This window comes from Anguilla rostrata, chromosome 19, assembly GCF_018555375.3.
Source record: "Anguilla rostrata isolate EN2019 chromosome 19, ASM1855537v3, whole genome shotgun sequence".
Classification (NCBI taxonomy): domain Eukaryota; kingdom Metazoa; phylum Chordata; class Actinopteri; order Anguilliformes; family Anguillidae; genus Anguilla; species Anguilla rostrata.
This window is the reverse complement of record NC_057951.1, coordinates 9,049,718-9,178,876: the sequence shown is the minus strand read 5'-3', so window position 1 is coordinate 9,178,876 and position 129,159 is coordinate 9,049,718. Positions and strand designations below refer to the sequence as shown.

The 129,159-nt window shown below is 46.8% G+C and overlaps 4 protein-coding genes across 7 annotated transcripts; 2 read left to right on the top strand and 2 right to left on the bottom strand.

Annotated features, from left to right (window-relative positions):
- The first annotated feature begins 10,026 nt into the window (after positions 1-10,026).
- Positions 10,027-45,760, top strand: LOC135246117 (metabotropic glutamate receptor 3-like). Its single transcript, XM_064319646.1, has 7 exons — positions 10,027-10,243; positions 21,021-21,086; positions 26,157-26,832; positions 29,238-30,126; positions 42,643-43,715; positions 44,829-45,003; positions 45,519-45,760. Exons 3-7 carry the CDS (start codon positions 26,368-26,370, stop codon positions 45,593-45,595), a joined length of 2,679 nt encoding a protein of 892 aa, XP_064175716.1. The 5' UTR covers positions 10,027-10,243; positions 21,021-21,086; positions 26,157-26,367; the 3' UTR covers positions 45,596-45,760.
- Positions 45,761-46,839: 1,079 nt separating this feature from the next.
- On the bottom strand, positions 46,840-78,682 carry LOC135246114 (endosome/lysosome-associated apoptosis and autophagy regulator family member 2-like). Its single transcript, XM_064319645.1, has 22 exons — positions 78,360-78,682; positions 71,913-72,033; positions 68,253-68,442; positions 66,999-67,146; positions 66,610-66,699; positions 66,284-66,389; positions 65,609-65,761; positions 63,883-63,971; positions 63,458-63,638; positions 58,550-58,678; positions 57,063-57,153; positions 56,401-56,503; positions 55,823-55,960; positions 55,188-55,451; positions 54,647-54,820; positions 53,924-54,113; positions 53,634-53,730; positions 53,303-53,404; positions 52,949-53,075; positions 51,864-52,042; positions 50,979-51,141; positions 46,840-49,852 (listed from the first exon to the last, which is right to left on the bottom strand). The coding sequence occupies exons 1-22, from the start codon at positions 78,504-78,506 to the stop codon at positions 49,784-49,786; spliced, it is 3,051 nt and encodes a 1,016-aa protein (XP_064175715.1). The 5' UTR covers positions 78,507-78,682; the 3' UTR covers positions 46,840-49,783.
- Positions 78,683-80,104: 1,422 nt separating this feature from the next.
- Positions 80,105-84,703, bottom strand: tmem243a (transmembrane protein 243, mitochondrial a). 2 transcript variants are annotated; one of them, XM_064319648.1, is made up of 6 exons: positions 84,522-84,703; positions 83,395-83,489; positions 81,829-82,247; positions 81,514-81,564; positions 81,213-81,317; positions 80,105-81,088 (listed from the first exon to the last, which is right to left on the bottom strand). In XM_064319648.1, exons 3-6 carry the CDS (start codon positions 81,904-81,906, stop codon positions 80,966-80,968), a joined length of 357 nt encoding a protein of 118 aa, XP_064175718.1. In that variant the 5' UTR covers positions 81,907-82,247; positions 83,395-83,489; positions 84,522-84,703; the 3' UTR covers positions 80,105-80,965. The 2 variants fall into 2 exon arrangements, with proteins under 2 accessions (XP_064175718.1, XP_064175717.1); XM_064319647.1 differs by having other exon boundaries at positions 81,829-82,119.
- A 13,242-nt stretch (positions 84,704-97,945) lies between these two features.
- Positions 97,946-115,917, top strand: LOC135245991 (protein FAM107B-like). 3 transcript variants are annotated; one of them, XM_064319464.1, is made up of 4 exons: positions 97,946-98,183; positions 109,939-110,122; positions 114,185-114,341; positions 114,899-115,917. In XM_064319464.1, exons 2-4 carry the CDS (start codon positions 109,995-109,997, stop codon positions 115,004-115,006), a joined length of 393 nt encoding a protein of 130 aa, XP_064175534.1. In that variant the 5' UTR covers positions 97,946-98,183; positions 109,939-109,994; the 3' UTR covers positions 115,007-115,917. The 3 variants fall into 3 exon arrangements, with proteins under 3 accessions (XP_064175534.1, XP_064175535.1, XP_064175532.1); XM_064319465.1 differs by lacking the exon at positions 97,946-98,183 and adding an exon at positions 107,344-107,501; XM_064319462.1 differs by lacking the exon at positions 97,946-98,183 and adding an exon at positions 108,623-108,817.
- The last annotated feature ends 13,242 nt before the right edge of the window (positions 115,918-129,159 follow it).

Genomic DNA, 129,159 nt, shown 5'->3' with positions numbered 1-129,159 from the left:
CTTTTATAAATAGCGAACACAAAGCTAAACTCTGAATGTGCAGCCGCCTCTTATCTTTGACATTGGTGTGCAGAGTGTAGGCACTTATATACATTCATGCTGGCTTGGTGAGAAGCAATTCTGTTGTTTTACCTTCACCTAGGAGCAAATTAAATCACATCTATGAGGGCCATAGTGCAGATACCTACCCAGAGCCTACCTACAGTGTGCACTACACTACCCAGAATACACTTCAATGAAGTCACAAAGTCTCTGAGTCCTTCCAGTAATCAAACTAATATCATACAGCACTCAGAATTCACACTGGGCATGTATTGTGGGTTAAACAGAAAAACCATGTGGGTATTTGGAGGAAATAAATATATAAAATAATAACTAAACAATTATATAATTATGAATACTCTTGACTTCAGTTCAGTTCTTTATTTCCTTAAAATGTCCAGCGTTAATTCAACTCTAAGTACGCGTCATTGCAATAGGGATTCTCAGAGTAGGTTTAACACTGAACATTTTCCTGTGCGTGAATTTTTGCAGCTGTTTCCACAAATTCAGTTCACAGGGGCTCAGAAAAATCATAATCTCGGGAGGATTTAAAAAAGAAAAATTGCTTCCAATCATTTGGCAAGAGAGAGAGAGTGGAAAAAAAAGCAGTACCCAATCTTAAGAGAAAAACCTCTGAAGGAACACCTGAACTGAGCTGTCATCTTCGACAGGTAGAGCGTCGCGGCGGCGGGAAGCGAGTGGGCGTTAGCGTAGCATCTGGCGCGGGAGCAGGAGTCAGTGCGCCGCTCCGCATCTGACGAACCGACTCCCACTCTCAGTGCTTCCGCCGCTCGGCTCACTCTGCTCGCATCCATGCAGCGGGGATCTGTGCCGAAACGCTAACCGATAAAAACGCTAACTGCTAACTGACCGTGTGCAGCAGTGGCGCCCAATCACGAGACTCTGCAGGTTTTCATTCCAACCAATCGCTATACCTGCCGATTTTTCACCAAGTAACTCACCTTCAACCAGAGAGGAGGGAACTAATTAGTGAAATCAGCAGGTGCAGTGATTGGTTGGAATGAATGCCTACTCTTGGCCCTCCATGGCACATGATTGGGCACCACTGGTATAAAGGTGTCTTCCAACAGGCTTCAAAAAGCACACATGCAAAGCCCCCCTTCCTTGGACTGGCTGTGTTTCCATGGGTACATTACAGACAGAGGTGTCAAGAGCAAGTCTGGTGGTAAATGAGCTTGCGGTGATCAGTGATCCTCTAATACTTTGTTTTGGATCTTTGGCAACTAAAGCTTCATTCATATTCTGTTGCATTAAAGTTTTTTTTTCCAAGGCAAGCAAGAAATGCAACATTGTGCACTGGCAACCACACAAGTCCGTTCCAACCAATGACCGAAAGTTGTAAATATCAGCGGTAGCACAACATTCATTCTTGCCCTGTTCAAAAATATCGATAATTTCACCAACCAATAGCGTTAGAGCGCTCCAACTGATTTTCACGCCCCTGTGAGAGCTCTCCTTGCGAGGGCAGGCTTATGAAAGAGCTCCGTGACTACCGCTTTATTTTTATTTCTATTCAGTTCTAATCTACTCGATTACTCCTTTCACAGAAATCCCATCTATTATTTACAGTTCTTTAAAAAGATCCCGAAGCTTCTGATCTGTTACAATAGCACATAATACATAGGGCCTGTGCGAAATGCTAAATCTTATGAGAAGTCAGTGAGCTGGAGAAAAGGAAATGCTGATGTGGCTTCCCAGGTCTCTGTAGCCTCTGTAGTCATACAGTTTGGGAGCAGAACATTCTCCCCAGTACTGATTTAATTAGCGCCCATTCATATCAGAACAGATTAAAAAGGTCCGCAATAATGGTGACAACTTTACAGGGGCATTCTGAAATGAACATCTATTTCTCCATTTTAAAGGACGGCCATATTAATATGGTGCACTATACAGTGTGTAATATACTGTCCTTAGATGAACCTTAAAAAGAAAGTACATTTCCAGTAAGTATTAAATGTTCAATGTTCAAAATGTTCCTGTGTGTGCTTCAGTTGAAATTCTGCTGTGGGCCATATCTTCCCCAATGTAACCCCCTTACACACATACACAAACACACACACACCCACACAAACAGATGCACACACACACACGCACGCACGCACGCGCACGCGCACGCGCACGCACACGCACACGCACACGCACACGCACAGCACACGCACACGCACACGCACACGCACACGCACGACACACGACACACACACCACACCACACGCACACACGCACACACGCACACACGCGCAACCCCACACACACACGCACACACCACACACACACACACACACACACACACACACACACACACACACCACGCGCAAACACACACACACACACGCACACACACGCGCACAGACACACACACACACACACACACACACACACTCACACACTCACACACACACACACACACACTCCCGGTCGGGGCCCTCTCCTTGGCCCAGTGTCCTGGTCACGCTGTGTGACAGAGAGCAGGCGCCGGGGCCCCTCGGGGCAGCGCGGGGCCGGCGATCACCAGATGCCTTCTCCGCGGGGGCAGCGCCGGTAAAATGAGGCAGGGCCGGCCCAGCTGATCTGCCGCCGTCCCGCCACCCTGGGGCCGCCGGCGCGGACTGGGCGGGGTGACTGCGCCCGACCCACCCGGCAAGGTCACCCCCGGGGAGGCACGGCACCCCCAGCGCTCGGTCGCACTTTCGCTAAAGTTCGTCTCCCGGTGGATCGGTCACGTTAACGGGCCACACAGACTTCTGGTTCAATTCCAGGCAGTAATAGATTCCGTTACATGATTGGACACAGGACAACTAAGGGCCCAAGACCATTACAACCTATAGTAGGTGAAAGAGATCACCAACTCAACAGCAACTCCATAATAGTGACACAAAATTAGGATTTCAATTAAAATAACAAATGACAAATATATGCATTTCACAACTTTTCATCTTCTTGGCACAGTTCCAGTGAGCCCCCCCCACCCCCCCCCCCCCACCCCCACCCCCAGGAAGCTCGACCCACGTAAAGCTAATTCCAGTTGGGCCCGGTGTATGAATAATAGATTTTCATTCAATGAGCTGAACTGAAATGCAGTTTGTTGTGCAGTCAATTGAAAGACAGAAAGGTGCTAAACCAGAACATAATTGTACCAGTGTGCACAACTGTTCCATGTAAAGCGGTGAATAGTCCAGGTTTTGTGTTGATGGAAGGAACTAGAATGACACATAAACCTGGTTGTGCTGTTTCTGACCAAGAAAAAGTGTTCAGAACCCACTTTCTCCTGTTGCACCGATTCTATGATCCACAAAGCACATGATTTTTCTTGGAGGAGAACCGCTTCTAGAATTTAACTGCTTTTAATGTTGACGGAGCTTAAGAACCATAATTTAGTTCAAAGCGAGATGCAAATATATTCAAATACATGGACAGGGTCCAATCAAAATTAATGTAAACTGTTTCATGAGCAGATCTGAAAAACAAATAAACAAAAAAAAGAACCGTTTGGTTTTGGATTTGCAGCTTTCCAAGTTTCAAGGCAAGTGATTAAGGTACGGCAGATTACAAAATAATGAAGTGAAGGAGTGAATAAATAAATAAATAAATAAATATATAAATATGTTGATTAAATTTTTTATGTAACCTAGATTTCATTTTATTAACCTTTATACAGGGTAGGTTGACTGAGCACACGCTCTTTCACAGCGACGCTAGGTTAACCCCCTACTACCCCCCCCACTCCCCAAGTACCATAACCTGCATGTCTTTGGAAGTAACACAGAAGCAAAGCAAAGACTGCAAATCACATTGCCAACTTCATAAGTTTTTTTTTTTTCTTTTTGTTTTGAAGAAAACCAAACGCCCCTTTCTGATTGGTGCACACAATGCCAGATCTTATGATGTCACAGCGTCTGTTTGCGCACACATGTCCCATCGGCCTCTCTAACCAGCTGCTTACGGCACCGCCAATTCATTAGTTATTGACCACAGTGGCCTCGCTCATGAAACATTCACTTCCTGTGAATTATTGATTAATGATTCCAAGAGACGCAGCAGCTGTGCAGGCGATCCAGCAATACGGCGGCGCATCAATAAAACACAAGAAGCTCCCGCGATCGATACCGCGCGCCATCCTGCTTCTCTATCGGACCGGAGTCTTCCGGGCGCGTCCCCAGTCCCGCCGCGCACGCGGCTGCCGCGGCGATACGGCTGGTGGGGGGGGGGGGCGGAGCTAAAATTGACAGGCAACGACGGCGTAAGACCTCTTAACCAGAGTTGGGTGTAAAATGTAATCCGGTGCTGATTTGAAAAATGACATGACTAACAGTGTAATTAGCAAAGTAATCTGTTGGATTAGCCCCAAAGGTGCAACGTAATCTGAATACTTTCGGATTGTCTCCGGATTCGTTCCAGAATAAATATGTCAGCGTAACACAGTAGCTTGTATGCTTCTCAGAATACTGTGCAGGTTATTATGCTTATATTTCAATGCGTAGTTCCAACACATACACTCACTTTCTGTTCGTCTCCCTGTTTAGGTGCAAATGCGGTGTGCAGAAGTCTTAGCCCCTGGCTGGGCAGTGAGACCTTGAGTAGGCAAAAAAAAAAAAATCAATATGTGTCCTTAACAGTGACTTACAATTAAAGGCAGGAGTTTGTTCTCTCCCTCGCACCGTTTGTTTTCTCCCTTGCACGGTTCGGCCAGTTAATTTCGGTGACGGCTCAACTCCCAGCCGGGGTTTGTGAATTAAAAGACAAACACTTCTGTTTGTGTTGCGGGCACAGATAAGGACACGCAAGTGGAGATTTGCTCAGCGAAAGGCTTCTCGAGGCTCTCCTCGGTCCCCTTCTTCGGGTGAAAGATGCCCCCTAAACTCCGTATATTATCAACCGATGGCCTCCCCTGAGAGCCAGCTAACTTCAACTGACTTTATGAGCTGCTCCTCACCATCAAACTCTGCTGTTTAGTACAAAAAAAATCCCCCCCCCAAGCCACTGAGAGGAACCTCAGAATATGGGAGCTGTCGTTGTTCTACACTGTTGCCCTTCACCCTAAACCTGTTCACAAAATCACACACTCGCTCCTTTTGCTTCGAAAGACAACTCCACCGTCCTCAGTGGGTCAAAACTGAACGGTCTGCGTATTTAAAGCATAAAGTGGTCCAAGAGGTGCCAAACGAGGATGTGCATCATTTGATGTGTCATCACACCGTATTTAGAGTTGACTTTGGAGTGAAATTCAGAGCTGAGCTGGGGGGTTGTGCTAAAGGTTATGGGTGGTTTAACCCTTTACGGTGTGAGATCACAAATGTGTCATTAGACTGTTCTTAACTGAACATCGTAATGCTGACGTAACAATCACTACTGCCGAGTGAAAGCAAAGGAGTTCTAGAACACTGATGTAGAATTCTGAGAGAAACATTCCAAAAACACCTACTCTTCAGAGGGTTAAGGAGGTCAACTTGTAATCACACGTATTGTAATTGAGCTTCTGTGTTCTCCCAACTCTTCCCGATTTGGAATCCCGCGAGCGAAAGCGAAGTTAAGTTTTGCAGGCTTGCGTGAAACTCCCAGGGCCTGGAATGGAAGGGGCACGGAGCGAGAGCAATTCAGCGATCTGCTCGTCCCGTACAAGAAGCATATTGTCTGGCGCTTTCAAGGCTGGCCGAGAAGCCGCGGAGAGAATGAGCACATTAATCTGCCTCAGCGCACACCTAGTGGTCCTTTTTAAATGAGGGCCTTCACAGTTCAGTTCACATTCGCGCAACGTGGCAGAATTACCTTCCTGAGAGAAAATCATTTGTTCAACAAAACTGCCCGGTGTCCTAAATCGGTGAACGATTTTCTTGTCTTATCCGCCGATTTTCAGATAAATATTAATGCTGTATGAGAGCCTGTGTCTTCTAATCAGAATATAAGGACACTAAGAAAATGAAGAAGTAGAAAATGTGTTTTTCATTAATGCATTTTTATCATGACACAAAAGTGAACAATGTTCATCTTTTGATCAAAATATAATTTCATCAAAAATGTGTGCAGGGAGTAGTAAGCATTTTAGCAAATAACGTTTTATTTTTATTTTATTGCAAAAAATGTTTTAAGCACACGTAAATTTGTAATATCACAAACTTATTTCAATATTAAACCAGAATAAATGTGTGGGCCTGTAACAGCCAGGCTGAATTCTCTCTCAGAAATCTCAAGGACGTGCCTCCGATATCAGGATAATTAATCGGCGCCCCCTGGTGACAGCACAATTTAACTTTTCATTTTAAAACTGATGGTTCCTTGTGCAGCCACGTGATATTTCACTGTCCTTTGCTGCACCATCTGTCAGATATAAATGGTGGCCTTGTTACTGATCTGCTCACCTTGCATCTTCCTGCTCACAACCAATCACACGCAACCAATCGTGGTCTAATCATATGCACGCAGCTGATCTGTCTGGCCGGGGAACAGTGACCCAGCAGTTGGGGACATTTGGTTTCCTAAAGCCTTCCATTCATTTTGAGTACAATGCTTCTTTCAACCTGTAACTGCGCATCTAAATCGTGAGCTAATTGAAGTTATGCGGACAGGTAGCCCAGCCTGCGGAGCCTATTAAATTTGCCCATCCTTGCTGAAGCTGAAAGAACTATGATGACTTGCCCCTGTAAAGCCACTAATCAGTAATCCCCTCACTGCTCGCAAGTCAAACATTCACGCCGGGGCTGTAGCTGTATTTTCCAATCCACCGCTTCTTTCATTCTCCTTTTTTTCCAGTGCCCGGCTTAATCCGGCCCCCCACTCTCGCGCTTCCCACGTCGCGCGAGTCGCTCAGCAAATAAAAGCCAGGCGGGACCGGGCCCCTGACCGTACGGACCTCCCTCACTTTCCACTCCGCCCCATCTCCTCCGAAGATCTGACCACACAATCAGGCCTGCCGCGCGCCGCCGATTTTACGCGACCAATTCTTTCCGCGCCCGCTATCCACAATCCCTCCTTCACAACCTGTCACTCTGTACCTTGTGGACGTGAAAGATAAGCGCGAGCGCGAAGTGTCGGAATCAAAGTCTCCTGTTTAGTTCCCTCCGATGGAAGGGATATTAATGGTCTCCGCATACGCTTCAGTGGCACTTCTAAAGACAGCCTTTTGTGAACCGCAGCGCCAGTGAACATTAATCATTTCCAGTTTTTTTTAAGCATGACAAATGCTTCATTCATAATTTTGCGAAATGATTGCTAAGTTTGACAATAAATGGGAGCGCAATCAGGACGATAATGTGATTGTCGAACGCACAGATGGAATCGCAGTATGAGGGGGAAGTGAACTCAACTCACCCTCAAATTCCTAAGCACAGAGACCAGTGGGGGTCGTCCATTTCCAGAGCGCTGGCGCTATAGGACTGTGGCTGTGCTCTATTCACTAAAAATCTCTGAACCCAAGTAAAAAGAGAGAGAAAAAAACATTTTCCTTTATTAGCCTTTCCGCTGTTGGTGGCGAGACTCCATGAGAACAAAAATAATTATTTCCAAGTCTGGCCTTGGAAATAACATGGCAAATCTCATCCTTTCTGCACACGCGCCCGCCCGCACGCGCGCACACACTAATTATAGAGTTGAATTAAGAATGGACATTTGCTGTGTATGCACTCAGAGTTGAATTAACACTGGATTAACGGCAACAAAGTAACGGCTACACTCATTTTGAATTTTGTCTTTTTAATTATGAGTAGGCAAAGTGGCGCGAGAGCAAATGCGCTGTCTTTGTTTCACACCATTCTGTCAGACTGTCACCCGTGGGCACAGACCAAGCACGGACTCTGTGTGCCCACATCTCGTGGGCCAGGGGTGAAACCGCTCTCTTAACTGTCACTTGCCTTGTGTGTCAGGCCCAACATTTTTTTTGTGAGTGGCTGCTGTTGCCAAAACTACAGTATGACAAAAATAGCTTTGGTGCCAGGATGACATGCTTTTTCAATGTTTTCAATGCTCAATTTCAATGTGTTGCCACATTGATGCTGAATGGTTATTCGTTTCCTAGCAAACATTGCATGATCTATACTGTTATTTTTTTTGCATGCAGCATGTAATGTAGCCGTGACTCCTTGAACACATTCACACCGCAGTCTCTCTGGAAAATTATACATCTACATTTCATAGTTTAGCCTACATGACCGATTCATAGAGCGGCATTTTTCACTAAGGCGGTTTTGGTGCAGCGCGCGTAGGAACAACAGTGCCCCGGATGATATAAACGAATTATTCTAATTATTCTAAATGAGTATGGAATTGACTGTCATGGCTTTTACATGATACAGTAATACATCTTAATAGTCTTGTCTTGTGCTCGTTAAGTGCAATTGGCACTCAGGTGCGTCAAATCTTTTGTAGGCCTAATTACATAGCGCAGTTCAATGACTTATTAAATCAATTCCCAGCGTGTATTAGAATTCATTTCCATATCTCTAACTTTCACTGCCACAGAAAAGAAAAAAATGTAAATAAATCAAGTAAACCAATCGTTACGTTAGCTCTGAGCATCCCGTTGTTTTCGTATGGCTAATCACGAGGAAGGAATTATGAGAATTCTCATGTTCACTCGTGCGTGTGTTTCCCCCTTTTGAATCGCATAGACTAACCACGGGAGAATAGTCGACTTAAAATGCTTGCATTTTAAATGGAGGCTTCGCAGAGACCAGAGATGACATCATACTGAAAGTATCCAACCATTCAAAAAGCAGAAAAACAAGGAAACATTCATCAGTGAAGTGGAACGAGGCCTCAGAGAAGGAGACCGTCGTGCTGGATGCTGCCAATAGACCACTGCCTGTTTGCGGCGCTTTGTAGTCTTTTCTTAATCCTTCAATGCCCACAGAAATATCATCACGCAAATGCATTGCAATATCGACGGTCTAATTGGTCTGTGAAACAAGAACACCTGCTTAAAATATGAGCCGCGCGCTAGATACATATGCTTAAACTCACATAGCTAGAGGGAGCCATGATTGGTCCGCTGCAGTAACGTTACACATCAATTGCTTATAGGACATCAATTGCACTGACAATATTGGCAACTCACTGAACATTATCTTTGACAACGACTCTCTTTGCTTGAGACTAAAAATGGTTACTTGGAATACCTGAAAGTAGGCTAGAAAATCAAAGCAGTTCTATACCAGTTTAATTGTGCAATTAGTTGTAGTTACTCCTGACAGTAACCAAAATGCAATAAATTGTAAAGAAGGCGCAACTGCAAATGAGACTAAGAAGTAAGGGTGGCCTGTGCATCAATTATAAACGCACCTGCAACAGGAAACGTTTCCGGATGGCAATATATTATTCTATACTTGGCATTTTTACAACAAAATACTTTATTGTATAGCAACTGTTAGCCTACTCAAATGCCCTATACGCATTTTGAATGACTAAGTTTGAAATTGAGTCATTCTGTTTCTTTTGACACAGGTAAATAGGCTTATACCTGAGTAGGTGTATTATAAGGGAACTGACATATACAGCCAGATAGCATTTGCAAACCCTTCTGTCATACATGTTCTATTTCTAAAACACCCCTTGGGCTGGAATATATTTAACTGACGTATACAAATCTCCAAGGTCGGAACTCTGCTTTCTGTGAAATTGCAACGTCTGCAGAAACATTATCCAGTGGAGTTTTAATTCGCATCGCAAATACCGCATATGTATTATATGAGGTACCGTTACAACGCATAATCGAAATGCCCAATGCACTTTTTTTCAGAATGTTGTAGCTGCCCGTGGAAACTCATATGTGCCACAAAAAAAGACACTCGGGAAAATTTGCAGTTGCGAGACACAGTCTGTGCCAAGCAGATTTTTTCACAGCAATATAAAATTCGCACCCTTCTTAACTGTTGGAGACTACGCCTGTTTTCGGTCATCCAATGAAAAAATGGCATCCCTGTAAGAATGATAGTTGTTGCTAGGTTACAGAAGCATCCTTTGGCGGAGAGCGCGGCCGTTTCACAACGCGGTATATTTTCCCCCTCACACTCTCTCTGCTGAACTGAAGCTCCCACAGAAGGTAGCGCTATCCGTTCTGCTCAGAGCGCTTTCCCCGTGCGGCCACCCAAAACCCCACAAGAGACGGCAAAACTATAACGCATCGGCCGCACTCTGGACAAAAGACGGAGCCGGTGGAAGAATTTTCGCTTGCGAATAACCAGGAAGGTAAAAGGTAAGTGAAATCTGCCATTATATTAGAAACGGGAACGGGTTGCACTGCTGGGGAAAAAGGAAAAAAGTGCGGGGGATGCAGGGAAACTGAATATGCATTCGCGTGCAAGAAATTAGGTGTACCAAGTTCACGAGCGCACTGCAGCAAGTTACAGTTCAGCAACCCAGGTTATTTTCTAAACTATTCTTCTTTGATTTAAGCAGTGCATTTAAAACAGTTTTACATGTCGACAAAATATTTAGATGGGGTAGGATCCGTGTATCATTGTTGCAATTTGTGTGCTTTAATGGAATACAACCAACATGTCAAGTTATATACGAAAATGTTTATGATTAAAAAAATAATAACATTTGCCAGTTTAAAAAATTCTCACAGTCTTGCGATGTGCTCGATTCCTCGTGATTCGCACTGATTTTGGGAACTGGAAATCCGATGTAGTTCCGCAGCCCAGAGAAGTTATTTTGAATGTTATATAATCTGCAAAGCAGAGGGGGACAACGAATAAATTCATGGAATGCGAGCCCCTTTTTCTGGTCGCATGTCCAGTGAGGAACATACAAAGCCTTAATTTGCTTGTCAAACATTATATAACGGGACTTTGTTTGTTGATTACAAAGGAATGTAAAAGTGCGGACAAGCCTTTTTGTCCTGCGTATCGAATGGCAATGGTAACTTGGACGTCTCCAAGGGTGTTTACAGTCATGCTCCCACGCCGTGGGTTCAAAACCCCCTTTTCACGTGTCACTTCCAGTGAAAAAATGTTAGTGTCAGTGACCTGCGGCCGGCATGGGGCTGTGAACCCGAATACCATCGTTGGTCTGACTGAAACACGGATACTATTGGCAGTAGAAATATTTGAGCCTGTAAAAGTGTCCGTTTGGAAAAGGAAAAGCTCGTGGAATTTGCCTGCTGCTCTGCACACTTCACACAATGAATGCGTGCTCAGAATAGTTCTGTAGACACACATTTGGATCCCGCTGCATGATGTCGCGTTAATGGTACAATGTTTTAAAACTACACTAGTCTAATTACAAGTGCACGGAGACATGTGACGGGTTGGACTATCCGCGTGTATGAAAATGTGCATTGAAGGTGCATTTGAACATTATTGAGTTGCATCCGAATGTTCACACGCATCGGTAATGACAATGCGCGCTCCGCTACACCTGAATGTTTCAGAATGTTTTCTTGAATGTACGATAATGATGCATTATTTATACAAGCTCAGTCTCTGTACAGAATTCTAATTCAGCTACACGATGCTAGGTGAAGTGATGCTAATGTTACGGTTTCACCACCTCACTGAAAATCACAGTTTAAATAAATCACAAATATGATGAACTACACTACAGACAAGGGCAGGATTAAAACACAAAATGCTTGTTTTTGTGTCTGTAGATTATCACTGTTTATTTGTGGATTGTTCCAGTGTTATTCACTGGCAGCTGAAGAGTGTTCAATTTTGAAAGCTTTTTTTATTATTAAAAAAAAAAAATCAATGATCAAAAATAAATAAATAATCAAGGACGAAATGGCAATTACACAACCCTCACTTCTGGTTTTGTATACAGTGGTCTACCAGACAGTACCATTTGTACCTGTATACATATACCAGTTCTTACTGCATTAGTAATACTGTAATAACTTTTTAATTGACTGCATCATAAGATCAGTGCTTATACTAGCTGTCACTGATTGGTTGTTTTACATGTTTCAGCTTTTACAGTAGCTTTGCTTGGACTGGTAATGTGTTGTAGGAGCAGGAGTTCCTGTCTGATAGTTACACAGTATGAAGCGGATTCCCCTGCCAGTGACACAGCTGGTGCAGCCTACATAGCGTTAGCTCTGTAAATACCCATGAATGTTAGATGCAAGCTACGTTAGCTGCCTGGGCTAAGGGCTTGTGCTTTGTGTATAAATACTGCAAGGAGTTAATATGGGAAGTGGAAGTCCACTCGCACCGGAAGAGAGTGACTGGCAGGGAATTCAAATGCAGAGGTTGCAGGTTCAAACCCGCAAGCTTTCCAGTTGAGGTAAAGCAAGCCAAAACTTTCTGCGCGAGGTGTCCGAGATTCTGATGAGCTGCGTTTGAAAGGAAAAGTACGCAGGTTGTGACCTGGCAATGGGGCGCATTGCCGTCCGTTCCCCTCCCTCGACAGGTTCCTCCCGAGGTTTCTCCCCATTGGGGAGGTTTTTCTCACCACCGTTTCAGTCTTTTTCTTCCCACCGGAGAGTTTTTTTTAACCCTCAGTCACTCGCTTTTCTGCGGGTTCATGCCTGGGTTTTTTTTGCTCGATTTCACTGTGAAGTGTCTATGTGACAGCGTTTCTGTAAAATAACTGAATATTCAGCCATTTAGCAGTGTCTGGCAGCCTGTACCTGAGCTGTGGCTGGTACGAGTTTATCGCTTCTATTCAGCCCAAGCTCCACCTTATGAAGGCACAAGCAAGCTGTTGTATTCCTTTTAAAGTGAATGGACCAACATTCCAGAGTGGGACCAAACGCTATCTGTTGAGAGTCAAATTAACACTGTTAGAGTTGAATTAATACTGTTAGAGTTGAATTAACGCCGGACATTTTACTGTGCAGCAGATGAAATTGGAAAGTTGACTTGATACCAATAACTGATGGTAGAGTATTGAAGCAAAGGGTGGGAAAGAGCAGGTGGCTCGAGCGCCAGGGCATGCAAGGGCGTGAGTGGTGTTAATGAATAAGACACAGGCCAGCAGTACTGTGCAAGGGCGTGAGTGGTGTTAATGAATAAGACACAGGCCAGCTATACTGTGCAAGGGCATAAGTTAATGAATAAGACACAGGCCAGCAGTACTGTGCTGCTGCAGCACAGTCATTAAAGAACTCGTCATTTCTCTCCTTCAAATGGACGCGGCTACAATTCCCTAAGTATTCCCATTTAACAGCCTCTCCGACACCGTCCGGAGCGTCGCTTGCTAATGCTATCCACGCTCGAGAGAGAGAGAGAGAGGGTCCTTTTCCCAAAGCTACTTCTCCCTCTCTTTCCGATCGGTAGAGAGGAGCGAGAGAGGATGAAGCTAGGCATTGTGCTAAATGATGCAAGAATTTGGGGCTCTCAACAATAGGCAAAAAAAATAATAATCAGGTCTAAAGACCATCATCTGTTCAGTGCCTATATTCATTTTCCACAGGCAGGTCACTGAAACCCACTGGATGTTGTGCTGGGTGGGTGTATGAGGTACACAGTGTTCTGCTAAAAAGGTGTCTAGTGCTTTTCTTAGCAAAACAATATTTAAAGGGGAAGCATTTTGTTTCGGTTGTGCAAACAGGGCATTAACATCCCAGCCCTCGTGAAAGCCAGTGTGTTTTGTACCATTCATCAGAACACCTCGCCAGGGTTTGTTCTGAAATCCCCGCTGACGTTTCCAGGATACCTATATAAATCACACACGATGCCTGCACAGCCCGTCACACGTTTCTCGATTCTGTCATCTTAAAAGAAATGTGAATATGTTTGTTTCAGATAACTCTGAGAGCGCACTCCGAGTCACTCTCCGTGCACTGTGCGCTCGCGTCGAATGAGGGCGCGGCTTTGTTTCCGCGCGATCCGATTGGTTCGTCGAGCCGACGGTTCGCGCCTCTCCCGCCGCCGCCGACGAGTTCCCCGCCGTCCACGTGCGGCCGCGTGCGAGCAGACGCGAGGGGCGCTGCATTATTGATGGCTCTTAAAAGGGGCGGCCGAGTTCGGCAAAGGACGCAAAATTATTTTTGGGGACGCTGGGCTCCTCTCCTGACCGGTCGTGTGAGTCCCGGCACGGGGCGCGCCGTTAAGTAACATCTTTTTTCGGTGGAACATCGTTCATCATGAAGCGGCGCTCGCAGGGTACAGCGCACCGAACGCGTCCAAATAAAGCACTGCTGCCCCACGAGGTGTAAAAAAAAACAATCACCGGCAAACTCGCTTTTTTATCGGACCGTCTCTGCAGCAGCGAGCAGCCTCTCTCTCTCTCCCTCTCTCTCTCCCCCCCTCTCTCTCTCTCTCTCCCTCTCTCTCTCTCCCTCTCTCTCTCTCTCTCTCTCTCTCCCTCTCTCTCTCTCTCTCTCTCTTCCTCCCTCTCTCTCTCTCTCTCTCTCCTCTCTCTCTCTCTCTCTCTCTCTCTCTCTCTCCTCTCTCTCCTCCCTCCCCTCCTCTCTCTCTCTCTCTCTCTTCTCTCTCGCTCTCCTGTGAGTTCAAAGACGCCTGACCCCTCGCGCTCGTAACTCCTCCAGGCGCCGAGACCGGAGATGTGAAAACAAGACCGCATGCAAACGGCGATCGATACGCCCGCTTTTATTTAGGTCGTCTGACGGCGTTTCCGACGGCGTTTTTTCCGACAAGTCACTGCAACCTGCTGATTTCACTAATTAGTTCCCTCCTCTCTGGTTGAAGGTGTGTTCATCGTTGAAATCGGCAGGTGTGGTGAAGTAAGCCTACAGTGCCAGACTCTGAAGCAGCCGGTATAGGGAAAGGGAAAGCCTGGCCTGAACCAGGCTGCAGCGTCCATGTTTGCATTTACCAGCTTCGTCAGCCATTGTGCTTGCCTGCTGTACCTCAGCTCAGAAAGCACCGCTGTGGGGATTTCAGGAGACGTGCGCGCGCGACGCGTTTTTCGTTTGCGACGACGAGGCCCTTCGGAACACAGGGCTTATGGGAAACGCGCGGGTGGCAGAGAGCGGTTTTCTTAAACGGGGTAAGATGGCCCTTTTAAAGGGCAACGCAGAGACCCAGCTGTTTCCTCTGGGGGTGTACGGGGGGGCGAGGGTGGGGGGGGGGGGGGGTTATGAATAATAGAGCAGCTGGAAAGACCTGCGCACTGTGCGCTTCCTCAAAAGAACCGTACTCTTTTATTGGACTACGATTTCCTGATATCGAGAAGCCACAGAGCGTGTAACAACACTGATCTTCTTCAGCTTGTCGTATCATCCATTTAAAGATTCTGACGTTTTCTGACACGTCAAGTAGCATCAGAGAATGGCGTGACGTTTGTCCATTGTCCCATAGCCATACATTGAAAGCGAACGTACAAAAGTGCGGACTCTTTTTAAAGAGCGCTTACCGCTGTTCTCTCTCTCACGAACGCCAGCAGTTTAAGCCACAGTGCAACTTGCCAAACATTTTAGGTGGAAAAGATTCCCCAGGAGAGAAAGCCCGTGGACAGCATTTAGATGAACGCTCCAAGGACATTCATAAGTCATTGTCCCTCGCCTGGCTGATTCATGAATTTTTGCCACATCCAACCACATGCTATTTTATTTTCTCATAAAGCACGGAGCCCTGGGGGGATGTTCAGGTTAATCAGCCGGTGGAGGCTTAAAAAGCCGAGCGCCGCACAGCCGATGTGCTCTCATACGCGACGGAGAGAGCAAAGAGCACGCAGCTATGCCTCCTCAGAGACCCCCACCGCAGAGTTTCTTGGACGGCTGCATCGCCGAAGGCTGTGCCGGCCGGCTCTGTGGCCCTGCGATGTCTCGCGGTCCAACCAAGCCGAGTCCTGGGCTCTGAGTTCCTACGGCAAGGGCTGGCCCGAGGCAGCCTGAAGACTACAACTCCCACGCGACTCCGCCTTGCTTCCTGTCAGCTGACCGTGTTTCCTCTGTTCTTCACCCCTGAACTGTGACATCCACCTTTTTTAACAGATGTTGTTTTGGAAATTTGGAATGCCCAATGGCAACTGAAGGCCCCTCGCATTGCCGCATCCTTTGTCCTCCGTAAATTACGGAGGGGCGCAGACCCCTCTGGGACGTGCCCGGCTACGTTTTGGGACGTGCACAGCTGCCACTTCGTTCACTCTGCAGGTCATCAGCCGAGCCGCGCAGCCACTGTGGCCAGTTCGCGGGCGGACCGATGGAGCGGCGCTACTGAGCCTGGCATTTTCTCACCCGCTGCGGCCGGTCATGCATCACCCTGCCACAGCCAGCCTTAGCGCGCTGAGCGAGATTACGCTGTGATTCTGGAGGAGAAGCAGACGTCTTTCTCCTCGTTGGCTGGAGCTCCATACTCTCTCCATAAGCCTGGGAGGCCTTCAGGACCTTGGACAGCATTCACTGCATCCACAGCCATGCATAGCTGAGGCTAATTGGTAATCAGCCCAGGTTATGCTTGTTGCCGTCGCTAGGCCTGCTAACTAAAGACAGCTGATCTGCCTGGAGATGAGCACACGGGATTCCCACTTTGTTTATCTTCCGTGTCCCTGTTTTGATTCTCTGTGTCCCCGTGTCGTCTTATTCTTTGATTCCGTGCTCTTAATTTCACCCTGAAATGTGGAAAAAGTTGGCTAATATTGGGCCCTTCAGTGTGCAAGTTCGTTATTGAAATCATTTGCCAAACCTGGCCCCGTATAATGTACTGCACATCTTAAAAGAAGTTTCCAGTGATCGAGCCATGTTTGTAAATTATGTACAGCAAGGGCCAAAAACTAATCTCGGCGCTGTGTGAAAATGCTCCACACGCCCTCATATCAGCAATCCAGCATCTGCAGCTAGTGAGTGCACTTGTGTAATACTTTTTATTTTTTTTTAGCAGACATTTTGTTTTTTTCGCTTGGCGGTGTGTTTACTTGCGCGGGCGCTGACGCCGAGGAGCCGCGGCGGAGTTTTATCGCCCCGCTCCAGAAAGGCGGCCGTCCCCCCGCACCGTAAATACGAGGCTCCCCAGCCAGCTCGCCTCATTACTTTTTTAGAGCTATTATTCCGTCAGAAGGTGCCGGGATAATCGGTCTTCTCATCTGTGAACTCTCTCCCATCTTCACGGAGCACCCAGAAGGTTCTCCAGACTTTTAAAAATTATTTATTTTATTTATATTTTTTTTGCTGCAACTGCCTGGGCTATTTTCTTGCAAATCCTAGTTCAACTCTTGACATTATTTGGAATATTTCCATATGTCTTCATGTTGCATCGCGGAGAATTTGCTTGCCTTCTCATTTTAGCCTTGAGCATTTTTGTCAAGTACCCTATCTAAGCTATTAGGTGTAAGGAATTTGGTGCAGTTGTTCTCAGCTAATTCATTTTGATTCCCACCCTCCACTGCCCACTCCCGCCAAGTTTTTTGCCTGAAGTTTATTTAATAGCTTGTTTACTGCAAACAATGGCAATATACTGCAAATTAACATTGCAAACAGCTATAACAGCAGTTTTAGTTTTCTATTGTACGCCAAGACGCAAGGTGCATTTACTGGTTTCAGACCTAATAGAAACATAATTATGATCTCAAGCTAAGGTCAATATTTAATTTAACACCAGTTTGTCCCCAACTTTGGAGTAACAAATGTAATAAGGTTACTTTTTTTATTGTTTTAAAATATCTTTCAATTAACCTTTTTTCAAGGAAGCAGAAAACCATGTACACACAAGTGGTCGTGAGAGCTCTGTATGTTTTGACAAAACCGACGCAAGATTTGAAACATAACCGGAGATGTGCTAGTGCTAGTTTTTTGTGCTCCTTTCAATACGTCAGTGTCCTATTTATGGATCAGTGGTCTTTGAGACTTAGGAAGTGGTTTATAAATATTTAATGGTGTCTTCCCACTGAGCTCTGTCTATACACCCTGGCATGCAACATGGCTCCTTCCCCTGAATTTCTCATACAAATCTGCTTGTAATTTATTCATCTGCAAACATGCTTAGATAATAGTTTTGAATAATTTACGCTAATGCTACGCAAAAAGGTAACATTTTAGTTTTATAACAGCGCATACGTGTGTGCATAAGTAGAAATATGAGAATGTAGTGAATGAGGGGGGAAATAGCAGTATCAGCTCCTTGGCTGTAAGCTTTGAGTGACGGGCCAGATTCAGACCCGTGAGGTACGCCCCCCCCACCCCACCCCCCACCCCCCACCCCGCACCGGTTCTCCCTCCGGACTCAATATCTTTAATCAAGTATATTAATTAACCTTACATAAACCAAAGGTGCTTAAAACACCCAGAGGATTGGGGATATTGAGGGTAATTATTCTGAAAACACAGCAGGTCATCGAAAGCAGGTGCTGTTTCTTAGAAATATTGGACGGTTGCAAAATATGGCAAAAAAATACCACCTTTACTCAGAGCTCCAAGGGGAGAGATATTTAGTGAAAAGGAGCAAAGGATTGCATTCAAAATGTGCTATGCTTTATTACAAACTGCTAATATCATATGTGTGAACCAGTATGTATACAATGCTCATTACATGCACATATGTATTTATATTTATACTGTAGACATTCATTTTTGCACATAAAGTTAGATGAAGGCAGTCAAGCCAACCGTAAAGGTTTTTTTCCCTTCAGATAAGCACTGGAAACAGCTGCACAATCTAAAGCATTTATAATCTCTATCAGTACGGGGTAATTTAACAGAAAATGTCCCGTTTTATTTCGAACTGCCTCAGGAGTATATTATGTAACTGTGCTACGATGCCTTATCGAGACAGCGTGTCATGTTAAGAATTTTCCCTAAATAGCTGGGAATCAAAAGTGCCATATTGACTGCGAATCCCAAGTCATTCTTTTTTAACATGTCAAAGAAAGTTCAGACGGCAGGAGACATTTAGCTCCATTTAATTTTCGAATTCAAAAAAAAAAAAAAAAAACTCCATAACCAATTTCGTAACTGAATCGTAATGGCTGAGGGTAATGTGTGACACTTCCCTGATGGCGCCAACTCTTCCACTCCACAGGGGAATGGAGTTTCAGATTGGAGCTGACCGGATAGCTCACAGCACTGGGCAAAGACTATAATGTCTTTTTCAAACTCGTCAAGGTCAAATGTGGATAGAAGAAGGGTTAGTTAAAAACCAAGACCCTAATAGCATTGTAATATTTATTGCAACGTGTACTCCAACGCAATGACTGCACCCATCGTTAAATTAAACATTACTGTACAAATTAATTCATGCCAAGAATCTCTTAGGATACCCTTGGCATGCTGATACTTAAAAAACAACATATTCTTCTAATTACCATTTAAAAGTTGGGTGTTATTTAAATGAGTTTTCGATAGCTGCATTGCAATTCAGAATAATATGCCCCATTACCACATCCTGAGAAGGGAAACTGTTGTAATTAAATGCAAATGAAGCATCTTTGAGTGTCAATGAGAAAAAGCGCCCCCCCCACGGCATAGCATTCACCTGCTACTTCGGGGCGCCTGAAAGACACACCAGATTCAGCTGAGGGGTGACATTTAACCCTTTAAGGTGTGAGATCACAAACATGTGAGCAGAATGTTCTTAACTGAACATTCTAACGCTGATGTCACAATCACTGCTGGTGAATGAAAGCAAAGGAGTTCTAGAACACTGACTTAGAATTCTGTAAAAAAACAACATTCCAAAAACCCCAAAGGGTTAAAGGGAGGGAGGATGAGACGAGGGGGAGGGGGGGGGAGGCAGTGAGGGGTGAGCACGCAGTGTTCGCTCGCCCCAGACGCGCCGAGTAGCGTCTGCGCGGCGGAAATAAGTGAAGGAGCGCGCTCTGTAATTGCGTCTGACCCCCTTTCTGTTCGCCAGGCCCGCTGACGAGCTGACAGATGTGCTCCAGGGGCGAGCCGTGTCTGACGGAGCGCGCGAAAAGCGCCGCGCTATCCGCCCACCCTCGGCCGGGCCGCCCCCCCAACACCCTGACACGCCGGAACGAAGGGGAGGAGGAAGAGCAAAGAGGGGAGGAAGAGTGGGTGGGTGGGGGAGGCGTTGAGACGAGCTGATCTCTCGCAAAACGATTCAGAGATGAGCCCCCCCCCCCAGGCTCAAGAGGCTGGCGTTAAGGATTAGGCTTCGCGTCTGCCGTTGGCTTGTCAGTTAAAATCAACAGCCGAGTTTGGGCTGGAGTGCGCCCTGGCGTGTGAATCTGTGTGGAAATAGTTCCATTTTTCCCGCCCATTGTGAACAACGGGGTAAACGTCCTTGCATCTTTGTGGCCCTGTATATTACATTACATTACATTTATTTGTCCAAAGCGGCGTATAGTAAGTGCAAACCGAAGGTCACTGGATCATTATGTAACAGTTATCCATAGCCATGAACATCAAGTCCAGTTCACACAGTAAGCGCAGCCCTTTAAGGTGTGAGGTCACAAATATGGGATTAGAAGGTGTCCTTAACTGAACATTCTAATGCTGATGTCACAATCACTGCTGGCAACTGAAAGCAATGGAGTTCTAGAACACTGCCTTAGAATTTCAAGAAAAAACATTCCAAAAAACCTACTCTTCAGAGGGTTAAAATGTGCATGAAGGAAAAGCACCGGAAGGAATCAGAAGGAAATGAGAGAACACAGTCCTGACTGGTACAGAAGGGGCTGAAGTACTGAAGATTTATATTGATTGTTCTACAGAGAAAATTGGCACAATCAAACGGCACACAAAAGTGCATTTAACTCTGCCCGCATGCCCAGCATTGTTCCTTTTTTGGATAAGACCCAAGTGCTTATGGGGACATTTATACAAGCGATTTTCACAGGAAGGCTTTACGGAAATAAACCCCGAAGGCCTGGCCTTAGCTCTCTATTCATGTAAAGAATTTTGCTTATCAAAGAAGTTTCGGGCCAGTTATTCCATTTCCAAAAGTTAGCCAAGTGCTTGCTCAAACTTATGTAATATGCTCAGTCCAATATATGGAGAGAGGCCTTTCCAAAGGATGCGAATGCTGGGCCCCACCTCAAACGTGATCATGCAAGTGCCCCTCGTTGTACGCCAGAGGAATAAAGTACTTTGAAAACTTGGGAAAGCAACAACTGGGCAGTTTTGGGCTGATTTTGTGTGAAGACTGACGTTATCTGTGCTTTCGCAGGTAGCTGCGTTCTGGCAGGAATGCAACATGACCTGGCGGGGTTGGGAATTTCAACTCTTCGGCCAGGTAAGATGGCTCTCAGTTAATAAGACACACCCGCATTTCTGGCATTAATGTGAACACGAGGTTCATGTTAGTCACAGGTTCTGCAATTAACAAGACAGCTTTAAATTTCCACAATCCTGAGTTTGTAAGACTTGCAATATTTGTAAAGATGAAGCAGGAAGTGTTTGGCATTGCAGGGCACAGTTATGTTTGCCGGCTGGGCAGTTCTGTCCAGAGGAACTGCATGCTTGAACACTGGGCTGCAAGCTGAACTGCATCAGCACAATGAATTGCACTGGCACAAAGGATCCAATCAGCATTAATCACCACTCTTACTTAGAAATAAATGCAAGTGTTTAGCATCTAAGTGAACTTACCGAATTGTGTCAAAATATATATTCAGAAACAATTCAGTAAAGTAATTGGTACATCCAGTTCATACTGGGCACTCTCTCCCTCCCCGTAGATGCACACCGTTCACCGTGAACACGTTTCTCTGAAAGACCAATTAACCCCTCGGTCTTGGAAAGCGAAGTAAAGTTCGATCACCAAACCCCCCCCCGCCCCGCTCCCGCCCCCCGGACTGTGATCGAATCCGGCCGTTGTTGTTTTTGTGCATCCCCTGTCATTCCACCTCTCGGGCTGACCTCTCGACAGAACACACCTTCATGCGGGAACTCATTTAAAAGCTGTCTCCCTGAAGCCCATCTGCACCTGTTGATGGGGCTCAGTAGGGCATGAAGCCGTCACGCTCTGGGGGGGGGGGGGGATCTAATTTACGCTGCCGGCACATGTTAACACCCGGCGTCCGAATCGAGGTGGACGTGAAATTTAAAAAGCGTGCACCCGCCCACGCGTAAACGTCTCCCGTGACTCGGCACAGAAGGGCTGTCCGGACAACCGAAGGAGACGTTTCCGTTTTGGGAGGTTAAAACGAGTGAGCAGGGCTGAGGGGAGGCTCCGTGGAGGGGGGTTCGTGGGGAAGAGGGGGCAGGGCCAGGGGTGCTTATGAGAGCCCATTCTGCTTTCCATTTAAAAAAAAAAAATCTTAGCAAAATTTTGACCCGCAGATTCGCAGAGCTCATGACATATTCATCCGCTGGCTCCCCAGGCGAACTGCGCCGCACGAGCGCTAACAGGAACGTGAGCGCGAGTTAAGGGTTTATTGCCAAATCTCTACTGCGCGAGCGCCGAATGGGTCCCAGGCCAAGCTGGCACTCAGAAAGCCCATTCGGATTATTCATGGAACAGATGCACACGGGCTCTCTCTAAAATGGCCCAATGATACGGGAGCCGCAGGAGCGGCGCCGTGTCGCGGTGCGAGGTCTAACGACGGCACAGGCCGTTCTTTCGCAGCTTTTCGGGTTCCGCCCCGAGGGAGCCCGATGTTTTTATTGGCCGTCGGCTCGAGGGGCGGAGGCTTGATTAAAAATCGGCTCTTTAATTAGGCGCCTGTTCGGGACGGGTAATGTCACGGTAGATTAGCCCGGGACGGGCGGCCGATGATGGAGCTCTGTCGCGGCGGCGCGGTCCCGCAGAGGGCGAGGCGTCCCGGCGATGATGTCGCCGGCAGCTGCCACCTGCGTTAGCAGGTAATTACAAAATGGGGAGCGTCGGGAGTCGGCCTGCGGCACAGAGCGGCGCGTCCCGCCGCGATTCCCGCGAATCCGAGCGCGGCTCCTACCTGTTTAACCGACCATGTGACCAGCACACGCTCTCATTCCCCCTCGTATGACTGGCCGGGTTTTGCACAGTAAGTCTCCTTCAGAGAAAGCGATAAGTAAGAACAGCTGCTATAAGCTGCTTTAAGCTCCTATAAGCTGATATGAGCTGCTACAAGCTGCTACGAGCTGCTATAAGTTGCTATAGGCTGCTCTAAGTGGCTATGAGCTGCTATAAGCTCCCATGAGCTGTCTTTATGTAAATCACAGCAGGAGTCTTATCTCATTATCAGTCAGCCTGCGTAGATTTGTCCGCTAGCCTTGTCCTGCCCAGGACACAATCACATACCACGACTGACACGATGCAGAGTAGCGTCATCATGACTTTGTTACGCAAAGTCCGCGTGTCCACCGTTTACGGCGGCGTACATGCTGGCTGTGTGCTGCCCCCACAATGCACGGCTGTATGGTTAGCGCAAAGCTTACCGACCCAGCAGCTGATATGGCAGGTCTCTGATTGGTTATTTCCTTTTTTTTTTCTTTTTTTTAAACCATAACTCCCATCTGATCGTCCCAGTGAGCGAGATCGCAAAACAGACAAGCAGGAAAGTCCATACATTAATGCCCAGAGAAGATTAAAGACTACAGTAACCAAAGTGCAATTTAAGGAAAACCGAAGATATTCTGATATCTCAATATATAAGATACGCCACGCACGGCAGCATTGACAAATCTCCCAATAAGCACTGAACAAGAAGCCATTATTTGGCAAACGGGGGCGGAAATTCAAAACATTTTTCATCCTGGGGCACAGAACATATTTATTCTGATGGAGTCGACACAAGATTCAGTGCACAAGCGCAGATGCTTAATTTTCGAGGACAGCTCACCTAAATGAACATGACTATCACGAACGGCTGTTGTGATTAATAAAAGCCGGCTGACGTGAAATCCTATGCTAAAGGAAGCAAGCGTTTCATTACTGTTGAACACAATACCGAGCTGCTTTTATTCAACACCGCAAAACCACGAAAATATAACCGACTGTAAAAGCACACGTATTTGCCCAAAGTCTTCCCCCCCTTTTATGGATTTTTGGTCAGCCGCATCCTGCATGAATGAAAAGTCAGATGTTTTTACACCTCTGATCTTTGCTGATGGCGCAGTACAGCTGGGGGGGGGGGTCAGACATCAGGACACCACGCACTCCTTAACGGGACGCTTCGGTCTTACGGACAAGGTGTTCGAGCTCCGCCTCGTTCCAGCCCTGCAGACAGCAGCACAGCTAGAGGCTGACGGCACGGTGGGCGTTAGCTTCGGGAGCGCACCTGCACGCGTTAGCATTATCCCCCAGCCGTTACACAGCGCGCCGCTACGCTTGACCTGTCCGGCATAGCATAACCACCATGGGAGTTTCATTTGATTAGCGTTCGTATGTGTATCTTCTAAATTCTATATATTTTTTTTTGCGCAAGCTGCAGAGGCTACCGCGTAATCTCGGAGCTCAGGTGGTCAGGATCTCAGGGGATCTGGCGACACGCTTCGCCTCGTGGCGCGGAAGCGGCGCGTTACCGCGGCGGTAATAGGCACCCCCAGGGGGACGCGGCGGCGGCGGCTCGGACGCCGGTCCCGTTCCGAGAATGAGCTGCGCTCCGCCGCGCGGGAGGGCCTCCTCTCGTCTTTCCCCGCGCAACGCGGTTTCAGCTTTCCAGCCGCTGCCTCCGCCCCGAGGCTCTCGTGCGGCTACAGGACGGCGGTCTGATCGCAGAAGCGCACCGGTCTGAAGGGCGCCGTTTCTGCCAGGCTGGGAGTGGAGAGGCATGCGTCTGGAGCGCCAGGCCAGCTCCCGTGGATAGGGGGCGCCACTGAAGCCGAGAAGACATTTAACCATCGCCTCTGTCTTACTTTTGACACCGTGGTCATGGGTGATGGGCTGATTAACCCCTCAAGGTGTGTGAGACCACAAATACGCGCTTAGAATGTTCTTGATGTCACAGTTACGACTGCCAACTGAAGGTGATGGGAGTTCTAGAACACTGACTAAGAATTCCAAAAGATAATTCCAAAAGATAAGGGATGAATGCTTCTCTCCCCTGCTCTCACAACTGTTTTAGTGCCATACAAACACGCTAAAGTGGGGAACTTCCGTTTGCTGCCATTGCTCTTGCGGATACTGTCTTTATAATCTCTGAAGTCAAAAGTGCAAAAGTCCCATGACAGCTATTGGGACACAGCCCTTGGTGCCTGGGGTTTCTCATAGAGATAGTGGTAAGGGGGGTCTGTTGAAGAGCTTGTCGCTGTAGAAGTTTGGGTGTTGTAAGGACAGAAATGGATCGGTTGGCGCTGAGACATATCCGGGACAGGACCGATCCCTCGCACAGGCAAACTCAGCTTTGTGTCGCTGCCAACATCATGCAGCTCATTTGGGCTTTGCAAAGGGCCACAGAAATGCACCATCAACTGGGGGGGTGGGGGGGGGACAGGCTCCCGGAGAGGAAATGAGATTGAGGAGCTTTGCCAAGTTTTTAAATCAAAACACCGAGCGTACATCAGCCCCTGACCCTGAAAGCATCGATTCATACACAGCTAATGGGCTACTGTGGGCCTCCTCTTCAGAGTGTGAGAAATCACTGAAGTATTTACTTTGGGAAATGCTCGAAGAGCGTTGTTCTGCAGAGCTGGCCGCAGAACATCGACACCCCGCAGCTGACTTGCTGACTTCATTACAACACGCTATGCTCATTACAACACGCTACGCTCATTACAACACGCTACGCTCATCACAACACGCTACGCTCATCACAACACGCTACGCTCATTACAACACTCTACGCTCATTACAACATGCTATGCTCATCACAACACGCTACGCTCATTACAACACGCTACGCTCATTACAACACGCTATGCTCATTACAACACGCTACGCTCATTACAACACGCTATGCTCATTACAACACGCTACGCTCATTACAACACGCTATGCTCATTACAACACGCTACGCTCATTACAACACGCTACGCTCATTGTTCCGCTCTGTAACCTTTTTGACGGACTTTTCTCGCCAGTCAAAAGGTTTCAGAGCTGAGTAGCAAATGTCACACATGATTATATTACCCATGTGACAGTTTATGCTGTGACTGTTTTGGATTGTACACTGTCCCTGATGATGAATCAGCGTTCTACAATCTTACACCATGGAGGGCCGAGAGTATGCAGGTTTTTATTCCAACCAATCACTTCACCTGCTGATTTCACTAATTAACTCCCTCCTCTCCAGTTGAAGGTGAGTTAATGAGCAAAATCAGCAGGTGTAGTGATTGGTTGGAAGATGCATAGTCCCGGGCCTCCACGGCACGTGATTGGGCAGCACTGATGTAAGTCAGTGAAAGCTGTGAGTGTTAAGGCCCTGTTGCTCTTGCTTCGCAGGTAGCCAGCTGAAGCGCACGCCGCGCCCTCCCCCATGTTCGGCCCGACACTTCCATGGACGGCAAACGGGGGCCGCCCGCTAATTCTGACGCCTCCGGCAGCTCGTCTCTAAGGTAACGCCGCTCCCGCCGGTGGGACGAGGGACAGAGAGAGAGGGAGAGAGAGGAAGAGCGAGCAAGAGAGAGAGAGAGAGAGGAGGGATTTTTAAAAAATGCCGGCCGGGCTTCGGGCCTTGCTCCTGATGGCGCTCTCCAGGGGAGTGGTCCTGCTGTCGCCGGGCGACCCCGGCTTCGCCCGCAAGGACATCAAGATCGACGGGGACCTGGTGCTGGGCGGGCTCTTCCCCGTGCACGAGAAGGGCCAGGGCATGGACGAGTGCGGGCGCGTGAACGAGGACCGCGGGATCCAGCGGCTGGAGGCCATGCTGTTCGCCGTCGACCGCATCAACGCCGACCCCGCCCTGCTCCCCGGCGTGTCCCTGGGAGCCCACATCCTGGACACCTGCTCCCGGGACACCTACGCACTGGAGCAGTCCCTGGAGTTCGTGCGCGCCTCGCTCACCAAGGTGGACGACACCGAGTACATCTGCCCCGACGGCTCGTACGCCCTGCAGGACGGCAGCCCGCTGGCCATCGCCGGCGTGATCGGCGGCTCCTACAGCAGCGTCTCCATACAGGTACCGGTCTCCAATACCGACGCCCGCTTCGCCAGGGCAACGCAACCAGGAAGCATGGCTATAAATGCGTGCGTTTTCAAGCCTTCGCTTGCATGGATTGCATTTCATTTGTAATGCATGCTGCTTGGCTCTTTTTCTGCATGGATCTTACCTCTGTGCCACCTGCAAAACAGATGTACGCCTCCACCATTTTGCAGTTGATAGAAACATTTTCTGGGGAGGTATTTTGCACTTTGCCAAACCAAACCATTTTTGTCCATCCCTGTCAGGAAGCCTGTGTTATTGTGCATTACTGTACCTACTCTCATTATCTTAATTATATAGTTTATCACTTATCACTAATGCTGTCTAATGCAACATTTGTAGCCATGGTGCACAGTTTTTTAAAATCTAAACAGTTCCTCCTCTAACGCACGTATGCAGTTTCATTTTTTGTGTTAGTTTTCACTCACTCTGCAGATCTAAGCACAAATCACAGGAGCGGGAGCGAGCGGGTTTTCTGTTCTGGGCCGGGCAACTGTGCACATTTTGGAGGAAAATCGATTGAAATGACATCACGTCATCACTTTCAAGACCGTGCCGCGAGCAGCTCCGAATCCCGCTTCGCTCCGTCTCGCTCGCTCGCTCGGCTTCTCGACGCGAACCGCGCTCCCCGAAGAGCTCCGGAGCTCCGCAGAGGGGACTCCGGCAGCACTTAAGCCTTTTGTGCCTTTAAACCGCAGAGTAACCGCTTTATAATTCACCACTCCCGTTTGCCCTGAGAGTTCGCTGGCCGCTCGCTCGTCTGTCTGTCCGTCTGTCTCAGTCTCGGCCCGAGCGACTCTCAGCCTCCTTCCACTACTGCGGAGCTGCTGCCACCCCCAGCTAACACACAATGTCAGTGGAATGTTCAGCCAGTGTTAGGACATGACAGCGACACTGTCAGGACGTTTTCTGTGTTAGCTGGGACGTTACCCCTATCATTAGCGCATTGTCGTGCGGTCGCTTCCCAGTGAGCTCTCGCACCAGAACTGATGGAATTTGCATAAGTTTTACATAAAAGCCTCCCCTCTCTGTCTCTCTGTCCCTCCCTCTCGCCGCGCGACACAAAAGACTTCCCCTTATCTGCAACGGAATCCGTCGTTTCTGCGCTATTCTGGATACTGCTCGTCGCTCCTGGAGGGGAGCCAAGTGTACCCTGACCTCACCGCACCCTCTCAGCTCACCGCACCATTGTTACCCGTCGCGCGCCTCCTTTTATTTAGACTTCTGTTCCTGTTTGACTTTTTTTTTTCTACCTCTTTAGCTTGAGCAAATGTTTTTCTTTTTTATCACGTGCAACTGTTTTTTTTGAAGCCCCTAGACTAATTCAGGAGGCAGATGAAACTATGTAAATGTGTGTGTTAGGGCACGAGGAACAAAATAACTAAAAATGCTAACTGTCACTGTCACGATGGCTTGCAGTCCAGTTTGCTAGAAAGACATATGTGGAAACAAACAGGGATAATGATAAAGGACTACATTCATAAAGCAGCTACTATCTCTTGATCTCGAAAGACTTAATAGTGCTAAGTAGTAGTAGTAGTTGGAATAGAATTAGAGGTCACCAGGAATTAATTATATTCTATTCAGTCTGTTCCACATACCACCCAGGTTTATGAATGTTAAAAATCAGTTCATGCGCATAGCTATAGAAATACTCTCAAAAAGTGCAAAACCCTGCCTTCTGGTCATATTGACAGGCTCAATTACACCAGGCAAGATCAACAGTGCACAGAAAAAAGTATTTTGAATCCAAAACAAAAACGTATTTGACCCAGGTCTGCACTCTGCTTACACCTACAAAACCTGTATACAGTTCGGCACGTATGCCTGTGCACCGAACGCTCCCGTGGGGGGAATCAGAGAAGAGAACAGAGCGAAGTGATGGCCTATGAGCGGCGCTCAGAGCAGCTGCCCGTGAGCGACAGTCTGGATGATTGTGCCGGCAGACGTCCCGTCAGCGCCGCGAGAGTAATTAAGTCAATCAGCGTCACGCGGCGCTAATGTGGAGGAGCCACGCGGCTAATCTCACCTCACTTATCACGCTGCTTCTCGGTTGCCAAAGAAACCCCGACGGAATGCTGCAGCGTGCCAGGCGGTTCGAAAGTAAACTGTTACGACTGCCAACGGAAATCCTCTTTCAGTACTTCGGCCGGGTTGAAGCCGACAATGTATCAAAAAAAATTCAGTGGTGCCGGTACGATGGCGTGGATCAGCTTGATTATAGAAAATGTGTGTCAAAATAGAAATGTGTTAGTTTGGTTAATAGTGTAACTGGGCTGAATCAATGGCAGAGGAGAGATGTTGGACGTATTGAAAGCTTCTTGTTTCGCCTCCATTTCACAAGGCGGCCATTTTACTTGATCTTCTGCTCGGGTTTCCAGGTGGCCAACCTGCTGCGGCTCTTCCAGATCCCCCAGATCAGCTACGCCTCCACCAGCGCCAAGCTGAGCGACAAGTCCCGCTACGACTACTTTGCCCGGACGGTGCCGCCCGACTTCTACCAGGCCAAGGCCATGGCCGAGATCCTGCGCTTCTTCAACTGGACGTACGTGTCCACGGTGGCGTCGGAGGGCGACTACGGCGAGACGGGCATCGAGGCCTTCGAGCAGGAGGCCCGGCTGCGCAACATCTGCATCGCCACGGCCGAGAAGGTGGGCCGCTCCAACGCCAAGAAGTCGTACGACGCCGTGGTGCGGCAGCTCCTGCAGAAGCCCAACGCCCGGGTGGCGGTGCTGTTCATGCGCAGCGACGACGCCCGCGAGCTGCTGGCCGCTGCCACCCGCCTCAACGCCTCCCTCACCTGGATCGCCAGCGACGGCTGGGGCGCCCAGGAGAGCATCGTCAAGGGCAACGAGAGGGCGGCGGACGGGGCCATCACCCTGGAGCTGGCCGCCCACCCCGTGGCGGAGTTCAACCGCTACTTCCAGCACCTCGGCCCCCTCAGGAACAGGCGCAACCCCTGGTTCAGGGACTTCTGGGAGCAGAAGTTTCAGTGCTCCCTGGCGCCGGGCGGGGACGGGGCGAGGGACAGGGAGAGGGAGAGGGAGAGGGACAGGGAGCCGTGCGGGGCGGACCTGGCCATCGACGACTCCAACTTCGAGCCGGAGTCCAAGATCATGTTCGTGGTGAACGCGGTGTACGCCATGGCCCACGCCCTGCACGAGATGCAGCGGACGCTGTGCGCCAACACCACGCGGCTCTGCGACGCCATGAAATCCCTGGACGGGAGGAAACTGTACAGGGACTACCTGCTCAACCTCAACTTCAAGGGTAAGCCATCCTGGAGCGGTAACCCACTGAAGAGTAGAAGTTTTGAATGCTTTTTCAAAATTCTATGTCAGTGTGCTAGAACTCCATTGCTTTCAATTAGCAGTAGTGCTTGTGACTTCAGCATTAGAATGTTCAGTGTTCCATTAACAACATTCTAATCACATATTTGTGACCTCACATCTTAAAGGGCGTTGCAGTTGATCTGTGGAAACATCCCACATTGCTGCATAACTGTTAGTTTCGAATCCATTTCAGTAGTAGAGCGAGCTCTGAGGTCAGAGTGGAGCGCAGTCGTGTTTCACACCATTACGAGGCTGATTATTTTGCAGTGCTTCCCTCTGTGGGCCGTGGGCTGCGAAAGGTGCAAGTAAACAGCTCTGGCTGAGGGTTTTATGTTCCCCTGCTGAAATATGCTTATTTGGCACTTAATCCGTAACTGATAGCGGTAAAGAGGCACAAAGAGCGCCAGGCGCACCAACGGCCCTTTTAGCCGGCGGAAACGCAGCCGCGGAGAGCGTCGGAGCGGGACGGCGCAGCCGGCAGTGCCACTCTCTCTCTGAGCACCGACTTCATATTTCAAAGATCGTCAGATGGAAAGCTGCGGGGCTGCTGTCTGGTACGGTAGCGTGAGAGGCGGCGCCCGGCACCAGCCCAGCCCACGGGAGCCATATCCGTTTTCAATCCCGCGAACGCGGCGGGGGGAACTGGGACAGGCAGACCCTCAGAGGTCCCATTCTCACCCTGTAATTGAGACCGCCCTCCTAGAGCACACCAAAACACCCAGCGTCAATTCAACTCTTAACAGAGTACATACGAGTCCCCTCAACACCATATGCACTCTGTGAGAGTTAATTTAACACTGAACTGTGTGCCCGGGCTCACCCCGCCATTTTTTGTCTTCATCTCCAGTTGCAGGTAACGCCATAAATCTGAGTTAACTTCAGCTTAAAGCCGCTGAGAGACTCTGGAAATGAAAACAGAGCCGCATCATCGCTGATTGGAGCACAATTAGCAATTACGCCCTTGGTAATGGCTGCAGATAGCTGCGCTGGTAATGATGATTACCATGATGGTGATGAAGCAGGCAGAGTCAAACTCAGCTTTCTAGAGGGAACTGATGGCTTGCGCATCTGTAGGTGTTGTAATTAGGTTTTTTTTTTTCCCTGCTCGTATTGGGGGGGATGGGGAGTCGGTTAACTTAAATTGGTGTTTAGAACACATAGGTAGATATTTAAGGTAGGGCTGTCAGCTGATCAAAAATATTGTGGGATATTATTTTTTTTTTTTTCTGTTAGCTGAATGTGTTGGTATATTCATCAGATTATTTCATCTGGTGTTCGTTCCCATTAAATGACTGAATTCCACCACAGGGTCCTACAATATGGAATCTCTCAGATTCAGATCCTGGAAGTTTTATTGAAATTTTAGAATGTGTCCACCGAAAGGTTATTTTTAAGTTAGTCTGCTTGCAAAGGCAAGTAAGCCATTGATCAGCTTGTAGGTGCCACATGTAAAATTAGGCTAGTATTTACCCTGTAAATATTAGACTTTTTTCTTTCACGTTGTCTCCTGCAGCGACCTCAATCCAAAGTTCAGCTTGTAAATTTCCCTTAAAGGTCTGTGCCTCTGAGCACTGTTGGTCAAACAGGGAACTGGCTGTCGTACGCTCTAAAAACAGATGTGTTAAAAACACATTACGTCACTTTTTAACGCGCCTCCATGTCAAGTGAAGGGCAACACATTTTGTGTTACTTTCAACACAGTTTAGTGTTATAAAGTCTCCCTCTGCAGAATGAATTGTACAAAAGTAGTAACTGTGACACAAAATGTGCTGGAAGTAACGCAAAGGTAGCAACAGAAAAAGTGTGCCTGATAGCAACACATCCTTTTTTAGGGTGTCAGGAAAACGGATCAAAATAAACAGATTTTTTTTGCAAAAATAACACAGCCAGTCACAATATCTTTCAATGGACTCTTTCAGTAGGTATAGGAGGATGTTGCGTGTGCAGTTGCTTGAGCAGGAAGTGAGGTCAAGACTGTGACCGGATCTGATCACGGACAGTGGCGACGCATATTAATGCCAGGTTTTAAACGTATTCCAGCTAAATCTAGATTCAGTCTGGATATAAGATGCACGTTAATGCCAGGTGTAAAGGGGATCATCAAACACAGTATGCTAGTATACAGTACACAGTATGCTAGTGTACACAGTATACTATACAGTATACAAGACCTAGCATTACAGTACATTGAGGGACATACTGTAAAACTCTACATCTGCAGCCTCACTCAAGCGGTATGATCAGCAGAGCAAGCTACACTAGGTTTTGAACCCCCCCCCACCTTCACATCATCAAATCATAATGACACACTGCCACACTCATACAGTCTGGCTCCAAAGGCCGGACAGTCATGGTGCCGTATGTAATCTAACTGATGCTACCGGAGGAGGAGGGGGGTGGGGGTAAGAGATGGAACGGGGTCCGAGCTTGTTCAGGGGTCACTGGCAGAACGCGCACCGATGTGTTTCTGCCTCGGCGCCGCATTCTGAGCGCGCTCCGGGCAGCGTGGCGCGTCTAACGAGCCGCCCCCACGCCCGCAGTTTATTTACCCACAATGCCCCTGCCTGTCGCTCCGTCAGCTCTGTCACCTAAAGGAAGTGAGCGCCCTAATAAACGACATACGCAGGGTAAGGTCAAGCCCTGGGCAGCGCGATGCGTGTTTTTTCCCCCCCAGGCTGGATACCTCCCCTCTCAGTGACTGTGGAAAGTGCTACTGCGCTCCGCACCAGCTCCACTGCCGCATCCATCAGGGGAGTGGAAACAGGATGTGGACACGCAGGAATGGGCAGGACTAGGCTGCGCATATATATTTCATTAGTTGCCCTGCAGAAGCTTTCGGGCCGGGGGCCTGAAACCGTAGCCCGCCAGGCCGAGCCCTTCTTCCGCACACACTGAGGGATCTGTTCAGGGAAGAGTCGAGTTTGAGATTAAGAAATCTCCACGCAGCCCCCTTCCCAACCCCCCCCCCCTCGCCCGCACACTTACAGACACGTCTCGCCCTCACCCTCCACCGCACCCCGACCCGCCGCAAACGGACCAGCGCACCCGGCTCAAATACAAATCTGATCTATTCCCCGCCCCCACACACCCCACCCCCACACACACACACACGCTTACTGTCTGTGAGGGTAATGTCTCTCTGCACCAGCGTGTTACTCCTGAAGGCCGATGCACCCGGAGGGCGATACTGAGCCGGTAAAGCTGGAAGGCTCAAGGAAGCCGTTTTTTTTTTTTCCCCTGTTCTACCGCGCGTGATGTAGCTACGCGGTCCATGCAGCCTGGCCTTACAGAAGCATAGCGGATTGGTGTCAGACCTGAGGCTTTGAGCCATTGAGAGAGAGAGAGAGAGAGAGAGAGAGAGAGAGAGAGAAGGAGAGCGAGAGAGAGACAGAGAGAGAGAGAGAGAGAGGTGAATGACTCTTCATCCTGGTTTGGGGGGTGTATCCTTTAGCACTTGTGCCATAGTTGGGCTGGCACACTATTGTGCCCGACGCACACACTTCAACCCAGAGTTGTGCCAGAGGTGGCCGTAGCGTTTTGGAGGCTCTAAACTGTGTTGGAACCGCTTGTGGACCGGGGTGGGTGGGGGGGCGGGGCGGAGCAGCGGCAATCACTGATTTAAATTTAAACCGTTACTTGTGTGGCGCCGCACAGGGGTGGTTCTGACCCTAAACCACTGCATGGACCTTCTACGGCAGCACCCGGCTGTGCTGATTGCATAAGGAACTGTGACTGCGGTGATTCATGTCGATGGAGACGCTTCCGAGAGGGGGGAAAGTCATGATCATCGCAAGGAAAGAAAGAAGGAGGAAAACAAAATAAAGAATGAAGTTTTTTCTCGAGCACCGTGCCACGTGTGTAAAGATTCGCGAGAGGAGTGAGAGATCCTGAGATCCGCAGCATAACAGTGCCGTCCCCCGGGGTGTGGATTTCTGGCTGTGAAATTACTGAGACAGATTGTGCTTGATGAGACCCAGAGTGGGTGTAGAGTGCCAGCAATAATAAAAATTTCAAAAAAAAAACAACAACTAAATACGCTACCCCAGAAGCTTTTGTTTGCCTGGCAGGAATTTCAGCCATTTTGCCCGACTGCCTGCATTTTCTTTCCCCGGCCTGATATGTGGAATTTGGGAGGACCACCCGAACAGGTGGAAAAGATGAACTGAGCGTTTAGCCGCGACGGGCATCCAGCTACATCTGCCCGCTGATTCCTTTAGGATAATTTGCCCTGATTTCTTTCTACTGAACTGCCTTTTCTTAACAAACGCCAGCATATATATATATTTCTACCTAAATAAAATCAGGCATGATTTCCCCGATGAGTAAGTACACACAGAGCAACTGAAGCATCCCAATAACCATGAATCTGCTCTGAATCCCAGTCTTAGGGATCAGCATTTTTCTCCATGGGGGGTGATTAATTCCCAGTAATAATGAAAGCCCCCATTTCCTGACCTTACAAACCTACGTGGGTGTGATACAATGATTTACGATACCAAATTCCAATTAGTCACGGGGCCGATTACACGGTACTATTCAATAGATTATTCAATTTGCTCTTCATCTGCGATATTCACGTTTCTCTAGGCAACATTATGGTTCGACCGATGCGTGAGCTCAACCCGTCTGATACGCGTAAACGCGCTGACCTCCTGTGTGACACGCGCTTAACAATTCACCCTTGACCTCTGCTCCCTGGACACGACCTTTGGGCAGAAGCTCAGAAGCTCTTTTTTTGCATTTACAGTTTGTCAGCTACAATTAGTACCTGCCTGCGAGGCTTTACACAACGCTGGATGAGCCAAAGTACAAAAGGCCCACGCTTGGGAATTTGACGCGAACAAACAGCCAGGAGTTTTAGCCAGCCATTTGATCAAATATTCCATGAATAACATTAGAATCTTAACATCTTCAGCAGAAACAGGCGTTTCTTCTAATTGCACACTCGGTATTAGCCTTGAATAAGAAATATGTATTCTGACCTGTTGTGGGGGAGGCAGGGTGTTTAAATCTACAAATCAGCATTATTATTATGCAAGCCATTGAGTAATGCATGGAAACAAAGAGTAAAGGCATTAAGGAGAGCAGTTCTGTTCATTTACGCTGCCTCTTATTTAAGAAAAACGCAGCTTTGTACAGCTTGGTATTTTTTAATGACAACTCATAGCCTTGGGCTGAACGGTGGTGCAGTGGGTAGCGAGAGAAGGTCCTGGGTTTGGAACCAGTCCCTGTGCCTTTCTGTGTGGAGTTTGAATGTTCTCAACCAGGTACACTGTCCTGGGCCCTGGAGGAAGGGGGCCCAATGGTCTGTGAACTTGGGGGCAAATATTATCATCCTGGGACCGGGAATAATATAATAGAATTTTGTCTGGGGCGTGGGAATTTCACCTGCCAGTCCTGTTCAGTCGAGCGATAAAGAAACAGCACAATAGCAGGCCTCTGGATGAGATTAGAACCTGCAAGCCCCCTTATTTAAAGTCAGTTTATTCTACATGTTTTTCAACTTTGGCGTCACTTGAAGTGAATTTTCTTTGTTTAGACCGCAACCAAACCCCCCCCCCCCCCCCCAAAATGCCCCCGAAGCAGCCATTGTAAAGGCTGGCTGGTTGTCAGAAAGGATCCAAAATATCCTTTGCTGTGCAATAAAACTGCCTGGGCCAATCAAAAACGTGCACTAAAACTGAAAATAATGTTAAAAATAAATAAATAAAACCCCAGGAATGAACTATCCCTTTGAGCAGAGTACTTCACACAGAGCGTTCCCTATGAAGCGTGGAGGGCAAAGTGGGGGGCTTTGAAGTGTCGACAAAGACAGAGTTTCTCTTTTTCTTTTTTACTTCTTTCCTCCCTACAAGCGGTTAGATTTTTTTTTTTTTTAAATGTACTTACACCAGGCTCTGTACCAGCCGCTCTCCATCAGAAAGACGCAAGAGAGGAAAAGGAGATGGACCGAACTGCACATCATCAGCGAATAATCTCCTGTTGGGGATTGCGTTTGTATTGTCTGCCATTTTAAAATGCTACTCAGGAAGCCGGGTAAAACCTGGCTTTTGTGGACGCTGGGACATTCACATGTAAAACAGAAGGATTTACAGACAATCTGCTCACAAACACAAAGGCATTTTCCCCGCTTAAAGCAGCTCTGGGTGTTTCTCAGTAATGCGATGTTCCATTCAGCTGATGTACTGAGCTGGGTATTAAGCAGTGTTAGCTCCTACGGCCAGATGCTATACATCTATTTTACAGTTTGCTATTTACTGTACAGTTAAATGGCTGATAACCCGACACACATTTTATGAAATGTAAGCTACGATGAATGGCATTCTTTCATGGGGGTAAAAATCTGTGTTGTTATCATATATTTCACTGCAGAATTTTCATGTCACTCCCATTGTGTTATGGGACTTTCTTATAAACTTATAAACGCTCATTCTGGCTACTCGGGAGATGTCCCATGGGCAACATGTTGAACGGTTTGGGGGGGGGGGGGGGAGATGCCGTGCCCTTGAACTCCGTCAACAGGTGCAACCTCACGAGCTGATTTCTCCGCCATCCACACGGCCTGCCAGGGCCAGCTCTAACACGCTCAGCCCTCTCCGCCGAGGCCAGGCTGGCAGGACTGTTTCATTGTAAATACAATGTGTTAATTTCCACCCACGTCCCCCAAGGCCTGTGTGTTGCCTGTGAAAATGAGCTCTATTTCCACTATTAGATCTCTGTAGTAACAGAGTGCACTTTAATTGGGTTGCACTAATCCCAGTCGGGGCCTAACCTGGCTGCTCGGTCTCCCCGTAGGTCAACTGGTGTGGGGAAAAAAAAACAAAAAAAAAAAAAAACGTGCAACGCTCTCCAGCTGATCGCTCAGCCAAGACATTCCTGAGGGTTCAAACGTGAAATCGTTCACTGTGATTTGGGATTATGAGCAAGAGTGCACGCAGCAAAATGTTAAATCGGCTGTTACCACTACGGCCAGAGTGGAATCTGTTAGAGGTGGATCAAGACTGTTACAGTAGCGCAGTACAATACAGTACAGTACTGTAACCAACGCTGGTACATTTTACTGTGCAAATATATGAAATAACTGTGAGGAATGAAATGCATATGAGTATACATAATGAGTCATATTTTACATGAGGACAAAGGGCCATAAAAGTGACAAAATGCAGCATACAGTATGCGCATAGTAATCAGCAAAGTAATCTGGCAACGCACTGCATTTCACTCTACCATTTGAGCACCCAATAAATAATAAGTGCAATTGTGGTGGAAATAAGTTACTTGCAAGGGTATTTGTACGGTTTTCTACCTTTGTCCTCTGTTGAGAACTGCGACCATTGGATTCCCTGAATTCATTTACCGAAGCACAATCTTCTTTACTTTTTAAATCTGGCATCATCTTTGTGATTTTGGGGGGGTAATCTGAGCCTCCAGTTCCAACTGATAATTACTATATCAGTCCTCAGACTGGAGGGGGTAGGAAGGTGAATATTTTAAACATTGTTGTGGGCAGCCTTCCACAACATCACTGTAGTAGTATTTTATTTACTGTACTGGGAGCTGCCGCAGAACCACCCGGGCTTTGCTTGGCCCTCCTCCGCAGCCCCCCCCCCGGCCCCACGCCCAGTTCTTACCTCCTCTCCGGTGAGTCTTTTCAGGTGTAACACGAGCCTCCGTAAGGGTTTCTCTCCATCAGTAATGGCCAGACATCACTTCCTGAGGAGGACATTACGTTACTGTAAAATATGTATGTACACATGCATGATGCATGATTACAAGTATACACATTTGAATGCATACAAATATATATTTTCTGTGCATGTATGAGGTATAATTTTGGTTCGGAAGCACTTGTATAGTATGAGGACATATGCTACATTTTAAAATAATGTTTAGCAGGCACCAGTCCAAGACCACTTACATACAGTAGCATATGTGTTTTTATATTATCCATTAGTGCAGCTGGATGCTTACTGGGGCAGAACAGCTTGAGCGATGAAGGTAATTTAAACTGCAGCCTTGAGGTAACAAGCCAAATTCATTTGCCATTATGGCCTATTGTCTGTGCATACACACATACACAGATCTATAGGATAGAAGCCTCGTGAAATTATATATGTCTGTGTTTTGTGCTATCCCAATCAAAGTTACACCTTTTTAGCCCAGAGCTTTAAAAGGCTATAGCCGTACAACAGAGCCTGGCTTTAAGCACAATTGATCAGTTCCTGTTCTTCAGTTTCACTTAACGGTATTGCCTGAAGGTAGATGTACACCTCTCATATGTCGCGCATGTGTCAAATTTTAAAAAAAAATCCACGTAGCGGTTGTGTATATAGGTAATTGGATTTCCACTGGTTTTAACAGTCGCTAGTTTTTACGAACCTCCGCAGGTAAGCCTAAGCTTTAGAAGAATACGGTCCATTACATGGGAGCTACTTCATGAAGTGTCTACATTTATATTGGGAGTTGTAAAATAATGGCCAAGTGATGGCCCGTTCTTGAACAATTCATCGATACTATAGTATTATGTAATAGCCTAGTAGTACCTAGTTATATAGAATATTTTAGATTCCGGTTTGGGAGTCACCCCACTGCTTTGTCGAACATTAGACTCAGTATCTTAAATTAAAGCTCTAGTGGTCTCACCCTGGGTCAGGAATGAGTCAGGAATCACAGCTTTCATTTTTCAAGCGAGGTTCAGGAAGACTTCAATGAGATTTTTGAGCGCATCTCTTGCGCTCGAGCGCATGTAGCTCGCGCTAAACATAACTGTGAGAGCGTCACAACTGAGTCTCGAGCCAGGAACTCGCACACTTTGCCTATAATGAAATGTGTTATAATGTACTTGTATGACCGCATGGGTCTCTACACCAAAAAAGGTAGGGCGGAAAATCTTTTGTTTTATAGATTTGGGAACAAGAGTTTGATTTTGCGGATTGAGCTGTCACACAATGCAACGTGTAGTTCTAGGTCTATATTACAGTCTCTTATGTACCAATGTGCTCAAACGTCTAACACGTTGGCTATGGAAATATGGTACCTGTCTGGTTTTCAATAACTTTTTAAAAATAAATTTACTGGGTCGATATATTTTCATTCTCCTCACAAAATGCCCAAGCAATGCCAACTTGTTTCCTCTAGCCGACGATATTATTTTCACTAATTAATGTTGTGCCTGTGCTAACATGAAATAATTACAGTTCAATTCATCTTAAGTAGTGCTACAACTTGCTGGTTTTTACTGTCTTAATTGCCGGATGATGTAGGTCTTCGAGAGCATAGATGTAATTTGGTATGCGTGTGTATGTGTGTGTGTGGATTTAAATTCTCATTGGCTCAGGAAATGGCTTTTTTGAAGTTCCGACATTATTGGCGTTACGATGCTGCCATCCAGCGGTAAATACTCCGTAATTAACAACAGGTGAATTGGTGTCAGAACTCATCCTTCAGTAAGCGATTTAAGGGAAGTCAGCTCTCCAGTATTATTTGACTTTCCAATAGATCGGTATCTACGAGTCACAATAGCACAGATATGATCGTGAGAACATGGACACCTGCTTTCTTGACATTTTGTTAATGTGTTTGTGTGCATGCTTCGGTATTTATTGGATTGCGTGTCTTTTTACTTGTTAAAGCGTTGCCCTTCTAAACGTGAACAATTTCTTCATTGTCAACACATTTTATTCAAATTCATCTGTCAGTTCTTTAGCTTTCCTTTTCACAGACAGACACACATAAGGGAGTGATCTTTTTTTTTTCTTTTTTAAAAAAGAGGCTCTTACTGTGAGCATCATCTGCACGTGACAGACAGAGAAATTATAAAGAACAGGAGGCAAGAGGGAGAAGTCAGGAACCTCAGATGACATCACTTCGGCCTGTTCTGTAGAAGGAGCCAGAGGCTTCCCTCGAGTCATTTTTCCATCATCTGTGCCTAAGATGGAGTCTGGCACCAAGCTGGCAAGCTGGTCCAAGTGTGACAATCATGGCCTCCGTCCAGAACATAACAGGAACAAAAATCGATGGAGGCAAAGAGGTCACAAGAGAAGCTTTCTTTTCGTCAAAACTAAATTTGGTGCTCTCCTCTGAAAACGTAAATGCTGTGTGATGATTTCCCAGATCGGAGCTAGCGAGAAGTTGTGCGCCATACGACGGCTGTAACAATGCTGTAAAAAATTTATTTCAGAAACAGATTGTTTTGAAATATGAAATATATTGTGCCGCTAATGAGCCATTTAAAACTGGAACAGCTGTAGCATGCTTACACATCCAAGCACAGTACCTGCTTTGAATACCCATTTTAGAATACCAAGAACCTTCAACTATACAGTGGCATGGCATACTGTATGATTTACAAATGTACTGCAGTGGTCATCAAACTGGGCACTATATTATTGCGACTGTATGACGCTGACATTTCTAAACATTGAATTAGCTGCTTTGGATGTGGCAAGGCTCGGATAAAGAAGATAATTGTGTTGCCATGTGCTTGTGTGAGCCAAGGGACTTGAATCCTGTTTTATCCTTCGCTACAATCTTGAGCGGTTTGGCATGGATTGGAGGGGCGGTGGGGGTGGGTGTAGGGGGACTTCTTGTTTGATTTTTGTGACTGCCAAATGAAAAATTGACAACTTCTAAAATTACACTGCAGCAAAATTGAACAGGTTCTGTTTCATTTGTGTTCAGTGTAGTAGTTATCGACCTCCTGCGAGACAAATTATTCAGCTTTTCTATTTCGGGCTTTCGCTGGATTTATATTTTGTCAAGAAAACTAGTAACCACTTTTGAAAGTAATTTGCTTTTCAGCAGAAAAATTTAAATTCATTTTCATGAGTAATAATTGAATATTCATTTCAGTTTTGGTATTTTTTCCCCTGCTTCGCTTTTGGAGATAATGCAATGCCATATCTTTCAGTGCTCCATCGGTTCTTACTATTACATCATTTCTCCAATTTCAACAAAGAAAGGTAACATTGATGAGACGGTGCTAAATCGTCTTTATAGGACTTGGGGGAAGAAAAAAAAAACACCTCATGTATATATTTAGAGATAATATAGATATTCAATTTAAATAATAGATGTGAAAAGCATTCTCTCAGTCTCTCAGTGACAATAATACTGGCAGCAGGAGTGGCACGGTGATTTATGGAGCTCATAGGCACAAAAACTCTGACATGGCTCCCCAGAGTCGTTTCTGTCAACTGCTCGGCCAGGTTCAAATCATAACGGATCACCAAACCACCACAGTGTAGGAGTTCCTAGAGTTCCTTTGGTTTCTGTGAAAAGGAAATGTGTTGACGTTTGGGGCTTTAAAAAAAAAGAAAACGAGCAAAGCATTTGTACACGTGACAGTGAATTTATAGAATCGATCCCTTACATGCAGTGATCACCCACGCTTTTAAAAAAAAAAACCCAGATAAATCTCTGAAATATATACGTAGGTTCTCACCGGACTGGCTCGCAGAGTTTAATTTCCAAGCCTCCCCTGGTGCTGCCTGTCTCTCCTGGTTCCATTAGCTGCAGACCCACAGGAGCGCATTGTCCTGACTCCATTATAACACGCTGTCATCTTTAATCAGAGGGGAGAGGCCGTCAATAGCTTCAGCACCGTCTGCCTTTCAGAAAATTTTCTGGTGCATTTTGGCGCAATATTTACAAAGAATGAAAACCAAGTATAATTACTATATAAATCCTTCTCAAGAGATTTGAAATGTTTGAAAGAGGGGCAGGGTTATTGAATCTGTATCGCTGTTACATCCCCTGCCTCTGCTGGTCTGGGTAGTGCAGGTGGAGGTAATTACCTAACTGCTTAATTGCCTGATTGCCTCCACCTGCCTGTGGCCCAATACAAGCCCAGTAGTATGAGGCAGGGGAGATTTTCTTTTGGGGCTTTTGTGTTTGTGTAGAGATGCTTTCTTTGGAATCTTCTTTCAGGTTTCTTTTATGTGTGGTTTGTAGTTTTTGTGAAAATCATTTTGTTTGAACTTTGTGGGTTTTCCTTTGTTTAGTTTGTTAGTTGTTCTAATAAATGTCTGGGTTTGTGTTTTTAAATCAAGTTTTGGATTGTGTTTTTGGTACATTGGACTTGTTGTTGCGGCTTTTCGAGCCGGGCCGTTACAATCGTGCATGAAAAACATGAAAAAGGATGTGCAAAATCTCATAAGCTGTATCACACTGTATTTCACATAAACGGGAACAAATCTATAGCCAGTCTTTCGTCAAGTGGCAGAGTCTCTGATAAAATTCATGAGATACTCTTTAAGGAATTGACTTTTCCTTGAAAGTACGGGTTGAATATGCTATGCACACCCCAAGAGACCTACACTTACATATATAAATGAATTAAAATCTTCCCGGGGTTGGTTTGTATATAGAAAGCCCATCCCAAGGTAAATTTAGACTTATTTGTATGCATTTAATATTTCATTTACCTCGGGTGTGTTTCTCTCTTTCCCTTCAGCACCTTTCTCTCCTCCCGGGGTGGACAGCGTGGTGAAATTCGACGCCTACGGCGACGGGTTGGGGCGCTACAACATCTTCAACTACCAGCAGGGGGCGGGGAAGTACTCCTACGTGCAGGTGGGGGAGTGGGCGGAGTCGCTGAGCCTGAGCGGCGAGCTGATTCGCTGGCCGCGGGAGGCGTCGGCCCCGCCCACCTCGCAGTGCAGCGACCCGTGCGCGCGCAACGAGATGAAGAAGATGCAGGCGGGCGAGTACTGCTGCTGGATCTGCACGCCCTGCGAGGACCACGAGTACCTGGCCGACGAGTTCACCTGCGCCCCCTGCGGGGCGGGCCGGTGGCCCCGCCCGGACCTGACCGGCTGCTACGACCTGCCCGAGGACTACATCAAGTGGGCGGACGCCTGGGCGGCGGGGCCGGTCGCCGTGGCCTGCGCCGGCTTCCTCAGCACCGCCCTGGTGGCCGCCGTGTTCGCCCGGCACAACGACACGCCGCTGGTCAAGGCGTCGGGCCGCGAGCTCTGCTACATCCTGCTGCTGGGCGTCTTCATGTGCCACGGCATGACCTTCTTCTTCATCGCCAAGCCGTCGCCTGCCACCTGCGCCATGCGGCGGCTGGGCCTGGGCACGTCCTTCGCCGTCTGCTACGCGGCGCTGCTCACCAAGACCAACCGCATCGCCCGCATCTTCGGCGGCGGCGCCAGGGAGGGCGCCCAGCGGCCGCGCTTCATCAGCCCCAGCTCGCAGGTCTTCATCTGCCTGAGCCTGATCTCCGTGCAGCTGGCGCTGGTGTCCGTCTGGCTGCTGCTGGAGGTGCCCGGCACGCGCCGCTTCACGCTGCCCGAGCGCCGGCAGACGGTGGTGCTCAAGTGCAGCGTGCGCGACTCCAGCATGCTGCTCTCGCTCTCCTACGACGTGGTGCTGGTGGCGCTCTGCACCGTCTACGCCTTCAAGACGCGCAAGTGCCCCGAAAACTTCAACGAGGCCAAGTTCATCGGCTTCACCATGTACACCACCTGCATCATCTGGCTGGCCTTCCTGCCCATCTTCTACGTCACCTCCAGCGACTACCGGGTAACACAGAATCTCTTTTCCTGACACAGTAACATGTCCGGCGTTAATTCAACTCCAACAGAGTACGTAGGAGTCCAGCAGGGACCCAATGTTCACTGTAGGAGTTGCTTTAACACTGGACACTTTACTGTCAACCACTGTGAAATAAACCTGACACTAACTTAGTATAAAACAGAACATAAGTGTATAATGAATAGCCACAAAATAGCTTGTTTTTTTCATTGTGATGAAACTGCAGGGAGATATACCTTCTGTTCCTTATTGAGAAAACAACCAAGCCCCCCAAAAATAGAAAATCTTTTAAAATAGCATTTTCTACATTATAATACTTTGGCGGTATCCGACAAGATACATAGCATTAATTTCGCCATCTACAGTATGTAATCTGATCTTTCCCAAGACTGTTGTTTGCCCTGCTCGACGCCGATTCGCTGAGTGAAACCATGTGAAACCGGCGCGAATAAATGTGTAGTTTTGAAGGCCACAGTCAACGTAGCAAAGTGAAAAGACCATTTAAATTACAGGAGCTGGTCAACTCCAGGGAATACTTGAGAGAGTTGCTGATGCAAGTAGAAGCCCTCCATTGAAATCCTTTAAAAGTCAAACGTATTCACGCGCGGTGTAAAAAAAAAAAAAGAGACACAAAGGCTGCCTCATTATGCCGCTCGCCGGTGGAGTGTGTTTAATGCCGGCTTGACCTCGCAGTACGAGAACGGCGATTATTCAAGAACAAGGAACAGCACAAGAGCGCTCTGCCCAGGAGCCAAAAAGCCAGCGCGACAGTAATTCGCACTGAATCACATTTTGCTTTGTAGTCGCGGCTTGTGACCTTCACAGGTGAAGACTGGCCTAACAGACGTGGGTTTCAGTTGAACAGGCGTGGGGGGGAGGCTCAGGCAGTCTCCGTGTTAGCTAATTGCCCGAATTGCCTGTTTTTTTTTACGGTTTATACTGTTGTTCTCCGCCACTTGCAAAGAAACTTAACGCCTCCGCCATTTTGATTTTAGTTTACAGGTACACTTATCAGGGGAGGTATTTTTGTGACTAATGCGATAGTGCTTTCCTTTCCCGTCAACTGACTGGGAGCGTGTCTCACCCCCCCCCACCCCACAGGTGCAGACCACCACCATGTGCATTTCGGTCAGCCTGAGCGGCTTCGTGGTCCTGGGGTGCATGTTCGCCCCCAAGGTCCACATCATCATGTTCCAGCCGCAGAAGAACGTCACCAGCCACCGGCACAACCCCGCCCGGTTCAGCGTCAGCGGCCCCGCCACCACCTACTCTACTGGTAAGCCCCGCCCCCCCCCAGGAACGAGCTGTCCGTCACACACCACGCACGCATTATAAATACCTATTTAGCGTTTAGTTCATATGTAATACTCATTCGTTTATATAATTTATTTGGTAGGGACAATGCAAGTTAACATAGTACCACTTCAACTCGTTACCAACAAGTTGATGTAACTGATGTACCGCACACAGATTATAGCTATTGCTAGTTTCCAGCTCCTACGGGTTTTGTATGGTACCCAGTGAAATGTCCACTCTTTAAACTCTAGCAGTACGTACGAGTCCAGTAGGGACCTTGTGCACTCTTTAAGAGCTGATTTAACGCTTAACATGTTTACTGCGTATACACCTCCATGCCACGCGCAAAAGCAACCGGTGCAACCATTTTATGATTGATTATAGAATTTTGGTAGCCATTCGCCCATTGAAAATGTCAAAGCGCTCAGATTTGGGGGCAGGCGTGGACATCCTCCGAGCTGTGTTCTCATCCCTCCCCCCCGTTCCTTTCCCCAGCTTCCGCGGCTGCCCAGTACGTTCCCGCCATCTGCAACGGGAGGGAGATCGTCGACTCCACCACGTCCTCCCTGTGACCTCCGTTTGACCCCTGACCCCTGACCCCAGCCCTTAGACTGTTAGCGAATTTGCACATATTGTGCACCTCCTGTGAACTAGTACCATTTATGTAGAAAGTGTGTATTAAATTATTTTTAAAGGCTGTACATAGTAACTGACATTGTTGTAGAGAGAGAGAGAAAGAGAAAAAAGAAACATTTCTAGGGGTGTTTTTCAGGACTTTTTTTGATAGTTTTATTATGCGTTGTAAATAACCATGAACTCCATTGTAAAAATTCATTTTTCTGAATGGATGTAGCAGGCAACCAACTCTCTGCTGCACTGGAAATACTGAACAAAAGATTTTGGTCTTTTTTTTTTGTAGGCTTCATTGTTATAATTAAGTATATGCATTTATATGTTGTATATAATATGTACATTACTTTTAACTGAGGGTTAAACAGCACAAGTTGATGATATTAAAAAAATTGACAAGGCATAAGAGAAACCTGACTGAAATGCCCCATTAACTATTAACCAGTCATGATCATGGATAATTACAATATTGCCACAAGACCACAGAACAATAGCAAGCAGTCACATGGTAACCTGGGTCATGTCTTAGGCTAGGGCTGTTAAAATCCAGTCTCGAAGGGCCACAGTGTCTGCAGGTATTTGTGTTTACTTTCAATCAGTAGCCAATTAAGGCTTTGAGAATAAGGTGAGTGTGGACTCTGTAGCCAATTAAATTAATGACTTGTGTGTGGAGACACCAGCAGACACTGCGGCTCTCCAGGACTGGAGTTTGACACCCCTGCCAAAAAAAATGAAAACAGAGGTTGGCCTGCCAAATTTAAATGTGACCTTTAGTAAAAATTTGAATATTTAAAAAAAAAACTTAAAAAAAATGGCTTTTTGTGCCTTAACTTGTGTCTCGTAGTTTTATACTGAAGCTGTGTTACATCGTCAGTCTGTACGCATATAGAATGAAGAGACTGTACTTCTCCTTTGTATGGGCTGGTTTGCATTTGCGCTCGATTTTTACGCTATCGCTTATTTTTTAGAGAAGCAGGTGCGTCGGTTAGATTCAAATTATGCCGACTGCTGCTCAAACAACGGGCGAAAGAGTTGTGAGGAAAAAACGTGAATGTCTGTGTTATTAATGTCAGGTATTTATAAATGAAAACCTGTTGAAACTAGTCTTTAGAAGTGTCAGTTCTCAAACAAGGCCGTTGAGACAAAACAAAACCTGAGGCAAGAAGAAAACACGCAAATAGAAGAGTTCCCAAAGCCATTCACATTTATTAAATTATCATGACAACAAATAACAGTTATAAATAGTCTTGACATTACTTTGTACAACTCAGCTTTAAAGTACTACACGATACAAAAAAATACAAAAAAAAGTGAACGTTGGTACTTGCGTATCGGGAAACATCGCCCTTGAGCTGTCTGTGAATTGTCTTCCAATGAATCAAGCATTGTCAAGCAGGGGCAAAGAAAGGGTCTTTTAAAACTCAACCGGAACGCCTTCCCTTAACATTTTCCTGCATATTTTTCACGGCAAGGAACCCAGCCAACGCACAACGCTGTCACAATGTTACCGGAACGTTTCGTCAATGTTATAACATTGCCACTACATGACTGCAAAATTGTGAGACCGTTTTGTGTTAACTGGGTTTTGTGTGACCTAATGACGACTAAATTGAAAAAAACCTTAAAACACTCATGTCAGTACTGAAAAATTGTCCTTCGCTGCGTAGCATTACTAGGGGGTAAACTCAAGCCTGACATCCTTGTCCTGATATGCTTTATGAACATTTCCAAATGTTTTCATTAGTCTGTAAATGACAAGAGAAATGCCTGTATTTGTAATGTGTTTGAACAAAAAACGAAAAACACGAATAAACGAGTCTTGGATTCTGGATTATGTAAAGCGTTCTCAGGCCCCATATCACACCATGCATTTCATTTATGCGGAAACATCTGAAATATTAAATTCCTTATTATGTCTGTTCACTCTGCTCCCAGGAAATACAAACCAGGTTTTTTTGGTTGCCATGGACACCTGCCGGGCAGAATAAGTCATTTGCCCACCAACTGCCAGAATTTGCTTGGGAATGAAGCCCTGAAGTGGGGCTGGCTCTCAAGGCGGCCTGGCGACTGCCCAAGCGCTCCCCAGACAAAGCCAAAGAGGTTTTGAGCGGCAACCCCGTGAGTTCCGTTGGCTTGAAACCTGAAAGAGATGCGCAAGATGGCGCAGACCCTGGCCTGGCGCCCGCGTACATCCAATAAAGCATTTGCCGCAAAAATGTGCCAGGAGTGAGGGAGTTAACGGTAATGGCAGATAAGCGTTTTGGCAGCACTGCACTTTCGCGTCGGGTTCGATTCTGGCACACGGGAAAACCAGGTTCCAAATTTCCCCAATCGATAATGGACAAAGAAAAAGTGAAGAGAGAGGACCCTGTGCCATTTCAATCTTGCTAATCATGCCGCCACAGTGCAACGCCCATGATATGTGCAATAACAAAGTGATGATATCATAATAAATGTTAACCAATTGCTGTTCATTATTAATTTTTTCTTGTCTCACTTATTTAAAATGTCAGAACAAAAGTGCTGGGTATAAATTAACAAATGGCTCATATCTGTTTTACTATGAATTGAAAGGTTGGGGTGAATTCCATTTCTTATGTAGACGACATTATGAACTGATCTTACTTTCTTTTCCTTCGATGACATCACACCTTCATAAAAAAAAGCAATTCAGGGATTGTGAAGGGTTGGGGGGGGGGGCTAGTCCTTCCCTTCTGTGAAACAGTGGAAGTCTGTAAACTGATGAAGCAAAGCTTTCCAAAATGCACCCCTTTCAATGGCTATTTACGTTTGGGGAGGACAGGTGGAGCGGAGTGCTTTCAATGGTTCTAAATTAGAGGGTTTCGTTTTTTCTGGATGCTATTTCTGCTGAATTCTCCACGAGGCAGTGCCTCAGGCCCCTAGAGGAACTCTAATGGGCCCGCGGCCCAGCTTTAATGGAGACTATCACGGCAGCACTGGCCTCTCTGTCTGGCCCCCCAAAAACACAGGTGCTTTGGCTAAAAAAATTTAAAAAACGAGAAAACAGGATTTTGACGGAGTAGGAGAGCATCAGGAAGCCAAGACCTTTAGCACGTGCAAAACCTTTTAGCACGCGCAAAAACCAATAACATCACCAACGATTGGTGGTGGTGTTTGTTTTGCACCAATCGTTGGTTGTGTTATTTAGTTCTGCGTGTGCTAAAAATGTTTTGCACATGCTAAAGGTCTTGGTAAATCAGGCCCTGAGTGTGTAACGTGTAGTCAGATGTGATGTCAGCACAGTTCTGCATCAATGGCTCAACATGACAAAACGCACCCGGGAGCAGTTATACTGACGGAAATCGATGCACACATGAGAGATTAAGCAAAATCAGCGTGACTAAATGTGCCGCCATCACAGCATCCCAGATCAATATTTTACCCACGGTTTTCTGATCGGATTTGACGGTGTCCGCAGGCCTTGGTTCAGGCGTGGATGTTTTTCGCGTGAAATCACCACGGAAACAGTACACGTTTAACAGAGGAGCCCCTTCCGCCATCTTAACACAGTTAGAAATGCATTGCTTTTCACTTAAACCAGGAAAATACTGGTCGGGCTGTGCCCAAAGGCGTAGTGTAAGCCCAATCATTCTCAGCCACGTTTCTTACCCACGTTTCTTTTATGTTTGTCAGTCATTGGACGTGACAAACATAAATGTTTTCATCGCCACCTTTGATTGGCTCTCAAAAGATTTTTTTAAAAAAGGGGAGGGACCCACAGCTCAGCAGTTATCTTGCCATCACACAGAATCATAACACAACCCCAAACGGAAAATAACAGCCAATTGAAAGTGGCACCGGAATGCACGTCCGCCATTTTGTACCCAAATATTTCAGTTAAAGCAGAGTTCCTCCCTCCCTCCACCCCTGCCCTCTTCCCCCTACCCCGCAGTCTCACCACTGAATCCTCCCCTTCCGGAATTTTCCATTTCCCCCCGCGGTGATGTGTTAAGGCCTCCAGGAATGGTCATCTCCACAAGCTGAGTTCCGTTTTCCGAATGTTGTCGACAGCATGGCTTTTTTTTTTCTTCTCTTCATCGTCTTCTTTGCAATCTCTCTCAGCGCTCTTCCTCACCCTCCCGAAAAACATCTCCCGCCAAGCTCCTCCTCTATCCCCACACCCATCGTTCTGGCTTCGAGGACTTCAGCTGGACAGACTCACAGCTCTCTCCGTTTCCCTGGAAACAAAAGGGAACAAAAACCCCCCTTTACGCTGACCACCAAGTCACTGCATTATATTATATATATAATATATACATATTATATATGCTATTTCCTGAGGAGACCCCCTTATCCTGAGCAACTCACTCAACTATTTACACGCTGTCCAATTTAAAATGCTGCAGTAATGCCTCTGTACACGGGATCTGCTGTGCATGCTAGTTTTGTTAAATTGAAAGGCTGGAAACTTAGCACAGCAGTACAGAGTCATCACAGGCAACACAACCAGACCACTTCAACTAGCCACCGCCACACTGGCTTCAGCAGCAACGACGACCAATCAGAATAATGGTCGCTGGGACCATTGATTGACCAAATCGATGAAAAATGAATCAGCTACTTGGTGGTCTCAGATGGCATTAGAATTGATCAGAGCCACCTTTGCACGATCAGCAGATTACCATGCAGTCCCGCAATCAAAATGCACATCTAATTGCCATGAAAATTGATTAACTGGAATTAAGTTTTGCGCATAACTGGGAGAAGAGTGTAATTTCAACAGCAGCGGCAGCCGGGATCGACATTTCTGTCAAGCGTTCGAGCTGTGAGGCTGTTTCATAAAGGACATCGCTCCTCTGTCGCCTGTCACTCACTGCCCAAAACGACGTTCACTCCGTCCAGCTGCTACTCCTATGACACTCCTGGGGCCTCATTCGCAAAACCTCTCTTAAATTACTCTTACTTTTGTTCTTTAAAAGAGGTTCCCATGAAAAACGCAATATGGTGTATGAGATGGTGAATGCTGGCTGCATGTAAATTTTACACGCAATCCAGTTCATGTGATACGCATAAGGAAACAGCCATGAACAAATACAGATAAGAAAAATAATCATGAATGCCGAAAAGTTCTTGGAAACGTTCTTACACGCAGTTTACGATCAAATGTGATCTTATGCACGTTTAGTGAATGAGGTCCCTGATGAGTTCTACTGGAGTCTGCATCCGGGAGGGGGAGGGGAGCACCTCTTTAAAGGGGCCCTGTACCCCAGAAACCTGTGTCACCGACTTCAAACACTTTACCCGCCCCCTCCCCTCACCCCCTCACCACCTCGCAGGGAGCTGTGTGAGGGAACCGCCGCTCACCTTGGTGGCGATGGACTTGAGCTTCCCCAGAAGGGAGGGCTTGTTGGGGTACACCACCTCGTCCTCGTTGTCCTCGCCCTCCATGATGGCGCAGCTGTCCGCGGCCGGCAGCTCGCACTCCTTATTGGCCGTCATCACCAGCCGCGAGTACTTGTACTCCAGCCTGCCGCAAAAAAAAAAAAAATGCGGGAAACCGGAGGTTAGGAAAGAAGCGTTAAATGCATCCTGTTACAGTAAAACGGGCGCATCAGCGCGTCTGAGGCGCTAGCGCGGTGGGCTAATGCGTCTGCGAGCGGCGGCGTGACAGAACGCATTAAACCTGACGACGCCTTCGGGTCGATAGCACCTGAGGGCATCAGCCCATCGCGCGCTGCTTCATCAGCATGTTGTGGAGTGCGAGTGCGTGCGATTATGTGATTACACGACTGCGTTCCACGTTGAGGTGAGTGCACCCAGTCCTGTGTCGGCTCGGTATGTAAAATGGCTGCTCTAGCACTAGTTAGATGACAGAGGAGTGTGTGCGCATGTAGCACAACCAAGCAGATTTCTCCCCCCGTGTAACCTTATAAGGTCAACTATGGCCGTTCCCGAGGCATGGAACTTTTAGCTTGTGCACATTTACTTTTATTTATCAACGAAGTCAAGTTCCTCCACGCGCTCGAGCGGGCACTCAAATACACTGTGAAATTTACACCGGGTTCAAAGCCCCCTGGCACTTGAATTCTTGTCTTCCATTTGCACTTTGCGCCGTTTGCCATAATGGTCTTCGGAGTGCGTTCGGGACACAAGCATCCGGCAAATGAATAAAGCTAACGTAGCGTTCCCGCTAGCAGAGGGTCGTGAGAGCCTCGTTTAGAGCTGCCGGCCACGGCGGATCTCACTCACTTCTTGTTCTTCTTCCAGAAGTAGCAGGTGAGGGAGACGAGGAGGACCGCGACGAAGGCCCCGATGCCGGCCCCCACCTTCAGCCAGAAGTCGATGGCCTCGCAGGGCGAGGTCTTCTTCCCGGGGAGGGACACCCCCTCGGTGCAGAGCTTTGGCTCGTTCCACACGTACAGCGTGTCCTGAAGGCCCAGCCAGACACTCAGACTTAATAACATGGGTTTTATACAACTTCTATCTGTTTACTCCAGCTACCTTAGATATTACTATGAGGCTACAGTGTAAATTATAGGACTGTATATTCATTACAGTAGCAATTCTAAAGTAAAATGATAAATGGTAAAATAAATTTCTGATCCACACCAAAGAAGGAAGAGAAAATAAGTCTGATTAAAATAAGTCTGATAAAGATGTGACAGAAATGATTAATTTTTTTCAAAGAATGAGGACAGAAGCATATGTGCGTGACAGCATACAGATTTGTATGTGCGCTTTATGAAATCCACAATGTGCATGTAGTTTTACAAAGGTCACAATAGCACTCTAAAGCATGGTTTCAAAACTGGGTCCTGGAGGCAAATTGATCAATTAAGCTTGTTGAAAACCTGTTGAAGCACTTCCTTCGGTACACTTATCCTGATACGATGCAGGTTCGGCTTGTTGGTTTAGCCTAAGTGAGCAGGCTTCCACACTTGCAGCAATTATGAGCCCACTGATTTCACCTGTCAGTCAATCATTTAATCAACTCAAAGGTAACCTCTTTCCAAAGGAATTGTATGCCACGAAACACTGAAAACCAAACTATTGGGTGATCTGACTAATAAAAAATCTGGGATGTTATATATTTATATACATATAGGCATTTCTGACATAACATGGGTTTAAGAAGTTTAATGATCCACAAATTAGTCATTTAAAGAGTCTAATTAAGACCAAGACACAGCTAGTAACAATTAAGAGACTGCAATTAAGTTTGAAACACTAGCATACTGTCGCCAGGCTGAGTTAGAAAACCCCTCTGCAATAAAGCATAGTTCACTGATTTTCAAAAGTAAAAAAAAAACCCAAAATAACTGAAAAGTGGTTACCTGGACCGCGCCCTTGCAGGCGCCCTCGATCTCGTGGTAGTCCGCCTCCGTGCAGCGCGGGCAGGCGCTGGCACTCTCCCACAGGAAGTTGAAGGTGCAGCCATCACAGGTGCCGGCAGGGCACTTGCTGCAGAAACAGGAAGTGACCAAACACTGCCAAAGCCGGACTGAACCATGTGGATTATAACATGGTGGGGGGGAGTAAAACTTCAATCAGAAGAATAATGCTGTTGCTATGTCCCTTGTTTTAACCGCCAATGCACACCCACCACAGCCAACCACACATGCCGCCGTCTGACTGGTTTTAGCCGGTTTTAGCAGGTATTGAGCTTTGAACTTTTGAGTTAGAGGTACCTGGAGACCCCCAGCTCCCCCCGGGCAGGCTTCTCCGGGTTACACCGCAGCGTGATCACTGCGTTACGCCCCTTATCACATGATGATGTTGCCTGGGGAGACCTAAGATCAAAGCACAAAATGTTTGTTAAACCCGGTGAAACACGCATTTGAAAGCATGTGTGTCTGTACTGCATGTTTTAACACAACAGAAAAATGCAGCGGTTACTGCAAAGATAAGCAAATGCTCCAATCCAACATCCATGCATTCCTTTAAATAGAGGGAAACTGACAGATTTAATACAAGCTATCTCATAAAATAAAAATAAGAAGTGACCTTGCCGGTACCCACCGATAAAAGAAGTTCACATCTGGTACTTTCTTTGATGTTTCGGGGAACAGGTCTGACCCTACGGTGATGTCAGAGAGAGAGCTCTCCACTGTGGCTCCTTCACAACCAATCAGACAAGCAGTCAGTCAGTTACCGCACAGGCAGAGTCCACAGAACTACAGGAGAGAGAGCTACACACAAGCAGCTTCTACTCTGTCACATTCTCAAAACTCCCGCGGTCAGGAAAGAGAGAGGCAGGAAGGAATTCAGGAGTTGCCCATCTGGGTAGTCTAAGCAATCTGCGCTCGTACCTAGGAAAGTGTCCGCCAGGCTGATGGACTGGGAGGAGAGAGCGGTTCTGAAGCCCCGCCCATCTGAGGGGATGATGGTTGACTGACAGACGAAGGTCTCCACGTAGTTGACGAACTCGCTGGAGTCGCCCTGCAGGTCCTTGTTGGACAGGTCCGTCACGTTGTCGGTGCACACCGCTGCCCTTTTGCCCTTGAGGAGCAGAAGTGAAAAATGAATACAGAAAAAACATGAACCGGCACCAGGAGGTGGAAAATCCAGGGGTCAGAAAGTAAAAGTACCGCCATGTATTTCTTCCACCCATGAACTCAGCCGGCTGATTCTACTAATTAGTTCGACCTCCGGGCTGAAGAATTGTGCTATTTAGCAAATACAGGTGGTTGGAGCAAAATACTGGGGAGGATTTTTACTTTCTGAACCTGGATTTTTCCACCCCTGAATAGTACATCCTTTAAACGCAGCATCAGGAATGCATGGACAATACATCACGACTTGTTTCTTGTCCGAGTCACGCTTCCAAAGCCCGTTTGATCCGGCTGGTAAGGTTTAGGCAGTAAAGTCACGTCAAACACGCCCACCATTTTGCGAGCAGCTTTTCAGAGTGAGCCTCAGCCGCCCACACTGACAAACACTTAATCAGCCTCAGTCGTGTTTGTAAGCCACACACGGGGGGGGGTGGGGGTTTTGGGAAGAGGAGGGTGAAAGCGGAGGCTTACGCTTCCTACCTCGTGCCCGCACAGGCTGATGTTGAAGAAGTGGAAGTACTTGGTGCCCTTGGAGGTGAAGCTGGGCCCGTTCATGATGGAGCCCACGGGTCCCAGCGGGCTGAAGTCGTAGGTCAGGGTCCGGTTCTGGTCCACGTGGGAGAAGGAGCAGTCGCTGAAGCAGAGGGAGTGGTCCTGCCGACGGAGGGGGGGAGGGAAAGAGCGACAAAGACCCCCGTTAACAACCGCCAAACCGCCAGAGCCAGCGACCAGCCCAGGTTCCGCACCAGCGCCGGGCAGCAACCGCAGTCTGATGTCATGAGGTCAAAGTGCAGACCCTGTGACGGGGCTTTTGCATGCGCATCCAAAACGCAGTCTCCAGCATGGCGGAAGCAAAACCAAATATCTCTTTCTCCCCCTCTCCTTTAAGGAAATAACTTGGTTGGACATTTGAAATGCTTAGAAATCTGCCTGTTCATGGGACAATAGCCTTATCTGAATAGTCAAGTAGCCACTTAGTAAAGCTCTTAGTAAAAAATTTTTTTTTTAAAACTACATTTACCTTGTTGCTCCTGCTGCCAGGCCCACAGGGCACGCAGGACTCCTTGCCGTAGATCTGGTGCCCGGAGAGGTAGGTGTCGGGGGGGCACTCCATGCACTGGTTGGTGTCCTTGTCGATGTAGTGGCCGGCGGGACAGGGGACGCAGGACGAGCCCGACTGCTGGGACACCAGGGCGCAGGCGTGGCAGGAGGAGGCCACCCCGTCCTGGGCGTTGGTCACCGTGATGGAGTAGATCTTCACGATGTCGTTGACGTACTGTCTGATCTGGAGAAGGAGGGGCTTGCTTAGTACTACAGACGAGGAGCTACAGCTTTAAAGCCTCACAGACTCTGTTTCATATTGGAAAAAATACATATAAGTATGGACACATTTAAAGAAAATAATAATCCAGCTAATTGTATCATAACATATCATAATCCAGTTAATTTGTAGCTTATGCCAATGTTTAAATTTGTACTGTCAGATTTAAGATCAGTACTACATCTGCAGAGTGACTTCCTGTATGTGTCTGAGCTGCTTCGATGACAGCACTTCCTGTACTGCACAGATCTGTGTTGCCACGAATGATGATGTCATTCTCTGTTCGTTCGTTACTCTGTGGTTTCCCATGATCCCCTGCGGCGCTCGGCACTCACGTCCTGGGCCTGGTTGGTCCTCTGGAAAGCCCAGGTGTAGGACACGGAGGCGTTTTTGGTCATGATGTGGGTGTACGACTGCTTCTCCTTGGTGCCCTCCCACGACTCCACCACGTTGGTGCTCTTCCTGTTCACATCCTGCAGGGGGCAGCACACTCGTCAGTCAGCGCGCAAGCAGCAGACAGGCTGTGCTAGCTGCGTGTTTGCATGTTAGCTGTCAGCATGTTAGCTGTGTGTTAGCATGCTATTGCGCAGCTGCTTGGTTTACACTGAAAACCAAGCGCAGCGCAAGTCCAAGGTGAACTCTGTAGTATTTAATTAAAGCAGCCAAAGTGCCGCTTCGCGATGCCACCACACAACAACATCAAAGGAGGCCCCGGGGCCCTGTCATTCAAATCAGACAGGCGTTCTTACAGGAGGACCCCGGAGAGAGCCGTTCGCTCAGCGCCTGATCCGTTTGTCGCTCAGACGCGGCGGCGTGCCCGTCTTTGTTTGGATGTTTTTTGTGATGATTTTTTTACGCTGTGAATAAAATACGTTTTAGTGTATTTCGCCCGTCTCTGCCCAGGGCGACGCACCATCATGAAGTAGAGCTCGCAGTCCGCGGAGCAGATGGTTTCGAAGATGAAGGTGATTCGGCCAAACTCGGAGCTCGTGGTCCTGGACACAGATGTCGGAAGCCTAGAAAAAAACAAAAGAATAATAGCAAGAGGAAATTGACCTTGACTTTGAATTCACATCTGGCTAATTCCTGCCTGTGTCAATTCTATGGTGAATGGGCATTGAAAATCAAAAGAGCACCTCACTGCATTTGAAGGTAATTTGCATCAATCAGGAGATAAATTATCACCTGCACTGCACCAAAACCCTTATCAAATGTGACCCATGGCTGATATTGTGTCTGGTAAAGCAAACACTTCACTGACTGCCACTGTGGGAACTGGACACAGCTTCTCTGAACCTATAAGAGAGCTCTGGGGAAGAGGGTCATTCCTGGTACAGTTTAGAAGTTAAAACTGAAAATAATTTAAAAATAAATAACATAAAAAACAGAATTTCACACTGATGACAGAAGGATTAGTTACAGGACTGTTAATGTGAGGACAGCCCCACGGGTCGTGTAATGGAAGCAGAGACCCTGGGTGACTCAAGGCCAGGTTTTGCGGAGGAGGGGGGGGTTGGATATTCCCTAAGCTAGGCCTAGACTGGCAGGATCGCACGTTCCCATCGCTGGACTCACTGGAAGCCAGGGACCCGCAGGTTCAGGATGAGGTAATCGTTGTCCGAGCTCCCCGCCCCGCTGCGGATGTGATCGCCAGCCACCTCCCAACCTGCAGGGCCAAACAGAACAGCACCTGTTCACCTCACATCCATCACATGGGATACTGTACGCTGCACCTGTTCACCTCACATCCATCACATGGGATACTGTACGCTGCACCTGTTCACCTCACATCCATCACATGGGTTACTGTACGCTGCACCTGTTCACCTCACATCCATCACATGGGATACTGTACGCTGCACCTGTTCACCTCACATCCATCACATGGGATACTGTACGCTGCACCTGTTCACTTCACATCCATCACATGGGATACTGTACGCTGCACCTGTTCACTTCACATCCATCACATGGGATACTGTACGCTGCACCTGTTCACCTCACATCCATCACATGGGATACTGTACGCTGCACCTGTTCACCTCACATCCATCACATGGGTTACTGTACGCTGCACCTGTTCACCTCACATCCATCACATGGGTTACTGTACGCTGCACCTGTTCACCTCACATCCATCACATGGGATACTGTACGCTGCACCTGTTCACCTCACATCCATCACATGGGTTACTGTACGCTGCACCTGTTCACCTCACATCCATCACATGGGTTACTGTACGCTGCACCTGTTCACCTCACATCCATCACATGGGATATACTTTCTATTAAAGGAATAATAATAGGAATTAACTACATCAGGAGTCATATCAAATGTACCCTCTCCTGTGGAGGTGTTTAAGGAAGTCTCGCTGTAACCCATGTAGATTTCCAGCGTTAATCCTCAGCCTCTCCACGCTCTGAAACGCGGTTATTAGCAGGTGCCGCTTCGCCGTAGCCTTCGCCGCGATCGCACATCAGTCACAGCGACGGCTGCTCGCTGCGTCCCCCCCCCCCCAAAAGGCGAGTGTTTGCTTTGCAAACGAGCGTGTTTGCGCAGGGAAAACGGGGGTGTGGGGGGGGGGGGGCGTGCGGGTTTCCTCCCCCGCCCCCCCACCCGCTGGCACACAAAGCCCGTCGCTGCCGAGGAGGGAGAGACGAGATCCAAGCACCCCGCGGAGCCAAGCGCGTGGATTCTGTTTGCGCAGCGCCTGCTGCTTCCCCGTCCTGTCGGGGTCAAATCTCTCCCCCTCTCCGTCCCACTCTCAGTCTGTCTCGCTCTCCCTCCCTTTGACTCTTTCCCGCTCACTCCTCTCACTCTCCTTCTCCCCCTCCGCCCTCTTTCTCTCTCTCTCTCTCTCTCTCTCCCTGCTTCTCGTACCTCAACATCATTTCCTCCATCCCCCCTGCTGCCAGCAAACCACACACAGATCGGTATTTATGGAAAATGAGGAAGAAAACTTTGAAAATTTCAGCAACGTGTTTTTGAGGATCGCCTCCTGGCCTGCTATGATAACACAGGGCCATTTAGAGGCTGGAGGGCCGCACTGTGCCATCCTCACCGTTCATGCCGTCGCACTTGGTGTTGCCCACGTTGAAGCAGGAGGTCTTCATGTTGCCGGGCAGCACGTTCCACCACTTGTACTCGTAGCCCAGTGCCGGCTCCGTGCCCGCTGGGCACTTCTGGCAAGCTGTTGAGGGCGGGCATCACAAACATCACACACCGTCTGACACAATGGCATGGCGGAGACAGACAGGCGGTTAGCAACACAACAGACATCCTGTCAGGACACTACAGATCACTGGAGCTTGTTGATGTATCCTGTTGGACATGAGTAACCGAACACTGAACTAAGTTACTACAGGGCCACCAGACTCTTCTACATCAGGAGTTTTAAAACTTAATTTGAGGGACCCACTGTGTGTGCTATTAACTAAGAACATTTTCCATAATTGCTTCCCCTTGCATTATCAGTGGGCTTTCCATTTCCCATTAATGGGGTGATCTGATGTCTATACATACAATAATGAGGACTCCAGTGATTTTATCCATCAGTCCATAATATAATCAATTAGAAATGCAACCTCTTTCATTACAAAAGATAAAAACCATTCTGTCCATCATTATCACACATCTTGAACAGAACAGTCTTTAAAAGTGAGATTCAGACATTTGTGATCAGTTCCATTGTGGCCAAGATTTTGTATTGCATTCTGGTTCAGGAATACTGACACAGAACAGCTGAAAAGAGTGAAATTCAGTCATTTGTGATCAGTTGATGTCATCTTGTGCCCATTATTATGTATTGCATCCTGGTTCAGAAATATTGACAATATTCCACAGAACAGCTGAAAAAAGAGTGAAATTCCGTCTTTTGTGATCCTTTAATGCCACCTTGTGGCCAAAATTATACATTTCACCCTGATTCATAAATAATGAAAGTATTGCAAAGACTCGCTTGGATAAAAACAGCCCTCAAAAGCGAAATTCGGTCATTTTTGGTCATTTTAATTAGTCAGATTAACAAGTGATTTGATTTTCAGTAACGGCAAGAGGAAAGCGTTTGCATTTTAACTGATTAAATTATAGACAGACAGATTAAATCAGTAGGGTCCTAATTAATGAAAGTGTGGACACCTGGTCATTGCCACTAAACCCTTTGACAAATCAAGGATAATGCTAATTTTAATTTGCCACACCTGTATTGTGTTAAAATAAGCTTAATTACACAAGTATGGAAGAACTTTAAGATTTACAACAATGGCTGGAATGCACACCAGGATACAGAGGAGTTTCTAAACCTTCAAAAAAAAACAGCCCTCAAAAGTGAAATTCGGTCATTTTTGGTCATTTTATGCCCTCTGGTGGCTGAATGTGTGAACTGCACCGTCAGTTCATAAATTCAGCCACCAGAGGGCATTAAATGACCAAAAATGACCGAATTTCGCTTTTGAGGGCTGTTTTTATGAACTGCACCCTGGTTCACTAATATTGAACAAGTGATTTAATTTTCTGTAAAGGTAAAGTTTGCAATAACCTTTTACATTTTCACACCCCATTCAATGCAGTACATTAACTTGAGAGGCCCCAGCCATGTCTGCTGGCTTCTCATAGGGATTTCAGCAGCAGATACGGCTGGAAGGGATATTCTGTGCATTAACATCGATATTAGTGAACCAGGGTGCAGACAGATGAAATCAGTAGTGTCCTAATTATTAAAAGTGTGGACACCTGGTCATTGCCACTAAACCCTTTGACAGTTCAAGGATAATGCTAATTTTAATTTGCCACACCTGTATTGTGTTAAAATAAGCTTAATTACACAAGTATGAAAGAACTTTAAGATTTACAACAATGGCTGGAATGCACACCAGGATACAGAGGAGTTTCTAAACCTTGGATAAAAACAGCCCTCAAAAGTGAAATTCGGTCATTTTTGGTCATTTTATGCCCTCTGGTGGCTGAATGTGTGAACTGCACCGTCAGTTCATAAATTCAGCCACCAGAGGGCATTAAATGACCAAAAATGACCGAATTTCACTTTTGAGGGCTGTTTTTATACAAGGTTCAGGAATTGTTCTGTATCTTGGTTTGCATTCCAGCCATTGTTGTAAATCTTAAAGCGCTACAGGCTGGTATTTAGGAGTCCAACAGCAAAGTCGCTGAAACCATATTATTGTGCAATGTCATTGTATCTGCTTATATTTTGCTTTTTGGGGCAAGATGTCAGGACTGCTTAATTACTGTTTCCAGCTGTTGTTGTTGTTGTTGTTGTTGTTGTTGTTATTATTATTATTATTATTATTATTATTATTCCAAGAAATAAATTGGATAGATAAATCAGAAATAGATGAGCATATTACAAAGGAGGCATCTCCAGCATTCATATCAAATAAGATCAAATCACTTCTCAAACAACAAATACTGAAAGTGCTGTCTCCTGGTCTCTGACATTAATCTGACTGTGGAAAATTAAGAATTCTTAAACAATATGTATTTTTGTTGCTGTAGTCAATCTCTTGATCAATTAAGATTGCTAAGAAAAAGTATTAAAGTTCTTCCATACATTTGTTATTAAGTGTATTTAACACAATAAGTGTGTTGCCTATTAAAATTAACATTATCCTTGAACTGTCAAAGAGCTTAGTGGCAATGACCAGGTGTCCACTCTTTCCTTAATTAGGACTCTACTGATTTCATCTGTCTGTCTAAGATTTACTGAGATTTCTGATTTATCTATCCAATTTATTTCTTGGAATAATAATAAGAATAATAATAATAATAATAATAATAACAACAACAACAACAACAACAGCTGGAAACAGTAATTAAGCAGTCCTGACATCTTGCCCCAAAAAGCAAAATATAAGCAGATACAATGACATTGCACAATAATAGGGTTTCAGCGACTTTGCTGTTGGACTCCTAAATACCAGCCTGTAGCGCTTTAAGATTTACAACAATGGCTGGAATGCAAACCAAGATACAGAACAATTCCTGAACCTTGGATAAAAACAGCCCTCAAAAGCGAAATTCAGTCATTTTTGGTCATTTAATGCCCTCTGGTGGCTGAATTTATGAACTGACGGTGCAGTTCACACATTCAGCCACCAGAGGGCATAAAATGACCAAAAATGACCGAATTTCACTTTTGAGGGCTGTTTTTTTTTGAAGGTTTAGAAATTCCTCTGTATCCTGGTGTGCATTCTAGCCATTGTTGTAAACCTTAAAGTTCTTCCATACTTATGTAATTAAGCTTATTTTAACACAATACAGGTGTGGCAAATTAAAATTAGCATTATCCTTGATCTGTCAAAGGGTTTAGTGGCAATGACCAGGTGTCCACACTTTCATTAATTAGGACCCTACTGATTTAATCTGTCTGTCTATAATTTAATCAGTTAAAATGCAAACTCTTTCCTCTTGCCGTTACTGAAAATTAAATCACTTGTTAATCTGACTAATTAAAACTCCTGGGTATGCACGATGTACTGTCAGCTAAAGCGATCAAGCTCTGCAATAGACATTAAAAGTGTTTAATTAAGAACAATTAACTGCTCGTTACTATTCAAGGGTGGCTGGTTTGAATGGAAACCAGCATACACAGTGGGTCCCCAGGACCAAGTTTGCATAAGCATGAAGATGTTTGTTTTAATTTCAATTTAGCGCTTCTTTATATTATTCAAAGAATTTTTTTACATTTCCACGCCCCACTGCACCCCACCCCATTATCTTGAGAGATCCCAGCCATGTCTGCTGGCTTCTTACAGGGATTTAAACAGCAGATATGGCTGGAAGGGATATTATGTGCATTAACGTCAATATTACTGAACCAGGGTGCAGTTCATAATCTTTACCACCAGAGGGCATTAAATGACCAAAAATGACTGAATTTCACTTTTGACGGCTGTTTTCAGGCAGGGATCCTCTGTTAGTCCTCCAGGTTTTCATTCCAACCATTTTGTTGCAAATCTTCAGGTGTTCCAAGTTTTTAATCAGGGTCCCAAACAAAGGAACTGCTCGTCACCCTAATATTATTCAACTGGTTTTAATTATTTGGGGTCCACACAGCAAAGCTGGAATGATAAGAATGTCAACTGCTTCAGGTTTGCTATTGCTAACTCAAACAGAATTGGGAAGACTTGTGAATTAAAAATATGAAATACCTTTGTATTTCCTAATATATTATTTTCTATTTTCTTCTTTAAGCTATTATTATTATTATTATAATTATTATTATTATTATTATTATTAAGAGAGATCACCCAGTCCCTTTCACTGACCTGCTTGAGTAAGGTGATAGATACTTAATGTTGTTGTGTGTTAGTTGTGGATGCTTAAATATAGGTAAATAGAGTGTATACATCCTTGGTTGCTTTATATCAGTATTCTAACTTCACGTTTTATTGTTTTGTTTCTGTAAAACCAGTCACATTACTCCATTGGAAACTCAAGTAGCACTTCTTAAACCTAGTGGATTAGGCGTTCCTACCCTCGGTAAAGTTCTACCACCTCCCATTCAGCCAGGCATAACAGGAATGTGAGTGCACAGAACACAGAGCGTTTCTCTATCAGTAAGTGACAGTTTGAAGAGTTATTAGCGGATACATTAGCCAGACCACACGCCGGACCCCCAGAGCTCCCTACTGAGGCCTGGACAGACACCTCCGCATGGCTCAGTTACCTTGGTAACACTGGCATTACAAGGTAAAAGTGCCCTAACAAGGCAAAGGCCAGGTCTTGTATCGTGAAAAGGTAAAATGCAGGGGCTGCAGAAAGTTTTACAGTCATTAGCCATTTATCTCCATAAATGTAATTGTACTTTAGCACCTGTGTCTTTTCACATTGCGGCTCTGGATGAAGTTATTTAGCCTATAACCCAAAACAAAAAAAAGAAAACATGAAAAAAACAGTTTTCACTTGAGCTGAGCGTTTGTTTCTACCGGAGTGTTTGAGCCCTTTAAGTTACCTTTGACCCCGTTGGAGTAGGTTCCGGGGGGGCAGGGGGTGCAGGTGGCCGTGTCGTTGTTGTAGAAGCCGGGGTTGCACGGCGGGCACGGCTCCCGTCTGCCGGAGGGGGGCAGCGTCACGGCCCCCGTCACGTTCTCCACGCAGATCTTGGGCTCGATCCACCTGTACGTGATCTGCGTCTGGTGGGGCACACACTCGCCGTTCAGACTGTTCCCCCCCCTCAACTCCAGCCTTAGCGTTTCCTCGCCATGGCAACAGACAATGCCTAGCAGCCGCTTTGCGGCAGAACTGTCACGTGCTGAAACTGGGCCGGGGGCAATGCAGGCCCCCCCAAAGTCACCGACAGCAAATCTCAGCACACGTTAAGTGTGTAAGGCGTGAGATCGCAGATGCGCCACTGGAGCGCTCTTAACTGAACCTCACCTTCCCCTCGCTGTCGCAGGGCGTGTGGATCTGGAAGTAATCCTTCTTGGAGCAGGCCGGCTTCTCCTTGCACTCTGCCGACCCCTCGGCTGCAGGGAGCAGAGACGCAGCAACAACAACAACAGATCAATAAAACCCTGACGTACGGCACAGAGCACCTGCACTTCTGTGTGATGTGCTGCCAGGCAAGCTGGCCTTTGGGACGATTAAAGGGTTCATTCTGCCCTAAAGGAGACGGATCTGTCCAATCCGCTGAGCCGGGGAACGCAGCAGAGTGAACCTAGCGCTCGGCGCAAACGGCGCTTCCCTTTGAGCCGCAGAGCTCGATCGAGACCACGATCGCCGGGCGATGTGGTCCAAGTGTCTGAGCTGTCAGTCAAACCCCGTCCGTGCTGGCAGGGCCCCAGCAGCAGCAGCCCGCAGGAGCAGCCGCCAGAGACAGGCGTGAGGGACACGAACCAGAACGTCCCGTTTAGGAATGAGAGCTGGTTTGGACTGACGAGCATTACCCCACCCCCCCACCCCTCAGACACAAGGAGGGTGAAGCTGACTGCTCGGACGCAGCACAACCTGTATGAGAGAGGGGGCGAGGGGGCGGGGCTATTCTGACTCCCAAATTACAGATGGCTGCAATGACGGCCGAAAATACATTAAAATACATTTTGTTACAAAATATTAAAAAACAAAATTCCTTCCAAATAATTGCACCTATAACCTACTTCCCTAAATGGTGGAGGAGCAGGTTTCTTTTCTGGTGGCCAAAAATGATTTTGTACCATTAAAAAAAGAGGCAAGCTACCACATTTTAAACACATGCATTCGAATGCTATGCGCAATGCTACCCTTCCCTTAGAGAGACCAGTGTGTCTGCTATATCCAGCCAACCCTCTGCTCAGCACTGTCCTCCTGATAAGAACTGATAACGCCCAGACCTCCTGCACGTAGGCTAGTGCGTTAGCCTCCATTCTCACACACCAGGGGCTGACTCCGCCCCCACTGCTGAAGCTCACCTCACACGCAGGCGCCTGATTCATCCTCATATACAGTACTGTCATGCTTCTCTAGTGTTCGGTCTGCAGGGTTTTATGGCTGACTGGCAAAGGCGGACTCTTCATCTTCTCCATTACGCTGTAATGTATGGGAGCCGGCTGCACTTGGAAGCTGGCTCGAATGCAGCCGACTCGCAGGGGATTAGATGTACTTTGAGGAATTATAACGATCGTAAATTTTACTCCACTCGCGCTTCGAAGGACAGGGCGAAATGACGCGTCGGAACTGCTGCATCTGTGCTATGCGGCACTGCCAAGTGCGCACTGTAAGAAAAGTGCATTACTGCACCAACCCTGCACCGCCCAACTGCGTCTGACTGCAGAGCAAATATTACTTTGGTCATCGCTCAGGGCCTAGGAGGGGAGTACATTCGCAATCACAACATTAATCCAACATTAATCCAACGTTAATCCAACGTTAATCCAATTAATCCAGCTCTCATTTAACCCTCTCAAGAGGGAGGTTTTTTCAGAATGTCAGTGTTCTAGAACTCCACTGCTTTCAGTTACCAACAGTGATTGTGACATCAGCATCAGAATGTTCAGTTAAGACCGTTCTAATCACATATTAGTGATCTCACACCTCAATAAGGTTAAGCAATGATGATATTATACTGCACTAATGCAGATATGCAGTAGTCAGGTGGTGTGTGGGGGCTCCTTGGGGGCGGGCTTACGTGCGTATTGCTTGTCCTTGTCACAGTGGGTGCAGGAGCTGGCTCCCTTGCCGGAGAAGGTGTTTCTGGGACAGAGGTCACATGATGATGACCCCGGGGTTTTGCTGAAGGTCCCAGGCTTGCATGGGAAGCACTCGGATGTGTAGGCCACCCCTGACGGACAGCAATCACATGTTACCCTGGCAACCGGGGTGGCGCACAGTTTTATAAAAGACACAATTCATGGCTGTGCAAAGGCTTGTTGGTTGGAGTGCACATAAACGCACACACACACACATCACTGTTGGATAAACAGTACAATACTGGAAATGTCACACAGCCAAATTTACTTTCACACCTTTTCTAGATGCTTTTGCCCAGACTGAATTCCACAGAAATTATGGCACACAACACAATGTACAAATAACAACAGGACACCAACAACCACAGAGTAGACAGTAACACACAATTTGGCACAGAGCTGATCAGACACTTGTGTAGACAGCAAGAATTATTGATACAATGCTCTCGCTGATCAATATTACTACAAAACAGGGGTGCAAATCAAACAGATGAATGAATTAAGAAGAGTTAGCTTTAATTGTAGCCACGGAGGAAACAGCGAAACGCCCAACGCCAGACCGCCCTGGGACCGCTCCTCGGTGAGCGGGACGCCCCAGCGGCTCGTCCCGTTACCTTCGATCTGGACGTTCTTCAGCAGCACCGGTTTGACCACCTTAGTGCCCAGCAGAATCCCAGTGGTCCTCCAGTACAGGATGTTAGTACCGGACTTCAAGTCGACCTGAAAAAAAAAAAAACCCACAAGAAATGATACTGTGAGAATAATCAACAAAATGCAGCCAAATTAAAATGTGATTCTATCGGATAATAAATCCCTCGTTTGCTGAAAACAGGCAGTTAATTGGCCGCTATAGTCTGCAAGCCGAGCTTGATTCGCTTCATATCAGCGAATCACAGTCCAGACCCTGTGTGCGCCGGCTGTGATTGGACAGGGCACTTACGGTGTGGGTCCCCCACTCTCCGTTGTTGGTCAGTTTGATCCACTTTTGGTCTGACGTTTGGTCCATCTCCTGACACTGATCATTCTGAATCTGAAAAATATATTGAGTATGTAAACATTAAGTCACATTCAAATCAATAATTTAAAGAAATCATATTTTCAATACACAGCTCTCTCCTCTCACTAAAAAACAGAGAGTCATACAGAACCTTCAGAAATCTGCAAGCAAAAGTCAAAACTAGGGCTGGCTTGAAGCTGACCAGACTGAAACAGAAGGCCTTCAGCAACAACGCAAAGCACTTCTCAGTGTGCACGATCACAGCGTTAAACCACTGGAGGATCAGCACCCTCAACCTCGGCTTAAACTCGCGGACGCGGACGCGGACTTACGAAGAACTCGAAGAAGATGTTGTTGTCCACGTACTGGTACACGAAGGAGACGGAGCCCTGCTTCTTCAGGTGCACGGCGTAGATGAGCGACACCGTGCACTCGTCGCGGTTCGACTCCAGGTAGTTCCCCTGGGGCGCCCAGGAGGAGCTGTCAGAGGGAGGAGACGGAGGAAAGGGTTAGGTATAACGCTCCTTTCTCCTCCTTTCTCCTTCCAGGGAGGTGGTGAGAGGGAGTCAAATAAGGGGGGGGGGGTGCACACAATCACCATCACCCCCCCCTCCCCACTACCATTCTGCAGTATATAAATAGGTGTTTTGTTTTTGACCGAAGTGTAGCGAGATGCTCAGTTAGCATTCTTCATTCAGACTGAACAGGGCGGGCTGCGAAAGCTAGCTAGGCCTGACGCGTGGTGCGTGTGTCGCACGGCGGCTGGACAACGTGCTAGCCGCGGCTAACAGACGCCATCTGTCCCAGCCGGCGTCGAGAGAGACTGGCGTACGCGCGGCGTTTCCAGATCCCGCCGGCCTGCTCGCCAACCCTTCCTTCCCTTCCCCGAGCAGAACTTGCGTGGGTTTCCGCGGAAGTCTGGACTTCCAGCACAGACGGGCGCTTTTGCACCGGCGTGTGGGCGGATGACTTTAATATTCATCTGGTGAGAATTCTCACCGGATCCCAGTTCCATTTTAAACGTCCTCGTGACAGAGAGAGAGAGAGAGAGAGAGAGAGAGAGAGACGAGCGAGCAGACGCTTACTCAACCTAGTTAGGCCTGAATGTGAAGCGTGGGCCCTCTGGAACAAATCCCGCTGGAATCGCTTACGCACGGGGGGGCTCAGTAACCCTCAACCTCTATTCACCTGCCGTCCGCACCTCCCTTCATTTTAATCACGGGCTAAGCACCCCATTCAGCTTTCCCACACTCATATTCATACCACTTTTGCATATCTTGGTGTCTTTGTTGCACAGTCGATTGACTCCATTTCTGGCGGGGCCACAGAACCTGTTCACATCTCTGGCCTTTGTTTCCTGATATTTAACGACATAATTAGCGACACAGATTGGACCCAGGACACCCCTTCCCCCTTCCCCCTCCCCACCTGCCTTAGGTGGTGATCTGTAGAACATCAATGACCCGGAAGAGAGCACCGCTCCTTTTAAAATCCCATACCGCACCCACCGATCCCATAATGCACCACTGTTCCCACAATGGACTACAAGTCCCACAATGCCCCTGTGGGAGAGAGGCCTCACTCACTTGCTGCAGGTCAGCGTGTCCTCCCCGGCCGGGCCGCTGTCCATGTAGGTGGCCAGGCTGGTGAAGCCGGGCGGGATGTCGTCCCACTCGTCGAAGCGGATCCCTCTCCCCAGGGAGTAGGTGCCGGCGGCGCACTGCGTGCACTGCTGGGCCGACATCTCCAGGAACTCTCCGGCACCGCAGGAGAACGCTGGGACACAGGGGGACATGTTATCTACACTCATCACTGCCTAATACTAATCACACTCAACTTCATACTCATCACAACCAACTTCACACTCATCACATTCAACTTCATACTCTTCGCACCCAACATCATACACATCAGATTACTTACACTCACAGTACATTCATTACACTCTTCACAGTTGCCCTCAAAGTCAGCACATTCATTACATCCATTCAAAACTTCTTGCATTAACAACAGGCAGTACAATGACCTCGTCCAATCAGAGGCTGGCAAGATGGCTGATCCCACAGGACATTACCATAAGAGTCGTTCAGTAGAACCAGGCAGTAAAGCTTTGATGTGCTAATTCTATTTGCTCCAGTGATGGCAAATGCACATTATACAGATGACTGTGTGGCTTGAGTTACATCAAAAAACATAATGTTTTGGCTAATTCACCAGCGGAAGGCAAACCATCCAACAATGATTCCTTTTTCTCTTTCCCAGTGACTTGTACTGACCCCCTTAAAAACCCAGAGACAGTACAGCAGTCACAGTTCACCCTAGAGGCTCATATTATTTCTCACCAAATTAAGCCTGAATGTTTAGTACAGGCCCTGCTGTTGAGCATTAGCATTAAATAAACTTCGTTTAGAAAGACTGCAGTATAATCACTCTCATTATTTCAGCCGGGCCTTTATCGCCGGTCTGACTTTGATGGCTTTATGTGCTTTTGTTTTACGCCGTTGGCAGTGCTACTGCTAGCCCATGATTAGCGATCCCTCAGCTGCAGCGGCACACACACACACACACACACACACACACACACATACACACACACACACACACACACACACACACACACACACACACACACACACACACACACACACACACACACACACACACACACTGCACCCGAACACCGCTGCAGATCGCCCGATGAGACAGGTAAACAGCTTACTTGTCAGAATAATTAAAAGGAGGGTTTTCTGCTTTTTTGGGGGAGGCTTACGGAGAGGCGCAGCGAACAGCCAGGGATTAAACAGAGCCAGAGCCTTGCGCCGTTAAAAAATTAAGCGGGCGCGGTCTTCGTCCAATCGGAGCTCAGACTCACTTATCTTTATAGTACGTGGGTGAGCAGTGTGCCGTGCTCGGTGAAAAGGGTACGCTGTTAGGATAACAAAGGGGCTGGTGCTGGTGCAGTATCTGCGCAGCCCTGGTGCAAATAAAAATGAAAAACAGGGCCAGGTGCTAAGCTAAGCAGACACGCAGGGCGCTGAAAAACAGGCGTGCCGGACTTACATGCATTCAAGCCACGGGCTTATATTTTACTTTCTATATTTCTGGCTTTATTCATCAGTCTCTTGCACACGTTTTGTGTTCTCAGCACGGCATAGCAGTGTTTTTTAAACGACTTTAGAAAGACAATAGCTATTTCACTGTTATTGTTATATTTATGAGGATGAAATCTTACAGATTCGAACCTCCCATTTTTTTTTATATCTAGGATACGTAATCTTAAAATGAAAAAAAAAAAATCAGTATGAGAATAGGAAATGAGTAACTTCTTCTTTCGAATATTGCGTTGCTAGGGCTGTGCTAACAACGTGATGCGTGGCAACGGATGAATGAATCCATATTGTCTCCGTAAGAACAGCTTAATGAGAGCACCATGGGACTCACCATGGTAACAGCCCCCCCCGCCACCTCCCAATCACCCATCACAACAGCTGCATGTGTTTACATGGAGCCGGCAGATAAGGAGAATCCATATGCTTAGGTGAACAGTGACACACAAACAGCGGCACTACAGTGTAATGGCGTTTTTTTTTTATTTAAATTTTATATATGAATAGTGTCACATACAGTATATGAGAGCGGTTAAAAATCTTCCCTATTTTTCTCATAATGAACTGTATTTGGACAAAAGTGAAAAATATCTTCCCTGGATATGGGATTTTACCAACAGACACACAGGAATTTTTCATTAACACATTGAATAAAAACCGCAAGATTTAAATGTCCATTTAGGTTTGTTTTGCTCAGTCTGGTTCCTGCTCCAAAGCGCTCATGTGAAATAACGCTATCATTCTGGTGCTAGCTTCCTGGTGTATTACCTTGGTTACCGGACCCTACCAGACTTTTAAATGAATAGGATGTACGCTGCATTATGTCCTGTCTATTTCTCCTGGCTCTCTCTTTTCAGCACGGTTTATTGATCCTCTCAAAGAAAGCAAGAGGGGCCCTGCTATTGACCTGATTAAAGTCTTTCTACTTCCGGGTCAAAGGGCACCACAGGCCATTCTCCGGTTTCCACACTTTCTGTCTCATCTTCGTCGTTTAACAGCAAGCAGCTGGAGGTATTTTTTACTTTTATTTTTCATTACCTTGAAAATTAACCGAGAGAAATGTTCGTCTGAGGAAAGGGAAGATTTCAGTTTCGGTTTGCCTAAAAAGGCATGTTCCCTGTATTATTTCTTTTCTCAGATAGTCTTTAAACCATGCTTCTAAACCATCAGCAAGTAGAGATCGATTCAATTGCAGAGCCATGATCTGGTGTAGAATCGATGGCTTTGAAACCGTACACCGAAGCAAGCTGTGGGGCGTTCTGTATGACACTCCGTGCACCAGTACTGCGAAAGAACATTCTGGAAAGTCTCTTCCAAGAGTTCAGAGCGCCTGGAACCACGATGAATAATGTGGGCAGGACATGCAACGGCTACACGCCAGCTTGACGAGGCATTCATTAGGGGAAAACGTGCTAGATTGGCCTCCCCTCCTCCTCCGACTGCAGCTACAGAGTTACATCATCTGAGTGGGCAGCAGAGAGGGACGCTACACCCAGCGAGCGCTAACACCTGAACGCTAACACCTGCTTTCACTGGCTGCGAGACAGCGAGGGTCTGTTTTCCATTTTCGCCTGTGGCAGGCATCAGGAATGTTAACCAGACTCAGGTCTCAAAAAGTAAAAAGGGGGTCAGCCAAAGCAAAGCACTGCCCTGGGGGGAATCAGAGGGCCCCGCCGTGAAGCCTTCCTAATCTGAACAGGAAACATTCCTCTCTGCTGATAGGAGGGTGACAAAAATGTGGCCCCTGGGCCTGCCAGGATCACCCGCATCAAAAGCTGTGCTTTTTAAAAATAAAATAAAAAACTGTGCACATTACAACACGCTGTAGACATCAGGTAAGGGGAAGTACAGGCCGTCAGTACACATAGAATAGTTGCACACCACGATTAAAAACTGTAGTAAGAAAGCATAACATGAATTAAGAAGAATGGATAAATAGCAAGGGGGGATCCAGTGGTGGGGGCTGCTGTTGAGTTGCGGTGGGAATGATAAGATGGTTGGACAGTGATGACTAACCGTTGATTGGGTCCAAGGGGCCAACTCTCCAGAGCGGGACTTACAGACATACAGACATACAGATGCAGGGGGTTGGTAGACTGGAGGATGGGGGGGATGGGGGGGGGCGGGTGATGTACTCACTGCAGTCCGTCCCGCTGACGGGGTCCGGCAGGCCCGTGCAGGTGCCCAGGCGCTGGGGGATGGCCACCCGCCACCGCGACCCGGTGCTGTCACACTCCGTGTACTCGAAGTAGTAGTCCGTCTGCAAGACACAAGCGGGACAGTTCGCCTTCACATTCAGGGCCCACAGAGCCCACAAGCTCCGCCCACAAATTCTGCAGAACCACCTGACACCCAGACCCATAGTCCACACTCTGAAAGCTGTGTGTCCCCAGTGTTGAAGCTGAGACGGTCCAATCTGATGTATCTTCAGATAACGTTTAAGGAGGCGTGACTAAGTACAATACTAGCTCAATGGACGTTCTGTACTGTAATATAGGACCAGAACCTCCCGTCACCAAGCAGGACTATCCTGTAGGACAGCTGGGAGAGCACAAAAAGGAGTATTTGCTGAGTCTACAGGATGCAATTTGACCTCTGACCCCACACACACGCACACACACACACAGATCCCGAACCCGGTACCAACTGCCACTACGCAACTTACCGTGTGGCAGTGTAGTCCTTTCCGCCATAAAGGACAATCTGCATGTGCTACTGGCACAGAGCATGATCACCACACGGAGCCTGAGTGGGTGGAAATGTTCCCTTCATCCGGCTGCCGGGGCGGAAGGGGGGGGCGCTGAGTGGCGTCGCCCCCAGCCGCGTCGCCGTCAGAACAATGCGCGCGAGAAACGCGCGGCGCCTCGGCCTCGGGCGTGTTCGGCCGCGTGCCGCTTACGCCACCGGACAGATCTGACCCGGCGTTACCACTCCTCCGCGCATCCGTTCTCCAGCCTCTACGAAAACTATGTTTATACTCTGCGCCGAGCGAAAGTTCTTTCTTCGTGGAGCACTGAGCCATTTAAAGAAAACAAAAACCTTTTTTTATTAATTATTCATGCTGCTTGTACGTTTATAAACTGCACTGGGTTGGGAGGCCTAGTTTGGAGCAAGTAATTCAACAACAACCCTTCCAAACAGCCCGTACAGCTCTACTGCATTTAAGGCATTTGGCCACACATTTGGCGGTGCTGTCAGATGAAAACCTGACATAAAATGCTGTTTATTTTAGGGCACAATGACATGGCTAATGCTGACTGCCACACGTGGTACACTGTCGCATGACCTGAATAACCAGACAACCAGAGACATGGAGACATTGATGTCGGTATCAGGTTCTGAAAATGGCAGCTAAGCAATAGCCAAAGCTGACAGTGTCCTGCCTGTCCTCAAAGAGAAGAACCAGCATCTATGAAAAGGAACTGTCATAACTGACAGAACCCCACAGCGGACTTAATCTTAGCTTTAAGATCAAACTTAAGCTTCAGTGCTTACCGAGAATAAATTCAGTCTCACGTGTGATACATACAAGCCTAACACACAAAGCAGATTGGCTAGCAGTGAAAAAAACAAACAAGAACATAAGCCACCAGCAATTCCACAAAGAGTGGAAGCTTTAAATGACCCAGTATAGTGAATTGGCTTCTGTGAGCAGTTATATAAGCCTTGTTTTCAGTGGAGTAATTGCTCACACTTCAGGACTACCCTCATCACACCTGCTGCTCAGGTCAATGAGTGGAAAGTATTAGGCCATTAGACGCCTTACATTTACATATACTCAGTGTGTTTTCCCTGAGGCAGGTTACTGTGGGGGCATATTGCTCCACAATGGGGATTTTCCACTGAGTTTTCACTTGCTGGACGCCAATCAATTTTGTTTCTAGGCACGGCACTAAAAAAAAACATTCTCCACCTGAGTAACTGCATTATGTGAGAGTCGGGGGGGGAGGGGGTAGGTAAGCTTCCCTCAGGGGTAACAGGTGAACGCAAACAGCCAGGCCACCTGTTAGGCTTCGGGAATGCCGTCTCCACCAGTGTCTAATGATGCTAATGATCATCATCCTCATTATCATCATCATCATCATCATCATCATCATCAACTCTGTCTGAATAATCCTTTGGAAACGACTTTGGAAATAGCGAGGTTCTAGAAATAAAGTTGTTCCATCCGTGACTGCAGAATCAGTCATGTGCCCTCTTGCCCCGCCCATCCTTGCTAGTTAGAAACTTGTCATCTCAGTTTTTCGCTGCAATTTAAAATAGATCAAATATCCACACGTTTCATGTGGAAATAATCAAATTTTGCTTGAAATAGCTGCTGCCTCAAGCAAGGTCTTATTTCAGCTGGGTTTTGCTAAAGACAGTTTTCTTCTACTGGCGAGATGTAAGCTGCTGGGTATCACAGCTAGAGGGGTATATATAACGTACTTTGTAAGTTTTTTTATGACTATATCTAAAGCATATTCTGTAGTTATAAATAAATCCCCACTGACGGTCCAGCAAATTTGCAAACCTTTAGATCACTTTCAGAGGATTTATTTTGAACTAGTATCAAACAATAGCCTAGTTTGAGTGGGAGCAATTATACAATATATTTTTTTACTTCTAAAGACATGACTAGATCTGGGAAAATGACTAAACAAACATACTTAATGTAAAAATAGCCCCAGCAACCCTCTGATATTTAGCAAGAAAAGTTATTTTGGAGGAAAAACCTTTTTTTCAAAACAGAAACCAGTGCACTGGGAATTGAAAACACTAGACTTAGAGTTTGATATACTGGAGCTTAATGCACTCCAACACCAGTCGAAATGCAAAATACAGCAATTCCTTGCCAGCAGCATGCGACAGCAAACACAAGTGGCCCGTGTTTGAGGTTAATCGCCGCAGGCGCACATAAAAATAATCAAAATATGCTCCTTTTTCTCAATCAGGCACAACAATCTCGGCCGCTGTACGAATGCTGTATAAACAGACTAACGAGCTTGTCATTCCGTGGGCATCTGCTGAAAAGAGCATGAACTCCATTGCGTATGTATGTATCCGAAATATGTTATTAAATATACATGCGCCACATTATAAAGGTCCCTCTCCCTTATTTTTTTTTGTATACAATCGACCTCTGGGCTACATGGAAAGCACCACATACTTCCACCATTTTGATTGTAGCTTATGAATATATTTTTGGGTATTCTGCAACATGACTGACAGGCAAACCTCATAGTCTACTAGGAATAAGGACCCGAAGTCCTGACTCTAGCTTCAGTGAAAAGTAGAGGCACGCGTAGCAGACTGAGAACACCAAGCAGATGGCTCGTCTGGTACTGTGTTTCTAATGAATGACTGAGGACTCCTGTGGTGGAGTGCTGCCAGTTTGACTTCAGGCTGTGTCACTCACCCACTGTGACCCACAATTCCTTGCGCAAACAACACAGAAGATGCCGGGCCACAGGGAGCTCCAGATGTTTACATAACTGCTGTGACAATACGAAAATGTGAAAATCAACAAATGTAGGGCAGCCATTTTGCCGGGGGCAGTGAACATAATATTTCACCATAACGGTTCAACGGTAATCTTGTTGCCTTAAATTTCATGTCTGAAATATTTAATGTGCATACAGCAGAGCGAACATGGACTGAGCATAGTCCTGGTTATAGTTTATTGTCCTTACAGTGGCTTGGTCAGCTAATTGTATCTCTTGGCAACCATGAGAAAAGCCAACGATGGTCACTTGAAACCAGAAACCTCGATCCCATCTGCATTTGCACACTCACATATGAAAAGATATTCAAAACATTCGCCCCTCTTATCTGCATATTTTTCCTGTCCTCCATTTTAATTAAGTCAACGTTTTGGCCCGACGACCTTTATCGAGACGTTCGGCGAGCGCGCTGACCTTTCTCTGAAATACGCACAAACAAAAACACAAAACGCAGGAGAACTGAAGCGATGCGAATAGCAATTTAAATTCATACGACAAAAAAATAAAATAAAACAAACTGTGGTGATTACACAAAAAGTCACCATAATTACAAATGCTTACGGTGATAATTACAGTGGTGAGTGTGAGAAATAGCAGCAATGGATCCTAAGCACTCCCGATGCAAAATAACATTCTGTCAGGGAAATACGTAGGTGCCCCTTTGTATATATAATGTGCCCTGTAAAAAAAGCTGCTAACTTGTGAATCTGCAGAGATAAGATGGAGCCCAGAGTGGTGTGGGCTGGCCTTTTGTCATGGAAATTAGGGCCGAGATTCAGATAGCAGCAGGTACACTTCCTCGTCATTTCTATTAGGGACCCAGACAAAGAGACAGAGTCTGGCACTAATTACCTGTGTAACTGCAGCCTGTCAGAGGCATCCCCATTCGTTTGGGGGATTTCGGCAGTTTATAGCAGCGTATGTATGTCTGTTTGCCAAATTCAGATTTTTACAACCCTTGTTTGGGGTCAGAGAACGGGTGTTCTTACTCGGCCTCCCTGTCCGCACTCCCTACATTTGCAGGTTGTCCAAACACACAGAAAGGGTGGAGGAAATGGTGGTGGTTAAATACAATAACTACTAGAAGTTGCAAAGATGCACACTCTCAAGATATACTATTCTGCCTGTTTTTGTGTTTTCTCTTTCTCCTTCAAAAAGCCACTATTAAATCTGAATATTTACCTTCACGGTAGCAGCTTGGATCCAATTTGCATCTCATTGGCCTGCAAAAGGTACTGTGGACACGTGCAGTCAAGAAGCTCCACTTTGTTGACCCATTTAATTAAAAAAAGAAACTTGCGTCTCGCAAAAGCCCGTAAATTCTTTCTGCATGGGCGGGTACAAGAGGAGGGGCCGAAAGGGCAATACTAAGCAGGGACTCATCTTCATTACTGCGCCCTGAATTATGACACAAATGGAAATTCGAGTGCCGCCGTTGCCAACCAGCCGCAGAAATGCATCCTTAAAAACCTGGAGAGAAACGTGCAGAGAAACAGAGCTTTGGGGCAAGACACGGTGTGCGAGTGGGTCTCAGTACCCAAGCCACTGTTGACGCGAGTCCTTTTCCTGCGGCGCTTTCCCTCGCTGCGTGCGTGTCTCGCGGGAGCAAGCAGGGAAATCACCAGGGGTTAATGCTGTGCCCTGCGCCATGGCAACCCTGGCTGACACGGCTGTTATTGAGAGCGCACCTGCCGGTGCTACGGGCCTCAGCACTGTTTGTTTGTCCTTAAAGGAAGGCCTACTGAATGCACTGATTGCATCCAGGGAAGGGCAAATATTGGCATGCTGAACACTGTGAGACGTACGCCCAGTGGCATTGTGGGTAAATTAGCTTTACTAACGCAATGATTCAAAATCACTGGAAAATTGTGGTTAATACGTTTTTCGTTCTCTTTGTTGCAGCGCCTCTTAGCCCAGAAAGAGGGATGCCAACTGAAAGGGTCAGCAAAGGCCAGCCCCTGGCCACTGCGGGGGACTGTGAGAGGGGGTGGTGAGTCAGAGTAACACCCCACCCCCCCCCCCCAAAAAAAACAAACCCTCAGTACTAAGCTGAAGACTAGCTGAAATTGTGACATTTTAGGCATCTCATAATTCAGCAACACAAATTCATCCACAGCTGTCCCAAGAGTCATCTGCGGATAGAACATTTGTCGTCTTATCGCTTCGATAGTTTATTTTTTATTTTATTTTATTTTTTGTTGTTGGTTGCTTGTCGGTATTCAGGTTCAGTATATTTTTTAGTAGTACTTAAGGCCACGCTTTCAGAAGAGCAGCCATTAAAATGGTTCTGTGCAACAATAAATTCACACATTGGAGAGTCCACTGGCTACTTTATAACGTACCAGTGGTCTTTCTGAGGGAGAAGTAAGTTTAATTGAAAACCTTTGTTGCTAACCAAAATCTATCCCAGTACATTTATCATTGTGTTTATTGTACTCAATATTACGCAATATTTACACAAGCAACAACAGATATAGGTTACTGAAAACTATTGCGATCGATTTATCATCTTTATCATCAATGCACGACCGCGTCATATCACCAATGGCAGACTAGCCGTAGGCTACTAATGTTTTTGATTGTTAAAATAACTACAGTGGTCAGGTCTACAATAAAAACGGCCAATGGATGACCTAACTTGGTCTGTTGTATGCCCACGGTTTGTTGGTACCTTAGTGTTTCTGGTCAAGTGTGACTCACACAGTATTCTTGAACAGTATCGCTACGCAGGATAACTACATCTAAATCGAGGTAGCCGCTAGCCACTATTATTGAAAAACAGCGTTAACTTGTATGTTCTAACTCGAGGTATCCTAGTAATATTATATAATAGAAATAGGATACCAGCCTGTTTCGTGTTCATAGCGATACTAACGTGATATAGACTACAGTATCTAGCATTACGAAATAATAAAACAGCATGTTTCTGATTTATGCTACTAAACCTTTATAAAATATTATCCTATAATACTCGCATTTTATTGTCGCTCACTAGCGCGACATAGAATGCCGTCCAAAGTACCATCATTAGTAAACCGACCGAATACAATTCGAATAATAACAATGGTGACAGTTTGCAAATGAAAGCGTTATGTAGGCTTACCTCTTTACACTGGGGCAGGTCTTTGGCCACGACTGTCCATTGAAACGAGCAGAGGATGACGAGACCGCTTTGAATCAAGAATGAAAAAGGCATTAAATAAAACACTGTGAAAACACCGTGGCTGATCGGGTGTTTTCTCCCTTCCATTTCATTTACAATGGTCTACAAGCCCAGCAGACAACCATGGAGAACGTGTGATCCTGTGCGAGAGTGACTGTGATTATTCTACGCCTATAATAAAGGCTCCGTCCGTCCTCCTCCGCGCAAGGCTAAGCTCCGGCTTTAGCTTGCGTTCAGATCCACCAGGTTTTGACAGGCATTGGCGTGACGTCATTCAGTCTGCCCAGGCAAGTGCAACCACGGTCTTTGAGTGCAACTCAACGAAAGTACAGCGTGCATTCGCTTTTAATTTCGGAGGACTTTCTTGACACGATTATAGCAAATGACGTGACAAGTTTATAACTAACGGTTAACACTGCAGTTGACAGCTTGTGGTGAAGTTCTATAATGCTGTAAAGGAAATTGACCTTTTTTCAAAAAAAGTCTGCACAATACCTACATCTCAGGGTCGTAAAGAAAAATGTTGCAGCTGGTGTTCTGACAGTCACTTTACGTGGTCACGTATATTCCCTCATACATGTTCAATTCATGCACCATTTGAATCATTAATGGATTAGCAAAACAACACTGTGGTCTGTTAGACCTGTTTACATTCTCTCAGTAGGTGATATATATGCTTTATTATAATACATTATGGGGCCTTTCATTCGTTAAAATACATAGGCGTCTTCCACATTAGTGTGGCCATTGCTTATAATTTGATTTCAGCAGACAACAACCAATATTTCACTGTTAATTATTTTTTCCCTCTAAGGTATGTTCCTGCTTGCATTACAAGGTGAAAACAATGCGTATGATAAGCCATGGTTCTCTATTCAAACAACTTGGAAAACATTTAAAAGGTTGAATGCACGTGCTTTTGAATGTGAATCCCGAACCAAGGGCTTTTACTAGCTACAACTACCTCATTGAACTAGATCATGGCAGAGTTCTATTCATTTTGCTCCTCTATATGTTATTATGAAGAGGTCATCAACAATTCATGTGATTATGCATTTATCCAACATTCAAGCATTGAATCCTGCGGCCCGCGTCAGCGGCGCGTTAAATGCTCGCCTTTGACGCAATGTTCGCGTGGCCCCGCTTTTTCATGGGAAAAAGAAGCAGCGGCTGGCGGCGCGCGCTTCACTTCACTGTGCTCCGCTACGTTGTGCAAAGACGCTGCAATGTTGGGACGGGACACCTGCAAGCACAGTACAGTACATTTTATACGTCTGTGCATTCGTCGCGAACCTGTTTGACATCGGGAAGGAATTAGAAACAGGTTCTACATTGAGGGAAAACAGGAGTAATCATTGCACAAATGACAGGGTGCGTTGAACCCAGCCCAAGAAGCAAAAAGATTCAGGCTGGCTGTGCTGAAGTGTTGTTTGTGTTCCTTAAGCGTTCGCTCACTTTGCGTTTAAAATGCAAATACACTAAAACTGAAATAATATCAAGAAACCCAAGAAAGTGACCTGTGTCTTTAACAAGATCCCGTTCTGCAGTAGTGTCTGTAGTTCTGTATGCAGCCTCGGGGGAGTGCGGTTTCACCAAAAATCACAAATTGCCCTCAAAGCCTCCAAACGCAGGGGTTTCTCAACTTCGCAAGCATATGTTTGAGATGCGTGTAAAATACACAAGAGTTACACACTGATTCAGTTTATTACAAGAAGTTGGGACACAACGATGGTGGATCTTGTGAGTTTCGCTAACAGACCCAATATCACAAATGACAACGTGTGTGACACCATTTAAAAAAACAATAAACAGGACAGGAGGACACATGCAGTCGACATGTACAGATGATTTCCTTCACCATCACATCTTCAATCAAGTGCTTTAATAAAAGGAATGTAAACAAATAAAAAATAAAAAGATGCCACTGGAAAAAAAAAAAACTATATGCAAGTTTGGAATATACACTTTGTGCTTTTATACACATTTTGTATACATAAATAACATAAAAAGCTGAAGTTTTGTCGGCCCACCTTTCCTAGGGTCTTGATTACATTTGTTTTGCATATTGTAACCAAAAAAGCAGTGCCACCAACAGCTGATTACTTGAGCAGATCCATCCTTATTTTGCATATATAGCAGGATAGGTTATATTGGCATAGGTATGAAAAATAATGACATTCCTTGGTTTAGTTGTCAACACTGACTTTCAGACTGGCACATTACAGCCCTAAATGCAACAGTTGGGAAAAGATAATTTGGCATACCCTGACAAAAAAGATCATGCTTCACTGCTCAAAGTAAACACAGACTAACCTTTCCATGAGAAGATGAGAAACAACTTCTTTAAGTCCCTGAATTGTACGCAGAAATCTGTGCTCAATGGCATGCTAAAATAATGTTGGCTAATGATCTCCATATGATTGAATGGTTAATACATATCATTTAAATACAATGACAACAACATTCTTTGTGCTTAAGGTACAATAGATTCATGAAGAACAGCTTGTGTTTATTAAATGTTTCATAAGGCATACGTGCAAGCTAATTTATCTACCCACATCATGGAAATACAGGTTGGCACATATACACAGCATGGCAATTGAAAACAGGATGTAGTATATCAGGTTACGGAATTTTGGCTCCAAATCTCCTTGACGATACCAGAATATCTGCGGGAGAGATCAGAGTATTTAAGGAACGTTTCTCAACTGTCCATCACAAGTACAGTCGGTGATTTAAAAAAAATGTAAAACACATAAATGTTTGAAATTCCGTTCCCTTTATAATACTTACTAGTACCATAACTGCGGCACAAATCAAGACGATACAGATGGCGAAGAAGATATTTAAAGGTTTCGGAGGTAACGTAGGAAAGACAAATGAACAAATAACCGTTACCTGTAAAAGGAGAGAATAGAAAATTAAATGTATCATAACTTTACATCGTGCCAGAATGTTCCACAGCACAGAAAACACGATTTAGATGCTTCTACATACCGAGAAGAACAGCATTCGGCATTCTCACCCAAAAAACATAATGCACACAAGCTCCTGAAACAAGCCTACGGCAATGCTGTGAATCCTGAATACTTACTACAACTAGTAAAGCTGTTAGCCCACCAACTACAAGGTTGATGATTCGATCCTGAAAGGAAATAAAAGAAAATTAGCCAAATCGAAAAGAATCCCAACTCTGGAAAATGCTTTAACAATTCATTCAACCGGATCCATACAAGTAATTCACCAGCATTTCTGTCTTATTCCTAACATCCAGGTCAAAACAAATATGTGGAGGAAAAGAACTGACTGCTGGATTGTTCCCAAAGGCACAAGAAACCCCCCATTCCCCCCCAGACCACAAGTGTTCAACCCGCAGGCCGATAAAGGCCAGAGCAGAGGCCGCTCGTACCCTGGCGGACGTCTCTCCGAACAGCGGCCTGTTATCCAGGCCGCTGGTCCCGTACGTCCGGGTCGCGAAGTCGTCCATCGTGGGCTGCTAGCCGAACGAGTCCCGTGCTAGCGACCGCGACCGCCAAGTCTCTCAGCAGGCACAGCGCCCCCTGTGGAGCCCTCGTAGCGCGCGGCTGGTCCGGTGGGAGAACAGCATTCCTCCGGGAGCTGGTGCCCGCCGAGCAGGGATGGCGGGGGGGGTGTGGGGGGGGGCTTTAACCGCAGTGGACCAAGCTCAGAGGCAGACTCTCTAAGAGGATCAAGGAAGCGGTCAATGTTGTTGCATCAAAGTACCGCGACTAGAACTCCTGACACTCTCCACAGACACGTCTGAAGGCGATAACAGGCAGTCAGATCAGGGCAAACATAAGGCTCCTTCTGTAATGCAAAGTGAAACCGGAAGCATGGCAACTTATCAACACAATCACCTTTATATACAGTACGTTGATATAATGCAGACACAATCAATTCAAATAAATTCCAAACCAATCCACCTACACAGGAACTGCATTCCTACATTCACCCGTGGTGCCCCTGAGCTTATTGAAATCTGCTTGTAACTGTAGTTTTCACAGTTTTTTGTAACTGTTTTCACTGAGAACACGCAAACAGTAATTGAGGACTGAAGGTTCTTTTTTCTTTACAAAACCGTGAAAAGGCATGCTAATATTTCAGCGCAAACAATTCACAATGTACTGTAAGTGCTCATGAAGAATTACTTTAACACCATTATGTAACACGTTAGGCTACATTTCTGTGGTCTGGGCAAGGAACGTACCACATCCTGCAAAGAAACGAGAAAACACCTGCACTCTGGGGCATATGATTTGCATTGTGCTTCCTGCCACGAAGGCTGTAAACTACTTTTAAACTACTTTTCACAGCAATGTTTCATCATAACAGCAGCTGACCATGCACCACCGAACAAAGACTACATTTAATGCATTTAGCCAAAGGCTTAATTACAACATGGCCTTGTGATAACAACACAAAATACTAGGAGTGTGACTGGTCAGATGATGTGGTACCACAACATCTACACCAAGCCATCTTCTTCATCAGCTTTGGAAACAGTACTCTACAGAGGAGATAATGATAGCAAAAATATTTCAACAACAGGCATATGTTTACTTTCAATCAGGCAACATGGAGGACAGCTCACTCCAAAATTCCTAAACTGAACTTGAGTCCTTAGGACATGTGAAATCTGAACTCAACCGCCTGCAGACAAGCATCAATATACTCCTGTACAACTGAGTGTTATACTCATTCATGAGCAAATCTCATGGTGAATATTTGCCACTCCAAACAGTATTACTATGTTGCCATGACAACAACGGGATAAGTGGTTAGCTTACTAACACCACAGAAACTGTATACGGTCCCGGGGAGATATTTATAATACTAATCAGGCTACTTAGCAAGCCACTCAATTCACTTGACAGACGGAAGTACTGTCATAGGTGGTATAAATGCACAAATTTACTAAATAAATGTCGTACACCCATTCCCATAAAAAACTCACCTTTATGCTCCATGGAGAAATGTCTATTGTCCAAGGCTTGCTTTCAATCTTGAACTACCATTCATGACTCCTATTAATTGCTTATTTTGCAACTCCTACAGAAAGATTACCGGAATGAACATGTGAACATGACCAGCAGCATCTAATGATAAGAATCTAGCTAGCTTGCAAGGCTACATTTGTTGACGAGAGCGAGCTAGCTACAGATAAGGGCAACAATTCCCACTTACAACGAGTGTTAGCTTGCCAGTTTATCAGTTTATCTTGCATGAATTTTCAGAGAGCAAAAAAGCATGAAATTTGCAATTCACTTAACTTTAACTTGCACTTTTACTACCTTACGAGCAAAGCTTGCTCGACTACGTTAAAGTTAAAAACATAGCTTGACTAAAGCGTGAAAAAACAAGTTTAGATTACTTTCAAAACAAAAACTGGGTATTCTAAAAATAGGCTAACATTTGCCAGCAGGTAAACAAACAGGTGAAATAACTTAGATTAACTCAACCTGTTGACAACAAGCAAGGATGTTTTAATGAATACACAGATGTCCACCTAGCCACAAAACCCAAAGTTAACGTTAGTCAGTGAATATATAACTTATATTATAACTTAGTGTGCGTTAATATAACAGTGTGTTTACTGCTATAGCCTCGTGTAAAATGTTTGCATGTAACGTTAGTCCAGCTAAATCTTATTTCACGTAATCTGACCCACTCCGTATGATCATGACTGTACAGAAACATGTTCATAAAGCCACAGACTTGCTAACTGAAAGCTAATTTAGATTACCTGTTATCGTTAGCTGGCTAATAGTGTTTACAAGCACTAGCTGGTCTAGTGTCGTTCTAACGTTAGTCTAACTGTGACCTCAATTGCTATATTTTGTTGTAACGCTAGCTTGCTGGCTATTATTTTTAGCATGTTAGCAAAATAACGAGCCCGATCACTGTTGTGTTTTCTAGTAAACTAACCTAGCTGTCTAGCTAAAGCTAACCTCAAAGAGAATATTTTTAAAAAACTGAAATTAGTTCACATTGATCAGGATATAAGAAAATCATACGTTGACATAGTCGATAGGTTACCTAAATGCAAAACCTACCTATAACCACCCATTTTAAACAACTTACCTGGCTGAGTAAAATATCGTAATTTACTTAACTGGCTATTCTATGTGCCTTTATTTAAAAACAGAGCTAGCCACCTAGCAAGTTATTTTTTAAACTAATTCAAAGCTTGTCCATCTACACAGCTCCGATTCTTTATACAGTCTATGCTCTGATCAGGCTCTGATTCAGGTCATCCAAGTATTAAAGGCAAGTGCGGCGTTTAAAGGGCACGTCCAACCTTCACGTGATTTAGTTCATGGTGACAAAAAATAAGCGAAGGAAACCAGAATGAAACTGACTTGTCTGACATTTTTCTCGAAGGCCTAAATGTTTGAATGCTATCTCGAACTGAATTTGAACTTTGAACTACTTGTTTCAATCAGTGTTAAGTTATTGTTTCAGGTAACTCACGATACCACACAATCAATATTCATAACAATTGTAGCCTAATCAACGCTGTTAATAGCCACCAAAGAGACGATGGATCGATCGATAAGGTTCCGTTTGTGGTGACTAATCAGCACCTTGGAAAGCGCTCTTCACTGAAGGGGCTTCACCTGCGTCGAGTGAAGGGCGCTTTCCAAGGTGCTGATTGGTCACCACAAACGGGACTTTATCGATAACGGGACTTTATCTTTATCTCCCTGACTACCAATCTTCATCTCTTCAGACTATACCTGGACTAACTGCCACCACTCTGTGAATCATTTCACTTAAACTCTCCCCATTTGTAGTTTTATACGTCGCTTTGGATAAAAGTGTCTGCTAAATAAATAAATGTAAATGTCTACCAGTTTCATGGAGAAGGGGCGTCTCTCTTTCTGGGATGGCGTCATGAACATTACGCACGCGCAGTGTCACCTGAAGTTAAATTAGAACGCTGTGCAGGCCGTGTCAGGTTGGTGTTTTATAGAAATGTTGTTTGTTTTATTACTCCTACGTTAAATATCAGTTGTTTCGGATAGAATGTTTCAAATAAGCTAGCCAAAGTGAGCTAGTAAGCTACCTGTAGTCCATACAGTGTCCATATAATCTAACGTTAGTTTGTTTAAAGATTAGTTTTTTAAGCTATAATTGATGAAACATTAAAGGTTATAAACATCATCTTCGGTTTTTCACGTTACCGAAATAAGACATTTTGATGGAGAGACGGATGTATGGACAGCCTATATTCTTAATTTATCGAATAATGTTTAACGTTGATACTGGTAAATTAACTGACTTAGTTGACGCTAGCCAGCCGTTGGATACGTTTAAGACTTTGCTGCACCAGTGAAATTTAATAGCTGTTAGCGAAAGGTGTGTATAGTTGTACAATCAAGACTTGTCAGTTTTAAAAAATATATTTTTCATGAATTTAAATTTAGGCTAAGTTTTCTTTCACTTTTAAAGTGTGGAGTAGGTTGTGCAGATGAGTGATAAACATTGTGATTGAATTTGAACATTGTGATTGAATTTGTCTTGATATCAGGCTGTAAGGCACCAAGGTGGAATTTTTCTGTATAGGAATTGTATGTGATTGAGAGTAAGACACTTGAGGGTTTGTTGTTATACAGTGAGGCTCATTAAACAGCTTTGAATCAATTTTTTCTAATGTTGGTTGGTGTCCTGTAGACCGCTTGGTAATACACTGCAGATGTGGCTTGCGTGTCCCATAGTAGGAATCTCTTGCTGATATCTTGTGTGGCAGATAGTCATACTGTACCGCCTTTTAAGGGACCCTTTTCAGCTATTGTCTGGATTAGTCACAGATTTATATTTTGTTCATTTTCTGTACAAACATCTTATTTGGCATAAGCTTTCATTGTTCATGTGGAAGTGTGCCAGATTGATGTGTTTACTTGTTGAAATTCAAACTTTCTTCCCCATGGGGAAGTTTACCCCGGACTCCCTTTATTTTGATTGATTGATTGATGCATTTCCAATATTTGGCAAGGGTGATGCATAAAGACTTGTCTTGACTGCTTGCTAATGTTATTGCTACCTTTTAAGTTCTACTGTTTTCTAAATCTCCTGTGTGGTTGTCTGTTGCACTGATGTGCTACAGCAAGGGGTGACATGGATTTGTCCTTTTATTTTAAGGTTTCCTTACTGCTCAATGACTGAACTGGCACCTTTACATAATGTATCTGCAGATATGATTATTGTACATTGTCCCTAGTACTCGCACTTGCCTAATTTGACCCAGGTCTGGTTGAAACCTGTAGCCACATGCTCTACGTTCATTGTTTTAAACTTAAAAATGTAGTTTAATTATCGGAGCACTGAAACAATTACAATACCTAAAGGCACTGCATTGAATTAATAGCATGTTTCCTTATTTTTAATGTATTTGTTTCTACCGGACTTGTTTTTGTTGTAAATTTTGTTTTGAATAATTGAAATCTGTATTGTTTCATGCAAAATGCAGCCTAGCGTTTATACACCTGCTTTCTGACCCAAGGGCGCTTGCGTAGGTTCATTCCACCTGCTCTGAGTTGTGGTAAGTGAGGGAAGATTGTTTCTTTGCGTTTATTGAAAAAATTTCAGCATTCCCTGCAACAGCAGCCCCAGATGGCCAGTACAGGAGGTGACAAGGTAGGAAAAAATTTGGTGTGAATGCAGCCTAAACCCATCTCTGGAGTCTAAGCTAATGTCTCTTCTGCCTCTGCCTAGCCGTCGTATATCTGAAGAACATGGTGGGTGGGTATTGGCAGGATCAGGAGCCCTCCCTGGGAAGCTGTGCTCCCCCTCCAACATCCACGAGTGACTGGAGAGCATCATCCTGAGGCGAATTCATCTGGTGTCATTCCCCACTATCACCACCAGGGGGAGACAAGAGGCAAGTTTTCCTATTCTCTCCACCAAATGTTCTATTCATGTGGAGGTCAGGGGCAAGTTCCATGTGCTCACCACCAGGGGGAGGCAGCAGGCAGATTTCTGCATGTTTACCCACAATGTGTTTGAAGGCGAATTTTGTCACCTTTATCCACTGCAACTGCTCTAATGAATACTGTTATCTAGCCAGCTAGGAGAACTGAGCAGCTGCAAAACTAACACCCATTCCTGTAGATGTACACCAGTATCGTATACGCAGATCTGTCTGACTAGCTGGAACAGGCCAAGATGTGGTAAACAACCTTGTTCCTGGAGATCTTCCGTCCTTTTCACTCCACCCATAACAAAGCCCCACCTCAATCAACAGCTAGAGATCTCATTGAGCTGCTTATTAGTAGAGTCAGGCATGCCAAATTAGGGTTGAAATGAAAACCTACAGGCAGGTAGGTCCCCAGGAGGAGGGTTGGTTGCCACTGATGTAGACAGCGGCGCAGTTAAGGTTGTGAAATGAGGGTGGTTGCCAGGTGTTTTTCTGACTTGGTTTGTGAATAACATACTCAAACCTGGCATGGCATCTGTCACCATGTAGGTGGGACATCCCCCCTCCCTCTTAAATTTATTCAAGTAATTAACTAATGATGTTCTTCAGTGCAGACCTTGGTAGGACCTTAGTAGAATCAGGTGTTGGTAGCGCTGGGCTAAAACAGAAACCTACACCCACTGGTTTTTATTGGTCTTTTTTTCAGGTAAGTTTGAGCACCCCTGCTCTAGAGTGCTAGAATGTTGTGCATGGGTAAGGGCAGCAGTCTGTCCCGTGCAGAGTTTTAGGTGCTGGGTTTTACAGTGCGCCCCTAACCATCTCTGTCAGGAGCATCACACTAATTAAGCCACAGCCCAGACTCCCCAGCGCGAGCTAACGAGGTCCTGCTGGCACACTGAAGCCTTGAAGTGCCGCCCCGGACCGAGTGTGTGTGTGTGCGCGCGCGCGCGTGTATGTGTGTGTGTGTGTGTGTGTGTGTGTGTGTGTATGTATGCCTGCGCGCGTGTCTGTGTGTGTGTGTGTAAGCGTGTTTGTGAGTGTCTGTGCCAGCCTTTATTGGGCTGTATGTCCTTGTAAAACAGGCCTGTAAATTGCACACTGTATTTTCTCCTCGGGCTATGGCATCTGTATCTGGAGTCTGTATTTAGGTCTATTAATGGCACTGTGTGCCACAGTAATGCCTTGTTAGGCGGATCTTTTGTAATTCTGTGCCCGATGGCACAACTGACATTGGACTGGCTAGGAGAACTGACAGTGTCTGTATGGTGTAATCATGCGTGGGTAGAGGGTTTACTGTAAGTTTTCACCCTTGTGCTTTGCTGCTTTGATTTCTATGACCACACACTGGGCACAGAACTAACCAGGGATTCCCCAGTGTCATTTACCTGGAAGGGTTTCAGATTCTGAATGGGTATGCCATCGTGTTAAATCCTACGCAAATGAGTATAGGTAGAGATGCACTTGTTTCCTAGTAACCCATTAGTCATAACAGCATTTCAGAAATTGGTCTGAGATGACACTGTGGGGCAGTTAGGGCTGTATGTGGGCTCTGGGCTGAAGGGATGTTCTGAGTGTGCGGGGGCTCTCTGAAGAGGGAGATGAATGTTGCCGTTCCATCAGTATATTAATGCTGCTCCGGGTCAGGCCTGGAAGCAGCTGCCCAACACTGCACGGTAAGGAGGATATAGAGAGTGGGGGAGTGGCTGTGGTGGGAGGTGGGGTGGGTGGGGGGTGGGGGGTGGGGGAGAGTTAATTATCTTTATTAGCAATATGGGGTGGGAGGGGGAGGGGGAGGGAGACCAGTGCTGAGCAGGAGTGTGTGATTTCAGTCCTGGGTGTTCATGGGCTTCCTCATAAACACTGCACTGACAGCTCTGGGGCTGCAGCCTGAGTGCACTGCACTGTACATACTGTATGTGCTCATTCTGTTGGCGCACACTGCATGCACCAGCACCTGTAGTGTCCCACAGGGCCTGGGTGTGTTTCCTCTGCGGCGTGCGATGCGAAATGGGTTTGTGGGTGTAAATCATTGAAACACTATGAGGTCCGCTCTGTGATATTTTGATACAAGCAGCATTCCATGTGGTTTTACCTCATTCGTGTTTAAGTTGGTGTGTTATTTCTTCAGTTGGTTTCTTACATGGTGACAAGTGGACTAACCCTGTTGCCTCTTGCCTAAAGAGGTTTGAGAGCATTTACTTGGGTCTTTATGTTCCACCAGTTGTTAGGTTGTAATATGATTAACATGAGAACAGCTTCAGGCTTTTTATTTCCACCCAAACCCCCCCCCCCCCCCATCTAACAAACTATAGCTGTCATCAGACCAGAGGCCTGACCTCAGTTGCATTAGAAGGGTGGGGTTGTGCCTTGAGTATTTTTAATGGCGTTAAGACACCTTTGCATTGCACTGAAAGTCTAAAAATGTATACGCATATTCATGCGTAAAAATGTGTTATACTTTCATTCGCATTCGGAGGAGTCCGGAAACGTGCTGTAGCCCTGCTTCAGAATGCAACAGGAAAACCACAATATTCAGAGAAGCAGTTTGATGTGTTAGAGTCATGGGTGTGGTTTGTCAAGGTTGTTAAAACACGTATCTTCATGCGATCTTAAATAACATCCGGTGAAGTCCATATTTTGAAAACAAACTCCTTTGGAGAATAGCTATAAAAACAGGTAAAACATATAAACATATACGTAGCACATAATGCAGCTTTCATTATGTAAACTTTCCAATTTTTCTTTCCCGCTGAAATGCGTATCCATTTGGATGAATCCCTCTGGATGGATTGAAGGGTGCCATTTACTGCTATGGTAAATAGCCAGTGATAGTGACAGACCACATGACCAAATTTTATTTTCAAATCGATTTATGATTTGGGACATTTGACAACTTTCACTTTGGTGCTGTATGCTGAGCGGGAGGAAGTCCATGAGGTGCAAATGTAAATGAGATGCAAATAAAATCTCGTCGCTTGGCGCAACACCGAGGTGGATTTGTACTACTCCAGATGTTGGCATAGTAAATGTTTCCCTTTTGGCAATTCATTGGAAGGCATTATTTCTAATGCGATGTTCTTTTATTTATTTATTTATTTATTTTTGTGAGGACTGAGGAAAATCCAGGTCCAGAGAGTCCTCCCCGGGTTTTTGCTCTCTTGGATTTGCGCATTTCGGTCAGGAGCGAGCACCGTTTAGTGAAATCAGCTGGCTGAGGCGCCGGGGTGCCGACTTTGACTTCCTGACCTCTGGACTTTCCACCTCTGGCTAGAATGAACGATTTATGACTGAACGCGGTTCCGGGTTGTCCTGCGTTTGTGGCCCTCTCTCTCTCTCTCTCCCTCTCTCTCCAGATATCACCGTTTTGAATTGACGCACGCTGTTGCGCACTGTCGGGAATGATTTACGGGAATATTTTAATACGACCGCACCGATATTCGCTCGGTCAGTCGTGTGCAGCTCGTGACTTCATCGTGGAATGACCGCTGTCATTCAGTTAACTGAGAGCCAGGAGCCGGCCTGTTCTGAAAGGGCCGGCCATTTTGTTTTTGGGAAACTCCTGGTTCTCAGCGCCGATTGGAGCGCGAGTATGTTTCGCTCCATGGATGTAATTCCGAGTGATGGGCTTGGCGCTTGGGTCCTCTCCCTTCCTGTTTTTTGGGTAAGGAACCCCTGCTCCAGGAAAGGCTGTCCGGAGGGACCGGCTGTGAGGGGACGGAAGACAGAATGTTATCAGGTACAGAATACACCCCTCCCCCCTTCCCTTCCCTCCCCTACCCTCCTGTTCCCTTATCTCTTTCCCCTTTAGATAGCATTCATTTGGTTCAGATGGGAGGAGCTTTTGGTGCATGCAGATGTTGCGCAACGTGGGTCTGTGGGTGCTGCATCTCTGTGGGGGAATAATGGCGGCGCAACATTACCCCCGTGCTGACACAGTGCTGCGGGTCAAATGAAACTTTCATAACTTCCTGTGTGCCGCACCTGGGGTCGCGGGGATCCGGCCAATCAGAGACGGGCGGCCCCGCGGTGACCCTGGGGGCCCCGTTCTATTCATTACGGGCGAGGGCGGCCTCTGGAGGGGGGGAGCGAGTCAGCCGAGGATGCCCGCTGACGGATCGGGCTTTTAAAGGCAGCGCGGGCCGTTCTGTGAAAAATGATCCACAGTTTATCTCGCGGTTACTGTCAAATCGGGTCATCAGGCGGGTTTCAAGTTTCCTGGAAAGACGGTACTCGTTTGAAAATGAGTGCTTCCACTCAAACACTCTGCTTGAGGTGGGTATTTATTTTGAATTTTTAAATTTATTTATCTTTTTAAAAGAACTGTTTGAAATGGAGATCATCCACTTGTCTCAGACTCCCAATCACATGCCTCTCTCCACTGGTGCCTTCTAATGGCTTCATGTGATTGGATACTTAATCGTCCATTGTTCCTGACATCAGTCAGTGAGGACAACTTGTGGAGCTGTCGATCCCCAATGCCGGGGGTGCACACTGACTATATATGTATTTCCCCCCTTAAGTTATACCCTACTGCATTTTTAATAACAGTTTCCAACTTTAATATGGATTGCTTGCCCACAAGAGGCCTCTATTGGCAGGGGAGGCGTTTATCATTGAATAGTAAAATTTCTGAATGAGCACGGATTAGTGTATGAAACTGAATACATCCCCCTCTATACGAAAGGGCGACGTCCCTTTAAAGGTTTTGAGTCCAGGGTTCGAAATGAGCACGGTTACTCCAGTGTAGTGTGTCTCCACAGCCAAAGCGCACGGTGAACGCTGGCCGCCTATTGTCCCCGGGCTTCCTGTGAATAAGTCGACTGTATATTGTTTTAGAGGACCCCTGAAAATACAGCGGGCCGAGGAGACCTTCGTTTTGCGTGTTTTGCTTCCTCTCAATGTGCCCCGTGTTTTTCGGAGGGGGGGGACGCTCCGCGCTCCCTTTCCTGTCCCGCGGTGGAATTTCTGCACGCTCAGCACTTTTCTGCGAACCCTGTCTTTTTTCCCTATTGTCCGTCCTGTCTCCGCTGAGCCCGGTCCGTCAGCCTGCGCAGGAAACGCGTCGAATCGTACAGACCGCGGCTCTCACGTCAACGAGTATGCATCGCCGTCCTGCTGAAGCCGTTGGACAGCGTGTGGGTACCTGGGGTGGCGAAGACATAGGAGATAATGGCGTTATTATAGACTGGTCCTCTGAAGAACAGATAAGATTTGGGGTTTTCACGTTTATGCGCAGAATAATGGAATTAGTCGAGAGAGGGAAAAGAAGTGCGTGGTGCATTTTTCTTTTCCGCTAACGTGGTTAAATCGTATATTCAGGGCGGTGACCTCCTGCTTTTTATACGGTAAAAAAAACTGCAGTTTTCAGAATTAATTTCCGTTCGTTTTAAATCGATCTTGCTGCCATTACATCAGCCCGGCACTGCCGGACTAAGAGCTCGGCCTAACCGGCGGGCTTCACGTTAATTTCAATGTGCACTTCTTCCTTAATTATACAGATAGAGGAGGTCAGTTGCTCTTAGGGCCATCAATCTGTGCTCCCCTATACGCCACGTTGCGCGAGCACCCTGGACAGTCAGACCCTGAGCAAACGGGACATGCTTTATGCGAGTGGGCTGGTGAGAGAGTGGACGGAGTGGTCGGTCAATGTGCGCGTGTCCGTCAGGACTGAAGAAGCGGCTCTTAAGCCACACTCTCCCAGATGACCCGCTCAGAGCCGTGGCTGTAAATTACCTGCTTTTTCCGAGTTGGCAGTTACCAGCCGCTGCAGCCTGAGAGAAATGATGTGACTTCAAACCCCACCCCCCACCGCCACCACCACCAACACCAACACCACCAGCCATGCTTTCCCTACCTTTCCCCACAATGCCCCACTCCACCAATTTGAAGTCACGATTTAATGAATGGATAGAAAGCAATAGTATAAGGGGGGTGGGAAGGAGGGGGCGGCCAAAGGTGGCGCCCCCGTGAGGAGACAATGAGGTTAGCGTCGGTACAGAGGCTGAAGGGATTCCGGAATCCTCCGTTTTCGTATTTCCTTCCCCTCTTATGAAGCCGCATGTCTTGCACGTGTCCCGTTTTAAAGGCAGATTGTGTCACCTGTTTAAGGGTGCCATTCGTTCCGGTCTGGAAACGGTGCTTACTGGCAGGCTATGCTTTTGATGAGGGACGAGCAGGCGCCGCAGGGCCGCGCTGACCCGGGTGCGAGACATCGCTCGGGGTCGTGCTCAAATGTATCGGCCGTCAGACCTTGGAATTATCTTTCCGCATGTGCCACCTTTATCTTAAATCCTGGAGTAAGACCAGGGAATGTGTTTTTGTGTAACAACTCAGGCGTGCCAAGTTGACACTGTTTCTTTAGGTTCAGTTTTCAGAGATTTACTTTGCTGTGACTTTGTGATTAGTTGAATTTGTAACAGCCGGGAGGCTGCGTGAATTACAGTGCATGAATTATGAATTGCCTTCAATTCTGATTTTCACTTTTAAGGTAAAAGCACCAGTTAAATGGCACAATAAATAAAGAAAAATGTAACCAAATGTAAAGATGTATTGCGTTTCCTTCGGTTGCTCACAGAGACATCTTATGTTCTTCAATGATAGCGATGTGTCGAACCTGTCAGCACATTTTGTTTTCGCGCCGTCCGTGTGATGATAAAAGCGCAAGTTTTCCTGGAAGCCGGGGGCTCTTCGCTGGAACGGAAAGCACCCGAGTTCGATAAGGTCTGCAGTGTTTACTGTACTCGCGATGCACAACAGCCGTTGCCATGACAACCACTAACGGACAATGCGCGTGTCTGTTTAGTGCGACGAAACCACAGTGAAGTACGTGCTCACTAAACTGATCTTTTTTTTTTTTACTTCCCCCCCCAACTCAACTTTGTAACCGGTTGTTGACGTTTCTTGCATGCGGGTTCATGTAGGGGGAAGCATAAAATGGCCGACCCAAAGTCAGTTCAAGGCCAGCGCAGAAGAGTTTCAGTGTCCACCGGGAACGAGTGCCAAGGTGAGAACAATGCCCTCGTTGCGCACGAGTGTTTTCTGCCGTTTATTGCGCTGACAGTAAAACAAAGGGAACGAGTCAGCTGACTGGTCTTCCCACGTCCCACTTGGCGGTGTTCCTTCCCTAAAAAAAGAAAACATGGTCGATTCCATTCCTTCAGGGCCGGGGCCCTGTTTATGTGTATGCCCCCTGCAGTTAAAATGCCTAAATGTCCTAACGTGAGATCTTCAGAATACAGAAAATCACCTTCCATATTTTTGACCACCATTGCATTAAGGCATAATATGCTCTGTGGCATAGGGACTGGCAATGAATAGGAAATGAATGTCTGCTGTTCTGGGACACGACAGTCAGAATGTTGGAGTCCAGCACACTGGATGGCAGATGAGAGTTTTCCAAAGCGGTCTCCCCCCTGCTGTCTCTCTATTCCTGCCGATTGGCTCGCATTGATTGATTTGCGGGTGATGAAATGGCGGTTGGAGGTTTTTTCCATGTCTGTTACGGGATGGGGTCCCCACTCCGGCTCTGACTCTGGAGCGGGGTGACCCTGCGCCCCCGCACCTGTTTCCTCCGCAGCATGGGGGGGGAGGGGGAGGACAATAAGGGGTGTGGGAGACAAGCTGACTCATTTGAGTCTCCCAACAGGAGCAGGCTTCCGTGTCTGTAGCGAAACTGAGGTTAACTGCCACTCCCTCTGGATCACAGAACAGTCATTTCCCCTCGGCATGAGGGTATGAGTCAGCGCTGTGCCCCCCCCCACTCCTGAAATACACTCACGTGCACCAAGCAAAGGATGCCTAATATGACACCAATTAGAACCCAATGACTTCCTATGATGGTGAACACACATTTTAACCAGGCTTACAAAGTCTGAACAAACATTCTAAATGAACATCCTGAACGAACGTTCTAAATGAACATTCTGAACAAACATTCTAAATGAACATTCTGAACAAACATTCTGAACAGATGTTCTAAATGAACATTCTGAACTAATGTTCTAAACGAACATTCTGAACAAATGCCTTGTTTGCATGTGTGCCCTTCCACAGCGAGGGAAGAGCATTAGAATTCATGAGGCGATCGCTGGGGAGGGTTTGAGCAGTGCTCTAGCGCGGGATTGGATGGGGCAGGCTGCTCCCATGTGCTTTAACAGGGTGCATTTACTGCCAAGTCGGGACAGGGAATGGAGCACCGCAGAACTAAACCGAGGTTGTGGACCATAGGATTAAAAGTCCTTATAAGGTAACGGTCACTGTTTGGGGATTGGCCATGTGGCCTGAAGGGACACTTGAATGGTCAGCTGCTGGAAATTTTTTTTTCTTTTAAATCTGAACTGCTTAGAGAGATTGCTTCCCCCTCCCCCCCCCCCCCCCTCATTTTTTGTATGTCCTAAATCAAATTTCACATTTGGCTTGTGTTATAAGGAAATAATGGACATAATCTTGGTCACGGTTTAATGTTGATCGAAAGATTGATTTATTGACCCCTGGTGGGGGCGGAGCTCAGCTGAGGCCTGTCCCCCCTGGCAGCAGACAGCCGTGATGAATGGCTCCACCTGGACAGGGCTATGCAAATCTATGCAAATCTCACATAGGCGCCGCGGTGGCGCTAATTGTGAAAACATAGCCTTTAGCGCTGTGACGTTTATACGTTTGGGGAAGTTTACACTGCCTCTGAGTGCTAATAAAATAAAGACCGTTTGAATGACAGGAACTGCAGGGCCCGACCTCAAAGGATTGGAGGCAGCCGTCCAGTAACCTCTGCTGAATCTGGACTACAGACGCCATCGTGGACCCACCCGCCACATTCAGTCCACCTTGCGCACATTTGATGACGTCAGTGAGTTTCAGTGAGATTCCTGTGCACACACCAGGCCTCATTCAAATAGGGCATTTTTAAAGATGCGCCTATTCAGTTGGTTAAATTCTTGGAATTTTCTGACCATTTGAAAAGTGCAGTTTTCTTAAATATGCCAAACAATAATTTTCTTCTGCGTGATTGTATGTTTTTGCGAATAATGTGTTTCAGTGATTCTCAAGGATGTGGAGCAGCGTATTCGAATTTCACGACCATTTAAAGTCAGGGTATTGTAAGTACATATTTGGCCAGGGACTTGCTGTAACTTCAGTACTGTTTGTTCCTGGTTTACCAACTAGTCAATAACTAATCAGTCAAACTGAATGGTAAAGACAAACGCACAGCACATACTGGTTGATTGGGTGAATTGATTACCATTGTGAATACATTATTCATTCAAATTTTATTTGAATGGGGTAATCTGTGATTGTTAATTGATAAGGAAGTAATTGTTCCTTTGTAACTGATAATTGGTAACTGAAAATAGGTATTCGATAATTGCAGTTTAATTAGATGAGCAATTAGTGAGTAGTATGCTAAAATTGTGGTGGGTAATGTCTGTTAAACTGAACAAGTGCACTTCAGTTTTCTGCTGCATTGGGTCTGCTTGTGGTCTTGTACTGTTGTGCTAAAATTGGCTCTGTAACGCATTAGAGAAATGTTGCGTTGAATTCACTCTGGTACGACGGTCTTGAGTCTCTGTCTCTAACCAAGATAGCCATTAATTCCCCCTGTATTGCAATTTAATTTGCGTTTGTGGCTTTGGGTAAAAGACAACAGAAATCGGTCGTATGTAAAGCTGTGGATATACAGTATGTTCAGGACCTTATTCAGTGTGTTAAAAAATCCATTGTACTGAACACTTGTACAGCCCTCTGTATAGGAATTTCTGCTTTCTGATTTCTTTGTGGCAGTAGTTTTATTAACTTTTATTAACTTTGCAATTGTGTACAGCAGATATGTCTTTTTTTGATTTGCATCTAAATTAGGTGATTAACAGTCATGTAACATTGTCTATTAGACACCGCCCTCCCTGGGGCTGTTGGGCCAAACTATGGAGTGATTTTCATAAATGATCTGTGATGACCCCCCAGGCGATTAACCAATATGCTTAAGTGCCAAATTGAGATGTTAACTGCTGTGTTTCTTTTTCATAATTAATCTTCAAAAGTTTTAAGCTGTAGTCTTTAAAAAAAAAAACAAAGGTTATCAAAATAATAATCCGGGCACAGTTTCATACTGAAAGCAGTGGGAACGCTAAAGGAAACGTGACAGCCAAACTAAGCGGGACCAGGATTTACCTCAGACAAGGGGTCTTCAGTTAAGATCTAATGCCATTTTATTTGCTAATTACATTTAGTCCATTTATGCTTTGACTGCAGTTCCTTTAATCACTTAAGAGCATCGAGGCCGGTTGCCAAGGTTTGCTGTACGTCCCGGGGAAAAATATGTATCACATGTATTCTCTATAATCTGGACTTGAAAGCATCTGTTAATGCTTATTCACTGTTCAGTGTATAACTACAGTACTGAGTTGGGAAGTCGTGTAAAAAAAAAAAGAAACAGGCGCATGTTTGAAACTTGTATTTATGCATTACTTTTGTTTTTGCTGTCTTGATATCATACTGAGCTACCACGCCCAGGAGACGCGCGCAAGGTCTCTGCTGAAAGCTTCTCCCGGTAATGAATAAAAGGCAGTCGGGAGGCGGGGCTTAGACTACTACGTGACTCAGCCATAGGGTCATACCGTCCATCCTCCTCTCGCACTAATTTACATTTCGTACTGGTCCCATCTGCAATTGCACTGCTTCCAAGAAAGAAAGAAAAAAGAAAAACACATTTATGGACACACCTCGGCGTAAAGTACCAGTCAGACAATGAATTAATGTTGCGCAAAGAGCTCTTAACCTCCGATTTGTGAACAAGGGCAGCCGGGCGAAGCAACAGCGGTGCGGGAGACTTTAAGGTACGGATAATCTTTCCGTTTTGACTCGTTTTAATCTGTGAAGCGTCCGTGTGCAGTTGTAACGAGACATTGATCTGTCTGCTCTGAATTGTCTTATTTTCTGACTGAGGGGAATAGCAACTGTACGCGACGGGCAGAACGCAAACTTAGTACACTTCTGAGCGAATGATCTTTTTGCTCAGAGAGATGCTGTAATGGGACGTTTGTGGGACAGCCGGCGCCGTGTTAATGTAGTGTTCTGTCCGGTCTGCTATAGCACGCCCGCATCGGTTACTGGTGACTCTATGCAAGGCCTGATTTATTGGTATATGCTAAAATACTTTAAAATAATAGCCTATGTGAACAAAACGCATGCCTCTTTCATACGTGATTGAATACTTGTATTAATCGTCAGTAAAGGAAAATGGGTCTTTTGCCAGCCCCCCCCCCCCCCCTTCACGTTTAATAATAGGTTTGTAATGCAGAGTTTGAGACTTGAACGTTTTATGTGAGCTTGCGATGGACAGTAATTTATTTAAGTCGCGTGGATCTCCATACTTATGTCACATGGAGACTCGCCGGGGTCACGCGCATTAGGACCCCCTGTCATTTTATTTCAGGCGTGTGTTTCTTTGTCATGCTTGTTTTCCTAGGGTATTTCTTTTAAATGGAGAGTTTTATTTACTTTCCAAACTAATTCAAACCACATCTAAGTTAAATATTTGCTTTGGTGTTTGCACAATGAGATGTTGCCTCTATTGTGAAATGGAAGGCAAACAGCCTTGGAGTTTAAATAAAATACCAAAAAGGTAACGGCTGCCTGGTGTTAAAGTCTGTGGTAAATAGGTTTGCCGTAGTACTAGTGGAAATCGCCTTTGTGGCTTTCTGATGTCACATAGGACAGAAGGACACTCATGTTACAAGTTACACGAATCAAGCTGGGGAAAAAAAGAAAAACTCCTGCTCGGAAACAATGATGTTTTAGATTGAGAAGCGTGGGGGGTTTGTGGGGTGAGGGGGTCTCCCCTCTTGGGAATATTTCTTGTTGGGGTGGGGGAGGGCAGAGAAGGGAAGAACACACGTTCACAGTTTTGTGCGTGATTCGTTTGCGTCCGTTCCTTGGTCTTTGAATGAATTCCCCCGACCGAAAAGGGTTCTCTGGGTGGGCTGACAGGGTGGTTGAGGGGCTCCCCAATTCTCCTCCAGCACCCTTCCACCCCACACTGAGTTCTGCAGGCGCAGGACCAGATTACACCGAATCATCTTTATCAGTGTTGTTATGTGATAATGGGAAAGGGTTTTAAACGGAGTGTTAATTTCCTCTTGGGCTGCCATCCCTCATTACATTATGAGCGCTTGGCAGTCACCTATTCAGAGCTGCTTACAGAGGTGGAGAAGATCAGTGTAGGTCTCAGCAATGCAAAAACGCAATGTTGCCCAATGTGGTGCTGCTTTGCGGCTTAATTGTATGGTAGTAGTAAGTCGTGCCATTTTAATTTGCTGCCTCCCATTCCAGACTTTTTAACCTTGGTGAGACGACGCAAAATAAGAACCACCAAGAAAACTGTGGATAATTCATCGCGCGGCACAGATGATGCACGATGCATCCCAACACACTCCCATTCACACTCTACAGACAATTTGGGAGTAGATGAGTGCTTTTCGAGGGCATTGTCGGAGAGGGTCTTTGTTAGGGTGTAGCTTGGTTAGCCTCCGGCTGCTCTGTGTGATGGGGACAGCAGGCGTGGAGCCGCTGCACGTGGCGCGTAGACTCATTTTGTGGGTCGGCAGGCCTGGTGCGATGGGGACAGAGCAGCGAAACGGGGCCTGCTGTCAGGAGAAAGCGGGGGCTGTTAAAAGAACACGGCAGTGTAAGGGGGGGGGGGGAATGCGACCAGAGCCCAGCCAATCATAAGTGAGATACGTGGGTCTGCGTGCTCTACACGGCCAGTACAGCACGGTGTAGAGTGCTCAAGTACAAAGCGCCCCCCCCTGCACCCACTCCCCGCCCCTAACCCCCCCCCCCTTCAGGCTGACGGCCAACTGTGCAATTTCCTCAGCGCCCGTGCTGGGCTCACACCTCCTCCAGCGTCACCACTGAAAGCAGAAGTGGTCAACCACTCCCCCCTTCCTTTCCCAGAGACAGATGGGACACAGGAAGTGATGCAGGCGCTGCTCTCCTGTGGCGATCAGAGGCAGCTCGGTGGTCAGGTCCCCGTGGGGCAGGGACGGCGGACCCTGTGAAATTTCCCTTTCATGTGGGGGGGGCGGGGGGAGGAGTGGAAACTGTCACATTTGTTGGTTTGTTTTGGATTTGATCACATTTTATTTTATTTTTTTCTATGGAACTATGGAACATAAATATGAGCCCATTGGCTAGCTCAAAAGCATTTCTCAGAGCATTTGTACAGATTTTTTAAAACCTTTTTTTATCTATATTTTGAATTAGTTATACTGTATTTTGAAAGTGGGACTTTTTGACAGTGGAAATCGGAGTCTTAAGTTGTCTGCAGTTTTAGACTGTTTTTAAAAGGGGTCTGTAGAATGTGATTATGCGGGCCATGAAGGCGCTGAGCAGAAGGAGCTGCGCTCAGCCTGGTGTCAGCGTGCAGACGTCAGCTCCATTATGCGCGTGAGGCCGCTGCGCCGCCCTCCCTCCGCACGCACGGGCGGTGTGTAAACACTGGGTCATGTGACGCTGACCGTCTCTCGCTCGGCACTGCGGGGGGGGGGGGGGGAGGAGGAGGAGGAGGAGAGGAGCGGCCGATTCAGAACGTTCCGACTTGCTCTGGACCATGCAGAGTCATCGGCGGTTAGAGGTGCGGTGCGTCTTTGGAACAGTGTGGTACAGTCGGGCCTGTAGATGTGAGCTGAGACCCCCCATCCCCCCCCCCCGCACGCGCGTGTCTCTTGCTCATACTGTACATGCGGTTCAGGACTGCTGCCAAGCAGGCGCGTGTAACATGAGCTTCCTGCACAACGACAAAAAGCTTTATTATGCTGGAGATAAACAGTGAAGATGGTGATGACTGAATAAAGGAGGAGGAGGAGGCGTGTTTGGACCTGCGGTATTGCGTAAGCTAGGAAGAGAAGGATCCCAAACCATCACATCCTGGAACCTTCCATTCTGTCCTGCTGAAGTGAACTTTATCTTTCAGTAACTATTTTTTTAAAAATCAACTATGACGCAAAGAATGTTTTTGTTTGTAGCCACTGAATCTGTAATGTTGAGCAAGGCTCAGTGAAAAATTGTCACTTGCATAGTCGACACGCAGTAGAGAACACAGCATGCTGAGCTGATTGAAGAGAGGGAGTTACACACACACACACACACACGAGCCGTGGCCAAGCTTCTCTGCTTACTGATCCTGATTGATACGGAAGTGGTGTTAGGGAGGTGATGTCTTGTTTTTTCTGGGTTCGTTTGCGTTTATGGTTTCTAATAACTTTCCCTTTCTGGACGTGTTGATCTTGGGGGGGTGGGGGAGGGGTCAGCTGCCCCTCTGTCACAACACCTGTCTTTAATCTGCAGCCTGGTAGACCCCTGTTCCATGTCTGTCTGTATGTCTGTCCCATGCGCTGGGGGGAAAAACAAGTTGGTTTTTATAATGGCAGGTCAGCAACGCTTAGCTCTGATAATCCCTCTTAATAGGCCCCAGATCCGATGGGAGATTTATTCATGGGGGGAGGGGCTTCAGTCTGCTGTCTGTCAGTGTTTCTGAATGGGATGGAAACAGTCGCATACTAACTATTGATCCCGGGAATATGCATAGAAAGAGCAGCAGAAGGCTGTCTGTAGTCTCTCCTCCCCTCTAAGAACAAAAGATTTTGTAGAACAGTAGTTGCATGTGTTATATAATAGGTTTTAATCGCCTGGATGGCTCAATTTGTCTTGGCTCTGCATTTGTTTTCAGAAAGCTCTTGCAGAATACATCTTAACTATTTGTATGTGCAAATATTCAGTCTGCATGGAATATTTAATTACGCTATGTGATAAGAGTTATGTGGGGCAGTGTATAGGAGGCAATATGGTAAAAGTGGTACATATGCGGTATGTGCCATAAGTGTGGTTATATGGTTTTGGCCTGAAGCTGCCTGACCCTGGGCCTGTACTCACTTGCCCCCTGTGTCACGGCCTATGACAGACCTCCAACACGTGTTTACATGTGTCAGTCACAGCTGCGAGGACCCCGGGGCTGCCCCTATAATGCCTGCATTGTTTCTGGGCTCGGATACAGGCAAGCCTGGGCAAGACAGCTGTGGGCCTAGACACCCCTGTGGGAACAGGTGCTGGGGTTGTTATTTTTATTTTTGGGAGGGGTGCAGGTTAAAAGGAAAACTGCGCTGCTCCTCCTCTGCTGGGACAATGACAGGCTGCGGGAGGGACTCTTAAGTCAGGCAGGTCTGCGGTGCCCCCCCCCCCCCCCCACTCCTTTCGGGAAGGTCATAAACACACAGGCGGCGTGTTCTCAGTCTGCCGAAGGTGCAGGAGGGCCATCATTAAAAAAACCCACCTGCGCCGGTCACTGTCATCAATGGCTCAGGCTGATTTGAGGGCGCGAAGGAGCTCGGCTTTCATTGGGGAAGTCTTTCCTTGGTCAGTTATAATTTAGTGGCCTGACTTGGAGCACCGACCTTCTTGCTGGAAGCCCGTAGTTCGGAGGCCGGTGCCATTTGCCTTTAACTGCAGCGGGCACGTGCTGGCACACGAGGTCTCGGCTGAATTTAGCCCCCAGAAGCCCCCCCTCTGTTATTCTTGGACTGTTTAAGAGACCCTGAGAAAATATGGCACCAGTCAGCACGTACCAAGGGCTGAAATACATTTGGTTTCTTAAATTCCAAAAGCAACTCGGACTGTTTTATTCGATTTTTATACACTCTGAACTCTTATTTGTTACTGTAATTCTGATGCAGCGGTTTTTTTGGAGCGGCGGTACTGGAGACACGCGCGTTCTCGAAGGAAACCGCTCGGCGCGCGGCGGCGTGGCTCGGATAGCACGGGACGCTACGCCAAGCCACAGGCTCGCTCGCTCGCTCGCTCCTCAGACCACACACCCGCTGCGACCGGCCGCCCCGGTGTGTTTCCAGCCTACAGGAAAGCAGGCGTCTCACAGTCAGTCCAAACCCAAAGTGCTGTGGACGGGGATTGGACTCATTGTCAGCCTCTCCTGGGAGGGGGAACTCCGTTTGGAGCTGGGCTCTGGTAACCCGATTCCTGTTCTGCAGCGAAGCGTGCGGCTCTTCTGAGGCTCATCTGAAGTGTAGCCGTTGGAACCGTGCTTCGCACCCCAGTCTGAAATAGGGGGGTGGTGGTGGGGGGGCGGGGGGTCTTGCCAGTGTCTTGTGGCTGTAACGGCTTCCTGTGAACGTTTTGGCGGTTTGCCCTCGCCCCCCCCCCCCCCCCGCGTTGTAGGTACGAGCTGGTTGCGTAATGGGTTTCCTGTAAACGCTCTGGGCTTGCAGCGCGGGGGGAACTTGCATGTTGACTGACTGGTGGATGGGTTGTGTCTCACTGAGTTTCTGTGAATTCCGCCGCTGAACTCCCGCCGGCCCCTGGGGGCCTTTCTGCAACAGAGGAGCCCCTTAGTTTATTATCTGAGCCCCATTATGGACCGGAGCTTCCCAGAGTCCGGAGACCCCGCCCATTCCCCGGTGGGACGGGGCCCTGGAGGCCCCCCACGCTGGAGGCGGGAGAGAGGATCGGTCAGCTGCACGGCCGGGCCGTGCCCAGCTCCGGATCGGATCAGTACCGGGTCAAAGGTCAAAAGCATACAGTGCTTTACTGCTAGGCTGTCTGCATATCCTGCCTCTGCTGTGTTGTGAGTGACCTGCCCGGCTACTCGGTGGCCAGTCCATACTTTCCGCTCTGTGCTTGGCATCGGCACGTCGGTTAATGTGTTCGCATGACCCTTGGCTGTCCCGGTGGTATCTGCAGTTCGCTGCCATTCATTGAGCTGGGTAATTAACTCCGCCTCTCTGCCCTAAATAAACAGCTGAACGTGTAAACGAGACCTCAACTGGACCGTAAAGGAGCGTGCGAGAGGAGGTGAGCGGGAGCACGCTGTGATTCGACACGTTTCGTAAGCGAATGTTTATTTATTACATCACATTTATTTGGCTGACGCTTTTATCCAAATCCAAAATTTATCCGCATTTGTTTTTGATGGGGGAAGGCCCTGCATCTGAAAGGCCTTGTTGGTCTTGTGGCAAAGGGGTTTGAGTTGGGCTCTCAGACGCTTGGCTCTTCCAAACAGTGGACCTTCTCTGTGAATGCCTGCTCTGGAAACAGAAGCCCCTGTTCCTGTTGAGCTCGCCTCTCTCAACCCTGTTTTTGTCTCTTTTCAGGTGCTCCTCCCACTCCCAGGTGCATTTGATGTGAGTAATTAGAGGTTTGAAACGCACCTGGGTTGTGGGAGAGGCCCTTGGCTCGTCTGTCCCCCTGGCACACAGCCCTGCTGTAGAAAGAGGGTACTACCCTTCAGGGCTGGGGGGGGGGGTGGCGTATGGGGGTGTAGCAGTCCCAGATTGCGTCCCCTGTGTTTAAACCGTTTGCAGCACGGGACCCTGGAGGTTTTTGAGAGGGTGAGGGGTGGGGGGTTTGTAATGGGATGCCAGCTGCTTTCTCCTGTCTGTCTGTAATGAGCGCGGCGTCTAACTGCCGGAACAAAGGGCGCACGTTGGCCTCCCAAACCCAGCCACTGTTCCTCAGGGCTCCGGGCCGTCCCACTCCATGCTTCGGTCCCTTAAGAGACGGGACAGTATGCCCCCCCCCCCCCTCCCCCACTGGCCCGGCCAGTCTAGTCATTAAGCGGCTTCAGTTCTGGAGGGTTCTTTGTTGTTGGAGGTGATTACCGTTTGTCGCGTTCCTCTCTGTAATAAGTCTGTCCTGGTAAATGGAGATCCTGATTCTCCGGGAGCCGAACCCTCATCCGGCTGGGAATCATCTCCAGTAGACGGGCATTCCGGGTGGCACTGCCCACTCACCAGAGTGCGCCATGGCGGTCCGCTTTTCCAACCGATGTCCTTTTTTCCAAAAACAAAAAAAAGAGGGGGTAGAATGAGCTGAGAAGCCGACGCGGTGGCGTTCCTGTTTCCTGTTTTTCGGCCTGTCCTTCAGCGGGACGGTTAGAGGAAGCGCCGAAAATGATTTACTGAACCGGTGTCGGGACCTGCCCATGGCCTCCTCTTACAATGGCCTGTAAACAACCCCCCCCCCCATCCCTTTTCCTAAAAACAGCACCTGATGGTCACATGACTGATCCCCCAGACCCGTCGCCATAGTGATTGTGATGTCGGTCCTGGTCCAGTTTGAGTTGATGTTGATTTGAGCTTTATGTTTCGTGTCCACACTGCACTCTGACCCCGGAGGAGAGGTCAAACTGATCATAGTGCATTCTGACTACAGATGGGACCATGGTGGTGTACAGCTATCGCTTAAATATAATAACACCCCCCCCATTTTTCCATTCCCACACCACCTCTTGGACCCTGGGAAGGGGTGGAGGGTTCGAGGGTGGGGGGGGGAGGTCATGTGAAAAGGAAAAGGAGGACAGTGGAAGTGTTTGTTTTTAGAGCTGTCCCTATGCTGAGAGAGCCAATGCTCCCAGGACCGGTCAGTGTCATGGGAAGGAGGGCGGGGCTATTGGAAAGGGCTCCTCCCCCAGAGGCGGGGCCTCGTCCCTCACCCCCCGGTGAGCAATGGGTATATGTGCATGTTGTCCCGTAAGGGTAGCCCCATCCACAGAGCCAGAGCACATTCATAGTGATAAACATATCCACAGAAATGCGTCTCATAAGAGAAGTGCTCTGCCTGTGCTTCCCTGGGTAAACTGGCTGTTATCCAAAATCTGCTCGCTGTAAATCAAACTCAAGGGTGAATTTGGCCAGTACAGGTAGAACAGGATGTGCTGGTAATGGCAGCTGGAGTGTGTTTCCGGACTGGACGGCTCCAGTGTGAATGCGCCTGCAGGGCAGTCTGTGTAAAAGAGAGTGGTCTGTGCTTTACAGTCAGCCAATCGGGTGCCCCCTACTGGTTCTGTGCCCACATTCGGCCCTGTATCCAGGGGCAGTGAGGCCTGATCAGAAGACGTCGCTTGGCGGGGTGTAATTAGGCAGGAAGCGGCGCTTGTGATCGCAGCCGGATCCGCCCCCTGGGTGGGGTGCCGGCCCGCGAATCGTCTGGGCCGGGACGGCGCAGCTGGTAAACGGGCCCTGTCTGAAACGGGGCCCGCTTTGAACTCCACGGGCCGCTTCCTCCTCTCCTGTGCAATTAGGAGCCCGTCGCCTGACTGCTAGACGCAAGCTTTTTAAATGCAGCCGGCCTTCACAGTAACGGGGGCTGGGGGCTGGGGGCTGGGGGCTGGGGGGGAGGTTGAGGCAGAGGTTGGTTTGAGGAACTAACGGTGCGCATGCAGTCCTCCCAGTGGAGTGTCTGCCTGTGGAATGTTCCGGAACTGGAACCCCACTTTCTGCCTCTGTTGGTGCTGCGCGATGTGGAGTCTGTCCACCGTTAACATCTGCACATGAGGAATGGTGACCAGGGTTAAGGTTTTGTGCTTCTAGAAATGGATATACAAGATGAGATGCACTTTGTTAAAAAAGGAAAATTGACTTGTCCACCAAATCTGTACAGTACAACAATATAAAAACTGTATTGTGTACTTAACAGCTGTGTGGGCCCTGTAGAGTACTGTATTATTGAGAAGTAACATCACTAAACTTAGAAACAAGAACTTCCAGGTAACTAAGAGGATTTTAAGAAACTGTTGAAAGTAGCCTGTTGCCTGTAGGTGGTTCAGAGCCTGCTAGGACGTTCTAGTGACAGCATACTGAACTCAGGACGCATGACTCAGTACGAGCTCACGTCTTTATGAATGTGAGATCTGCAGAAACCAGAGTACATTGTTCAGGTGCAGACCTGGAGTACGGAAGGACCTGCTGGGTGGAGCTTTGATAGTCTTTGAATGTTCCTGCAGAAATGGTGTTTCCCAGGCATATTGAATTAAAAACTACAGTCAGAATTCCTTGTTTAATGTTAGACCACCCCTGAAGAAGCAGAACAGAATTTTTTTTTTGGAACTGAAGAATCTGCTCTGTGGTGGTTTTGGGGTTGCGGTACAGGACTTTGGCTTATGAACGGCAGCTTTGGGTGGCAGAGGTCGGAAAGGATCTGATTGGTTCTCCTGCTGTGTTTACACTTTGGAAATGAGATGTGATTGGCGGGCTTTGGCTTAATTGTCAGCTTCCTACGGACTGAGCTCCTGGCAGGTTCTGACAGATCTGGGTGAAGTTAGGGAGCTGAGGTTTCTCTGAGACCGTTTTACTGGCTGCCGCAGTGAGGTAGGTTTTAACCGTCCATCGCTTTACCATAGAAATGTTATGCAGTGCTAGAGTCCTATGTTTTTAAAGCGAAACTTTGGGTTTAAAAATTAGTTAAATGTTGTCATGAACTCAAAACAGGGATTGTCCTTGTTTTGACGCGAATGTCCCACGGCATATGAACAGACCCTACGTTTCCAGAAAGAAGTTGAAGATCAGCGGCTTCACGATGGTGCAGTTAGAGACTTAAAATGAATTCTGAACCCTCAGGTTTGCAGACGGGTGTAAATCAGGACTCGGCGTGATCTCTTTGTCTACACTTCTCATTGTCTCGCATTCCTGAATTTCCCAGCGGCGTTTTGGGATTTCAGACTGAGAATGCGCAGCGACCTCTAGTGGAGAAATGGGCGCACCGCAGTTTGTCGAAATCGGTCATCCTTTGCATAATGAAATAATTTAAATGGGAGAGTGCTTGCCATGACTAAGAAACAATGACATGCCTTAATGTTAGTCATGATTAAGGAATGCATGAGACATTTAACACAATTATAGTAGTGCAGCACACGTTTCTCTGCCCATTTTGAGACTTTAGCTGGAAAGGAAATTGATTATTTTTGCCATTTGAAATTACTAGAAGGACTTTTTACATGGTTTCCTGATATTCTATTCAAATGGTTTTAACCACATTAAATCCTTACATTGAAAATGTCAATTTTATAAGTATTATAGACTTGCCTTGTAAATTCTAAGCGGAAAAGAACTTCGGAGCATTCTCTGCCTTTAAATAGGACACGTGATTAGGATCATCTTTATGACGGAAAAAACACCTTTATGAATTGTGCTTATGGCTAATGATTTATGCAGTAGCTATGTGAGGTTGGCAGAGCCTTCAGTCAAAAGTCCTTGTTTGGTCCGTCGTCTATTGTTGTAACTGGCACGAGAGTGTTTTACTACCCCAGATAATCATCTGCCGTGTTTTGAAGTGGCAGTACATCCCAATTTGCGTATCACCTGTACTGCTGTTGAATGTTTCCAGGGACGTTACCTTATAAGGTAAAGTGGGCGGGGCTTATCCAGCGGTTAACGATTAGTCAGTCCCTGTGCACTCGCTGTGTCCTGGGGGAGAGGGGGGAGCTGGGTAATAAAGCGCTGCGCTGTTTTGTCGAGCGCACAGCCGACGGCAGGCTTCAATCCCGCTAGACACTCTGAGCACGCCCGGTCTGGTTGCTCGGTAACAGGCGTTTCTCTGCTTACGACCAGGACTTTTTCTCTACACACTCAGCCAGGGGTAAAAATGGCAACCATGATAAGATATCCAGTTTTCCCCCTCCTTAAGGGTAAGTAGGAGAGATTTTTTATTTTTTTATTTAATTGATTTTTCCATTAAAGAGGCATGGAATCGATAAGAATCTTTCCAACTGCAGTTTGGAATTACATCCTGCAGACTTAACAAAGCTGTACACTTTAGCCAGATCGGGAAGCCAAAGCAGTACGAAACATTACTGTTAAAAGGGATGTACGCTTTATGCTGAAAAGTAGAACTGTGTAGTATTTGTGACACACGTGACGGAAAAAACAGGCTGTTATCTCTGGCGGGGCCCTTCTGGGCATGTATCCTCAAGCTTCTCGTAAAGATCGATAAACATCTGGGCTCAGAAACAACTGACAAAAAGAATACTCTTTCCATGTACAGTGCCTAATTTAAAACGGCTGCATTCTCCGTGTATTGTAGTCTCTGGAGACTGCAGGTTGCATAATATGACTCATTTCCCCAGTATCCTGTTGTTCCTGGAACTCAAAGGGTTTCAGGGTTCATTATATGCTAAAAGTTCTTTGTCCACTAACACCAGTTGACTTATTATAACATATAACAGTTGTTATTTTTCAGATGGATATTACTGGAGTGATCAGATTATTATCAATATGCGGCTGTGTGCGTTTAAACTCGGGACCTCTCTAAGTTTTTCCAGTTCACCAGACTTCTGTTGCATTTTTTTTCTGTGGAATGGTTGTCGGATTCAAAAGGCATGTTGTCATGGTGATGTAGTCTATCAGGAGACTAGTCCTTTGTCTCTGTATTGGTCCTTTCTTAAAAAAACGTGTAAATGTTTTAAAGAATTTTGTTCTCTATAATTAAATTAACCTCAAATGTAAATGTGATTTAATAAAAGTAAAATGTGTCAGTGTTTTCTGAAGTCAAACTACATACTTCCAAGCTTGTGCTTTCAAAGCATTGTCCTTTTTTTCCTGGTGAATTTGAATTATATTTGAATTAATGTAGGCCATCATCCAAGAACATTCAAAGCTAGGAGTTTACACTCCATTGAAGCGGGTCAGGTTGGGCACAGAGGTCAAGGGTTAAAGGTTAATGCCCCTCAGGACCGGGAATAGAACCTGCACCCTTTGGATTCCAAGCCCGGCTGCTTACCCACAATTCCGCGGTGCGCTCTCTCCTCAGATCCGTACCGGGACGCGGCTGACCTGTCGGGGGCGCTGTCGAGCAGGCGCGGCACCATGGCGGAGCCCGACTACATCGACGGGGACTGCGACGAGCTCATCCAGCCCAAAAAACTGGTCAACCCCGTCAAGACGTCCCGCAACCACCAGGACCTCCACCGGGAACTGCTGATGAACCAGAAACGGTACGGGGTCCGGCCCCGCCCTCCAAACCTCCCGCTGAACGCCCCCGTGTCCCGTCATCCCTGAATGTGACAGTGAGGGGGGAGCACAGGGTTCCCAGCTAACGCAAAACATTCTCACAACGTTACCGCAACGTAGCGGCAGTGTTGTAACATTGACGAAACGTCCTAGTAACGTTGCGCGATCATTTTGTGTTAGCTGGGTTTGTGCCAACGCAAACGAGTACCTTAAGCGTTTTAGTGTTCACAGTTTAGTCAATATTTAAACTGTAAAAGCAGGAAGAGAACCGTGTGTTTACATTAGGAGAGAGAGAAGCCGAGCAGCGAGCGGTCTGTGTAAATGGAGCAGGCTCCTGAAGAAAGGGAAGGCCCGTTTGCCTTGCGGTTTTGGGGACGGAGATGAATGGGGGATGGCTGTCGAAGGGCCGGTTTAGAGACCGAGTCCCTCGCAAAAGAGCTTCGGAGCCTGGAGGTCGCCTCTACAAGAAGCGCCGGCGTAAATCCCCCCCTTTACTAACCTGCCGCATAAATCCCCTTTATTGGGCAACCCACTCAAACTGGTGGAGAAGCTGCGGGGTCAGAGCCGCTGTGTGACACTGACACGGTTAGTGCTGATTGGCCGAGCTCTCGGTGTTGCCACGGAGAAGCTCAGGAATCCCTGGAAATGCAGACAAGCGGAGCGGTTATGTAAGAGGTCGTGTTTTTGTCTGTTATTAATGCATGCCCACCCCCCCCCACCCCCCCTCTGGCCGCAGAGAGTTATGAGCGATCTGACCGTGACATCAGTGCAGCAGCGACACTTTACATAACAAGCCCAGGGACTGACTGGGCGATACGACTGCGCAGATCTGCGCATGAACGCCGTTTTATTAGAGAGCTGCAGACACACAGGTCTGCGCACACACACAGGTCTGCGCACACACACTGCACCCCTACCTGCAGAGCACCGCAGAGCTGGAACGGGGTCACCAGAGTTCGGCCGCCCCCGCGGGGAGAGGCTATAAACATTACGATGCGGGGCCCCAGTCATCATTCACGCGTTGCGCAATCGCTTCCTGCAGGGTAGTGCGCTAGAGCGGGATAAACAGCAGCTATGAGGCTCTTCAGCAGATGTGTGGGCTTTGCCATCGTGCGGCAGTGTACACCGAAGACGTAGAAGAAGGCGCTCGCAGCGAGAGAGACGACAGCGTGTCCGTGAATTCCCCAAAAACAATTTGTAGATTTGGATTGGTGGTTAAAAAGCCCAGAAGGCTCTGGTTTGACCGTGTCTTCTGAAAAGCCCTTTAGATCTGCTTCAGTTACGCGCTCGTGTGTGGAGACGTAGTCGCCCTGCACAAGGTCGCATTGAACAAGCGAAGCGGATGATTGGATGGTCGCGGTTGCCATGAGAGCGGTGCTGTAGCGGGACGGACGTCGGGTCTCGGGCCCGTCCTCTTGTGTGGAGCGGGACGGGGGATGCTGGCGGTATCTCGGGGGGATTACCGTACTACTGTAGCGGGAAGCGGGCGGGGGCGGAGGGGGTGGGGGGGAGATGGAATATTACGTAACCGGTTATGTCTCATCGCCGAGGCTCGGAACCGTCGTGCGGTCTCCATGGCGCCCAGAGTCTCTGCACATATGAAACCTGTTATCGAATTACTGATGTGGGCGGTGTGCAGAGAGGCTATGGTTCTATAAGTTTTTTTTGGGTTTTTTTCATCATTCTTTAGTTTAGTGATTCTAAATAGTGTTTTTGGTTTGCCGTCCTGCTGTTTTGACATGAATGCTACGTCTGTACAGTCGGTAGTGATTATAATCAGGACTCAGGCTTTCTTAGCGTGGTGGAACTTTTCAGTGGTTTTCCAAGAGAGATGAAACGATCCTTTGGCTGGCTTTAAAATGGTCACACAGGGAATGTTGGTGGGTGGCTTGTTGGTGTGAGTGGTGCGCTAGCCTGATTGGCATATTGGGGTGTTTCGGTGTTTCGGTCTGGTTAACACATGTGGTAGTGAGTTCTGGGGTGGTGTGGGCAGGGCAGGGGTCAGGGAAGTACCCCCCGCCCCTCCCCCCTCCCCACTCTCCACACATCAGAGGAAAGGGCAGAGAACACATGACCTCGGCCTGGGAACAGCGCGCTTACATAATACCCAGAGGACCCAATCGGGGCCGGCCCGCCAGCATTCGTCTCCTCACAGGCCTTTTTATTATCTGCCCCGCAGTGACTAGAGACGTCCATCACAACCCCGCGCATGCGCCCTCCCCGCTCACGGCTAATGGCTATTGCTTTCTTATGGCTTTGTGGAACCCATAACTCTGAAGCCCGGCGGTAATGTAATGAAATAACGAAGCCTGAGGAAGACAGATGTTTTTGCTCCAGTGTTTGTTCCTGTTCTGGCCACGAATGACGAGCCCTTAAGTGCCGGGTTGCGTAACGTGTGTACAGCGCCTTGATTGAATCAGTGTGCGTCATGAGTATTAGAGGAAGCCTTTCAGTCTTAAGGACATATGAGTGTTGATACTGGGATATGATTGCAAACACTCTAAGGAGTGACAAGAACGTGATCAGAACGTTCTGAACTGAACATTCTGATGCTGATGTCACAATCACTGCTGCTAATTGAAAGCAGTGGAGTCCTGGAACACTGATTTGGAATGTTGAAAAACCGTTCCAAAAAAACTGCTTTTCAGAGGGTTAAGGAAGTCTGCAGTTATATGACTGGCAGCGTTTCCAAGCCGACCTGAAAGGGCCGCAGCGAATGAGCGGAGGGCATCCGTCAGCGGGCCACGACGGCTGGGCAGGGGGCGGGCCTTTCACGCCCGTCTCCAGCGTGCTGTCAGCGCTGACCTTTCGTAGCGATGCGAACCCCGCCGAGATTTAAGAGGACAGGAGGTAGGTCACGCCGACCCCCCGCCTCCCGATCCCACGGGGACGTCGTCGTGGGCAACCGGACAAACATCTCCGTCCATGCGCCCCATTTGGGATGGCAGGAGGTTTTGTATCCAGGGACGCACGGGGGGCCCCTGAATTCCTGTTATGCAACCCGCCACTAACATGGATGAACACGGCCTTTCAAAAAACATAGAGAAATAGAAAAATAAAAAATAATAATGGTGGGAATTTTGGTTTTTTCAGAATGAATGGTGTTTATGTGCTGAGATTTACTAAATGCTTATAGAGATATAGAGACACAAACTGAAGTTTTATAAACTAAAATCATAAGGGCAGTAGGGGTAATGATCAGCACATAGACAGCAGCTGTATCCAAAACATTGTGCTGTGCTCAAATACCGGAGTAAACCAGTCTAGTTTATAGAGCTGCCAGAAAACTGAAACTTAAGGTAATCGGTTGGAAGAAAAACCAGCACGTAGACCACCCCTCCAGGACCGGAGTCGTGCTCCCCTGACTTAAAGGGAGCCTGAGGCTGTTCCAGCACACCACCAATCCTTTTTCTCACGGCGGGTGCTCCGCATTTGCACGTCCGAAGTGCGAGTCGATTCGAAATGGGACCCTGGGGAGGAAGGGGCCAAGCCCGAGCTGCCTTACAAAAATTCTTGAAGCGGCGTGACAAAGTGCAATGCAACGGCGGTGCCGTCAAGGAAGTGTAATTTACTGCTGAAAACCTCCTGAACTTCCTGTTGTTAAGGGAAGCGAACGTAGGAGAGCCATATCTGATAAGTTTGTATATAATCTGATAGTATTTACAAGACCCTAATGACTATGCTCTGTCAACACCTGGTGTGGCCAACCAAAGCCTTTCCCTGGGGTGATTGTCCTGTGAGCGTTGTGTGTGTGTGTGTGGCGCTGACGGGTGTGGCCAACCAAAGGTTTTCCCTGGGGTGATAGTCCTGTGAGTGGTGTGTGTGTGTGGCCAACCAAAGCCTTTCCCTGGGGTGATTGTCCTGTGAGCGTTGTGTGTGTGTGTGGCGCTGACGGGTGTGGCCAACCAAAGGTTTTCCCTGGGGTGATAGTCCTGTGAGTGGTGTGTGTGTGTGTGGCCAACCAAAGCCTTTCCCTGGGGTGATAGTCCTGTGAGTGGTGTGTGTGTGTGTGGCGCTGACGGGTGTTCCTCTGTGTGTGTGCGCAGGGGCCTGTCCCCGCAGAACAAGCCGGAGCTGCAGAAGGTGATGGAGAGGAGGAAGAGGGACCAGGTGCTGAAGCAGCAGCGCGAGGAGCAGGAGGCCCACAAGAAGAGTTCCGACCTGGAGGTGGAGCTCCAGAAGAGGCAGCAGAAACTGGAGCAGGTGAGCAAGCGAGTGTGTGTGTGAGTGTGTGTGTGTATGTGTATGAAAGTGAGAGTGAGTGTGAGTGTGTGTGTGTGTGTGTGAGTGTGTGTGTGTATGTGTATGAAAGTGAGAGTGAGTGTGAGTGTGTCCGTATGAGTGTGCGAGAGTGCACCTGTGTGTGTGAAACTCCTTTGCAAACCAGGCCCAATGTCAGTGTTGCTCTTGGTACTCCAGGACATGCGGGCTGTTCTCACGTGGCACAAGCCCCACATTATTGCACCCAGCATAGAAATGATGACCTCAGCCGACGGAGAGCAGTATCGCCGCTGTTGTTGAGGCGGGGCCTGCAAGACTTACTAGTTTCGCCATAAAACAGTTCATAAAGATAGAGCAGGTTTGACCCGGTTTGCATAGCTGTGCTAGGCCCACGTGTGCTCAGTCAACAGTAGCACCATTGTTATGAAGGGCACATTCTGCGGATGCTATGTGTCTGACCCGTGCTCTGTAGAAAAAACAAAATGGCGGAACAAGGTTCAATGTACAGGTTAGTAACTGATTGTGTTTGTGTTCCCCAGCATGAACTGGAGCAGCAGAAAGGCGAGGAGGAGCAGGAGAACACGCCGGAGTTTGTCAAAATGAAGGGCAACCTGAGGAGGACGAAGCAGGAGGCGGAGCCACAGTAGCACAGCCCTTAGAGAGAGCAAGGGGCTGGGTGGGCGGAGTCCACGGCACATCACCATAGCGACAGCCCTGAGGGAGTTTCCTGCTGTTCCCAGTCCTCCTCTTCCTTCAAGCAGTGAAATGACTGGCTGTAATAGACAATCTCCCCCAGCCACTTACTCCAGTCTTGAGGCACATCAGTTTACACCAGTATGCAGCGGTATAAATCACGGTATAGATCAGTGTTCACCAGTGCACGCCACTTTGCACCCCAAATGCCGACCGCGGTGAAGTGGGAAAACTCTGGGACTTCGGAAGAGGTCCGCAGCCTTGACCATGGCCGAAGTTAAAAGACAAAACATCTCTCCCGTCGAAAAAATTCACAGAAAAAGCTTCTTGTTTTCTGCGTAACGAATGGAGCCCACAGGGTGAACTGTGGCAGCCGCACCGAAACGTTTCGCAAGCCAAAATTAGCAGCTTTTTTTTATTTATGCGTTTCGCTTTTCAGTTTCGCTCTCTTGCCTTTTCTTTATTTCTTTTAATGCTCACTATTGATGTTTTAACTGTTCGTTCTCTGCTGTTACCTCATTTTAGGGAGGGTGAGCATGCGGCCCCCTCAGTTTTATTGTTCTTTCTTTTTGCGTACGTTTCCACCTCAGCTTTCCCTGATTTAAATACTGGACCTTTCAATGCGAATCCTTTCTTTTATATTTTGTGTTTTTGATAAAAAGGTGAATATGTATGTCGGTTACTTAAACCTTAAACAGTATTTCTTTTCTCCCCCCCCCCCCCCCATGATATGCACAGCTTCAGCTCGGTTCCTCGATTCTGAGAATGGAAACTCAGCTATTTTTTTGTATGGAATGCAACCACTAGCCGGCGCTGTTTTGTTCCCTGCTGTGACAAATAAAAAATGGGTTTTCTGTACATAGAACTTCACAGGGTCTGCTGTTGAGTGATCTTGAATGCTGTTGAATGAGACTGCAGGCGTCGAGGGCTGCAGTATCTGCTTGTTTCAGGAGTTATTAGTCAGTCAGTCAGTTATCAGTGAGTCCGTACAGCGTGCTTTCAAGGTCTAAATACTGGAGATCGATGGCCCTCTAATGGCCCTGTCATTTTTGTTCAAAATGTGTCTGGGGTCATTTCTAAGATTTTCGGAGCTTCTTCCTGTAAATGATTGGTCACCTTGTCGGGTTTTCTTGGATTACTTCTGAAGAGTCGAAGCTAATCGGAGCACGTTCAGGAAGACGCGCAGAGAAGAGCGCCAGAAAAAACCAATAAAGTTTACTACATTATTTATACATTGGTTATTTGCAGTGAACGTAATAACATTTTTAGTGTTATGCTAGTTTCCTACTTTGCTCTAGTACCATCTTGCTGGCCCAACGCTGCAGTGTTAATGTTTCCTGACGGTATTGTCTGTTTACCACCACTAAAACCTGGAGAAAACAATGTTATACAGTAGAAAGAACTTCCTGAACATTTTCACCAGTCACACTGACTCATTTAAGCCTTTCCCATGTATTGGTGTACCCGGTAATTGTACATGGTTATAAAATTCACAGGAACAAACAACTGATTTATTTCCTGTGAATATGGTTCTTGGGAAATTCCATACTTAGTTCATAACAAGGAAAATATTTCCTTATTGATATATGTTATCGTGATCTGATTCAGATGTGATGTGATCCAGGTTTTGACACCTTCGCGACCATGACGTTCTTCTTTGGATGTGTTTCCTTTTTTGACTTTCAGACAGTACAGCACCATATGAGATAGTGTGTGACATTTTGAGAGACCCAGACTTTTAATCCTGAAGGGTACAGGAGTCAAAGCCTGGAAGGAAAATTTATCTGGGCCTGCTTGCTTCACCTAGGAAGCAGTCAGCCACAAATGAGCGCAATGCAGAACACCACCATCTCCATTTGCCTACACAAGACCTAGTATCAATTAGTGATAGGAACACAATTTGGGTTAGAAAATGATGACATGCCTTCTATCAATATCAAATTATCAGAAAAAATAGTTCACTACAAACTCATTAAATCACAAAAGACAAGAACAATTAAAATTCTCATTCATTCCCAGGGAACATCCCACTGGTGCAACCTGTATTTTGCAAGAAAAAAAAATGCATGGAGTGTATTATCACTCAAATTGATTACGTTAATATTGTTTGCACTCTAGTTGCATTTCGGAATTTAACCACTAGATAGCAGCAAAGCATTATAGAAACGGCCGGACGAAAATGTCAGTGAATCAGTCTTCACAGCATCAAATATGCTTTGCGAAAAGTAACAGAGGTGGGTAACCCGGCTTCAAAGACTAAAAAGACTGACCATGTATTTGCTCCACCAACATGCACTAAACCAGCTGATTACAATAATTAGTTCTCCTATCATGCTGAAGAGTTATGCTAATTAGAATCAGCTGGTTTAGTGCATGGTAGTGGAGCAAATATATGGTCAGTCTTTTTACTCTTTGAAGCCGGGTGAAGTACAATGAAGTACAATTTTAACTAATAATTAGTGAAGTAACTTACGCATTCAAATATATGATATGCATGAAAGTAGCTTTTTGTTTGTTTTGACATAGACAAAGAAAATATATAGTAAATGTTAGTTTTACGTGGGCGATAGGGATTGTATGGGGGACACTGATTCCAAAGCCCAGTCTTGGCGTATCTGCGGATTGTTAGTATTATTAACGAATATATAGTTATTATATAATATGTTTTATTTATTCACTTTGTACAAAACACTTTAGAAAACTGACTAATCAACAAAATCCTGCCGCACCTGGCAACGTCACATGGTGACATCACTGCTGGCACGAGAACTGACGTGAGGCTCGAACAGCTATGCGGTCGCTTCGTACTCTTGCCTGTGGACAGGTAAAAAGTAATAAAAGATGAAATGTGTCTCTTGACAAGTGAAATATCTTCCGAATTGAAAGACTATTCGAAACTAAATGACATTGTTTGGTCCTGCAAGTTCCTATGTTAGTTTTTTGTCGAAATTTAAGTATCGTGTAGCCTACTGAGAACGGCATACCAACATACCTATTGGCATTGGGCACGTGAATGCTCTTCGTGAATGTGGTGCGTGACAGAGCGGTTGTTCTGAATAACATTTGCTTTTAAATATTTATATATTATTTATATATTATTTATTTTTATAATTAGCATACATTTTTATTCTGAGCTGGAAGCTCTGTCCTTTCGAAAAGTTTATAGTGTTACGCGTTCCTATGAACATGCTGCGAATGCTGTTAGTGTGTTTAAAACACCTGTGCATTTAAAAGGGAAATGAAGTCCGTTATTTTTTTAAAGCTAAGAATACAGTGCATTAAATTTCGTCAACATCCTATTCATTCATATAAAAAACTGCGGATATTTTTGTAGCATTTAAAAATATTTACATATCTTTGGAGGGAAAAAATAAAACATTCACATTTTCAAAAATTATGGCTATGGTGGACGTTATAACACGTAGTAGGCTGAATAGAATTAACGCACTCGTTTCGAAAACCCCCGAATACATTCTCTTCCCTCAAAGAAACAATTTACAACCTAGCGCAAATATTTCAATTTATTGTGAAGCACTGTGACAGCAGGCGAAATGAAACAGTTGTCACGGTGAATTGTCACAGTTTCATAAAAAACACAAAATGCTACTGACAAAGTCCACATCAAAATGACGGTTAAATTAAATGACTTTCTATAGCAATGAGCTATGAGTTGGTCGAATGGAATCTGTCCCATCTTTAACTGTGGTCTCTCGAGTTGACATGCTGAATGTTCAGGGTCACAGCAGCCATCCACAGATGTTCTAAAACTTATAGTGTGTGTGTGTGTGTATATATATATATATATATATATATATATATATAGTACTGTACATTTAAAGTACTTTTGCCACAGCTCATGAGAAGATACCAAGAAATCTTTAGCTGACTGAGATGACAAACTTACAAAAGCTTTTTTTAAACTTATAAAAGCATTATCACACCTGCCATTTAGCTCCTGACGGATCGTCATGGCAATGCAAGATCATCATGTGAAATCCACCATGCCTGTCTTTTTCCAAGGCAAAGTCACCCTCTTGTGGTGTAGTATGAAAATGAAGTTTCTCTCCAGCTTTGACGGCATTAACAGAACGTACGGGCATGAAATGGTTTATGGTAAACTGCCATTTTGCTTGTCTGTTTGCTATTGAGTATTTTTTGTGCTATTCCTGAAACGATTCTAATTGTTTAGGGATGGATCAGGCAGATATGGGCTCTGCAGGAAGCCGGTGGAAAGGAGCGCATTTTCAGCTGTTCTGACATTGTCAGGTAATTAATTCAGGTGCTCTGGGGAGGGATTCCTTTTTTTGAAGGGGGGGTAGGGGGTGGTGTTACCTCCTGGATCTGCTGATATCTCAAATTCCATTACACCTCGATTCCATTATTCTCTCCTCTCTCTCTCCTCTCTTCTGTTCTCTCTCTCCTTCTCTCCCCCCCTCTCTCTTACTCTCTCACTCTCTCCACCTCTACATTACCCGGCTCTACCACAAGGTCTGCAGGCCAATTAAGGAACTTGATCAATCCGCACCCACCTTGAAAGGCTTCTCGTTTCCAGTGTCTTTTCCCCTGCCGCCATTTTTGGGCTTTACGGTGTCAGTGGGTTTCGACCTAATCGACGGATCCAAATATTGACTTTGGGAAACGCTCTGTGCTTTTCCAGATATGGTGTGAGCTTACAGACCTGCGGCGGTGTAGTCAGCGCTTTCGGACGCTCGTAAATTTTGTCGCCTCCGTGCTCTCTAAGCGTGTGCTCGAGCGGTTAAAGGGTAACGGTCTCCTCTGCTGTGGCGGTAGATCAGAGCTGTGACATTTCTACCTCGTCAGGTCAGCTGATACACAATGACTTATTTTCCATCAGCGTCGATGTCATCTGCTCTGCTGAATGACAGCCGCAAGAATAAAGCTAAAACCCAAAAGCGAGCACTGTACCGTGTTTCATATTGTCCCCCCCCCCCCCTCGTAAAACAATAAACATCAGTCCCTCTGGAGTGTGGAGGCCTCTCATGGTGATTCCTGTACACCTGAAACAAGCAACGCCAGGAAAAGGTCCGGTATCAGTTCCCACACTTTGTACCCAAAATGTAGTAGTTGAGAACAGTGTCATTTCAAGCAGCCTTGTGCTGCCTCGTATGCAAATACGTCTTTTGAAAAGCTCCCATTTCAAACACACCGCCCGCCTCTCCGGAACCCTCTGAGATGTGTGGAAGAGCTCAGCTCACTGAGCGTTGGGGGGGGGGGGCTATTGGCCTATTGGCCTATTGATTCTGAGGTGAGAAATTGGCGCCTGTTCAATCCCAGCGGGGTCATGGGAAATCGGATGTGCTGCCGTGTGGAGAACCCTATCCATGGTTACTAGACCAACCAATCGTTAAAAGGCGTGAGAGTTGAGTTCTCAAATATGAGAACGACCAATTTTTTAAAATCTTCTCCATTTTAAAAAATTGTACAATGCAGACGTGCTGTACAACATTATGATGGCACTACCGTTATTAAAATAACTTCGATAACTGTAGCTGTTAAAAAAAAGTTTTCGGTATTCTCAATTTTATATGCTTTTATTTCCCTTTTTGTTTGGAAGGTGGAGTCTGTCTGGTGGCTTGCACATTAACCGCCCAGTGCTATGGAGATGTGATGAACTGCCTGAGAAATGCCCAGGATATTGAATCATGCAATCAGTACCCCCCTCCTTTTTAAACTCGCACAACATGCCAGTCACTGAGCAGTGTATGGAAATGGCACCGAAAATGAGCATAATCAGGCAGAGCTTGTGTTGGACTGCATCCAGACCCAATAGTGAAGGTTTTGAATGGTCCTCTTTTGGCTGCAGTGCGTTTGAATGCAGGCTAGAGGGTGAAGTTATTCAGACAGTCTGCACATGGCTGCAGTTAGATTGAATAGGGCCCTAAGGGTTGACTGTTTGGAGCCATCTCTCCGTGGCTGCAGTTTGTTCGAATCCAGGCAGGAGACTGACGAGGATTTTGGGCGATCTCCATACGCCCCCCCTGCGGCGGATCAGCACCTCTCCCGCTGCGCGGCACAGCTGCGGGGCAGGAAGGACCCTCGCAGGGCGTCCTTATTTCTGCCCGACTGCCCTGAGCCTCCCGCTGCCAGACGCTCTCATTAATAACAGAGCCATTCAGCAGACTCTGTGTGTGCCACACGCTCCATATGGCAGAGACTGGGTATTAAAGGAGCTCGCTGCACTCCAGCTTACCCTCACCTGCTCAATCCGAGAATAATAGAGTAATAATAATGATAATAATAATAGTAATTCTAATAATTGTCATTATTATTGTGATTGTTGTTATTATTCATTATTATGATAAAAATAAAATTGCAGCATCGAACCAACCATTCAGCTCTTGTTTAAACATGATAGCTTTGTGCAGTGGAAACCAACCCTGTTTCTGGAGATCTGCCATCCTGTAGGTTTTCACTCCAACCCTAATTTGGCACCCCTGATTCTACTGGTTAGCAGCTCAGTGAGATCTCTATCGGTTGAGTGAGGTGGGGCTTTGTTAGGGTCTGAGTGGAAACCTACAGGACGGTATATATCCAGGGAAAGGGTTGGTTACCACTGGCTTAGTGTGACATTTTATTTGCAGTGCTCTGGAACACAAGGAGAAAGCTAGTCCTGCAGAGTGCTTTGATTTGTCGGCTGTAATTACATTAACAGAAGCTTCTATTTCAAGCAGCTGCTCACTGCATCTGACCTGAATAAAAGGGGGACTTTAATTGACGTTCCTAATACCAAAAATGGCCTGGTACTTAAAATCGATGAATGAGGAAAAAGCTTCTAGTGAAGATGGAGGTTTTTGTGTGAATTAATATGGCACAGGGCAAGGATATGCCAATTCCCAGCCTGTGGGTGACGTCCACATTTCATTTTAAAAAATGCAAGAAATGCAGCCTCGTCATTAATATGTTAGCTGCAGGAAATGACAACTGAACGTGAGGCATGAATGAACTGCTCAGATTTGCTGGTGAGCCCGCAGTACAGAGAGCTTGTATATACATATCTCTCACGCTGTCACACACACACACACACACACACACACATTCTCACACACACACACACACACAATCCTGCCTGCAGACACCCTGAGCTTCTGTACCACATGGAGCAGCCAGTTTACCTTCCACAGCTTCCAGGGGTGACTGTAGATTTTTAAAAAAATTGTTACTTTGGTACAAGGTTGTTATCGGTTCTCAAGCTCTTTGATTCAGTAGCTGTAGATGATGTAAAAGCTGGTTGATGGAGGTTGGGCTCTGTTGGTTTCTAGCTACGCGTTTAATTCCGGTGGTTTTCGTGAATGCGGATGGTTTTTTCGGATGCGTGTTACCGGCTCTACCCCTGCGCCCCTCTCTGCCAAGGACAGTCCAGCTGCCGGAGCGCACCGCCCCGGCTTTGTGTGAGAGAACGCCAGCCTGGCCCCGGAAAACACACACAATCCCCAACGGCCTTGTAGCGGCTCAAAGCCTGGAATAGAGGATTCTTTCATAGCCAAGGCGAAGGGGTGTGTGTGTGAGAGAGAGTTGTGTTGTGTGTGTGTGTGTGTGTGTGTGTGTGTGTGTGTGTGTGTGTGTGTTGTGTGTGTGTGGTGTGGAGAGTATGTGTGTGAGTGTGGTGTGTGTGGGCATGTGTGTGAGCGTGTGTGTGTGTGTTATCTGGCCGCTGCTGTGTGGAGATGAGCGTTGTGTGTTCCTGGCTGTCGCTGTGACGGAAAGAGGACTTCTGAGAATGGAGGAGTCTCAGGGGCTCCATGCCCCGGGTCACAGTGAAGCCGTAATGAGAGCGGTGCAGCAGGAGGGGAGCCACTGCGCCATAACGCACCGCTTAACAGACACACAGGGAGTCAGACGCGCCTCTACGGAGGTGCCCCTGAGCCCACTGCAGCGCGTGCCGCAGTACCCAAAACCCAGCGGGTCCCCTCCTCCTCCTCCTCCCCTCGCCAGCGTTCGCCCCTCTGCCCCGGAGCGGGCGAGCGTGTAATACAGTCGAGGCGCGTCGTTTCTGTGATTGGACGGCCGGGCTGGGCCCCCCCCCCCAGCCTGCTCACAGCACTCCACCAGTCACTCCCAATTCAGCGGCTAATTCATCTGTTTCCAAACAGCCCTCCCTGGCTCCAATTAGCCCTGCGAGTGCATTCATTCTGCCTGGGAAGAGAGGGGGAACAAGGCAGAGGACGGGGGGCGGGGGGCGCTTTGGTGGCGGGGGGTAATAATTGGGATGGGCAGACGCCCGCGGATGGCGGGTGGGGTTGGGGGGGAGAGGGGAGGGGTTCTGTGGGAGCGGTGCAGCTGGCGCCTGCTGGTGCAGCGGGCGAGCTGACAGACCGCTGCCCGTGTAATTTCAGGTTTGGGGAAAGTGCGCTCGCCCCGCCCCCCAATGTTTCTGTTTGCTAGCCCCCCTTTTATCGGGGAGGGGGCTCATCTGTGCAAGGTGAGAGGGTCCACATCCGAAAACAGATTACCATGCAGAGCGCGGGGGGGCGGCGGCGGCGGCGGCACAGTCGCATGCAGCTACATTTGTTGCACGTCGGCACATTTTGCTTTTCTTTTTTTTTTAACGCCACGTGCTGCGGTGTTCGCTGGCTTCACACTGTGAGTACTGCACGAGCTCTCCATCCTCATCCTCCTCCTCCTCTTCCTCCTTCTCCATTTTTCTCTATATTGAGACGGAGGTGTGATGGGATGAGACCCCGTGAAACGAAGTTCTGGTGCTTCTCCCTCTCTTTCTCACCCCGAATTATTAGCGAGCACGTGCCGGAGTAGCGCGTGTAAAGCGGAGTGCGCTAACGCACAGCCTCACACGAGCCCTGCCTCCACTGCGAATGGGCAGGCTGTGCTCTCGTCTGTTCCACGCGGACGTCTCTCTCTCTCTCTCTCTCTCTCTCTCTCTGTCTCTCTCCACCTCCCTCCCTCTTCCTCTCTCTCTCTCTCTCCCTCTCTCTCTCTTCCCCTCCTTTTCCTGGTCTCGTGTGCGCCCGGGCGCTCGAGGCTCGGATTTGCGGGGAGGCTGCTGACGAGCGCGGTTTCCTGCTTCCTGTGTCCGCAGCGATCCGGAGGGGAGCGGGAGAGACCCCGGGGGTCCCAGGCCGTCGCCCGCAGCCCGAGAGAGAGGGAGGGAGAGGGAGAGAAAGAGAGAGCGAAAGAGGGAGAGAAAGAGAGCGGGAGGCACCATGGCTGTCCAGCTTGTGCCCGAATCTGCCGTCTGTCTCCTCATGGTGAGTACCGGGGTATTTTTTTCTCTCTGCGCTTCACTGTAACCGCCGTCAGCCTCTCGCCAAAGTCCCCACAGTGTGTGTGTGTGTGTGTGTGTGCGTGTGTGTGTGCGTGTGTGTGTGTGCATTCTGACTGCTACAAGTGATGGGGAGGCTTCAGAATCTACCAGTCAGCCATTTGACTCTTTATTCCTGACCTCAATCCGTAAAGTACTGCAACTTCCCCGTTTTGTAAGTCCCTATTATGTGTGTGTGTGTGTGTGTGTGTGTGTGTGTCCGTGCTTGCCTCATACTCAGGATCTTTCACTGGCTCTGTTAAATGAAAGAGGTTTAGCAAGCATAAGTCAGGTATTAGCTGCGGCACCCGCAGATTTATAACGAACAGATTAAATTGTTTTGAATTATGCTGAAGTTGGCTTATCGTGCTGGGAGAGCTATTTGCATGTGTAAGTTTAAGCCTGGATTGCGACTCTTGCTGTTGGGCATTAGAGCCCAGCCACATCATCCCTCAGGATGAATGTGTGTGTGCGCGCGCGTATGTGTGAGTGTGTGTGTGTGTGTGTGTGTGTGTATGTGTGAGTGAGTGTGTGTGTGAGTGATGGGAAGTGACAGGCGGTTTCGGGCTCGTGTTTAAGCGAGTGTGTGCCTGAGACAGCAGTCTGTGGTGTGAGCCGCCCTCCACCCCACTGTAAGAGCTGTGCGGAGCGGGCCTGTTCCGGAGTGTGTGAGGGCGAGAGGGTCTTTCCCGCTGTGGGTGTTGCCACACTCCTTGATGAGTGTCAGTACCCCCGGGCACTTCTGATTCGGGGGCTTGTTAGGACAGCGTCCTGCTCCTGCCCCAGGGAGGGGCGCTGCTCCACCTGAGTGCCCCTGCACCTGTTGGAGATGCCCGTTGCCACGGCGATGGAGCCCGCTGGGGGGAGGAGGGGTCCACAGGGCTTTGCACTGCTACCCCGGCTGCTCCCCTCCCCCCCAATCAGCCCCTCTCTTTCACTCTCTCTTTTTCTCACATTCTTTTCCTCTCTCACCCTTTATCACATCTCTCTTTCGCTCCCTCTGTTTTTCTCTCTCCCATCCAACCGCCCCAAAAGTTGAAGAGTGTCAGAACTGCAGCAGTTTCCCTGCTGCTGACAGTGGTACCTGGCGTTCCTAAACGGTCCACCACTGCAGTTAACTTCTTAACACTGAACCGTTCAGCCACGGGACCAGTCTCCTCTTCTCTGTCTCAAAATTTTTTTTTTTTAATGTTCTCTACCCTGCTGGCTGCCATTCCACTGTGTGCGCATTGATGAATACAGATTTATGGGATTTAGAATATTTGCTTCAAATGCCCGCTGGTTTACGGTTAGTAAAATAATGACGAAAAACATAAATATTTATATTTATTTGGACAGGAGGGTATGTCAGCAGGGTGCTTGATTTGCATTACGGTTTATTGGTTTTGGAAACGTTCCCTTCTGTGTGATTAAAGCCCTTCCTTCTTTCATTAATATAGCCCCAGTGGACATAACTAGTATCCACAGTCATATTCTCACAATCTTATCATAACTGGTAAAATAAACTAAAATATTAATTAGAATTTCATCGGCTGTCGCATTTTTAATTGATATTTATGCTCTGTTTCTGTTGTGCTCATAAATATTTCAGGTTGAACTGATAATTATCTGGAACCTTAATTATCCCGACATGAGTAGCAATTCCAGCACTAATAAAACTTCTGATGGTCATGCACAGCACATTTCTGTAAACAATGGGCCCAGTTATTAATAACACAGAGGAGGGAGATGGTATGCATAATGTGTATTGAGACCACATCCTCTTTTCCCATTTCAAAAACAAGCAAGCCTGTTTCCTACTATTAAAAAAATGTTTTTTTATTGTCCCTCTTGAGTGCACTGGCATCTGTTGATTCATTCGTGCCAAGTTTGTAGAGGGCTACGGTGGCCCTCATTGGCTCATTAGCCATTTGGAATGGTCAGTGAGGCTCCTGAGCCAATAGGAAAGCTCTCTGTATGTCTTTGTGTCATTGAGATGTGTATCGTGAAAGCATGCATGATAAAGTGCTTTCTGCCCTGTCTGTCTTACCTTCTGTGTCCTGGCCTCACATTCTTGTTGACTGATGGTGAAACGTAAGCCTTTGAACACCTATGAAATGCTGTCGCTGTGCGTATTGTTCTGTGTTTATTTAATTGTAGGAGTATTTCTTGTTTAGTACTAACCAAACATAATGCTTAATCCCACTGTTAGGTGTTAATGAAGGAGAGAATGCTGCAGGTCTGATGTGTTGGTTTTCAGTTGGGAATTGTGGAGTAATTATGTTCCTAAAAGCACTGCTCTTAACCTTAACCATTGTTTAAGGTAAGGCACTTCTGTAAAATCCTTGAGAGTCTGCACTTTATTGCACAAGTCCATACCAATAATGCACCTGATGTGAGTCGAAAATCTTGTGTTTTCTAGTTCATGTTGAAAAATAGACTGAAGATCGAGAAGTGAACAAAGTTTTTGGTATTCAATGTGTGTCTCATTGTAAATAATACATGTACCACTGGATTAAGGTCCATGTAAGTTCACTTCTTGAATAATGAAGTTGTAATTTTTAAAACGGGATGAAAATGGAAGTGTATTCACTAACAGAACATAAGTAATGTGTAACGAAAATAGAGCCCTATCAGTCATGGTCGTCCTACAAGTCATGGATGAGGCTGTTGTTGCAAAAGTGTTTCTACCCCTTTAATTATCGGTGCTATTTGTGGTTGCTATGCGTGTAGAGGGCTCAGTGTGACATCACAGAGGGCTGGTAGAGGTGTGGGGGGGTGTCAGCCCCCACTCCCCCCACTCCCTGCTGTGCCCAGGGTCTGAGGGGAGTTAATGGCAGAACCCATAAGAGGAGCCCAGCTGTGGGGTCCCGCTGGGCAACCCGGGCCCCCTGTTAGCTAGCTTACTCACCATAGTTACCGGAACGTTCTGCCTTGCCTTCCCATCAGGCCGTGCAGCGCCGTCCTTCTTTAGTATTATCTCCGTGGCTGTTTGGCCACCGGGGCTAAATAAGAAGGTTGATAGCCCGGCTGCTAGACTGAGATAAAGCGCTAATTTAGCCTAATGTGTTGGCTAACACAGCAGGGTATACACACAGTGTAATTGAATTTGCTCGAGCAGATAGCTAAAAAGTTCTCTGGTAAAATGGCGGATGTGTTCAGTCTGAATACTGATATTTGAATTGCTGCAATTCCTGTGTGAATTTCTTTTTTGCACTCAGCTCTGGGAATGGTATTGAAATATGTGTGGTTGACTTCAGCTGTATTTCAGCAGGTGCCTAGTGATTAAATTTCTAAATCAGATATTGCTTTGTGCCCCTTTCAGTCTTGCTTTTGTTTTCTTTCTCTTTAAAGACCCTGGGAAATCACTTTTTTCCCAGATATTTCAAGTGTTTATTAAGTCACAAGATTTCTTATATTTTCCAAATTTCTAAACAAGAAAATACAATTTATTTTTATGCAAAGTTTGCAATTTCTAAGGACTGCCGCAGTAAATCCATGGATATTGATTTCAGTAGCACATGATTGGCATCCCCACTAAACTAGACTCATTACTGATGAGTGCAAATGTAAATTGGCTTTATTCTGCATTGTACTCCAAAAAGCAATGAAAAATTATCATGTTGTGGGCAGTATAAGGACTTGGTCAATTTCAGGATAAAAGTTAAAAACGCATTTAAAATTTGAAGTGAATCCATTAGGCTCAATATAACCTTTGTTTTAGATCAGACTCTTACAAACAGTTATTCTGATTGTACAGGGTCTTTCCGTGCGGCAGAACTAATTGTGTTTTTCTGTAAGTGAGAAGTTAGCGTGTGGCTCATAGCTACTGAACCCCCGTGCTGCCTGTAATGTACAGTAATGTACAGTGCTCTGTGGATAATGTGCTGAGGCACGGCGCTGAACCGCACTGTGCAGTGTGTGAATGGTAGCGCTGGACTAAGCTGCTAGCGTTAGCGCCTGTGTGGGGGGGAGTGGGGGCGTGGGTGGGGTGGCGTTGGGGGGGGCTGGGTGGCCGAGGGTCTAACGTCTGCTTCTCACCGGCCTGCTTTAAAATCTCATCTCGTTATCCGAAATCAGCCGCTGTTATCTGAGGCGCGGGGGGGGGGGCGTCTGTGGCTCCTGAGGAGGGGGAAATTGCATCTTAAATATGCAGCTCCCGGCCCCGCCGAGCTGGAGAGGTCCTGTCAGGTCCAATTATGACTCGGTGGATCTCTGCGGCTTCATCTAGCGGCTCTGCGGTTTTCCTCTCTCACACTGCGGAGATCACGAGCCCGTCTAGTATTCTATGGTGAAACGGTGAGAAACAGACTGCAGTACGTTCATGGAAAGCAATCCGCAAAATGTTTTTTTTTTTTTAAACCTGTATTACTAAAACAAAAGCACACACTCACAAAAAAAACTTAACATGTACATGAAGCTCAGAAGCAAATGGCCTGTTGCCTAGAATCCAATTATGTGCCTATCGAGTCGATTGGTCGATTGGTTGATTGATTGTAAAAACAAATAGGAACGTGTTGATGGACATGATCGGTTGCATTGCCAGATGTCAGGGTAGCGAGCGGATGCCAGATTGCTCCTCTTCGCTTCCAGTGCACACTTCTCTGGCTTGGTGATGTCATCCCAAATCCGCCTCACGCTATTTTTAACGCATCGTCATGACAATGGGCCATGAAGACTGGGTCTGTACGGCTGTGGCTCCCATTCCCCCCCGCCCCGAACCCCCCCTTTGATTTGATTACTCGGCCAGTAGAAACCTGCAGCCCCGCTCAGAGTGACATCATTGAAAACGATGCCTCTGTTTTCCCTCAGTTATAATGCTCGCCAGCAGCGTGCATCTTGGGTAACCTT

Excerpts from the sequence above, each read along its gene's own strand:
- LOC135246117 (XM_064319646.1), top strand. The coding sequence starts at position 26,368 with ATGCCGGCCGGGCTTCGGGCCTTGCTCCTGATGGCGCTCTCCAGGGGA. Across the intron at positions 26,833-29,237 it reads ACAGCAGCGTCTCCATACAG|GTGGCCAACCTGCTGCGGCT; the intron begins GTACCGGTCTCC and ends TCGGGTTTCCAG. Across the intron at positions 30,127-42,642 it reads GCTCAACCTCAACTTCAAGG|CACCTTTCTCTCCTCCCGGG; the intron begins GTAAGCCATCCT and ends CTTTCCCTTCAG.
- LOC135246114 (XM_064319645.1), bottom strand. The coding sequence starts at position 78,506 with ATGGAAGGGAGAAAACACCCGATCAGCCACGGTGTTTTCACAGTGTTT. Across the intron at positions 63,972-65,608 it reads CAAGGACAAGCAATACGCAC|CCGAGGGGTCGGCAGAGTGC; the intron begins GTAAGCCCGCCC and ends TGCTCCCTGCAG. Across the intron at positions 55,452-55,822 it reads GGACCAACCAGGCCCAGGAC|ATCAGACAGTACGTCAACGA; the intron begins GTGAGTGCCGAG and ends CTCCTTCTCCAG.
- tmem243a (XM_064319648.1), bottom strand. The coding sequence starts at position 81,906 with ATGGACGACTTCGCGACCCGGACGTACGGGACCAGCGGCCTGGATAAC. Across the intron at positions 81,565-81,828 it reads TCGGAGAGACGTCCGCCAGG|GATCGAATCATCAACCTTGT; the intron begins GTACGAGCGGCC and ends ATTTCCTTTCAG. Across the intron at positions 81,089-81,212 it reads GTGCCGCAGTTATGGTACTA|ATATTCTGGTATCGTCAAGG; the intron begins GTAAGTATTATA and ends TCTCTCCCGCAG.
- LOC135245991 (XM_064319462.1), top strand. The coding sequence starts at position 108,775 with ATGGCAACCATGATAAGATATCCAGTTTTCCCCCTCCTTAAGG. Across the intron at positions 108,818-109,938 it reads AGTTTTCCCCCTCCTTAAGG|ATCCGTACCGGGACGCGGCT; the intron begins GTAAGTAGGAGA and ends CTCTCTCCTCAG. Across the intron at positions 114,342-114,898 it reads GGCAGCAGAAACTGGAGCAG|CATGAACTGGAGCAGCAGAA; the intron begins GTGAGCAAGCGA and ends TGTGTTCCCCAG.